The 138,834-nt window shown below is 44.9% G+C and overlaps 1 protein-coding gene across 1 annotated transcript; it reads right to left on the bottom strand.

Annotated features, from left to right (window-relative positions):
• Positions 1 to 22,101: 22,101 nt before the first annotated feature.
• On the bottom strand, positions 22,102 to 131,163 carry mettl24 (methyltransferase like 24). Its single transcript, XM_063040769.1, has 5 exons — positions 130,624 to 131,163; positions 104,544 to 104,642; positions 81,897 to 82,036; positions 65,208 to 65,436; positions 22,102 to 24,415 (listed from the first exon to the last, which is right to left on the bottom strand). The coding sequence occupies exons 1-5, from the start codon at positions 130,915 to 130,917 to the stop codon at positions 24,095 to 24,097; spliced, it is 1,083 nt and encodes a 360-aa protein (XP_062896839.1). The 5' UTR covers positions 130,918 to 131,163; the 3' UTR covers positions 22,102 to 24,094.
• Positions 131,164 to 138,834: the final 7,671 nt, after the last annotated feature.

Genomic DNA, 138,834 nt, shown 5'->3' with positions numbered 1-138,834 from the left:
AGTATGTCAGAAATTAGGGACTGTCAGGACAAAGGTGAATGTTACTCAGGACAAGGTGCTTGGGAAACTGAAAGGTCTGAAGATGATAAATTGCTTAGACCAGATGGGCTACACCCCAGGGTACTGAAAGAGGGAGCTGAAGAGATTGTGGAGGCATTAGTACAGTAATGATCTTTCAAAAATCACTAGATTCAGGAATGGTTTCAGAGGACTGGGAAATTTGCCAATGTCACTCCACTCTTTAAGAAGGATGGAGGGCAGAAGAAAATAAATTAGTTTTCTGTGATGGGAAAATGTTGGAGTCCATATGTTGGAGACTTGAATGGCTCGGGCAGGAATGGCTACTTCGAGTGCCAGGCTTTAGATGTTTCAGAAAGGACAGGGAGAAAGGCAAAAAAGGTGGAGGTGTGGCATGGCTGCAGAAAAGGAGGGATTGTCTACTGAGTCTCTGAGAGTGGAAGTTAGGAATGGGAAAGGGTCAAAAACTACGGTGTTTTTTTTTTATGTAGACCACACAATAGTAACAGGAACATCGAGGAGCAGATAGGGAGACAGCTTCTGGAAAGATGCAATAATAACAGGGTTGTCATGGTGGGAGATTTTAATTTCCTCAATATTGATTGGCATCTCCCTAGAGCAAGGGGTTTAAATGGGGTGGAGTTTGTTAGGTGTGTTCAGGAAGGCTTCTTGACACAATGTGTAGATAAGCCTACAAGAGGAGAGGCTGTACTTGATCCGGTATTGGGAGATGAACCTGATCGTGTTTCAGGTCTCTCAGTGGGAGAGCATTTTGGAGATAGTGATCACAATTCTATCTCCTTTACCATAACATTGGAGAGGGATGGGAACAGACAAGGAAGTTCACAGTCACAGATGTGCTAGGCTGTCCATACCACTCTCTACAGTGCCCAGCGATCAAGGTTGGTGCAGTTCCCATACCAGGCGATAATACAGTCAGTGTGTTCTCGATGGTGTCCTTGTAGAAGACCTTGAGGATTTAGGGGCCCATGCTGAACTTCTTCAGTCATCTGAGGTGGAAGAGACGCTGATATACTTTTTTTGTTGCCACAAAGCCGGTGTACAGTCCAGGTGAGATAATTGGTGATTTGTATACCGAGGAACTTGAAATTACTCACCTGCTCAACTGCTCTCCCATTGATCTTGATCAGGGCTGAGCCTGTCTCCGTTCCTCCTGTAAACCATGATCAGCTCTTTTGTTTTTTGGACATTGAGGGAGAGGTTGTTATCTTGGCACCACTGTGTCAGGGTGTTAGCCGACAGAGGAGAGGTCGTCTTCTCACTGCTAGAAATAAGGCCAATCAATGTCATATCATCAGCAAATTTGATCAGCAGATTGGAGCTGTGAGTGGCAGCACAGTTGTGGGAGTAAAGGGAGTAGAGAAGGGGACTCAGGATACAACCCTGGGGGGCACCTGTGTTGAGGGGCAGAGGTGAGGGAGCCCATCCTAACCACCTGTTGGCGATCTGATAGGAAGTCTAGGATCTAACTACACAAGGTGGGGTGCAGGCCGAGGTCTCTGAGCTTCCTGTCAAGTCTGGAGGAAATTATGGTGTTGAATGCTGAACTGTAGTCCAGGAACAGCTTTCTAACATGTGCATCCCTCTTCTCCAGGTGAATGAGGACAGTGTGTAGTGCTGTGGCTATGGCATCATCGGTAGATCAGTTCTGTCAATAGATGAATTGTAGGGTGTCCACTGTGGGTGGTAGCATGCTGCAGATGTACATAGAACATAGAATAGTACAGCACAGTACAGGCCCCTTGGCCCACAATGTTGTGCTGACCCTCAAACTCTGCCTCCCATATAAGCCCCCACCTTAAATTCCTCCATATACCTGTCTAGTAGTCTCTTAAACTTCACTAGTGTATCTGCCTCCACCACTGACTCAGGCAGTGCATTCCAGGCACCAACCACCCTGAGTAAAAAACCTTCCTCTAATATCCCCCTTGAACTTCCCACCCCTTACCTTAAAGCCATGTCCTCTTGTATTGAGCAGTGGTGCCCTGGGGAAGAGGCGCTGGCTATCCACTCTATCTATTCCTCTTAATATCTTGTATACCTCTATCATGTCTCCCCTCATCCTCCTCCTCTCCAAAGAGTAAAGCCCTAGCTCTCTTAATCTCTGATCATAATGCATACTCTCTAAACCAGGCAGCATCCTGGTAAATCTCCTCTGTACCCTTTCCAATGCTTCCACATCCTTCCTATAGTGAGGCGACCAGAACTGAACACAGTACTCCAAGTGTGGCCTAACCAGAGTTTTATAGAGCTGCATCATTGCATCGCGACTCTTAAACTCTATCCCTCAACTTATGAAAGCTAACACCCCATCAGCTTTCTTAACTACCCTATCCACTTGTGAGGCAACTTTCAGGGATCTGTGGATATGTACCCCGAGATCCCTCTGCTCCTCCACACTACCAAGTATCCTGCCATTTACTTTGTACTCTGCCTTGGAGTTTGTCCTTCCAAAGTATACCACCTCACACTTCTCCGGGTTGAACTCCATCTGCCACTTCTCAGCCCACTTCTGCATCCTATCAATGTCTCTCTGCAATCTTCAACAATCCTCTACACTATCTGCAACACCACCAGCCTTTGTGTCGTCTGCAAACTTGCCAACCCACCCTTCTACCCCCACATCCAGGTCGTTAATAAAAATCACGAAAAGTAGAGGTCCCAGAACAGATCCTTGTGGGACACTACGAGTCACAACCCTCCAATCTGAATGTACTCCCTCCACCACGACCGTCTGCCTTCTGCAGGCAAGCCAATTCCGAATCCACCTGGCCAAACTTCCCTGGATCCCATGCCTTCTGACTTTCTGAATAAGCCTACCATGTGGAACCTTGTCAAATGCCTTACTAAAATCCATACAGATCACATCCACTGCACTACCCTCATCTATATGCCTGGTCACCTCCTCAAAGAACTCTATCAGGCTTTAAGCAGCCTCTCAAAGCATTTGCATATAATTGAGGCGAGTACAACCGGCGCCAATTGTTCAGGCATGCTACCTCGGTTTTCCTAGGTACATGGACAATGATGGACAATTTGAAACAGGAGGGCACTCCACACTGGGAGAGAGAGAGATTTGAAGAAGTGTCTGTAAACTCACCAGCCAGCTTGTCAGCACACACTTTGAGGACGTGTTCTGGGATACCCCTGGCCCCACTGCCCTGTGGCTGTTGACACATTGGAATTACAGGGAAGTTACTAGCGTGGGTGGAGTATTGGCTGGTCGGCAGAAAACAGGGTGGGAATAAAGGGATCCTATTCTGGCTGGCTGCTGGTTACCAGTGGAGTTCCACAGGGGTCAGTGTTGGGACTGTTACTTTTTACAATGTATGTCAATGACTTGGACTACAGTATTAAGGGATTTGTGGCTAAATTTGCCGATGATACTAAGATAGGTGGAGGAGCAGGTAGTGTTGAGGAAACAGAGAGCCTGCAGAGAGACTTACATTGTTTAGGGAATTGGGCAAAAAAGTGGCAAATGATGGAAAGTGTATGGTCGTGCACTTTGGTGTAAGAAATAAACGGGCAGACTATTATTTAGATGGGGAGAGAATTCAAAGAGACTTGGGAGTCCTTGTACAAGATACCCTAAAGGTTAACCTCCAGGTTGAGTCGGTTGTGAAGAAGGCGAATGGGATGTTGGCATTCATTTCCAGAGGTATAGAATATAAGAGCCAGGATGTGATGTTGAGGCTCTATAAGGCAATCGTGAGACCACACTTGGAGTATTGTGTGCAGTTTTGGGCTCCTTATTTTAAAAAGGATATACTGACACTGGAGAGGGTTCAGAGAAGATTCATGAGAATGATTCCAGGAATGAGAGGGCTACCATATGAGGAATGTCTGGCAGCTCTTGTGCTGTATTCCCTGGAGTTCAGGAGAATAGGGGTGGGTGGGGGGGGGGCGGGATCTCATAGAAACATTCCAAATGTTAAAAGGCCTGAACAGGTTAGATATGGCAAAGTTATTCCCCATGGTAGGGGGTCCTAGGACAAGAGGGCACGACTTCAGGATTGAAGGACGTCCTTTTAGAACTGAGATGTGGAGAAATTACTTCAGTCAGAGGGTGTAAATCTGTGGAATTTGTTGCCACGAGCGGCTGTGGAGGCCAAGTCATTGGGTGTATTTAAGGAAGAGACAGATAGGTTCTTGATTAGCCAGGGCATCAAAGGGTAAGAGGTGAAAACAGGGGAGTGGGGATGACTGGATGAAGTGGATCAGCCCATGATTGAACGGTGGAGCAGACTTGATGGGCTGAATAGCCTACTTCTGCTCCTAAATCTTATGATCTTATGGAATGTTCTACATACCTCAGCCTCAGATGACCAAGGAGCGCAATTCTTGCCATAATCCCCTAATTCTTACCCCCACCAACTCCTTGGCTTCCCGATTTGTAAAGTGGAAGGTCAATAACCACAGATGAACTTTTAACAGCATGTTTGGCCAAACAATCAACCCGCTCATTCCCCTCAACACCTCTATGTGCAGGGACCCATAAGAAAAGGACCTGTAGACCAATTCTAGAATCAATGGGCACAGCCTCAGGATAGAGGGACATCCATTTAGAACAGAGATGAGAAGAAATTTCTTTAGCCAGAAGGTGTGAATTTGTGGAATTCATTACCACGGACAGCTGTGAAAGCCAAGTATATTTAAGGCAGAGGTTGATAGGTTCTTGATTAGTCTGGGTGTCAAAGATTACAGAAAGAAGGCAGGAGAATAGGGTTTAGGGGGATAACAGCATCAGCCATAATGGGCTAAGTGGCCTAATTCTGCCCCCATGCCTAATGGTCTTATGGACAGGGAGAAGCAGTTACCAGAAGTTTGAGGATACACATTCATACTGCATAATGGACACTGCCAGGGCATAGCATGTGGTGCTGTTCCTCTGATTTAGTCTCAACATGGCAGGAAGGAGCCCGAGGACTGATGTGTTGGTGTAGGAATAAGAAGGAGAATTAAAATAATTGGCAGAGCCACCTTGGCCAGCAAGAGGCATCTGCTTTGACCTCTCAAACACGAGGAATTCTGCAGATGCTGGAAATTCAAGCACCACACATCAAAGTTGCTGCTGAATGCAGCAGGCCAGGCAGCATCTCTAGGGTCTCAGCCTGAAACGTCGACTGTAGCTCTTCCTAGAGATGCTGCCTGGCCTGCTGCGTTCAGCAGCAACTTTGATATGTGCTGCTTTGACCTCTAGTTCAGCGCCTGGACCTGCGAAAGTGGTACCCATCAAAAAAAAAATGGGGTAATAGATAGACGATGGCATTTCCTTGTGGGATTGGAGGGGAATTTTATTTTCACACCGAGAGTGGTCATCGGTAACTGGTTTGTTATTGTCACATGTATTGAGATATAGTGAAAAGCCTTTGTGTGCCGTGATTCACTTTCAAGGGCTGTATAACCCTTGTTCTCTATTATTTATTATGTTTTTATTTTTGCATTTCCTCTGTGGGTATTTTGTACATTGATAATCAGTGTTTATGTGTAGCTTTTCATTGATTCCGTTGCATTCCTTTGGTCTACTGTGAATGCTTTCAAGAACAAGAATCTCAGGTAGAGTATAGCAACACACATGTATTTTAATAAAGAATCGACTTTGAACTTAAAAGGCTGGGATGCTAAGCCTTTTCTTCTAGTTTGTGATCCCATTTAAACAAATCTACTCAATAGCTCAGAGGTTTCTCAGCAGATGTTTACCCTTACAAAACACAGTTTGCTGGGATATTGCTTTCACAGTCTTCCCTGCCCTTAATCTCTTTCTGGAGGACTGTATTTATTGTACCAATGCTGCAATTATTGTTGCTGATGGGTGATTTAACACTGTTGCTTCAGAGAAGTGGAAATCATGTTTAACACATACGTATTGTACTTTATTTTTAGGGTGTTATACAGACCAAGTGTATTCAGCAACTTTTTGAACTTTCTCAGGACTTCATGACCTGATGATTTTAAAGTCAATACTTGAACCCATTACTGTTACATTGTAGAAAAGCACAACAGCCAAGTTGTGATAAGCCATGTCTAACAAACAGTGAACGATTAATCAGTTAACCTGTTTTGAATAATGGTTGTTGAGAGCAGAGTCCCAACAGAAAACCAGAAGAACTGAATATATGATCATTTATATCCAACTGAAGTGATGTAGACCTTACCTTGGTACGTCAACTGGAAGACAGCATCTCCAACAGAACGGCATTTCCTCAGCACTGTGCTGGTGCCAGATTACATTGTGTGTTCAGGCCATGAATGGTAAAGACGACGACTAGGAGTCAGATCAGGCCCAAACAGGGACAGCAAAGCTAGTACTTTTTCTTCAAATTCCAGCTGAAACAATGGGAACAGGAAGGAAACCTTGGCTCAATTTGTCATTAGCATCGTCCCACCTCACAAACAAGATTACTCAGCGCTCAGGACTGACCTTTAACTTCCGATGATGACAACAACAACCAATCTTGAACGGCAAAGACATCCTCGGACCAAGATGTCAAAATCAGCCACAAATGTAGGCAGTCGTTTCACATCTCGTTCAACACTTAACATTTCACAAGTTTCAATTTTTCCTCGACATGGACAATTGACATTAGCCATTCTTGAAATGGGTGCTGTGTATCAAAATATCCTCAAATTGTAGGTCACCAAGTATAACAGCAAGTCAGGACTGTCTGGATGCATAGTGGTCGGCATGGCAACTTCTCTGTATGTGACGGAAAGAAATTGCAGAGGGTTGTGGACCCAGCACATCACATCAACCAGCCTCTGCTCTGTGGACTGTCTATACTTCGCTGCCTCAGTAAAGCAGCCAGCATAGTCCAAGATGCCACCCTCTGCAGACATTCTCTCTTCTCCCATCTCCCATCAGGCAGAGGATGCAAAACCCTGAAAACATCTACCACCAAGCTCAAGAACAGCTATCCCACTGTTATCAAACTCTTAAACAGACCTCTTGTATGACAAGAGGTACTCTTGATCTCACAGTCTACCTTATTATGACCTTGCACTTTATTGTTTACCTGCACTGCACTTTCTCTGTAGCTCATACACTTTATTCTGAATTGTAATTGTTTTACCTTGTTCTGCCTCAATGTACAGTGTAATGATTTTGATCTACATGAACAGTATGCAGGATAGTTTTTCACTGTATCTCTGTATACACGGGACAATAATAAAACAATACCTTTGCCTGTACAAGTCTTTCCCCCACCCACCCTATTTACAATCCTTGGCATTAGAGTGTCATTGCCCACTAGTGATCCCCGACCAATAGGCCCTCTCAAGAGCAAGAAGTTAAAGTGACTCAAATTCTAATCAGTTTGAATGGTAATGAAGCTGTCAATTTGCACCTTCCTACACCCTGAATGAGGCCATTTTACTTGTGTGAAAGGAGAAAACAGGCAAACATTGCACTGTGACCTTGCACTTGGTTTCACAGAAATGCCTTTCCACTGGGATTAGACTTCCACGTATTTATGCATGAATGTTTATATTCATCAACTGCCCAGAGCCAGATTGGGCATGGATGCAGATTCAACCTGAAATGAGAAAGTTTTTTTTTTGATATATGCTAAATCTGAATCCTTTGCTCTCTGACTCCAGGCAGAATTCCAAGACTGAACAGTCGTGTTTTTATTTTCAAAAATTCCAGAGCTCTCAGCTCCCTGCAGTTTACAATCTCACAAGGTGCTATAGTGCTGCTCAAGAATTGATAAGATTGTTTCAAGATAGATTCAGATGGGGAAAATGTGCCTTTTTGGGGAGGTCCACAAGTTTAGAATAAAGGGTGTTTATGCATTGGTGCATTTGGCAATTCAGCTGCAAATCACAACAATTTAGATAAGTGTTGCTTATTTCTGGTATAAATTCATGTTCATGTTGCCAACCTAAACTGTGCTCTAAACCATTGGAGAACAGCCAATTGGAATGCAAATCATTTTTCATTGTTAAAAAAATTATATTTTAATGGAAACCTGGTGCAGCTTTAGTAATATCACCTTAAAATATTATATGAAAATGAGAAATTTTAATCCACAGAGCTGGAATAATGATGTAGAAACATTGATGTATACCAGTTGTGAGAATGAATTAACAAAATGGTTAATTAAGCAATTAGCTTTTTGAAGCAGCTACATTTAATAATTGATGCCACTAAACAACTTAATTGGCAGGAAAATCCCATCAAAAAAAAGCAAAGCAAATTGCAAATGCTAGAAATCTGAAATAGAAACAGACAATGCTGAAAATACTCTGCAAGTCAGGTAGTGTCTGTAGGAAAGGAAATGGTTAATGCTTCAGATTTAATTATCAGAACTTGTTACCATGCCATAGCTTTCAATAGCAAGGGTACAGAGGAGATTACCTGGATAAAATAGGTTTGACTTGTCTTCTTTGGGTGGATGACTTGATCAATGCAGGGGTGGCGAACCTCTGGCACGCATGCCCAAGATGGCACACACAAGAATTTTGTTTGTGCACAGCATGCTGTGCTGCCCCTTGGTTCTTTAAACTCCACCCATAATAAAAAGATACAGGTTGTTTATCTTTACTGCCAAATGAAGCAGCGAATTAACTTTTACAACAGTGAGATGTTTTCACAGGAAACGCCTCACAGCAGCTTGGCACCAGCTAGTCAGTTACATGAACACATGTTGGATGACATGTTTTGAAATCCTTGAGCACAATAGTATTTAGATAGCAACAGTTGGGATTTGCTTGACTGTACTCATCTTTATTCCTCAGAAGTCCATAATTATTGTTACTAATTCATTAATCAACAATAATCTCTGCTCAAAGTCATGCCACTCAAGAGAATTATTTTTTTTTTAAACCAAGAATATCGTCAATTTGTGCACTTTCTCTCAAAAACTGTTTGCCACCCTTGTGAAGAATATAGGGTAATGAGAGGGATAGACAATCAAAATCTTTTACTTATATATAGGGGTGTCAAAAACAGTATAGATTGAGGATGAGAGGGAGTTTTAAAGCAGATCTGAAGGGTAGGTTTTCTGTTACACAGGTGGTGGTTGACATCGGGAGAACACTGCAGAGGTGGTGGTGGTGGTGGAATCACATGCAATTACTATATTTAGATAGATACTTAAATAGGCAAGGTACAAAAAGATATGGTTTACAGACTAGAAGAAAAAAGGCCGTCACTGACATGCTGAACCAAAGGGACTGTTCCTGTGCTCTGTAACTCCCCGGTTCTAACTGGCTGGTTCTTTTGTAGGTTATCCAGAAAATATTACACAGGACAGGACAACATGGTACAGACACTTCAGACTAGCATGTCCATGAGAAGCTTATTAATCCAGTTTGTTTGTTTTTTAAAAAAATACTTCCACTGACCTGATTTGTTGGTTATTTCTTATAGTTCTGGTTTGCATTTTGCAGCTTTTGCAAGGCACCCTTTTTGTCTCTCCCTCCATTTGCCCTCTCCATCTCCCAACCTGATTGTTTCATCAACATTTTATCAAGAAAACCCTTGATAAGATTTCTTACATCCAGTCTACCACTAAGAAACCTCGGGGACCTCAGTGCTGTCCAGGACAAAGCAGGCTGTTTGAATAGCATTAAATACCATTCACCTTGTATATTCTTTCCCTCCTTAAGCAAGAAAAAGGTGCCAGGCATGTATGCCTCTACAAAATGCAACACAGTTATTGAAATCAGGTTTACCATCACTGCCTTATATCATGAAATATGCTGTTTGTGGCAGTTGTACATTTTAAAACATAAAAATTTACTCCAAATTACAATAAATAAATAGTACTGAAGAGGAATAACTTGGTTGTGTTCATTTTAAGGCATCCGTTAGTCTTGTGAGACCATGGATCTGCTCCTGGAAAGTCTTCACTCTCCAGGGCACAGGCCTGGGCAAGGTTGTATGGAAGACCAGCAGCTGCCCATGCTGCAAGTCTCCCCTCTCCACAACACCAATGTTATCCAAGGGAAGGACATTAGGACCTATACAGCTTGGCACCGATGTTGTCGCAGAGCACTGTGTGATTAAGTGCCTTGCTCAAGGACACAACACATTGCCTCAGCTGGGGCTTGAACTCACAACCTTCAGGTCACTAGTCCAATGCCTTAACCACTTGGCCCACACTTGTGGGCATGGACAATTCAGAAATCCGATGGGGGAAGGAAAAGAAGCTGTTCTTAAAACATTAAGTGTGGGTGTTCAGGCTTCAGTGCCTCCTTCCCAATGATAGTAATGAGAAGAGGGCATGTCCCAGATGGTGAGGGTCCTTAATGATGGATGCTGCCTTCTTGAGGCATCACCTTTAGTAGACATTTGAGGGTGAGGAGTGTTGTGCTCCTGATAGAACTAGCTGAGTCTAGAAACCCTCTGTAGCCTCGATATCCTGTGCATGGAAGCCCCCACCACCAACACACCTCATACCAGTCAGTGAAGCAACCAGTCACAGTGCTCTCCACCATACATCAGAATCAGGTTTAAAATCACTGGCATAAATCGTGAAATTTGTTGTCTTTGCAGCAGTAGTACAATGCAAAACACAATAATGAAAGTGAATTACAGTAAGTATACACATTAAATAGTTAAGTACAGCAGCTCTACTTATCAGTAAAGATAAGACAATACTGAGGTAGTGCTCATGGGTCCAATGCCCGTTCAGAAATTGGATGGCAGATGGGAAGAAGCTGTTCCTGAATCGTTGAGTGTGTGCCTTTGGGCTTCTGTACCTGGTGACAGCAATGAGAACAAGGCATGACCTAGGTGGTGGGGGTCCTTAATGGTGAATGCCACCTCCTGAAGCATCGCTCCTTGAAGATGTCCTGGATACTATGGAGGCTAGTGCTCATGGTGGAGCTGACTAAGTTTACAACTCTCTGCAGTTTATTTCAATCCTATGCAGTAACAATCCCCTCCCCATACAAGACAGTGATGCAACCAGTTAGAATGCTCTCCATAGTGCATCTGTAGAAATGCGCTGCAGTCTTCGATTATATACCAGATCTCCTCAAATTCCAAATGAAGTACAGCTACCGGTGTGCCTTCTTCATGGTTGCATTAATGTGTTGGGGCCAGCATTGAAATATTAACACGCAGGAACTTGAAACTACTCACGCCTTCCATCACTGACCCCTCAACAATGTGTGTGATGTCCCAGCTTCCCCTTCCTGATTCACAATCAGTTCCTTGGTCTTGATGTCAACTGCAAGATCACTGTGACACCAGTCAACCAGCCAATCTATCTCACTCTTGTACAGATCCTCAGGCTCATCTGGGTTGCTCAGGTAGGGACCTTGCTCTAACAACAACTCCAAACCCATGAATTCTGGACTAACTCCCTGGAAGAAGCTGTAAAATGCACGTTATATCGTGAAACTTCCTGCCCAACAGTACTGCAGAAGTCCCTTCACTAGGAGGACTATGGCAGTTCAAGTTCAAGAACATGGCTCGGTATCATCTTCAAGGATAATTAGGGATGGGAAATACACTGCCTATAAGAAGTATTCACCTTCCCCCCACAACCCCGAAGTTTTCATGTTTGTTGTTTTACAACATTGAATCACAGTGGATTTAATTTGGCTTTTTTGGCACTGATCAACAGAAAAAAGACTGTGTCAAAGTGAAAACATTTCTACAAATTCATCTATATTTATTACATTTAGTAAACACAAAATAATTGATTGCATAATTACTCACCCCCTTCAAGTCAGTATTTCGTAGATGCACCTTTGGCAGCAATTACAGCATTGAGCCTGTGTGGATAGGTCTCTATCAGCTTTGCACATGTGGGCAGTGCAAGTTTTTCCCAGTCTTCTTTACAAAACTGCTGAAGCTCTGTCAGATTGCACAGGGATCAGCTCTTTTTAAGTCCAGCCACAAATTCTCAATTGAATTGAGGTCTGGACTCTGACTTGGCCATTCCAGGACATTAACTTCCTTGTTTTTAAGCCATTCCTGTGTAGCTTTGGCTTTATGGTTGGGGTTATTGTCATGCTAGAAAACAAAATCTCCCAAGTCACAGTTCTCTTGCAGACTGATTCAGGTTTTCCTTGTATTTTGCTGCATTGCCACTCTCCCATAAAGCTGCGATTGGTGAAGCACCCGGGCAACAGTCGTTGTATGCGCACTCACTCCTATCTCAGCCACTGAAGCTTGTAACTCCTCCAGAGTTGCCATTAGTCTCTTGGTGGCCTCCCTCACTAGTTCCCTTCTTTCATGGTGACTCAGTTTTTGAGGACGGCCTGCTCTAGATAGATTTACACCTGTGCCATATGCTTTTCACTTCTCAATGATTGGCTTAACTGAACTCCAAAGGATATTCAGTGACTTGGAAATTTTCCTATATCTATCTCCTGACTTGTACTTTTCAATAACCTTTCCACAGAGTTGCTTGGAGTGTTATTTTGCCTTCATGATGTAGTTTTGCCAGGATACTGACTCACCAGCATTAGACCTTCTTCTTCTTCTTCTTCTTCTTCTTCTATTTCCGGCTGTTTAGACGCATCTAGGCATATTACAGCCCTCCGCAGGATGTATAATTAATTATAGAACTTCAAAGAACTCAAATTCTCGAATACAACCTAGTGTCACGTATAAACTGAATGATAGACTCTTCAATCAGATGTTGATTCTCTTAATGGCCAAACAAAGATTGAATAGCAAACCAAATAAATTTAAGCCAGCTAGCTTCTTGAACAGCATGCTTCTTTCAATTTTGTATCGATTACAGCTCAGCAAAACATGCTGGACTGTCTCTGGACTACCACAGTCACATAATCCAGTTGGGTGTTTTCCTATTATCTTTAAATAATAGTTTAGTCCACAATGCCCCAACCTAAGTCTTGTAAATTTCACCATATCTCTACAACTTAAAAGGTAACAGCCTGAGACCTTTTTAACTAGTGGGTGACTAGAAAAATAATGCCTGCCCCTTAATTCATTTTTCCAATCCTCCTGCCACTACTTCTCTATACCTTTTTTAAATCCTACTTCTCAATTCTGCTCTGCCGAGGGGAACTCTAATTTCTACTTGCCTGCTCTGTAAGGAAGATTTTGCAATGCCATCCACAATTTAGCATTGGACCTTCCAGATACAGGTATAATTTTTACTCTGATCAATTGAAACACATTGATTGCACACAGGTGATCTCCATTTAACTAAAGCTGTTTGGCTGCACCAGTGATGATTTGGTGTCATATTAAAGGGAGTGACTACTTAATGCAATTAATTATATTGTGTTTTATGTTCACAATTAATTCAGATCACTTTGTAGAGATCTGTTTTCACTTTGACCAGTTTTCACTTTTCCTGTTGATCAGTGTCCAAAAAAAGCCAAATTAAATCCACTGTGATTCAATGTTGTAAAACAATAAAACATGAAAACTTCCAAGGGAAGGGGGGAATACTATTTATAGACACTGTAAACGCTTTAATTTCAATAAGAATGTAACTACCTACTGATGCCCAATTTGAGTTGCTCCAAGATCACTTATTCCAAAATATGGTGAGACTGGAATGAGTGCCCTTGACACCAAGGTAGCAGTTAAATGGGTGAAGCATCCTGGAACCCTAACTTGGAACAGCTTCCAAAGTAAAGGGAGTGCAACTAATTCAACCAGCACAAAGAGTCATGGAATATCAATTCTTCCCACTATAATTTACACCCAGGTTTGCAATTTCCTACTGGTCTTGCTGATCTATTGCGAAATATAAATACAACTCAGCGGAAAATCCAGCTGATTATATTTTCTATGGATTTCGTTAGCTCTGAGCTTAGCTCTGAAGAAGCATATCGGGAAAGAGAGATGAATGTTTATGATACATAAAGCAATGACAGCAGTGTATTGAGTGGGATTGCCTGAGTGCTTTGGAGCACCTAGACAACTACAAGACATACATCAGACTGGTGTTTATTGATTACAACTCGGCCTTCAAACCATAACTCCGTCAGTCTAGTAACCAAGCTTCAAAACCTGAACCTTTGTATCTCCATCTGAAACTGGATCCTTGACTTCCCTATCAGGAGACCACAGTCACTTTGGACCGGCTATAACATCTCCTTGCTGACTCTCAACACAGAAGCAGTTCAAGGATGTGTTCTTAGCCCACTCTCTATATTGGTGGCGGTGTCGCTAAGCACAGCTCAAACACCATTCACCGATGACACCACAGCTGTTGGTAGAATCTCAGATGGCAATGAGGAGGCTTGTCGGAATGAGATGGAACAGCTGGTCAAGTGGTGTCACAGAAACAATCTTGCGCTCAATGTCATGAAGACCAAGGAACCGATTGTGGAAATTGGGAGAACACACACTGCTCCTTGTTGAGGGGTCAGTGGTGGAAAGGGTGAGCAGCTTCAAGTTCCTGGGCATAACCAGCTCAGAAAGTATATCCTGGGCCTACAACATCAATGCAGTCATGAAGAAGGCACAGCAGCGACTCTATTAGCAGTTTGAGGTGTGGTATGTCAACAAAAGCTCTTGCAATTTTCTATAGATATATGGTAGACAGCATCCTGACTGGTATGGAGGATCTATACAGCCAGCCAGATCCATCACAGGCACACCTCTTGCCACCATCAAAGACATCTTCAACAGAAGGTGGCATCCCGGCTCTGTTTCCTCCACGTTCCCTGATCAGTCCCACCCTCACTATGGCCATCCTCCTGTTTGCTACAGATGTGTAGAATGCCTTGGCGTTTTCCTTAATCCTACTTGCCAAGGCATTCACATGTCCTCCTTCTCGATCCTCTAAATTCCTTCTTAGGTTTCCTCCTCCCTATCTTGTGTTACATATTCCGTGAGCGTGATGTAATTATCTTGTGATAATGGGGTGATGTGTTGTCACGTGATGGTATGGTGACACAGTTCTCATTTTTATTTTTAGTGTTAACGTTGTGCCGGCGGTTTCAAAAATCACTGCCAGTTTTTGTTTGTTGCACCTTTGTTTTCCCCTTACAGTCCAGTATCGGAGAGTGAAGACATTATCAGAATTATCCGAGCAAAGGACTGGGTAAAGTTAAAGTCGTTCAGCTTCTTGGGAATGATCAATCTTTTTAATCTTGGTTTGGGAATTGTGACATGCATATTTGAGTAAAACCCCTGCCAGGGCTGGAAGGTTTGTGCAGTGACCACCTTCCAGTCAAAGGGTTAGTTCCTTTATTTCTTCGTGATTTCTTCGGACAAGGCATCTCTCGGCTGAGATCGACAGATTTGTCATTGCTTCGAAGAAATCATTGTTTTGGGGAAGTCTCTCCTTAATGACTGTATAAATCACATGGACTTTTGAATTTACCACTTTAAGTCTGTGCTTGGATGAGAACTCGTTAAGAACAGTTTATAAGTTTGACTGTTCGAGATAGTTGCCTAACTGTTAACTTCCAGTTAAGTTAGTTTGTTTACTTTTGAGTAGAGATTAATAAATATTGTTGTTTGTTTATAAAACCTGACTCAATTTCATATCCATTGTTGCTGGACACGGACACTTGCAACTCTCCAGAGACCTCTCTGTTCCTTGCTTCCTAAACCTTAAGTATGTTTCTTTCTTCCTCTTGACTAGATGTTCCACAATCTCTTATCAACCATGGTTCCTTCTCCCTATTATCCTTCCTCTGCCTTAATAGGACAAACCTATCCAGAACTCCATGCAAGTGCTCCCCTAACAAACTCCATATTTCCATTGTACATTTTCCTGAGTATACCTGTTCCGAGTTTACACTCCCAAGTTCCTGCCTAATAGTATCATAAGTTGCCCTCCTTTAATTAAATACTTTCTCATACCGTCTGCTCCTATCCCTGACCAAGGCTATGGTAAAGGTCAGGGAGTCGTGTCACTGTCTCCAAAATGCTCATCTGCCAAGAGATCTGTCACCTCACCAGGTTCATTGCCTAGCAGAGTGGATTCTGGTTCATTAAGACACATTGGGACCAGTACATTTTGGCTCAATTAAGCTGCTGCCCCAATTCCTGAAGTTTCATGAAAATAGTTAAAAGGCATATAAAAGGCAAACTACCATTTAACTGGGTAACAATTTATGTATTTAAGTGAAATTCAGTACAAATTAGAACACTGCCAATACCTCTACAGTACTATAAAACTGCATATGAGTCCCTAATATTTATCGACAGAGGAATTCTTCTGCAATTTTTTTTGATTGATAGCAAATGAACAAAATCAGCTCAGACACCTAATGCAGATAATGGACTGCCTTCACACAATCCTTTAGACGATTGCATTCTCCAAATCTTCATTTTCATTGCAACATCCAAAATGATTGTTGATACCTTCAAATTCTTTGTAATTCCTGACTTGTTGAAGTAGTGAAATCATTTCATCTTCATTCCCAGCCATTCCTGGCTTCTCCAAGCCTGAATCCTTGAAATCGCAGTGAGCAAAACAGTTCAGAATTGTTTTACTGTTATTTCTCACCAACTGTCTGTGACAAAAATCACTCCTTTTTTAACACAAACAAATGCAACTGATGCTATTTAAAAACTGATCACTCGAAGCACAGTATTATGCCTAACAGACACATAGATGCAAGTGAATAACACTAGTTAGAAACTCTTCAGGAACAGTCTGCTCCCCCAGTTAAGCGGCAGAGTGTCCCAAATAAACAAAGGGAATCTCGGCTATTTTCTTGATTTAGTTTTTGTTCTTTAAGAGTTGTCCCAAAAAGGCAGCTACCTCGATTAACCAATGGCCCAATTAACTGGAATCCACTGTATCAGATCCAGAACGGCAACTCTCTAGATGGCCTGTCCACATATTGTGTCAGGAGTCCTTCCTGGACACACCTAACAAATTTTACTCCATCCATACCTTTTGCATGAAGGAGATGCCAATCAATATTAGTGAAGCTGAAATCACCCATAACAACAATAATTTAGGAATAGCTTCTCCCCACCTCTGCCTTCAGATTTCTGAATAGTGCATGAACATGGGATGGCATAGTAATATAGTGGTTAGCGCACTCCATTACAAGTTCAATTCCCCAAGTTGACCCAAGTTCAATTCCTGCCGCTGCCTGTAAGGAGTTTGCATGTTCTCCCTGTGACCGTGTGGGTTTCCTCCGGGTGCTCCAGTTTCCTCCCACAGTCCAAAGACTTGCTGATTGGTAGGTGAATTGGTCATTGTAAATTGTCCCGTGATTAATCGGAGGTTGCTGGACAGCACGGCTCAAAAGGACTGGCAGGGCCTATTCCACGCTGAATCTCAATAAATAAAAGAAGTTTAAATATTTTCTTTTGCACTATTTACTTATTGTTGCAATTGATAGTTTTTATGTCTTTGTACTGTACCGCTGTTGCTCAGCACTGTTGCTGCAAGACAATGTTTCATGTCATATGTCAGTAATAATATATCTTACTCCGATTTTGAAAGATTAATTTGGTGCCATGGGCATCGGAGCTCTTTACCTAGTGGTGGGTAGTGAGGGAAAACTGCAGGAATTGCAGAGAAAGAGCCTGAAGGAGAAAGTTGCAGAAGGCTTTGAAAGACAGAAGGATATACCAGCATGCTGTGGGCTAGGCGGTTGGCAATAGTAACAGTTTCAGAGGGTCTGGAGGTTTACATGTAAACCAGGTGTCTGTATCACCTGATTCAATGCTGTCCCCACTAAGTATTGGGCGGTGTAGTGTATCTCCTATTAATGTTGAAAGTCTGCTTTTTGAAAGAGATTTGGCATGTTTGAAGAGATTTAGCATGTCAACAAATACACTCAAAAACTTCTATAGTTGTACCGTGGAGAGCATTCTGACAGACTGCATCACTGTCTGGTATGGAAGGGCTACTGCACAGGACCGAAAGAAGCTGCAGAAGGTTGTAAATCTAGTCAGCTCCATCTTGAGCACTAGCCTACAAAGTACCCAGGACATCTTTAGGGAGCGGTGTCTCAGAAAGGCAGCGCCCATTATTAAGGACCTCCAGCACCCAGGGCATGCCCTTTTCTCACTGATACCATCAGGCAGGAGATACAGAAGCCTGAAGGCACACACTCAGCAATTCAGGAACAGCTTCTTCCCCTCTGCCATCCGATTCCCGAATGGACATTGAAGCTTTGGACACTACCTCACTTCTTTTAATATACAGTATTTCTGTTTTTGCACATTTTAAAAAATCTATTTAATGTACATAATTGATTTACTTGTTTATTTATTATTATTTTTTCTCTCTCTGCTGGATTATGTATTGCACTGAACTGTTGCTGCTAAGTTTACAAATTTCACGTCACATACTGGTGATAATAAACCTGATTCTGATTCTGAGGATATGTGGTTATTTATGGTCATGTAACTATGGGAAACTAAGTTACCTCATTATGTCAGCTTATTCCCATGGCAAAAATTACCTCACCCTTTTGGAGATATTCCTTTCTCTTCCCCATCTTTCCTTTATCTGTTCTCTGCTAAAGCTCTTCAGTTATGATAATTGGAGATAGAAAAGGGCAATGTTACGGTAGTCATGGGAGATTTCAATATGCAGGTTGATTGGGAAAATCAGATTAGTGCTGGATCCCAAGGGAGAGAATTTGTAGAATGTCTACAAAATGGCATTTTAGAGCAGCTTGTGGTTGAGCCCACTAAAGGATCAGCTATTCTGGATTGGGTGTTGTGACATGAGCCAGATGTATTTAGGGAGTTTAAGGTGAAGGAATCCTTAGGAGGCAGTGATCATAATGTGATAGAATTCACCCTGCAGTTTGAGAAGGAGAAACTAAAGTTAGAAGTATCAACATTACAATGGAGTAAAGGGAATTACAGAGGCTTGAGAGGAGCTGGCCAAAATTGATTGGAAGGCAAAACTAGCAGGGATGACAGCAGAGCAGCAATGGCTGGAGTTTCTGGGAGCAATTTGGAAGGCGCAGGATTGATACATCCCAAAGAAGAAGTCTTCTAAAGGCAGGAAGACACAAACAAGAGAAGTCAAAGCCAGTATATAAGCAAAAGAAAGGGTATATAATAGAGTAAAATTAGTGGAAAGTAAAAGAATTGGCAAACTTTTATAAAACAACAGGAGACAACTGAAAAAGGGGGGAAAAGATGAAATATGAAGGCAAGCTAGCCAACAATATCGAATAGGATACCAAAGGTTTTTCCAATATATAAAGAGTAAATAAGAAGCGAGAGTAAATAAGAAGCGAGAGTAAACATTGGACCTCTGGAAAATGACACTAGAGAGGTAATAATATGGGGCAAGGAAATGGCAGATGAACGGAATAGTGTTTTACATCAGTCTTCACTGTGGAAGACACTAGCAATATACCGGAAATTCAAGAGTGTCAGGGGGCAGAAGTGAGTTCAGTTGCTATTACTGGGGAGAAAGATCTGAAGATAGATAAGTCACCTGGACCAGATGGGCTACACCCCAGGGTTCTGAAAGTGGCAGCAGAAGAGATTGTGGAGGCATTAGTAATTATCTTTCAAGAATCAATGGATTCTGGCATGGTTCCAGAGGACTGGAAAATTGCAAATGTTGTCCACTCTTCAAGAAAGGGGAGAGGCAGAAGAAAGTAAACTGAAGGCCTGTTAGCCTGAACTCAGTGGTTGGGAAAACATTGATGTCGATTGTTAAGGATGTGGATTCAGGGTAAGATACAGAAGCAGAGTTAAACTATTTGGCCCATCATTTATTCATGGCTGATCTATTTCCCTCTCAGCCCCATTCTTCTGCCTTCTCCCTGTATCCCTTCATGCCCTGACTAATCAAGAATCTATCAAACTCTGCCTGACATATACCCGATGACTTGGCCTCCACAGCCACCTGTGGCAACAAATTCCACAGATTCACCACCCTCTGGTTAAAGAAATTCCTCCTCCACTTCATTCTATTGTGAAACTGTGTCTTCTAGTCTTAGACGCCCCACCAATATCCTCTGCACATTCACTCTATCAAGGTTTTACAACATTCAATAGGTTTCAATGAGATCCTCCCTCTTTCTTCTGAATTACAGTGAGTACAGGCCCAGAGCCATCAAATGCTCCTCATACAATAAGCCTTTCAACCTAGAATCATTTTGGTGAACCGCCTCTCCAATGTCAGCACATCCTTTTTTAAATAAGAGGCCCAAAACTGCTCACAATAGTCCAAGAGAGGTCTCACTAGTGCTTAATAAACTCTCAACATTACATCCTTGTTTTTATATACAAGTCTTCTGGAAATGAACGCTAAAATTGCATTTGCCTTCCTCACCACCGACTCAACCTTTAGAGAATCCTGCATGAAGACTCCTAAGTCCCTTTGCACCCCAGATTTTTGTATTTTCTCTCCATTTAGAAAATAGTCTATGCCTTAATTTCTTACACTAAAGTGCTTATCATACACTTCCCGACACAGAATTCCATCTGCCATTTCTTTGCCCATTCTCCCAATCTGTCCAAGTCCTTTCTGTAGCTTCTCTGCTTCCTCATAACTACCCGCCCCTCCACCTATCTTCATATTGTCCGCAAACTTGACCACAAAGCCATCAATTCCGTCATCCAAACCATTAACATATAACGTAAAAGACAGTCCCAGTCAATACCATTGTGGAATATCACTAGTCACCGGCAGCCATCCAGAAAAGGCTTCCATTATTCCCACTCTTCATGTCCTGCCAATCAACCAATGCTCTATCCATGCTCATATCATTCCTGTAATACCATGGGCTCTTAAACTGTTATGTAGCCTCATGTGTGGCACCTTTTCAAAGGCCTTCTGAAAATCCAAGTGCACAAAATCCACATATTCTCCTGTCTCTCCTGCTTGTGGTTTCTTCAAAGAATTCGAACAGACTTATCAGACAAGATTTTCCCTTAAGGAAACTGTGCTGACTCTGCACACTGATTGGGCACAATAACTCCGAAAACTGCTGGGAAGCGCTGCCTTTTTTTATGTTCAGCCGCGGACTTAAATGAAAGTCTTGCTTCTTTTCGTGCTCCGACTCACTGATTGGACACATGATAAAATAGGCCCAAGTCAGCTTGATTTCCTTAAGGGGAAATCTTGCCTGGTGAATCTGTAAGAATTATTTGAGGAAATAACAAGCAGGAGAGACAAAGGAGAATTGGTGGATATTGTGTACTTGGATTTTCAGATGGCCTTTGACAGGGTGCCGCACATGAGGCTGCTTAACAAGCTAAGAGCCCATGGAATTACAGGAAAAATACTAGCATGGGTAGATCATTGGCTAATTGGCAGGAGACAAAGAGTGGGAATGAAGGGAGCCCTTTTTGATCGGCTGCCAGTGACTGTGATGGAACTTGAGCTTTGTAGACAATACAAAGATAGGTGAATGAGCAGGTCGTGTTGAGGAAGCAGGGGGGTTGCAGATGGACTTGGACAGATTGGGAGAATGGGAAAAGAAATGGCAAATGGAATACAGTGTCAGGAAGTGTATGGTCATGCACTTTGGTAGACTCTTTAAAGAAAATTCAGAAATCAGAGATGCAAGGGGTCCTGTGAATCCCTAATGCTGACTTGCAAGTTGAGCTGGTGGTGAGGAAGGCAAATGCAATGGTAGCATTCGATTCTGGAGGTCCAGTATATAAAAGCAAGGATGTAATGCTGAGGCTTTATAAGGCACTGGTGAGACCTCACATGGAATATTGTGAGCAGTTTGGGGCTCCTTATTTAGGAAAGGGTGTGTTGACATTGGAGAGGGTTCAGCGGAGGTTCCCGAGAATGATAGGCTTATCATATGAGGGGTGATTGATGGCTCTGGGCCTTTACTCACGAGAATTTAGAAGAATGAGGGGAGATCTCATTGAGACCTATCGAATATTGAAAGGTCTGCATAGAGTTGATGTGGAAAGGGTGTTTCCTATGGTGAGGGAGTCTAGGACCAGATGGCACAGCCTGAGGATACAGGGATGTCCGTTAAGAATGGAAATAAAGAGGAATTTCTTCAGCCAGAGGGTAGTGTATCTGTGGAATTCATTGCCAGGTCAATGGATATATTTAAGGTGGAGATTGATAGATTCTTGATAAGTCAGGGTGTGAAAGGTTATGGGGAAAAGGCAGGAGAATGGGGTTGAGAGGGAAATGGATCAGCCATGGTGAAATGGCAGAGCAAACTCGATAGCCAAACGAATTGAATTGAATTGAGTTTATTACTTGCATTTCATATACATGAGGAGTAAAAATCTTTGCATTACGTCTCTGTCTAAATGTGCAATGTGCAATTTATAGTAAGTTATAATAAATAGTGTGTACAACAGGACAGTCAATATAACATAGACATACAATTGTATCAGCATGAATTAAGCAGTCTGATGGAAAAAGCTGTCCTGGATCTTGCTGGTTCTGGCTTTTATGCTGTGGTACCGTTTCCCAGATGGTAGCAGCCGGAACAGTTTGTGGTTGGAGTGACTCGGGTCCCCAATGATCCTTCGGGCCCTTGTTACACACCTGTCTTTGTAAATGTCCTTGAGTTCACACCTACAGGGCTGTCCACACCACTCTCTGCAGAGTCCTGTAATTGAGGAAAGTACAGTTCCCATACGGCTGGTCAGGATGCTCTCAAATGTGCCCCTGCAGAAAGTTATTAGGACTGGGGGCCCATACCAAACTTCTTCAACCATCTGACATGAAAGAGGCGCTGTTGTGCCTTTTTCACCACACAACTGGTATGCATAGACCACGTGAGTTCCTCGGTGATGAGTATGCCAAGGAACTTAAAGCTGTTCACCCTCTCAACCCCAGATCCATTGATGTCAACAGGGGCTAGCCGGTATCCGTTCCTCCTGTAGTCCACAACCAGCTCCTTTGTTTTTGCGACATTACGGGAGAGGTTGTTTTCTTGACACTACTGTGTCAGGGTGATGACTTGCTTCTGTAGGCTGCCTCGTTATTATTTGAGATTAGTATCGTCAGCAAATGTAATAATGCTGCACCCATGTCTTATGGACCTGAAGCTTAACTGTGTTTCTTTTTCCACAGATGCAGCCTGATCTATTAAATGCTTTCAGCATTTTCTGTTTTTATTTCACATAACATTTTATTCAGGTATTGAACGTCCTTGCACTTTTTCCCCTGCTGCATTCTGCAGATAGATGCAGGAAGAGAATCATATGTTCTCGAAAGGGAAACAAACATTTTACCCCACTTTTTCCATGCTGGTCATCAAATACTGTTTGTACTAATTCCATTTCCCAGCTCTCAGCCGTGTCTTATGTGCCATGGCTGTTCTGCCCATTATGCCAGGACCAGCTGTTAGATTTGTCCAAACTCTCTCCTTGCCTCAGCAACATCTTCAATTTAATCACTGGCTTTGCAACCACTGGGATTAACTATTTTCCTTATCAGAGCTCTTCTTTTCTTCTTACAAGGTTAATTAAGAAGTTTTGGCCATGGATCTCACTGCCATACGATTATAGAACAAAAGGATTGTGGTAGCATTGAAAGAGGCTGTTTCTCCCACTGAGTCAGCCTCTCGTATAGCGACCCCACCCGCCCCATTCCTTCACTGTACCCTAGTCCCAGACCCTGTACTTATAAACAGATTTCTTAAATTTCCTCCAGGACAATGTCTATAATTTGAATTCATACTCTGTGAGCCAAGAACTTCACAAACATCTAGTTCCTCGGTCATAAAGTGTAGCTTATTTCAAACCATTTCACATAGGTACAAAAACAATTTTGACATCTGTGACATTTATTTGTAAGTGAAAATTTTGGGATGAAAGAAAATGGAGACAAGTTATTGAAGAAAATTATATACCTGAACATCTTTAATTCCTTCGGTAACATTTATCAGGTTGTCACCAGCGTTGGTAACTGTCAACCCTGAGAACTACATTCCACACAACGTAATGTTCAATCCAGCCTTTAGTTTGCCAGAAACTTAATCCTATCCATGAGGTGCACATAGCCAGGACTGTGGCAATCACATCCGAATCTGTTCAGTTTACCACCATTAAGCAAGGAAATAAGCATCCAATGTGTCCACTTAAAATATTCTTGCTGTGAAGTCTCAAACTGCATTTCTTTGGAATAGGTTAATCCTCCTGAAGGAATTCACAATTATTTTCACCAGTAGATTACAGAGAGGCTTGGACTGAGCAGAAGGCAGCAGCATCTATCGTCACACAGTATCTCCAGTTTCAATGCTGTCCCCACTGGGTATTCACCCAGCTGAGGATGTAGCTGCTGCTGGCATTGAAAACCTGCTTTTGTAGGAAGATTTGAGGCTTATTTATGTTCTTGTGACTCCAGAAAAGTTTGAACCCCATGAGTTCCAGTTCCTTCAGCAGGCTGTACCAGTATCGAACTACATCATTGTCACCCCCGCCGACCTCGAACCCGGGCCAGTGTAGGTGTATTACGAAGACCAGCTGTCCAATTTCTTCAATGACATTTTCCAGAATTAGATTTTCCAGAATCTTCCATTCTGCACTCTCCAAGTCTGCCTTGAGAACATCAATCTGGAAAGAGTAAACAGATTTGTTGGAGCAATTTTTAATTGTCTGCCACACAGGAATATAGACTGCTCGGAATATATGAACTAGGAACATATCCAAACTAACAGCTTATTGACCTTCATTTAGAGAATTATCCACAACATCTAGCCTGGCATTCTGGTGCTGTAATGTGGAAGTGAGGCAAGACCACAATATAACCTCTAATCCTCCTGTTGAGGGTCCCACAGCAATTATTGAAGGTGGGTTCTTGTTAGGTTCTGGTAAATTGTTCCTTTGTCTGATGTCACCTGAATACATTCTCTCATCATTTTCTTCGGCTACTTGTGGGAAATTGCTGTGTGCAAATTTGCTAAAATCATGAGCAAACTTCAAAAGGCTCTCTATTAGCTGTAACATACTGTTGGAAACTGTAAGGTCATGGTAATTATAAGCCTTTTCTTAGTGGCTCACCTTGAAATGGAGGTAGCTATGTGGTACTGGAAATGTCAGAGAGTCTCCCTTTTATGGCATCTCAGCCAGTATACTATCAGGGGATTCATGTCTGGTCTCAGGCTACTCGGCAAGACAATGCCAAATCAGATTCCAGACTGTGCTACAAAAATAAGAACCTACGTTTGTACAAGGTGGAGCAGCTGCCCACTGAGCTTGCTGGCCATCCGGTAGGGACGGTAGTGAATCAGGCAGAATCCGAAGGCTGGCACATAAGGGTTACCATCTGAACACAGGGGGTGACAATGAGCACGAGGACTTCTTGCACCAAACAAAAACAATTTCTCAAAGTGTTGCTTCAGTGCAAGGGGAAGTCAACATATTTTTCCAAAACTGACAAATTTATACTTTATACTTTATTGTCACCAAACAATTGATACTAGAACGTACAATCATCACAGCGATATTTGATTCTGTGCTTCCCGCTCCCTGGATTACAAATCACTAGTAAATATTAAAAATTTAAATTATAAATCATAAATAGAAAATAGAAAAATGGGAAGTAAGGTAGTGCAAAAAAAAAAACGAGAGGCAGGTCCGGATATTTGGAGGGTACAGCCCAGATCTGGGTCAGGATCCGTTCAGCAGTCTTATCACAGTTGGAAAGAAGCTGTTCCCAAATCTGACCGTATGAGTCTTCAAGCTCCTGAGCCTTCTACTGGAGGGAAGAGGGACGAAATGTGTGTTGGCTGGGTGGGTCGTGTCCTTGATTATCCTGGCAGTACTGCTCCGACAGCGTGCGGTGTGAAGTGAGTCCACGGACAGAAGATTGGTTTGCGTGTTGTGCTGCGCCGTGTTCACGATCTTCTGCAGCTTCTTCCGGTCTTGGACAGGACAACATCCATACCAGGTTGTGATGCACCCTAGAAGAATGCTTTCTACAGTGCATCTATAAAAATTAGTGAGGGTTTTAGGGGACAGGCCAAATTTACTTTTGTCTCCAGTAAAGTGATGGATTCTGTCTTGGGAAACCGTTCTATTTTGGATTTTTTTTTTGGTAATTGGTTAACTTCCATAGGGCGGTGGGGGAGGGGGGGTACAGAAGTCTTGGGAACCACACTGCATGATTCAGGAATTGTTAATACCCTACAACCATCTGGCTCCTGAAAAGGTGTTGGTAACTTCATTCACTACTGCTCTGAACTGATTCTATAGCTTACAGACTCACTTGCAAGGACACTTTGCAACTCATGTTCACAGCAGCACTTCTATTTGCACATTCGCTGTTCGTCTGTTAATGTATAGTTTTTCTTAAAATTCGATTTCATTTCTTTTTTCCCCTGTAAATGCCTGCAGGAAAGTCAATCTCAGGGTAATGTCTGGTACCATACATGTACTCTGATATTTGAACTTTACTATTGGCACGTGCACCAAGATACAGTGAAAAACTTCACCACCCATAGACAGCATTTCAAAGTATAAGTATGTCGAGTTAGTACAAAAGGAAAAGCAAAAACAGAATGCAGAATATCGTGTTAGAGACGCAGCAAAATTGCAGTCTGGGCAGAAAATAAGGTACAAGGATTACGACAAGGTAGATTGTGAGGTCAAGAGCTCATCTTGATCGGACAATAGTTCCATTCAATTCAGACTAATCTTTTCAATACTTTGCCTGAATTCTTTGCTTTTCCCCAAGCTACACTACTGCTACATGCTTCTATTCTCCCACACAAACCAACTTTGCAGGGGCCCTGATTTGCAATAGTAATTGAGGAGTGACTGATACCACGCTGTGGATAGCTTGGGCTTAGAAATGTCTTGAATCTTCCCCAGTTTATTCCTCTTTTAAAGCTTGCAAGGTTAGGCTTTTGAGAGCACCCTCACTTCCAGGGATATGGACATCCTTGGCAAAGCTAGTGCTTATTGTCCGGTCCTAATTGCTCTCAAGAAGGTGATGCTGAGCTATTTGGTTGAACTGCTATCGTGAAGATAATCACAGGAAGATAACTCATGACATGTCCCAAGCACAACTCAATAGAAATATAATATTCAGCCACTGGTCACCCACCATTTTCCATATTCAGAAAAGCATATCATTTGGAAGACTTTAAGACCATAAGGCATAGGAACAGAATGAGCCTGTTTGGCCCATCAACCCTCCTGTACCATTTCATCATGGCTGATCCATTTCCCTCTCAACCCCATTCTCCTGCCTCCTCCCCGTAACCTTTCAAGACCTGACTAATCAAGCACCTATCAACCTCCGCCTTAAATGCACCCAGTGACCTGGCCTCCACAGCCACCTGTGGCAACGAATTCCATAATTCACCACCCCTTAGCTAAAGAAATTCCTCCTCATCTCTGTTCTAAACAGAAGTTCTTCTACTTTGAGGCTGTGTCCTCTGGTTCTAGACCCCCCCCCCACCAAAGGAAACATCCTCTTTACGTCCACTCTACCTCGGCCTTTCAACATTTTCAATGAGATCCCCACTATTCTTCTAAATTCCAGCGAGTACAGGCCCAGAGCATTCAGCCGCTGCTCACATGATAACCCTTTCATTCCCAGTATTTTCTTGTGAACCTCCTCCGAAACCCTCTCCAACGTCAGCACAATCCCACAAGCATGATAGGCCAGCAGTTCAAGGAGATTTCCTCTGCTTTACAGTAGCTTTATGAGTATCGCTGACAATGAGTTCAGTCTTTTCAATGACTCTGTTCTTACTTTGCACTTCCTAATTTTGGTTTTGCTAAAATATAACAGTAATTAATAGGTTTGGAGAAGCCTGGGTTGAGATTTCGTAAAGCTTATGATACTATATTGCACTGTTAGCAGATTCTTGTACAGCAAAATGGACACTTGACCTTACAATCTACCTTGTTATGATCCTGTATTTTATCGTTTAACCCGACTGCACTTTTTCCAGTAGCTTTTACACTTTAATCTGCATTGTTATTGTTTTACCTTATTCTTGCTCAATACACTGTGTAATAATTTTATCTGCATAAACAGTATGCAAGCCAGTTTTTCACTGTATCTTGTACATGTAACAATAATAAGCCAATAATAAGTCAATACCTTTTTCTCCTGAGAGGATCAACATCTTTTATTCCCTGTCCTGACTTATTTCCCAGATGGTACATCAGCTCTACACAACTTAAAAAGCCACTAACCAATCCTCTATTAAGGAGCAGGGAGGAGAGAGACTCTGTCCAACTTTCCCAGGAGGTGCAAATGCTGGAATCTAGAGTCCAGGTTTTTTTTTGGTCCAATTGTCCATTTTTTAATGTGTGGAGCCAGGTAAGGAGGATGGGCGTTGTGAAGATGCACTTGGAAAGAGACCAAACCAGCATCCACTGATGCTGAAGCAAATTAGGGCTCTGGATTCCATCAACACATAAAATTCAACATGTTGTGGATATGGCCATGGGCTAAACGCAAGCAAACTTGTTATTTGAAAAGCAAAGAACTTAATATCTTAAGTAATTATAATTTCCTTCTTCCAGTCATATTGGCCATCTCCGAGGATGCAAAACAGAAAGACACCGATTAAGAGCAGGGCAAAGACACTGGTCTCAGCCAAGGACACCACTGGTTAAGCCAAATATCACTGTCAGCTCCCCCCCCACCTCCTAAACTCTCATAACCTGGCAGTGAGCGACTCAAATCAATTCTTAAATTGTTCAGTCAAAAGAATCTATGTAAATCTCCACAAACATACCGTATGTCTAGGGCCAAAGAAAGAAACCTATTTGGTTTATTGAGCCTGCTGCTCCATTTGTCTCTTTAGTTTTGTATTTCCTATGACAAAGGAGGTTATCTGCCCATCAAAATGATAGTGCAGTTCCCATTCTCCCTCCACACCTCTTATTTCCCTGTGATCTCTTCCACTACACACCCTCTTCTGCCACCTGACTACACAAGGGACAACACTAGAAAGTCAGCCACCAAATAGTTCACCCTCGGGATTTGGGAGGGAACCAGAGGACCAGGATTCAAAATGTTCAAATTTCATACAGGATCCAAGGTCAGCGTCAAATCCAGGTAACTAGATCTACAACCCTGCAGCACTAGTAGCAGTGCCAAACACTTCGATGAGATCATGTGTCCTAACTTCTTAAGGATCCTTTTATTTATATTCCTCAAAACTTATGAAAAGTTAGTGGCAGTCTTGAAAACTGTGTGTGTTCAGTATTTGCTGCAATTCTGGGGGGGCCTGAATCTCAACTTTGTCCATCTTTGTGTGAGGCGTTCCTCATGGTCTCGTCTCTAAAGGATCCAGTTTTCGTTAGAAGATGAGGCACCATGTTCTGAACTCCTCAGTAATGGAATCAGCATCTCTTCTGCATCTACTTCAGATTATCATTCAGATATCTCAGACAGAGCATGCCTTGCACTTTCAAATTCAAGGTTGTGAAAGCCCAAGGCCGACCCAAAAACATTTTTTAAAGAAGGCAGAGCCTTCTCATGGAGAAAGGTTTGAGATAGCAATCATTTGTAAATTTGGATCTACTTTCACTGCAAGGCAAAAATGGTACTGAACACCAAGACCATTCCTAAAATTGTCCTACTCGATGGAGTTCAGAAGGATGGGTGAGGCTGGTGGGGGGTATCTCATTGAAACCAATCAGATAGTGAAAGGCCTAGATAGAGTGCATGTGGAGGTAACCAAATATTGATGGGGTTTGGTAGCAACTAGCGGCAATTAGTACATATTTACAGGGCTCTATCACAGCTTCTGAATGCACTGATATACAAATTGTATCCATCTACTAAAGAAAATAAATTATTTGGGCTCCTTCCCACATGTTACGCAAAGCCTGAAATGATCCAAATCTGATCTCTATGGGCCCAAGTAAGCACGTCCTCTGTCACCATTACATCAAAGGGAAGGGTGACGCTGCAAACACAACTGGCTGACATGAAACACTTGCATTAAAACAAAGCAGCACTTGAGCAAGACACACTAAAATGTGCAGCTTGCTGAAATAATGCTCAGCAGAGTGGTTACTTTGTTCTGTGTGTGTGCTTGGTTTTTATTTCACATTTTCGACTGAATTGAGGGGAAATTGCATAATTATGATGGCCCTGCCAGCTCTTCGAGTTCACAGTAAACAGACTATGTATGGTAAGCCTGCACAGTGTGCTGTCATGGAAACAGGGACACGCACCTCCCACAGCAAAGGAGTAAGAAAATAATGAACTGGACAAACTCCAGCAGCGGATGACTCCTGTCCTAAAATAAATCATAAACATCATTGTTTTTCTTTTGTCAGCTGGATGAAGTGCAAGGATATCTCTGAATGTAGTGAGAAAAAGACCCTCTCTAAGACTAGTCTGGCCAGGGCAGCACTGAGATGCAATGCGAGGGGCTCACTTTAAGCAGGGGCCTTGACCAAGCAGTTGTTAAAGATTCCATAAGACCATAAGATATAGGAGCAGAAGTAGGCCATTTGGCCCATCAAGCTGCTCCACCATTGGCTGATCATTTTTCAACTCCATTCTTCCGCCTTCTCCCCGTAACCCTTAACCAATCAAGAACCCATCAGTCTTTGCCATAAGTAAACCCAATAACTTGGCCTCCACAGACCTCTGTGGCAATGAATTCCATAGATTCACCAACCCCCCCCCCCCCCCCCGGCTGAAGAAATCCCTCCTCATCTCAGTTTTAAAGGGTTGTCCCTGTATTCCGAGGCTGTGCCTTCGATCCTAGACTCTCCCACTGCTGGAGACATCCTCTCCACATGTGCTCTATCCAGGCCTTTCACTATCTGATCAGTGAGATCCCCTCCCCCTCCCCATCCTTCTGAACTCCATCGAGGACAGGTCCAATTTAGTTTTAAGCAAAGATTTGATGTTCAGTAGTGTTTTTAGTAGTTCCCATAACGATTCTGTACCACCTGTCACTCACAGGCAAACTTGTCTAATTGGCCCTAATGGAACCTGTGACTTTCAAAGGCCTCGGCAAGGCAGAAGCTAGGTTTAAGGTCTCAGGCTTCTTAGATGATTAAGGAGTAATGTATAATTCTACCTGTAATCATATAGAAAGCTCTGGATACGCAATTCTAAAGCGTATGCATTAGAATATTGCAGAATAAAGGCAGGGGTCCCTGAACTGTGCATTTAGTTCGTGTTTTAAAGTGCTAAACAATTTCTAGGCCAGGGACATGGTAAAGTTGGTGATTTTAAAGGGGAAGTATTTAATGATTTAACCTTGTCATCCAGAAATATGTGTTCAGTTATATTTCAGACCATGGAAAGCTGAAGATCTGGAGACGGCACACTTCGTGCCTTTTCCCCACTGATGCTGCCTATAGCCAGGGATTCAGTGGTGGGCATGTTTTCCACGGGACACCCACTGTCAGTTCTCTGCCCTCCACCAGCTCTCTGCAGCTGTAAAATGCAGCGGAGTTGGCACTGATCTCTGCTCCTTTCATCCCCAGAATCCCAACATAGGCACTTTTGAATCGGCTTTTCTTTCAGGGTCCACCTAACTTCCTTCGGCCCAGGTCCCCACAGAGCTCTCTATACCCATCAAGAGTTTATTTGCCACATCTCTATCTGTATATAGTGATGCTCTGTATCCCTTTTCTCTTTTTTTTTGGCGCGTGCATCCGTGCGTGCATGCGATGATGTCTTTTTCAAGCCTTTACAAGGCGCGGAGCGAGAGAGAGAGACCGTTTGGCGCGACAATCCTCATACAGACATTTCCACAGTATCGTTCCCTTTCATTTTACGAGGTCGAGTTGCGATCTCGACAGTCAAGCCGGCACGGATGAAAAGCGTACTCGGGAGCAGCCCCGACTGGACTTGAACCCGGGAACCTCCGTGCCAGGTCTGGCGCTGATGCCATTGCGCCACCAGCCGGCCCCTAGCTCTGTATCCCTTTTCTTGCCTTTTTGCCCAATGCCAAATTGCCTCTCACCTGAAGAGAGAGTTAAGTCAACCACAGTAGTGGGTCTGGAGTCCAATATATAGATTTTTATTCCTGAAGGACATTTGTGAACCAGATGCATTTCTAACCAACCCATCAGTTTATGTTTGGCCTCAAATCCATTTAATGATTAATTTTTAAGTACTCAGCTGCTGTGGTGGGATTCAAACTCCCGTTCTGGGATCTAGAAATCTGTGTGTTGCCCCAGTAACACGCGAAATGCTATGCTGCTGAAGTGTTTAAGGATAAAGCACCTGTGGCCACAGAATCAGAATCAAGTTTAGTATCAGTGGCAGAAAGTACTTTGTGAAATTTGTCGTTGAGTGGCAGCAGTACACTGCAATACAGAATAAAAACTGTAAATTACAGTAAGTATATATATTTTTAAAATTAAACTAAATATATAGTGCAAAAAGAGGGAAAAGAAGCAGTGAGGTAGTGTTCATGGGTTCAATGTCCATTTGGAAATCTGATGAGGATATATGGATTGTGAGCGCAAACATCTTTGGGAAAGAGCTCGGAATCGGAATCGGAATCAGAATCAGGTCGATCGTCACTGACCATGCTGTGAAATGTGTTGTTTTCTGGCAGTGACATTACATTACTATCAGTTACATAAAATAATACTGCAAAAGACGAGTAGCCAGGTAGTGTTCACGGACTGATCAGAAATCTGACGGCAGAGGGGAAGTAGCTGTTCCTCAGACGTTGAGTGTGGGTCTTCAGGCTTCCAGCTATCCTCCTCCCCCTCCCCCCAACTTTTTTTATTCTGGCATCTTCCCCCTTCCTTTCCACAGTCCTGAAGAAAGGTCTCGACAGAAATGTTGACTGTTTATTCATTTCCATGGTTGCTGCCTGACCTGCTGAGTTCCTTCGGCATTTTGTGTGTTCCTCTGGATTTCCAGCTTCCGCAGAATCTATCTATTTGTTTGTTCGTTTATTTACTTATTGAGACACAGTGCAGAATAGGCCCTCCAGCAACCCCACGATTTAACCCGAACTTCATCACAGGACAATTTACAATGACCAATTAACCTACCTACTGGTACGTCTTTGAACTGTGGGAAGAAACCAGAGCACTTGGGGGAAACCCACGCGATCACGGGAGGAACATACAAACTTCCTACAGCTAGCAGCAGGAATTGAACCCTTGTCGCCTGAACCGTAAAGTGTTGTGCTAATCACTACTCTACCATGCCACACTCATGGTTATGATTTGCTGTTCCTAAACCCCTCCCTGATGGTAATGAGAAAAGGACATGTCCCGAGCAGTAAGGGGTGAGTGATGATGATGTCAGAAATCAGGAAAGAATGAGAGATGATGTCAGAAATCAGGAAGGAAGGAGTGATGATGTCAGAAATCAAGAAGGAATGAGCAATGATGTCAGAAATCAGGAAAAAAATTGACTGATGATGTTGGAAATCAGGAAGGAGTAAGGTTTGATCCCAAGCATGTCTCTGAGCCCCTGCAGAAAATTATTTGGTGAGGGAGGAACCCAAGTCACTGCAAATTAAAAACGGGAAAGATAGCATCGTTTTGAGGCACATAAAGCTTCATCTACTGTATGGATAAGCTGAAGAAAATGCACTGAACACTGGAGAGTGATGTGTTACCATGATTTCTAATGGGGAAGAAACAATGCTGACATGGGCAAGATTAAATAAATGTATTAAACAATAAATAAATAAATTATAGAAGCATTATCATTATTAGTACCAATCCTTCACAGCTGTCACATATACTGATGATACTTGGTCAATCAAGTCAATACTGACTCCTGAAGCACTAACCACTGACTACTCCCCCACTCCCGCCCCACCAATTCTCCTGCCACGCACCCCCACACCAGGGAGTTTATAGTAAAGAACTAACCTGCTGGAATGTCTTTGGAGTGTGGAAGGAAACGGGAGCATTTGGTGAAAACTCACACGGTCACAGGGGAAATGTGTAAGCTTCCTATAGATGCTGTCCGACCTCCTGAGAGTTTCCACATTTTCCAATTTTCTTTCAGGTTCCCAGCATTTGCAGGTTTTTTATGATACTTGTTTTTTTTTTCTCGATCCTTTCAGCAACTGGGGTTAATTTCGCTCCGGGGTTAATCTTGCGAGCCACGTGTGTGCAGTTTTTTTGATTTTTCCGTCAAGCCATGTTACCGATTAGGCCATAATCAGGTCAGACCTTGACACGGATCACAAGCAGCAGTAACCGCTGCTCTGCAGAACTACTGGCACCCCCTCAGTGTAGTGCCTCAGTAATTCACTGATCCCCTCTGACACCCACAGGTGCTTCAAAGAGCATCTGTAATAACAAGTCAGACCATAAGACATAGGAGCAGAATTAGGCCATTTGGCCCATTGAATCTGCTCCGCCATTTAATCATAGCTGATCTTTTTTTCTCCTTCTCAACCTCATTTCCCAGCCTTCTCCCTGTAACCTTTGATGCCATGTCCAATCAATAACCTATCAATCTCTGCCTTAAATGCACCCAGTGACCTGGCCTCCACAGCGGCATGTGGCAACAAATTCCACAAAGTCACCACCCTCTGGCTAAAGAAATTTCTCCGCATCTCTGTTTTGAAAGGATGCCCCTCTATCCTGAGACTGTGCCCTCTTGTCCTAGACTCCCCCACCATGGAAAACATTGTTTCCACGTCTACTCTGTCTAGGCCTTTCAACATTCGAAAGGTTTCAATGAAATCCCCCCTTCATCCTTCTGAATTCCAACGAGTACAGACCCAGAGCCATCAAACTTTCCTCATATGATAAACCTTTCATTCCCGGAATCATCCTTGTGAACCTCCTCTGGACCCTTTCTAATGTCAGCACATCTCTTCTAAGATGAGGGGCCCAAAACTGCTCAAATACTCAAGGTGAGGCCTCACCAGTGCCTTATAAAGCCTCAGCATCACATCCCTGCTCTTGTATTCGAGACTCTTGAAATGAATGCTAGCATGGCATTTACTTTTCTCACCACCGACTCAACCTGTAAGTTAACCTTTAGGGTGTTCTGCACAAGGATTCCCAAGTCCCTTTGCATCTCAGATTTTTGGATTTTCTCCCTGTTTAGAAAACAGCCCACACATTTATTTCTACTACTAAAGTGCATGACCATGCATTTTCCAACATTGTATTTCATTTGCCACTTTCTTGTCCATTCTCCTAATCTAAGTCCTTCTGCATCCTACCTGTTTCCTCAACACTACCTGCCCCTCTACCAATCCTTGTATCATTTGCAAACTTGGCAACAAAGCCTTCTATTTCATCATTTAAATCATATACAGCATAAAAAGAAGTGGTCCCAACATCGACCCATGCGGAATGCCACTAGTCATTGGCAGCCAACCCGACAAGGATCCTTTTATTCCTACTCGCTGCCTTCTTCCAATCAGCCAATGTTCTAACCATCTTAGTAACTTTCCTGTAATACCATGGGTTCTTAACTTGGTAAGCAGCCTCATATGCGGCACGTTATCAAAGGCCTTCTGAAAGTCCAAATATACAACATCTACTGCATCCCCTTTATCTATTCAAATTGTAATCTCCTCAAAGACAGGTTTGTCAGGCAGAGTTTTCCCTGAAGGAAACCATGCTGACTTTGTCCTACCTTGTCCTGTGTCACCAAGTACTCCATCACCTCATCCATAACAATTGACTCTAACGTCTTCCCAACCACTGAGGTCCGGCTAACTGGTCTATAATTTCCTTTCTGCTGCCTTCCTCCTTTCTTAAAGAGTGGAGCGACATTTGCAATTTTCCAGTCCTCTGGCACCATGCCAGAGTCCAATGATTTTGAAAGGTCATTTCTAATGCTGCCACAATCGCTACCTCTTTCAGAACCCTAGGGTACAGTTCATCTGGTCTGGGTGACTTATGTACCTTTAGATCTTTCAGTTTTTTGAGCACCTTCTCCTTTGTAATAGTAACTGCACCCACTTCTCTTTCTTCACACACTACATCAGACATACTGCTAGTGTCTTCCATAGTGAAAACTGATGCAAAATACTCATTTAGTTCATCAGCCATCTCCTTGTCCCCCGTTATTATTTCTCCTGCCTCATTTTCTAGTGGTCCTATATCCACTTTCATCTCTCTTTTTTTTTACTAGAAAAAGCTTTTACTATCCACTTTGATATTATTTGCTAGCTTGCTTTCATATTTCATCTTTTCCCTTCTAATGATTCTTTTAGTTGCTCTCTAAAGGTTTTAAAAAACTTCCCAATCCTCTATCTTCCCACTAATTTTTGCTTTGTTGTATGCCCTCTCTTTTGTTTCTACATTAGCTTTGACTTCCCTTGTCAGCCACGGTTGTACTATATTGCCATTTGAGTATTTCTTCACTTTTGGAATACATATGTCCTGCACCTTTCTCATTTTCCCCAGAAACGCACACCATTGCTGCTCTGCTGACATCCCTGCCAGCAGCTCCTTCCAATTTACTTTGGCCAACCTCTCTCATACTACTGTAATTTCCCTTACTCCGCTGAAATACTGCTACATCAGACTTTACTTTCTTCCTATCAAATTTCAAGTTGAACTCAATCATACTGTGATCACTGGCTCCTAAGGGTTCTTTTATCTTAAGCTCCCTAATCGCCTCTGGTTCATTTCATAACACCCAATCCAGTATAGCTGATCCCCTATTAGGCTCAACGACAAACTGCTCTAAAAAGCTATCTCTTAGGCATTCAACAGACTCACTTTCTTGAAATCCATTACCAACCTGATTTTCCCAAATGACCTGCATGTTAAGATCTCCCATGACTGTCATAACATTTCCCTTTTGACACAACTTTTCTATTTTCTGTTGTAATCTGTGGTCCACCTCCCGGCCTCTGTTGGAAAGCCTGTATATAATGGCCATCAGGGCCCTTTTACCCCTGCAGTTTCTTAATCCACAACCCACAAAGATTCAACATCTTCTGATCCTATGTCACATCTTTCTACTGATTTGATGCCATTCTTTACCAGTAGAGCCACACCTCCTCCTCTGCCTACCTTCCTATCCCTCCGATACAACTTGTAACCTTGGACGTTCAGCTCCCAACTACAACCATCCTTCAGCCATGAATCAGTGATGGCCACAACATACCTGGCGATCTGTAATAGTGCAACAAGATCATCCACCTTATTTCTGATACTCCACGCATTGAGATACAACACCTTGAGTACTGTATTTGCTCCCCTTTTTGATTTTGCATCCCTAATGTAAGGATACTCACCCTGTTGGCTGAGACTACTGTATGTTCCATCACCTGCCTGCCCTTCCTGACAGTCTGACTGCATGCTATCTTTACTTTTTTTTACTATCCATCCTATGCTGAGCCCCTTCACTCTGGTTCCAACTCCCCTGCCAAATTAGTTTAAACCCTTCCCAACAGCACTTTTGAACAGGTCATACTTCCCCCAGAAGAGATCCCAATGATCCAAGAATCTGAGGCCCTGCCCCCTGCACCAGCTTCTCAGCCACATATTTATCTGCCAAGTCATCCTGTTTCTACCCTCACTGGCATGTGGCACAGGCAGCAATCCAGAAATTACTACCCGGGAGGGTCTGTTTCTCAGCTTTCTACCTAGCTCTCTAAATTCATTTTTCAGGACCTCATTGCTTTTCCTTCCTATGTCATCAATACCAATTATGTACCAAGCCATCTGGCTGCTCCCCCTCCCTCTCCAAAATGTTGTGGACGCGATCTGAGACGTCCCTGACCCTGGCATCTGGGAGGCAACATGCCATCTGGTGTCCCATTCACGTCCATAGAATTTCCTGTCTGTTCCCCTCACTATTGAGTCCCCTATCACTACCACTCCCTTCTTCTTCTGTCTTTCCCTTCTGCACCACGGACCCATGGTCAGTGTCTGTAACCTGGCCGTCGTGGCATTCTCCTGGGAGGTCACCCCCCCCCCCACAAAAGTATCCAAAGCAGTATACTTGTTTTTGAAGGGAATGGCCACAGGGGTGCTCTGCTCTAACTGCCTATTTCCATTTCTCCTGACAGTCACCCAGTTACTCACGTCCTGCAAATTCGGGGTGACTACTTCCCTGTAACTTTGATCAATTACCTCCTCGCTCTCCCGTACAAGCCGAAGGTCATCCAGCTGCTGCTCCAGATCCCTAACACGGTCTCCAAGGAGCTGCAGCCAGATGCACATCACACAGATGTAGTTCCCCTGGAGACTCTGGGTCTCCCAGGACTCCAACATCCAGCATGAAGAGCACACCACAGCCATTTACGACACCAGGTACAGAGTAAGAGGTACAAATACCATTAAGAGCAGGTGTGGTCCACACAGACTCGCAAGTCTGGTGCACCTTTCAATATGATCATGGCTGATCTATGCTGGCCTCAACTCCTCTCCTCTGCCAGCTCCCTCTAGCCCCCAATGCCTCAATCCTTCAAATACTTCTCCATCTCCATGTTTGGGCAGCACAGTGACGCAACCACTAGAGTCACTGCATCACTGCGCCAGAGACGAGGGTTCGATACTGACCTCAGATACCGATCAATGCGACTTTCATGTTCACTTTGAACTTGAGCGCACATTTTCTCCAGATGTCCTAACTTCTTTGTGCATCACAAAGTCGTGAAGGTTAATTGGCCACTCTAAATTGCCCCCAGTGCTGCTGGTGCAGGGTTGGCAACCTTTTTTTGAGGGCATGCGTGCAAGTTGGTGATAATCTTTTAGAAAATTCTCTTGCGTGCCATGGTAATTTTGAAAAGAGATTATCATTGATTAATAAATTAGTAACAATAATTATGGACATTTTTAAGGAAAAAGGATGATCCTGTTGCTTATTTATGTGCATTCATATTGAGAATTGGAGATTGTAACCTAAATCATGTTGCAGATGGCAGAGTATTGGGCACTGTTCTGGTCACCACACTACAGGAAGGAATGCAGTAGCAATAGAAGAGTTTCAACAGGATGTTACCTGGAATGGAGGCTGTAGATACAAGGAGAGATTGGAGAAGCTGGGGTTACAGCTTTAAAGAACTCTGGTTTGGCTGCATCTGGAGTACTGCATTCAATTCTGGTTGTCTCATTATGGGAGGAATGTGGAAGCTTTGGAGAGAATGTAGAAAAGGTTTACCTGATACTAATTGGTTTGGGTACGTACTACAGTTTTGTGCAAAAATCATAGATATATATATATAGCTAGGGTGCCAGGCAAATATGGTACCTTGCAAAAATCTTAGGGGTGTGTGTATATATATATATATATGTATTTGTCAACATGTAATGGTGAGGGTGGAGCAGTGTGTGGCAGAGGTGTGGGACAGGTGGCAGAGAAGGAGTGCCAGGGGCAAGGGAGGGAGGGGTATGGTTGGTGCGGGTGCAAACACATCCAACTGTGAGATACCCAGTCATTTGACTCCAAACAATTGGTTTATTGCAAACACACCCAACCGTGAGACACCCAGTCATTTGACTCCAAACAATTGGTTTATTGATCATTACAGAATGTCGCTCTGGTGCTTCCCTTGCCCTCCCCTCTTCCTTCCCTTTTCCCCAACCATAATTCCCCTCTCCCTGCCCCCTTCCCACTCTCAGTCCACAATGGAGACCCATATCAGAATCAGGTTTATCATCACTCACTTATGTCAAGAAACTTGATTTTTTTGTGGCAACAGTTCAATGCAACACATAAAATTACTATAGTACTGTGCAAAAGTCCATTCTCTTTCTCTCCCCTTCTCCCTCCCTCCCTCTCTCTCTCTCTCTTCTCTAGACCAGTGGATGCTGAGGGGAAATTTGACAGAAGTTCATAAAATTACAAGAGGTATAGAGTAGACAGCCTATATCCTTTTCACAGGATTGAAATGTCTAATAATGGAGCACATGTATTAATTGTGAGAGAAGGAAAGTACAAAGAAGATGTTGTAGGTAAGTCTTTTACAAGAGAGTTTGAGAGGTATGTATCTTGTTTAAGACTCCCTTGCTCTGGGGGGAAAACCTGTTGACACCCACCTTATCCATGCCCCTCACGATGTTATAAATCTCTACAAGGTCACCCCATCAGCCTCCTCTGTTCCAGAGAAAACAACCTTTCCGATCTCTCCTTATAAATCTGAAGAAATTATTCTTCGGGTCAAAATGTCTAACAGTAGAGGTTATGCATTGATGCTGGTGGTGGTAATCCAAAGGAGATGTACAGGATGTTTTATTTTACACAGAGAACAGTAGGGTCTTTGAAATGCACTGCCAAGGCTGGCAGTGGAGGTAAATACAACAGAGGTGTTTAAGGGGCTCTTAGATAGGCACGTGAATATGCAGACAATGGAAGGACATGGACTTGTGTAGCCAGGTCTAGGCATTTAACTAATAGTTTAATTAGACTGGTACTACGTCATTGGCCAAAGTGCCTGTTCCTGTGTAGTACTGTCCTATGTTCTATAGCTCAAGTCCTCCAGTCCCAGTAACATCCTTGCGAATCCTTTCTGCATCCTTTCCAGCTCAGTGACGTCCTTCTAATAGAACTGCACACAATACTGGGATCTCACCAACTCTTGTATTCCATGCCCTGCCTGCCTATTTCCAGGAAACTAGGTAGTTGTAACCCCTTGGTCTCTCTGTTCTACAACACTCCCCAGGGACCTGTCATTCACTGTGCAAGTCATAGTCATCGAGTCATACAGCACAGAAACAGGCCCTTCGGCCCATCTAGTCCATACCAAATAGTTATTCTGCCGAGTCCCATCAACCCGCACATAGTCCATTCCCCTTCATACCCCTCCCATTATGTACTTACCCAAACTTTTCTTAAATATTGAACTCAAACACACATCCACCACATCTGCTGGCAGCTTGTTCCACAATCTCACCACCCTTTGAGTGAAGAAGTTCTTCCTCACGTTCCCCTTTAACCTATGGCCTTTAGTTCTAGTCTCACCCAACCGCAATGGGAAAAGGCTGCTTACACTTACCCTGTCTATATCCCTCATGATATTGTAGACCTCTATCAAATCACTCACCTATTCTCCTACGCAGCAGGAAATAACTAGTCAACCCTTCTCAATAACTCAGGTCCTCAACTCCCAGCAACATCCTTGCAATTTTTTTCCCTGTACTCTTTCAAGCTTATTGATATTTTTCCTGTAGGTGACCCTTGTGCTCTGATTTAGCTTCCTGAAGTGTCTCACTTCACCCTTATCTAAGTTAAATTCCACCTGGTATTTCTTTGCCCATTTCCCCAGTTGATATAGATCCTGTTGTAATCTTCGATAACTGCGTTCACTGTCCAACACACCACTAATTTTGGTGTCATCTACAAGCTTACTAATCATACCACCTATCTTCTCATCTAAATTATTAACATACTGTATATGACAAAAGTCAGGAGACCCAGTACTAATCCCTGTGACCACAGGCCATAAGCTTCAAGTCCGAAAAACAACTCTCCATTACCACCCTCGAGGAGGAGATTTACAAGGATGTTGCCTGGATTGGGGAGCATACCATATGAGAATAGGTTGAGTGAACTTGGCCTTTTTTCCTTGGAGCAACAGAGGACGAGAGGTGACCTGAAACAGGTGTATAAGATGATGAGAGGCATGGATTGTGTGAATTTTGCATCCAATTGGCCAGCTCACCCCAGATTCCTTGTTACCTCACCTTCCCAACCATGCAGTACCTTGTCAAAAGCCTTGCTAAAGTCCATATAGATAATGTCTACCTCTCTACCCATGTCAATCCTCTTGGTTACATCTTCAAAAAACTCAATTAAATTTGTGACACACACAAGGTGCTGGAGGAACTCAGCAGGCCAGGCCAGCATCTATGGAAAAAAGCTTCAGCCCAGAACATTGACTGTACTCTTTTCCATAGATGCTGCCTGGCCTGCTGAGCTCCTCCAGCATTTTGTGTGTGTTGCTTGGATTTCCAGCATCTGCAGATTTTCACTTCTTTGTGATCAAATTAGTGAGACAGGATTCCCCATGGACTAAACCATGACAACTATCATAAGGTATGCTCCCCAATCCAGGCAACATCCTTGTAAATCTCCTCTGCACCCTTTCTATGGTTTCCACATCCTTCCTGTAGTGAGGCAACCAGATTTGGGCACAGTACTCCAAGTGGGATCTGACCAGGGTCCTATATAGCTGCAACATTACCTCCTAGCTCTGAAACTCAATCCCACGATTGATGAAGACCAATGCACCGTATGCCTTCTTAACCACAGAGTTAACCTGTGTAGCAGCTTTGAGTGTCCTGTAGACTCGGACCCCAAGATCCCTCTGATCTTCCACACTGCCAAGAGTCTTACCATTACTGCTATATTCTGCCATCATATTTGACCTACCAAAATGAACCACTTCACACTTATCTGGGTTAAACTCCATCTGCCACTTCTCAGCCCAGTTTTGCATCCTATCAGTGTCTCGCTGGAACCTCTGAGAGCCCTCCACACTATCCACAACACCCCCAACCTTTATGTCATCAGCAAATTTACTAACCCATCCCTCCACTTCCTCATCCAGGTCATTCATAAAAATCACGAAGAGTAAGGGTCCCAGAACAGATCCCTGAGGCACACCACTGGTCACTGACCTCCAAGCAGAATATGACCCATCTACAACCACTCTTTGCCTTCTGTGGGTAAGCCAGTTCTGGATTCACAAAGCAATGTCCCCTTGGATCCCATGCCTCCTTACTTTCTCAATAAGCCTTGCATGGGGTACCTTATCAAATGCCTTGCTAAAATCCATATACACTACATCTATGGCTCTACCTTCAGTTAATACTGGGTAGATCAGTACTGTATAGATCAATAAGTGTAGTTGATACTGGGTTGATCAATAAGTGTAGTTGATGCTGGGTAGATCAGTAAGTATAGTTGATACTGGACAGATCAGTAAGTGTGGTTGATACTGGGTAGATCACCGAAAACCTTTTATTTTCCTAAGTGATTTAGTCAGCTATTTTAGAAAAAAAGCCTTAACAATGATTAATCTTTAAAGATTAAACTATGAAATGGAAAAAATTCTGAAATATACAAACATGAGAAATTCTGCAAATGCTGTAAAACCAAAGCAACACACACAAAATGCTAGAGGAACTCAGCAGGCCAGGCAGCATCTATGGAAATGAATAAACAGTGCGTGTTTTGGGAAATATTACGGAGGATATTTGATTTAACATAGTAACTGAGAGATTTGCAGTCTGAACTTCTGGATATTTAAAGATTTCTTTTGTGACAATATACCAATAACTTGCATTCAAAGCTAATGTCACTGCCAAAATATTAATTATAAACAGAACTTATTCAAAAAGCATCTGGTAAGGTGAAGCATAACAAGCAGATTTGTGATTTCCCACTAGGAATGTGTTAAGGCCCAGAAAATATTAGAATAGGGATTTCACATGCAGAGCAGTGACTTGAATTTTCTTCCTCCTGCCTCTCACACTGCTGCCTATAACCCAGCAGGTTTGGAGAGCCACTGGCACTTCACATAGTGGATTATCTCCTCCATAGGCGAAAAACATAACAGCAAGGAGAATGAAAACCCCAAGAGATTCCACGGATGCTGGAAGTCAGAGTTACACACGTAAAACTTTGGAGGAATTCAGTGGGTCACACAGTGTCTATGGAAAACAACTGACATTTTAGGCTGCGACCCTTCATCAGGACTGGAAAAGAAGGGGGAAGAAGCCGGAACAAGATGATGGGAGAAGGGAAAGAAGTACAAGTTAGAAGGTGATAGGTGAGGGAGGAGGATGAAGTGAGAAGCTGGGAGGTGATAGATTGAAAAGGTAAAGAGGTGAAGAAGAAGGAATCTGATAGGAGAGCAGAATGGACCGTGGGAGAAAGGGAAGGAGGAGGGGCACCAAGCGGAGGTGATGGGCAGATGAGAGGAGAAGAGGTAAGTGGGGTAGCCAGAGAGGGGAATGGAAGATGGAGGAAGAGGAGGAGGGAGAAAATGGCCAGATATTTGAGAAACCAATGTGTTTGCCATCAGGTTGGAGGCTACCTAGATGGAATAAGAGGTGCAGCTCCTCCAGTCTGTGGGTGGCATCCTCGTGGCAGTAGAGAAGGACTGACATGTTTGAATGGAAGTGGGGATTGGAATTAAAAGGGTTGGCCACTGGGAAATCCTGCCTGCTGTGGGTGGAGCAAGGACACTCGACAAGGCAGACCTGTAATCTATGTTGGGTCTCACCAGTGTAGAGGAGGCCACATCAGGAGCACCAGATACAGTAGACAATCCAAACAGATTTGCAGGTGAAGTGTTGCCTCACCTGGAGGAACTGTTTGGGGCCCTGAATGGAGGTGAGGAAGGAGGTGAATGGGCAGGTGTAGCACTTCTTCCACTTGCAGGGACAAGTGCCAGGAGGGAGATTGCCGGTGAGGGTCAAATGGACAAAAGAATCACGGCGAGAACAATCCCTGCCGAAAGCAGAGTGTGCGGGGAAATGTGTGTGGATGGAGGAGGGGGGGAGTAGTGAGAATGACAGTGAAGATAACTTGTTCTCCAAATTACCACAGAAAGAGAAACAAGGACAGGAAATGAAAGGCTGGCTTGAGAGAAAAAAGAAATGAGATAAGAAAGTAAGATACACTCGTAGCTTGCTTACTGAACAGGAGACGTTCTCAGAACTGGGAGTGCTAAAAGGGGTCAGAATCAGCTTTACTATCACTCACTTCTCTTGTGAAATCTGTTGTTTTGTGGCAGCAGTACATTGCAAGACATAACCATAAAAATCTATAAATTACAATAAGAAAATGTACATATCAACTAAAAGGAGACCTAAAAAAAAAGAAAAATATACTGAAGTAGTGTTCATGGGTTCAATGTCAAGGCTGTGTACAAAAAGAGTCGACTCTACTTCCCGAGGAGGTTGAGCTTCTTTGGAGTTCGCAGGCCTCTCCTTCACATGTTCTACCAGTCTGTTGTCACCAGTACGATCTTCTATGTGGTGGTGTGCTGGGGCAATGGCATCAACACGGGTGATGCCAACAGGCTCAATAAACTGATTAAAAAGGCTGGCTCTGTTATAGGGGTCAAACTGGACACACTGGAGGCTGTGGTAGAACAAAGCACCATACAGAAAATCCTGGCAATTCCGGACAATGTTTCTCATCCTCTGCATGCTACCTCGACTGAACAGGGGAGCGCTTTTAGTAATAGACTAAGACAACCGCACTTCTCCTGGGACGAAAGAGGGTTACAAAAGTACACATCGACTAAGATGTTAACTGTCCTGTGCTAGCACCAGTGGGATCAACAGTTGATCTGCCACCTGTCTTCAGGAGAGAGAGATAAGTAAGACAATGGAGCAGCATTTGGAAATGTTAATGAAGAGACGAGAGAGTTTAACGGAAGGAGACACCGGTCTGAATATTGTCAAGACCGGCTCCTTTTGAACCCTGAACTGTTGGAAGTGTGATGGACAGGCGATACCCCAGCAGGGGGATAAAAAGGACAGGTTCGCTAAGGCAACTCACACACGACACCACGAGGTACCGAGACCCTGGAAACGGTGTGCCCCCCCCCACTAGTTGGTGGGAGTATTTTGGAGGTCTGGTCGCGGGACCAGCCATAGACGCACAGGGTGGAAAGGTACGAATCGGTGGGAACCTGGTGTGTGTGTCTGCCCTTGCCTGGGTGCTGGGTTCACTGCAGAAGAACGATCGTATCTGGAATGGAGGGGTCACGGTCGGTGACCTCAGAAGACATTACAAAAGGCTCGCCGAAAGCTGACTGCGAGGAATATCAAAGGTCTGTTTGGAATCTGATTTGAATATTCATTCGTTCTCTCTTCCCCCCCCCCGCCCCCAACGGCACAACAGTGATTACTGTGAACTGAACTGAACTCAATTGAACTGAACTTTGCGTCACTTGAAACTGGTCATTTACCCCTAGACGGCGATAGAGCTTGATTGATCCTATTATCCTAGTTCTGTGTACATGTGTGTTTATTCATTGCTAACCTGTTGCATTTATATGCTTACTATCAGAGTACTGTGTTGCTTATTTCTTTAATAAAACTTTCTTAGTTCCAGTAATCCAGACTCCAACTGAGTGGTCCATTTCTGCTGGTTTGGCAACCCAGTTACGGGATACGTAACACTCTGAAGAGCATTATATGAGGTTATTCTTACCCTCGGCTATTAGGCTCTATAATGAGTCAACCTATAGTTGGGGAAGTGATGACCCCCTCCTGTTAGACTGCTTGAGGTAAATTACTTTTTTTTATCCTTTCTTACTTCTCTTCTAATGTTGCATATTTGTATATCTGTGCACTTGTAATGCCACTGTGACACTATAATTTCCTTTGGGGTCAATAAAGTATCTATCTAAATCTGATGGCTGAAGGGAAGAGCTGTTCCTAAATCATTGAGTGTGTGCCTTCAGGCTCCTGTGCCTCTTCCTTGATGGTAACAATGAGAAGGAGACATGTCCTGGGTGATTGGGTTCCCTAATGATGGACGCCACCTTTTTGAGGCATTGCCTTTTGAAGGTTTCCTCGACGTTGGGGAGGTTAGTGACCATGATGGAACTAGCTGAGTTTGCAACTTCCTGCAGCTTTCTCTAGTCCTCTACAGTGACCCCTCCATACCAGACGGTGATGCAACCAGTTAGAATTCTCACCACAGTACATCTGTAGAAATTTTCTAGAGTCTTTGGTGACATACTAAGTCTCCTCAAATTCCTTAGAACAGAAGTGAGGAGGAATTTCTTTAGTTAGAGGGTGGTGGATCTGTGGAATTCATTGTTATGGAGGGCAAGCCATTAGATATATTTAAAGTGGAGTTTCATAGGTCCTTGATTAGTAATGGCATCATAAGTTCCTTAGGAGAAGGCAGGAGAAAGGGGTTGAGAAGGATAATAAATTGGCCATGATGGAATGGCGTAGCAAACTCAATGGGCTCGATATGCTCCTGTGTCTCACGGTTTTCTCTTGTCTTAGTCCTGAGCCAGGATTTCAACTCAAAAACGTCAACAAATTCTTTCTCTCTACAGATGCTGCTTGATCCACCGACTTCATCCAGCACTTTGATTTTGGCTCCAATTGAAACCCAGGTGAAACTGGAGCCCAAGTTGCTGCCACAGCTGAATGTACAAGCTGATTTGAGAACTCGATGTTCTGCTGAGCTGTATTCAATGTGGAAAGGAATGGACCGTGGCACTAAATGGATCATTTACCTTATTTATGTAGAGATACAGCACGGTAACAGATCCTCCCGGCCCAGCGGCCCCACGCTGCCCAAATACACACAAGTAACCAATTAACCTACTAACCCACACCTATACATTTGGAATGTGGGAGGAAACCAGAGCGCCTGGAGCAAACCTACGCGGTCACGGGGAGACCGTGCAAACTCCTTACGGACAGCGCTGGGAACTGAACCCATATCATTGGCACTGTAAAGCGTCACCTAACCACTATGCTACCGTGCTGCCCCAAACTTTCCAGAGCCTAGACCCGAGGGGGCAAACAGCTTTCCTTTCTAAACCAGGTTAACATCTAGACAAAGACTAAGGTGAACTTCCTTGGTCTCTTTTCAATGGAGAGGATGGATTTTGTTTTGAAGCAGCCATTAAAGGCATGAGAAAGCAATCTGATCAGAGGCTAATCAGATCATTTGTACCAATTGGCGTTTTGTGTTTTGGAAGTGTAAATACGAATAAACCTGGAGATACATAATAAGATGTTAGCGATGGAATGTCTTATGTAGGTGTCAAGAATAAATCACCTCAAGAACTGCCATTCTAATCTTACATGTATGTTATTAAAATGATTAATATCTTAAATGCCAAACTACTGACTTTCTATGATTTTCAGAAGCAGCTTGGGTTGGATGTCAGGAACCACCCCCCCCCCCCCACCCCCAACTAACAGCTCACATGAAGCATTGTTCATCTTCATCGCCTCCCACCACTCAAACACTGGGGTACATTTTTGCCAACTCGGTATCTGACTTGCACAGCACTCTTCCTGTAAGCCCACTGAGTCCCACCTACCCCAAACTCCCTTGCCCATGTTGGCGAGGCTGCACTTGGAGTATCTTGCACAGTTTTTGTCACTGTCCTATAGGGAAGAAATGCCTTTAAGCTGGAAAGAGTGCAAAGATTTATGGTACGGTAGCATAGTGGTTAGCTTCAATTCCCACCACTGCCTGTAAAGAGTTTGTACCACAGCCGCATGGGTTTCCTCCGACAGTCCAAAGACATATTAATAATAGGCATCCGTTAGTCTTGTGAGACCATGGATTTGCGCCTTGGAAGGTTTCCAGGGCGCGGGCCTGGGCGAGGTTGTATGGAAGACCGGCAGTTGTCCATGCTGCAAGTCACCGATGTTGTCCAAGGGAAGGGCACTAGGGCCGATACAGCTTGGCACAGTGTTGTCGCAGAGCAATGTGTGGTTCAGTGCCTCAGCTGAGGCTCGAACTAGCGACCTTCAGCTCACTTCAGACCGACACTTTAACCATTTGGCCACACGCCAAGACATATTGGTTGGTAGGTTAATTGGTCATTGTAAATTGTCTCACAGTTAGGGGGATTTCTGGGAGGCATGTCTCGAAAGGCTGGAAGGGCCTATTCTGTAGTGTATCTCAATAAATAATAAATTTCCAGTATTCAAGGGTCTGAGTTACAGGGAGAGGTGGGGGCAGGCTAGAACATTATTCCCTGGATTGTGGGAGACTGAGAGTGACCTTATAAAGGTTTATAAAATCATGGGGGCCTCAGACAGGGTAAAGTGCCTGCAGTCCTTTTTCCCATGGAAGGGTTACTAAAACTAGATGAGAAGGGACAGATTTTAAAAAAAAGAGGCCGAGGGGCAACTTCTTTGTCCAGCATGCAGACAGTATATGGAATAAGCTGCCAGAGGAAGTGGTTGAGGCATGTAGAACAGTAACATTTAAAAGACATTTGGACAGATACATGGATAGGAAATGGTTGGAGGGATAAGTGTGAAATAGGGGCAAGTGGGACTAGCTAAGATTGGTCAGGATGGACCAGTTAGGCCAAAGGCCCTGTTTCTGTGTTTGGCTCACTATCCCATCACTCTTGTCTTTCAATGGCACAGCCATATTCTCAGCCTCCTGCGACTTCCTGCATTTAATGCCCTCTTCAATAACTGTGATCTCAAGCACATTCTGACTCTAATTTTGGATGTGGGTAACAGGCTGGACCGCTTTGATGCATTAAAATTACCAGTTCCTTTGCTTTTACATGAAGGCTTCAAAGAGGAAACACTACAGGTCAGTAGCTAGCAGTGACTAATCTACTCATTTCACTAGAGGCAGCCCAGAGGCTATGGTGTCACCGCAGTTAATGGCTCAGCAGAGATCCTGCCAAAAAGCTTTGGAAGTAAAACTTGAAACAATCAGAATTCCTTATTTATTCCAAAATATGCAAGCCCAGAATGCATCATATTCTGCATTTCATCTTAAGTCCAATAACTTTCCCTTGTTCCATTAGTTTGTCCTGGACGTCAGGTTCTGCTTGCCACCCTTTGAGCAAAGAGCAGAATAGGGCTAGAAACCCATTTGGTGCGTCACGTGAAACGGCCCTGGTATCATAGAGCTCTAGAGCAATGAGGCAGACACCAAGAAGCTGAGTCCTTGCAACCAGCTGCACTCACCCCATCCTACCTGATTTCTACACCCTCCCTAGGACCTCCCTAAGGTGTGACAACCACAGCTGCCTCCTTAGTCGTGGCCAAACCAATGTCTGACATACTCGCTGGTTTTGTATCCCCTGCCTTTAATTCTGACGAAGGGTCTTCGACCTAAAAATTAACTCTGTTTCTCTCTCTGCAGATGCTGACTAATCTGCTGAGTGCTTTCAGCATTTTTATTTCAGATTTCCAGCGTCTGAAGTTTTTTTTTTGACTATTAAGCTGTTTGCCCTGTGGCTCTCCTATTTATGTGACAAGCACTGCGACAGGTGTACAGAATACCTGGATCTACTGGCTTAAATTGCCTTCTGTCTCTGAACACAAGCTCGGGAGCAGAACTTCCAGGCTGCTGCTGCATCCTGCTCTGGAATGAGATGATGTGGATTTGCGCCATAAAAGGGAGACTGGGGACTAAATCCCTGTGTTACAGCCAGTGTCACATTTCAAACTAGTTCATTGGCTCGAATGAGAAATCTCGAGGCCGAGACAGAGACAACAGGATCAGCATCAGGTGGGGCGGCACGGCAGCGTAGTGGTCAGCACAACGCTTTACGGTGCAGGCGACACGGGTTCAATTCCCGCTACTGCCTGTAAGGAGCTTGTACGTTCTCCTCATGACCGTGTGGGTTTCCTCCCACAGTCTAAAGACCTACCAGTTGGTGGGTTAATTGGTTATTATAAATTGCATCATTTAGGAATAAATCGAGGGGTTGCTGGGCAATGTGGCTCAAATAAATAAATATCACTACCACATGTTATGAAATCTGTTGCTATGCAACAGCAGTACATTGCAATACATAATTATAAAAGGTGTAGATTATTTTTTACAAGGTACTTTGGTTTTATCGGGGCCTTTTCCAAGCAACGGTAAGAACTTGGGGTTGTGGTGAACTCCTCCAGCCTGGCTTAGACGTGACACCAGAATGTCAAGCCGCCCAGTCAGGTTAGAACAATTAATTCCAGTCTGCCTAGTCGCAACAACATCCAAAAGATTAAAATATGTACTAGGTGTGATGAGGCAAAGACAGCAGTTTGAAATCACTGAGCACTGGTGAACCAGGCTCTTTGAAAAAACTCAAAAGTTTATGGTAACCAAGACTTAAGAAAGTTTTGTTTTACCAAATGACAAATCTATTTAATTTACTGAACTTAAAATTTCCAGCTGCCACGTTGGAATCTACACACATCTCTGGATCATCTCAAACCTCTGGATCACTGCTCTGGTGGTTTAACCACTCTAATAAAAGGAATGTGCAGAAATGAGTCAGTAGTTTGAAATGTTTAGATTATAAACAAGAAGGAACCTACATCTACCTTCCACAACTTCTCACATTGCTTCACTTGGGTCGGTGATGCCTGTCTCTGGTTTTGAGGCTCCGGGGGAATCCGATCAGCCCAATGTGACTCCTCCACAGATGGGTAGGACAGGTAGTCACTGCAGGATTGTAGTTTATGAGGCGATTTGCTCCTTCTCCCACTAATGTTTACTGTGCTTCTAGAGCGTAACCCTCAGGTTTTCAATACCATCCCGAAAACTCCTCACTTGGGCCAGTGATCCTGGGAAACCAGTGGGAATGTTTTACCTTGGGCGCAAAGGAAGTCTCACAAATAGCAATTGGATGCAGAGCGGAGAATCTGATCGGGTGACTGCAGGTGAACGATAACTAGTGGCCAGTTGTGAGTAATTTAGGATTGGAAAACCCGGCTGATCTTCCTCTTCCACACCGGGGTGGAGGACCCAACTGTAACATTTAAAATGCACCCTCATGTAGAGGAAACATTCAGCAGAGGTTCCAGTATGAATCCGTACAGAACACCACTAGCCATGGCCCATCGTCCAGAATACTCCCCATCGACCAGTACCCTCCGGATGCAAGATAATTCCGGAGTGTTTTAACGCATTACATAATAACTATTATCCTCCTGCGCCTTACTGGCGCATCGAACAGCACCTTGCCGTTTTTTAGCATCTGACTGTTTTACGAGGCCGAGTTGCTAGTTCGATGCTCAACCCAGCACGGACGGAAAGCGTGCAAGGAGCTGGCCGGACTCGAACCTAGAATACTCGCCTCGACGTCTGGTGTGGATGCCACGACGCCACTGGCCGGCTATGTTTTCATGTATTGGTTTAAAATAATGCCACTGGCATCGATCTCTATGGAGATGTTTGAGTCTATATCGTCTCTGGTTCTGTACCATTTTCAACAGGAGCAGCTTTGAGTGCTGTTTCTATTCTCAGAGGTGGATGGTAACGATACATGACTGATACCTATGCACCCAGAAGATCACAGAACCTGCCACCTCCTCACAAAGATAAAAACATCCCGTGCCTTCCATGTATGTCAATATCCCTGAGGATCTAACCTGGTCCCAGCATATTGATGCAGCGTATCGAAGAAGGCAAGATAGCAGCTATATTTCATTAGGAGTTTGAGGAGATTTGCTTTGACACCTAAAACACTCAAAAACTTCTGGAGATGCACTGTGATGAGTGTCCTGACTGGCTGCATCACTGTTGGAAATGTTAATATGTGGGGGTGGCAGTGGGGAGGCTACTGCACAGGATCAAAGTAAGCTGCAGAGAGTTGTAAAATTAGTCAGCTCCATCAGGGGTACTAGCCTCCATCTTCAAGGAGTGGTGCCTCAGAAAAGCGTTATCCATCATCAAGGACCTCCATCACCCAGACCATGCCCCCTTCTCATTGTTACCATCGGGAAGGAGGTACAGAAGCCTGAAGGCACACACTCAGCGATTCAGGAACAGCTTCTTCCTCTCTGCCATCAGATTTCTAAATGGACATTGAACCCATGAACACTACCTATTTTCTAAAAATTTCTGTTTTTGCTCTACTTATCTTAACTATTTAATATACGTATACATACTTAATGAAATTCAGATTTTTTTCTCTGTTTATCATGCATTATCATGCTGCAATGACAACAAATTTCACGACATATGCCGGTGATATTAAACCTGATTGTGATTCTAAAAGTGGACAGAGACAGTGATCAGACATAGTGCAGTCACCCAGGCTGAACATAATCCTTAAAAGCACATATCGTATAATGTATTCATCGTTCCACGATCTTCCTGAGGCACGGGCATCAGTCAGTGGATCATTACCATTTATCACTCCTGCTTTACAACCCGTTACCATGGCAATCAGATTAGTACTATGTAAATAAGAAGCACCATCACAGAGACAGCATCCATCACCATTTGTGCGCACGACAACGAACACAAACCTTCAGGGATAACACCACCGCTTGCAACAAACTGGAAGCAAACACCATTAAATGAACAGCCTTGTAATTCTGAAGTACGTAATCTTCATTAAATTTAAGCAATTTCTACCAACAAAAAAAATTAAAAGATTTATGAGGACTGATGTTTGTAAACTAATAATTGGAAGGTGTTCAAGAGCCATTTGTCAAGGATCATCCAAACTGCACAGTATAATTATACTTCCAATAGTTGCATTTGAAAGCTTAGAACCAATTCCTCTTTATGGTTGTATCTGAGTTTCAGTCTATTCATAATAGACTTTTATTATTCATGCACTGGGATGTTGCCTTTGTTTCTTGGGAGCGTGTTTTATTGCCCATTACTAACTGCTCAGCCCACTGAGTTACTCCAGCAGACTGTAAACTCAAAAGATTCTGCAGATGCTGGGAAATGCTGAGCAACACACACGAAATGCTGCAGGGGCCCAGCAGGTCAGGCAGCATCTGTGGAAGTGAATATACAGTCGATGTTTCGGGCCGAGACGCTTTTTCAGGGCCGGAAAGGAAGGGGGAGGGCGCCAGAATAGAAAGGAGGTAGGAGGGGAAGGGGGATCGCTAGAGGGTGACAGGTGAAGCCAGGCTGAGTAGGAAAGGTAAAGGGCTGGAGAAAAAGGAATCTGACAGGGGAGGAGAGTGGAGCATAAGAAGGAACACTCAGGGGAGGTGAGAGGCAAATGAGGAGGGGAGGTAAGAATAGGGAATAGAAGAGAGGGAATGGGGGAATTACAGGAAGGAGAAATCTCTTCTATTCCCCACTCTGGCCTCTTGCCTCTTCTCCTCACCTGCTTATCACCTCTTCCTGGTGCCCATCCTCCTTCCCTTTCTCCCATAATCCACTCTACTCTCCCATCAGATTCCTTCTTCTCCAGATCTTTACCTTTTCCACCAGCCTGGCTTCGCCTATCATCTTCCAACTATCCTCCTTCCCCTCCCCCCACCTTTCTTTTTATTCTGGCGCTTTCCTCCTTTCTTTCTAACCCGAAACATTGATTGTTTATTCACTTCCGCAGATGCTGTCTGACCTGCTGAGACCTTCCAGCATTTTGTTTGTGTTGCTCCATCAAATTGTTTCTTGTTTCCACCATTTCCTTTTTTTTCATTTTGGAATTTCAGCATCTGCAGTTTTTGAATTTCTTTCACTTACAAATCAGATAAACATGCCTTTCCACATAAGGATTTATAAACATGTATACTCAGGTCCCGCACTTTAAAATTGGGCATTTAGTCTATATTGATTCACACAATTTTTTTTTCTGCCAAAGTGTATCTTTTTTATAGGCATCCGTTAGTCTCGTGAGACCAGGGCGCAGGCCTGGGTAAGGTTTTTGGAAGACTAGCAGTTGCCCGTTCTGCAAGTCTCCCCTCTCCACGCCACCGATGTTGTCCAAGGGAAGGGCATTAGGACCCATACAGCTTGACACCAGTGTTGTCGCAGAGCAATGTATGGTTAAGTGCCTTGCTCAAGGACACGCACTCTGCCTCAGCCAAGGCTCAAACTAGTGACCTTCAGATCACTAGACCGACACCTTAACTATTTGGCCACACGCCAACACAAAGTGTATCACATTCACACTATTACATTTCAGCTGCTATTTGCCTATGGCTGTCCTTCCACAGCTCAAAGATGTATCCATAAGTTACCTGGCTAGTGTAAAATACCCTTCAGCGCAGGGGTTCCCAACCTAGGGTCCAAGGATCCCTTGGTTACCCGCAGGGGTCCATGGTATAAAGAAAAGGTTGGGAACCCCTGCTTCAATGTAAAGACACAGAAAAACAACTCAATAGGAAGATGTAGGGAGAGGTAGAAGGGTGCTGATGGGATTTATTTCTCTGCTGAATCAGCGCTGAGCGAATGATTGAACGTCCTGCCGCTGTGTTATCAGCGTTGTACAGAATTGAAGGACGCTCTTCTCGTAGTTCCTAAGCTGACCATCGTGCCTATGTTAATTTCATATCCCTCTGTGCCCTGCTCATTCAGGTACCTATTCAGACACTTTTTAAATGTTGCTACTGTTCTCTGCTTCCACCAACTCTTCTGCTAGTTCATACCAGATATCAGCTACACTGTGAAGGAAATATTTACCTCCCAAATCTCCTATAAACTTCTGCCCTCTCAATTTAGTTCTATGCACTCGACAGCCCTACCATAGAAAAACAGACTCTGTTTACCTTACTCATGCCTTGCATGATTTTGTGTACATATATCATATCACCTCCCAGTCTTTGTAGTAAGTTAGTTTATCTCCATTGATGATAGATTACTCCAAGAGAATCTGCCTGCAAATTCTGCTGTAGTAATACTGGGAGAGGCTGAAATGACAGAAGCAGACTCAACGGGCCAAATGGCCTAATTCTGCTCTTAATAAGCCCTGGCCACTCCCTCAGCTCTCACAAGTTTGCTGGTTGATGCAGAATAAGATGAATTAATTTGTAATTGCCATACGCACCGAGATTCGTACAGTGTAAAACTTTGTCTGCAGTCCAGACAGATCAGTCCAAACACAAGTACAATGCAGGAAGTACAAAACCTGCAGGAGATGGTGAGTGAGCTAAAAGGTTGCCAGAGAATCAGGCTAAAGAAAGGGCCTCTCCTCTATCCAAATCAAAATGACTTTCTGTTCAACACACAGCATAACCTCTTTGCTTTGAGATGCTCCCAGCAGCTGACATGTGTTGGCAGCCTGTGGACTGCCTGAAGGAGAATTTCTGAGCTGCCATCCTGCAGGTCAACAAGACCCAGAGAACAAAAGTTCTATTTACACAGTCCCTTGGCTGAGACTCTATCCTCGTTCATAAAACCTCCACAGCAATTATCATTGCAGTGCAGAGCAGCAGAACCAAGAAATTCCTTTACCTTTGGGACGTGGGCTCAGGGTCTTGTGAATCTTCCTCCGGGATTGAATGTGCCATCACCTGATCTTAGTGTGGAGGATCTCGACAGGATAAAGCTCAGCAGCCAGTTCACTTTTGTGTTGCTGTTTGTTACACTGAACTCTTCCACTGTCATCTCCATTGCATCAGGTTATTGGTGCACTACCCATGTATCCCACAGCAAAGCATCTCCTACAGTGGTGTGGTCTCTGGTACAGGGGACGTCTACAAGGGCAGCTTTGGACAGAATGATCTGCCGCACACCAAATAATTATTCTTTTTAAATTCCGTTTGTTCGTTAATGTGCCATGTCTTATGACGTGGTGATCATGGTCTTTCCATAACCGTGATTGTTCTTGGCAAGTTTTTCTACAGAAGTGGTTTGCCATTGCCTTCTTCTGGGCATTGTCTTTACAAGACGGGTGACCCCAGCCATTATCAATACTCTTCAGAGATTGTCTGCCTGGCTTCAGTGGTTGCATAACCAGGACTGGTGATCTGCACCAGCTGCTCATACGACCATCCACCACCTGCTCCCAAGGCTTCACGTGACCCTGATCTGGGTTGGGGGGCTAAGCAGGTGCTACACCTTGCCCAAGGGTGACCTGCAGGCTAGTGGAGGGAAGGAGCACCTTACACCTCCTTTGGTGGAGATGTATCCCCGCCCCATCACCCAATTTCTTTGCCTTGATGTTATGATCCAACTTGTCTTGCGTTGGCCAGTGACTGGAGCTAGGTGCTGCTTTTTGTGGGTGAGATACATCTTGAAGCAATGTGCAGGGGTCAGGAGTGTAGCAGGGATTGAAAGCCGGCTGAGATAAAGTCCATTGTCCCCATTGCAGCTTGCTAAGGAAGGGCCATGGTAGTGTGTGGGTGACAGACTTAGCTAAATAGGCACGAGTCATTGAAATTTAGTTATGAGCTGAATTAACTCTTGCAAATTACCCAGATTACAGACACCCTCTGTGGTTTGCAGATTGCATCTGAGAGAAGCTGTGGTGAGGAAAAGATCTGAAACTGAATGGCAGATGGCTTCAGCATGGGAGGACCCATTCAGCTCACCAAGCCCATACTGATCCAACGTATGGGGAGTCCAGCCAGTCTCACCCCACCGCAGACCCAACAAAACCCTGCAACGGGTATTCGAAACGAGCTGCTAGAGGGAGTGGTCGAGGCAGCTGCTATAGTGTCATTTAAGAAGCACTTATAATCATAGTCATAGCCTTGGATAAGCACATGGAAGGGCAGGTCTTGGAGGGACGTGGGCTGAATGCAGAAAATTGGGACTAGCTGGCAGACACTGTGGCCGTCACGGATTTGTTCAGCCAAAGAGCCTGCTTCTGTTCTGTGACTCTGAGACACCATGATTCTCTGAAATTCCTTCCCTTCAAATACTTATCCAGCTTCCTTGAAAACAATGCAGCCGAATCTCCCTACACTACTGCTCTGGTGGTCAATTCCCTCATGTTAGTCTTGGTTCTTTTGTCAATCTCCATTCTACGTCCTCTGTTCTTGACCCCTCCGCCAATGGAAACAACTTCCCTCTACCTACTCTATCTTTAAATGATTTTATATACATCTAGAAATCTTGTCTTTTCCAAGAAGAACAATTCCAACTTCTCTATGCTATCCACATCACTAAAATCCCCAAATCCTGGAATCACTTTAGAGGAGGAGAAGATGGTGGTGCGACAGCTGCGCGTGCAGCCACTTCGGTGGTGATGTCTGTTATCTGTCAAGTAGGGGACCGTGCACAATTCTGATTTGATGGAGACAGACGTGAGAGTACGGAGGAACATCTGGAAAATTTCTGAAAAGCCCGCTTCGCTGCTGCTGCTACTGTGTGGTAACCGGAATCTCTGGAGCAGAAGGCCCCAAAATCCTCGGCTTTGTGTGTTTCAGCGGCCGGGGCGAGGTCAAAGGCGCTCGGGAGGCTGTATTGGAGAGGCTGGTCGAAAGCTCACAGTTTTTGGACGCATGGACTCAGTGTCGGCTGTGGTCGGCTACTTCCAAGGCATTGGCAAGTTGATGGTGCCTGGAGGTTTATGGCAAAGAGTTTCTCCCTTTTGCTGCCTGCTATCAGGGACTCGGGAGTCAATCGACTCGGGGACTTTTGAGACTTTATTTACCGTGCCCATGGTTTGTTCTTCATCAAGTTATGGTATTGTGTTGCACTGCTGTAACTATATGTTATAATTATGTGGTTCTGTCAGTGTTAGTCTTTGGTTTGTCCTGTTTTCTGTGATATCACTCCAGAGAGACATTGTATCATTTCTTAATGCATGTATGCATTTCTAAATGACAATAAAAGAGGACTGAGTCTTCTCATAATCTAAAAAAAAAATTCTCTTTTGCACCATCTTAAAAACTTGTACATTTTCCCACGTTCAGTACTAGAGGGCATTTACATTTTCCCATTGACAAACTCCACACATTCCATCACTCCAAACCCAAATCTGAAGCCACCCATCCTCGCTCCAACCCAATGCTCCATGTTGCAGCCGACTGACTGAACAAGAACACAATGGGAAACTCAGCCAAATTTCTAATGGGACTGAGAGCTTGTCAATGCTAATATTCATTAGCAGCAAGTCTGGTATTTACAGCAGTACCCACATAGCTACACCACACCAAAAGCATTCCTTCTGCGTGACATAACCTTGTACTGGGCTGCCTTCAAATCTTTCCACCGGTTAGTATAAGGTCATAGAGCAATGGCAGAACCATGTAATCAGCATCCATAATAGGAGGCTTCAAAGCCCAATGTGATCACATGGCTTCTTGAAAGAGCGACCTTTCAGTCCCTTTTCAAACCAGGTTGGCTGAGAGTTGAGTTATCCCTGATGCTGTTCCCTACCATTTCAAATTCGATGTTTAGGTTGGATTATACAACATCAAATTTCTCCCTTTTTTATATATCGACACTTCCAGAAGGAAAATCCTTTCCTTCAGTTACTTCTAAGGTAGGGACATGTTTGGCACAACTTTGTGGGCCGAAGGGCCTGTATTGTGCTGTAGGTTTTCTATGTTTCCATGTAACTTGCCACAGATCTGAATGGTCATTTGAGCATACACTCAGAGCCTGTACTAAACAGGATTAAAATGACACAAACAAAATGCTGGAGGAACTCGGCAGGCCAGGCAGCAACTACAGGAAAGAGTAAACAGTCAACGTTTCGGGCCGAGACCCTTCATCAGTCCCGAAGAAGGATCTCGGCCTGAAACCTCGACTATTTACTCTTTTCCATAGATGCTGCCTGGGCCTGCTGAGTTCCTCCAGCAGTTTGGGTGTGTGTTGCTTTGGATTTCCAGCACCTGCAGAATTTTTGCATGTTTAGGATTAAAATTAATTATTTTATGGGATATCCTATTAAGAAAAAAACCACTTCGCCATATAATTTGCAAAACAAAACAATTAAGTATTTCTGTTTGGGACTGTCAGTAACTCCCGTGCAGGTGTGTACACATCCACCTCAGAGCCCTCAGTAAAGCAGGAATTTGAAGCCTTGAGAGAACCACTTGACACAGAGTAGGACCCCATGATTTGCAGCAAGCAGCTGAAGCTTGGCAGGTAGCATTGCTGCAACTGTGTCTGAAGTTTGAGGCCTTGAATCCAATTTCAGAGCAATTACAGCCTCAATGCCCCAGTGTAGGATTTACTGAGCAGAGACAGTCCCTGTGTTGAACTGAGGGTTGGCCATGCTGTCAGTCTGAAGCAAAGCACTTCCCAGCATTAGCCAGGATTTTATACTGTGTGAGAAATTCAGCATTCAGAACACTGCCATTGTTGCTGAGTATTTTAAGTAGGCTCCCAACTAGATCAGAGGAGAGCAATGGAGACTGATTTCAGCTCCTGGCCCATTGTTGGGGCAGCCTGGTAGCGTAGTGGTTAGCACGGCGCTTTACGGTACAGGTGACCGCCCGCCCGCTGCTGTCTGTAAGGAGTTTGCTCGTTCTTCCCGCAACCACGTGGGTCTCAACCAGGTGCTCCAGTTTCCTCCCACAGTTCAAAGACATACTGGTCGGCACGTTAATTGGTAGTCTCGGATTAAATCAGGGGATTGCTGGACGGTGCAGCTCGAAGGGCTGGAGAGCCTATTCCGCACTGTATCTCAATCAATAAATAAATAAACAAACAAACACTTTAATTGTAGAAACATAGAAAAACCTACAGCACAATACAGGCCCTTCGGCCCACAAAGCTGTGCCGAACATGTGCTTACCTTAGAAATTACCTAGGGTTACCCATAGCCCTCTATTTTTCTAAGCTCCATAATTGTGATGAGGATTTCCCCCTCAACCATCCTTTCAGGCACTGGGCCCCAGATTCTCACTATTTTATCCAATATCTACCCTTGACCAACAGCATTAGAGAGGGCCATCATCATTCAGTGCACTTGCTGTGCTCAAATTAGAGGCCGCATTTTCTTCGTGGTCCCAGCAACCACACATCAGCTGTGTCTGAGCTACTGAAATGGAAGCCCCCTCCAACCAGCCCACTTCCACCCTCCCCTCCACACCTTCCCAGCCAACTTCACAACTTGGAGAAGTGAACAGTTTCCTTCAGTTGCATCTGTAGAGAAGGGAGATGGCATGCAGGAGGGAGGAAAGCAAGTGGAAAAACAAAAAAAATATTTATTTAGCAAAACGCAGCTATTCGTAACAAGAATAGTTTATTTTGTGTTTGGTGAGGGGATCCTGGAGGGCTCGCAGCGCCAGTTTATTACATATTACTAACTGCATTCATTATCCTTGAGGTAATTTTCCCACCCAATAGTTTATTGAAGGGGCAGGGCCTGGGTCTGAGAACGAGGAACGACTCAAGGCTGGGCCAGATTGTAAAGGTCGGTGCCAGAGGCGAGGGACGGGCCAGTGTTCAGCTCATTGCCCTGCGAGGTTCACTCGTCTCTGAACTGAACTGAGGCTGTGGCCTGCAACTAACGGGCTCCTGGACTAGCTGCAGTGACGACAGCCCTCATGGCTGTGGGCTCACCTTCGTGAACTTCAGCTCGGAATCTTATCTGCTGACTTTTACTGTTTTTTTCTCTGCATGCACATTGGGTGTTTAAAGGATCCTTTAGGGTTTCTTTGTTTCGTGACTGCCTGTAAGGAGACAAATCTCAAGGTTGTATAATGTATACATACTTAGATAATAAGTGTACTTTGAACTTAATTTTCCAGTGCTGGGCTTTGTTTTTCACTGCAGTTCTTGACTTTGGAAAGGGAACGTTTTAGTGCAAGGAGCCCATTCTGTGAGTACGTAAACACAAGGAATTCTGCAGATGCTGGAAATTCAAGCAACACACATCAAAGTTACTGGTTGCTGCAGCGGGCCAGGCAGCATCTCTAGGAAGAGGTACAGTCGATGTTTTGGGCCGAGACCCTTCATCAGGACTAACTGAAAGAAGAGCTAGTAAGAGATTTGAAAGTGGGAGGGGGAGGGGAAGGGGGAGATCCAAAATGATAGGAGAAGACAGGAGGGGGAGGGATGGAGCCAAGAGCTGGACAGGTGATTGGCAAAGGGGATATGAGAGGATCATGGGACAGGAGGCCTAGGGAGAAGGAAAAGGGGGAGAGGGGGAAAACCAGAGGATGGGCAAGGGGTATAGTCAGAGGGAGGAAAAAGGAGAGTGAGAGAAAGAATGTGTGTATATAATAAATAATGGATGGGGTATTAGAGGGAGGTGGGGCCTTAGCGGAAGTTAGAGAAGTCGATGGTCATGCCATCAGGTTGGAGGCTACCCAGACGGAATATAAGGTGTTGTTCCTCCAACCTGAGTGTGGCTTCATCTTTACAGTAGAGGAGGCCGTGGTAGCCTCCAACCTGATGGCATGAACATTGACTTCTCAAACTTCCGCTAATGCCCCACCTCCCCCTTGTACCCCATTCGTTATTTATTTATATACACATATTCTTTCTCTCTCTCTCCTTTTTCTCCCTCTGTCCCTCTGACTATACCCCTTGCCCCCTCCTCCTTTTCTTTCTCCCTAGGCCTCCCGGCCCATGATCCTCTCATATCCCTTTTGCCAATAACCTGTCCAGCTCTAGGCTCCATCCCTCCCCCTCCTGCCTTTTCCTATCATTTTGGATCTTCCCCCTCCCCCTCCCACTTTCAAATCTCTTACTAGCTCTTCCTTCAGTTAGTCCTGATGAAGGGTCTCGGCCTGAAACATCCACTGTACCTCTTCCTAGAGATGCTGCCTGGCCTGCTGCGTTCACCATTCTGTGAGTATTTCCTCGCAGACCTCTATAAGCAGGCGCCAATATTCATCATGAACTTGCAAACCGTGACTCTTGAAGTCTTCAATATTCAAACAGCAGTCAGCACAGAACACAAAGCCCATAAATCAGATCAGCTGTTGGAATCAAAGCCCCAGTTCTACCTCTGCTCTGACAAGTCCTTGATGTATTACTTCGCTTTGTGTTCACTCTCCCTTCCTTGGGAGCAGCTGCCGGCCTCTCCTCACATTCAACATACATTACTGGTGACGGAGAATCTCACTCCTGCTGTTGGGACTTTGCTGTGCACACACCAGCACCCACTGTTTCCCTGCAATGGTGAGCACAATTCCACCACGGTTCATTGACTGCACAGCATTCTGGGGCTGCGTGGGCAGAAATAACTATATCATCTCCTTCACAAGCTCAGGAGTCAACAGGCGTTCGCAGTTCGACTTTGTACTGCTGTATTTCAACCTGGGCTCAGGAAGCTGTCTGCGTGGCTTTACCAAATATCAATCTCTTTCAGTGCTGTGCAACAGCCAAACTGTAAATATTAAGTGACATCTCTACAGAGAATTGCAAGCACAATTTATGGAAAGTGATAAACTTCTTGGCTGAAGGCTGCAGAAGTCATGCATACCTGGTTGCCCTGCTGACGCTCGCGATCAGAGCTGGACGAGGAAACGCGTCACGCCTGAAGAAGCGTTAAGGCTAATGATATTTTCCCGATATCAGTGCCAAACTGAAGAAGTAAAGTGGAGGATGGTGGATGGCAGTCATCCACCTGACTGCTTTGTTCGAAATAGCGACAGAAGAAGACCGCGCAGGCTGAAGCAATTCGCTGCGGCAGCTCAGTGAGGGCTAGAGTCACATGTCGACAATTCCTTCCCTCACACGGGTACTGCTCCACCCACAGAGGGAAAGAAAGGAAAATGGAACATAATATATTGCAATGCCTTATAGAACCCACTGGGAACATACTGACTCCCTCACATATTCCAGACGCTCACATAACTCTGATGTTGCACGTTGCCTCAAAATAGTCCAGTCTTCTGACAGTGAATAAACCTCAACACAGACAGCAAATGAGAAATAGACATTCTGCAATAACTCTCCACTAAAATGTTGATTTTCTAACAAGTGGAGGGGGTGAGGATTAGGAAAGACACCAAATGGGAATGGGACGAGATGTCAGGGCTGTACATGCAGGCTCCTCCCAGCTAACAGGAGTCACCTGCCACTCGTTTCCAACTCATCACCTGCAGCCTATTTAAACCCAGCTCTCAACCACAGTCCTGTTCACCCAGCCGGCCTCAGCCAGTTGCTCCTGGCCCTCAGTTACCCTGTTGCCTGTGGTGCTTAGTATCTCTTCTCCCTTGTTTTGTGGCCCCTCGTGGCTTGTCATTTTACAGTTTATTGGTAAAGTGGCATTTAGTGTTAAATCACCTCTGCTGCTCTGCTTTTGTGTCAAGCCACTTCTACATTTCCTGATACACGAAGGCTGGCAAGGTCAAGTAATGACTTTACAGCCCTGTCAAGTCAAGTAGGGTGCCGTGCACAATCCTGATTTGATGGAGACAGACCTGAGAGAACGGAGGAACATCTGGAGAAACTTCTGAAATGGCTTTTTCATTGCTGCTGTTACTGTGTGATCAAGAATCTCTGGAGGGGAAGGCCCCGAATCCTCGGCTTTGCTTGTTGCTCGGTGGCCGGGACGGGGTCAAAGGGCTCGGCAGAGATGGTGCTTGGTACTCAATGTCGGAGGCTCGAAGTTTTCGGACGGACTCAGAGTTGGCTGTGGTCGGGTGCTTCCAACGCATCGGCAGTTGTCAATGCCTGGAGGTTTATGGCAGAGAAGAGTTTCCCCCTTCTGCCACCTGCTATCGGGGACTATCAGGAGTCGATCGGAACTTTGAGACTTTCTTTTTACTGTTCCCATGGTCTGCTCTTTATCAAATTATGGTATTGCTTTGCACTGCTGTAACTATATGTTATAATTATGTGGTCCTGTCAGTGTTAGTCTTTGGTTTGTCCTGTTTTTTTTTGTGTGATATCACTCTGGAGGAACATTGTATCATTTCTTAATACATGCATGCATTTCTGAATGACAATAAACGAGGACTGAGTGTCCTCATAATCTAATCCACAGCCCGGCCTGTTGCCAGCAGCACTGGCCAATGTTTTGTCTGGGCATTGCGCCGGCACAGTTTGAGTCCAATTGAAATTGGACAGAGCCCCCGGCACACAAACAAAATGAGATCATGCTATGTAACTTGCAGAAGTGATGATGAGACTGATGGGACAGTTACCAGAGGAAACAGATTAACGGTAATTGTCAATGAACCAGAAGATGTCTTTTTCATGGTCTGCAAAGTGCTGTCTGAAAGAGTGCAGACAGCAGGTTTGTCTGAACTTTCACTAGGTCATTGGATAAATAATTGAAAGAGACAGAATTAAATGCGATGTGGGGGGGGTGGGGGAAGGGAGTGTGATAATTTTGTAGCGACGAGCAATCTGCTGGGAGAACTCAGCAGGTCGAGCAGCCTCTGTAGGAGGGCAGAAGTCATCAAAACCTTGCAGCACGTCGCTTTGTCGGCTCGTTCAAAGGTCCAACATAGGCACCAAGGGCCGAACCGCCTGCTCTGCACAGCTTCAGGACCACAATCCGGTTTTAATCGAGTGCAGCTGGAGGGCGCGTCCAACTGCCAACTGGTTGGGTTAAACTCTTTATCTTGCACTGCCTTCTGCCACCACGACAGGCAGTGGTTGGGCACACGGCGAGAGACCAGGGCCACCGTGGGGAAGGCAACGGTCCCCCCCCCCCGCCAACAGCCTGACCTCTTGCACTGGGTCCCCTCAGGCCAACTCATCACTGAGGGCAGGGGATGGGTCACCGCTCATGTTTACTCAGCCTGCCCCAAGATCTCCGGATAGACTTTCAAGGTCCCACCGGAGCTGAGGGCTTACCGCTCAGGCTGTCTAACGTAATTTGCAGAAGTCGTGATGGAACTGTTGGGATGGTCCGTTACCAGAGGACACAGAATTTGTGGGAATTGTCAATCTATTCGTCTCCTCGGTCTTACTTATCTTGTCGAAAGTGGGTGGAAATCCCCAGGGCAGTGAGAGTGGTGTGCACAAACCTCAAACCAGGTACTGCTAAATTACATCCTCCAACCCTGCCCCAGCTTTCTAGTGATCGCCCTATCCACAGTGAAGGCGACACATCCCGTTTTCCCTCCACCTCTCCCTTTATAATTCCGCAGCTCAGACTGCAGACAGAGCACCAGCAGCGGCACTCTGAAGGAGGCAGAAAATCTGCAGGTTCTCACTGCAATGTAGAGACCTAGAGTGATTAAGAGTGTATGCAATAACAAGAGGGAAGTGTCTCAGGGAGACGTCTCTCTTTCCTTCAGCTCCTGTAAGACTCACCTTCCTGTGACCAAACTGATCCATGATCACGCCCAACTTCTTGGTGGTTATAGGCTGCTGCTGGGCGGCGACGGCTGGGTTGGGGTCTCGCCAGTTGATGGATATGCGGTGGTGCCAGTACCCCTTACTCTTCTGAACGTGAGCCTCTGGGACACTTGGATCAAAATAGTGCACCTCACAACCCGCTCTGGCCATTTCCTCTTCAAAATGTTGGTCTCCGCTCCCCAGTCTGAAGCAAAAAGTGAAAAGCTGAATAAGCTATTTGCCCCGAGTGATGCTGTGAAGTTAGAATCATCACTAAACCAATCACTGCAGAGAAATAATGGCCCAGTCATTCCCTGAACACATCGCATCCCCTGCAGAATGCTACCGGCTGCAGACACTGGAACGGCAGAGATATAGTCTTCAACATTTCATTTGACGCTCACAGTTCCAGTTTTCATTCAAAACTCACACTGTTGTATTTTAAGAAACAAAACTACCTCTCAAATTCCGTTCCCTTTCCTTCAGCAGTCTGGACTGACTGCACCATTAGGGACACTGACTTCTAGTTGTCAAAGTAACTGAGGGTGAGGTAAAAGACGTAATGGCAGTGTCAGAGTCCATGCCCGTCTCCTGGTGAATATTGTGGAGCACAGGAACAGGCTCACGATGTTGTAACAAAACCAATTAACCAGCTGATTAAATACCTAACTAAACGAATCCCTTCTACCTACACAATGTCCATATCACTCCATTCCCCGCCCCCCGAATATTCATGTGCCTGCCTAAGAGCCTTTTAAATGCCCCTGTCACATTCACACCCCCCCCCCCACCATCCCTGGCACACACCACTATTTTGCATAAAATCCTTGCCATTTAAGAGACTACTAGACAGGTATGTGGAGGAATTTAAGGTGGGGTGTTATATGGGAGGCAGGGTTTGAGGGTCGGCACAACAGTGTGGGCCGAAGGGCCTGTACTGTGCTGTACTATTCTATGTTCTATGTTCAATGTTCGTATTCCCTCTCTTGCCTTAAATGCACGCTCTCTAATATTAGACATTTCGACCCTGGGAAAATGATACCATCTGTTTTTCTCTATCTATAGCCCCAATAATTTTATAAATTTCCATCAGGTGTCCTCCCAACCGCCACTGCTCCAGAAAAAACAACTCTAGTTTGTCCACACGTATAATGCTGGAGGAACTCAGCAGGCCAGGCAGCATCTATAGAAAAGAGTAAACAGTCGACGTTTCGGGCAGAGATCTTTCATCAGGACTGGAGAAAAATTGCTGAGGTGTCAGAGTTAGGAGGTGGGGGGGGTGGAGAGGAGAGAGAAACACAAGGTGGCAGGTGAAACTGGGAGAGGGAGGGCTGAAGTAAAGAACTGGGGAGTTATTTGGTGAAAGAGATACAGGGCTGGAGAAGGGGGGATAGGATAGGAGAGGACAGAAGGCTATGGAAGAAAGAAAGGGGGAGGAGCACCAGAGGGAGGCGATAGGTAGGCAAGGAGATAAGGTGAGAGGGAAAATGGGATGAGGAATGGTGAGTGGGAGGAGCACAACCGGATGTTTGAGAAGTCGATGTTCATGCCATCAGGTTGGAGGCTACCCAGACAGAATATAAGGTGTTGTTCCTCCATCCTGAGTGTGGTCTCATTGCGACAGTAGAGGAGGCCATGAATTGACATATCACAATGGGAATTGGATGTGGAATTAAAATGGGTGGCCACAGGGAGATCTCACTTCTTCTGGCAGACGGAACGTAGGTGCTCGGTGAAGCGGTCTCCCAATCTACATCGGGTCTCACCGGCCACACCAGGAGCAAGGGATATGGTAAATGACTCCAACAGACTCACAGGTGAAGTCTCGCCTCACCTGGAAGGACTGTTTGGGGGCCCTGAATCGTAGTGAGGGAGGAGGTGCTGGGGCAGATGTAGCACTTGTTCTGCTTGCAAGGATAAGTGCCAGGAGGGAGATCAGTGGGGAGGGACAAACAGACAAGGGAGTCCCTGCGGGAGTTCCAGCATCTGCAGATTTTCTCTTGTTTGTGACTGGTTTGTCCAGCCTCTCCTTATAGCACGTGCACCCTAATCCAGGCAGCATCCTGGTAAACCTCTTCTGCATCCCTTCCAAAGACTCCACAATCTTCCTGTAATGCAACGATCACAATTGAATGTAATTTAACTTCCAGACTCTTGAACTCAAAGCCATATGCCATGTTTTTTACCGCCTTATCGACTTGTGAATCTACTTGGACAAACCTCAAGATCCCTCTGTACTACAGCACTGTCCCTTTACATTGTGTCCCCAGGACAGCATGGTACCGTAGTGGTTAGCACATTGCTTTGCAGTATCAGTGACCCAGGTTCAATTCCCACCGATGTCTATAAGGAACTTGTACGTTGCCCTGTGAATGCATGGGTTTCCTCCGGGTGCTCCGGTTTCCTCCCACAGTCCAAAGACGTACCAGTTGGCAGGTTAATTGGTCATTATAAATTGTCTCGTGATTAGGCCGGGGTTAAATCGGGGGTTGCTGAATGGCGAGGCTCAAAGGACTGGAAAGGTCTATTCCACACTGTATCTCAATAAATACATTAAATATATTTGATTCATCCTTCTGCCAATGTCACTAAAAAAAGATTATTTCTTAAAGAGAAGGCTATTTCATCCACGGAGTCTCTGCCGACCCTCAGAACATTCCAGTCAGATCCAATCCCCCATGTTCCCCTTTAACCCACTTTGCTTATAGAACCTTCACCTCCACCCAGCCCCTCCAATTCTGCTACCACCCGCCTAAACTAAGTACGGTTTGCTGTGGATAATTAACCAGGCACGGCTTTGGGATGTGGGAAGATACCAGAGCACAGTTAACCTCATGCCTGCACCTCCAGGGGTTGGGACTGACCCTCCATCAGTGCAGCATTCCCACCAGCCGCATCACTTTGCCGCTCACTGGCAACTGCAGCCTATGGATAGCCACATAACGAAGAAAACAGAACTTGCCTTTATACAGAGCTCCCTTTCCTCCTTTAAGCCTTTCCCTAAAACCTACCCTCAGGGTGAAGAGCAACACTGATATTCCGCAGAGATGATGGCATAAATATTGATTACTCCTTCCAGCAAAGATTTCCCCAAACCTCCTCTTCTATTCTCCACCCTGGTCTCTTACCTCTTCCCACCTGCCTATCACCTTCCCCTGGGTCCCCTCCGCCTTCCCTTTCTCCTATGGTCCACTCTCCTCTCCTATCAGATTCCTTCCTCTCCAGCCCTTCATCTTTCCTACGCACCTGGCTTCACCCATCATCTTCTAGTTGGCCCTCATTCCACCCACCTCACCTTTTTATTCTGGTTTCTTTCCCCTCCCCTTCCAGTCCTGAAAACGGATCTCGGCCTGAAACGTCAACTGTTTATTCACCTCCACCGATGCTGCCTGACCTGCTGAGTTCCTCCAGCATCTTGGGTGTGTTGCTTCGAACAAGACTTTGCTCACCTGCACCAAACACTATTTACATGACTGTTCCATAGGTGTTCTGTGTGGTAACATTCTTATGAAATGCTTTGTAATAGTTTAGCAATGTTAAAGGCCCTGTGTAGACGAGGGTTACTGTTGTGGCGAGTTCTTGACCTCCACATGTACCGAAGTGCCTCCTAGTCAAAGGAGTCCATTGTCATAACTTGGTGCCCCAAGCAGGCTGCCCGAGTGAATGAATAGTGAGGAAAATCAACACATTTGAGTTCTGAAGAAGAGTCTATAACTGCTTCTCTTTCCACAGATGTTGCCCTACCTGCTGAGTTTTTCCAGCATTTTCTGTTTGTATATCCGATTATCAGTTTCGGTCTTACTGCTAAAGGTTACTTGTTGACCAGGATACCAAGTGAGCAGACAGTTGCATCTCACAGACGCTAATCTCTTAGTTTAACAGCAGTCTCTAACCAGATGGCATGAATACTACTTTCTCAAACTTCCAATAACTGCTACCCCCCGTCCCTTTTTCCCTTTTGTTTTCCTCTCTCGTCCTGATCCAGCTGGCTCTCATCACCTCAACTCGTTTCCCTCAGTCCCCATTTACCCACCACACACACACTCCTCCCACTGATTCCTCTCCCCACCTCCTTCCCTTTATTTCAGGTTCCAATGTCCTCTCCTTATCAGATTCCATCACCTTCAACCCTTCCAGCGAACACCTCCAAACTTCTGAAATCACTCCCATTCTCCCTACTCCCTCTTATCACCCCCTCCACTCACTTGGATCCAGCTATCATCTACTAGCAAAATGCTGGAGGAACTCAGCATCTATGGAGGTAAATAAACAGCTCGTGTTTCAGACCAACACCCTTCTTCAGGATTGAAAAGGAAGGGGGAAGGATACCAAAATTAAAAAAAAGTGGGGGGAAGGGAAGGAGGATAGGTAGAAGGTGATAGGTGAAGCCAGGTGGGTATGAAAAGTAAAGGGCTGGAGAGGAAAGAATCTGATAGGAGAGGAGAGTGGACCACAGGAGAAGGAACAGGGGACCCAGAGGGAGATGATAGGCAGGTGAGAAGAGGTAAGAGGCCAGAATGGGGAATAGAAGGAAAAGGGAGGGGGAGGGAATTGTTTTTTTTTTACCAGAAGGAGAAATCGATACTCATGCCATCAGTTTGGAGGCTCCCCAACAGAATACAAGGTGTTGATCCTCAACCCTGCGGCTGGCCTCATCATGGCACAACAGAAATCCATGGACCAACATGTCGTAACGGGAACGGGATTTGGAATTAAGATGCTTGGTCACCGGGAAGTTCTGCTTTTGGTGGATGGAGAGGAAGTTCTCGACAAAGCGGTCCCTCAATTTCTAACGGGTCTCACCCCTGTAGAGGAGGCCACGTCGGGAGCACCGGACACAATAGACCACCCCAGCAAGATTTGCGGGTGAAGTGCTGCCTCGCCTGCAAGGGACCGTTTGGGGCCATGAACTGAGGTGAGGGAGGAGGTGTATGGGCTGCTGTAGCACTTAGGTTGCTTGAAGGAATAAGCACCAGGAGGGAGATTATTAGGGAATGGAGTCGTGGAGCGGGCAACCTCTGCAGAAAGCAGGGGAAGGGGGAAGTAAAGGTATGTTTGGTGCTAGGATCCCTTTGGAGATGGCAGAAGTTGTGGAGGATGATGTGTTGGATGCGGAAGCTGACAGAGTGGTAGGTAAGGACATGAGGATCTCCATCACTGTTAAGGCATCAGGAAGTTTGGGTGAGCACAGATGTCCAGGAAGAGGAGGAGATGCAGGTGAGAGCAGTATTAATGATGGAGGAATGGAAACCCCGTTCTTTGAAGGAGGAGGACATCTATATCTTCTACTAGCTTTTGCACCACCCCTTCCCACCACCTTTCTTCAGTGGCTTTTTCCCCCTCTTTCTTTCCCATCTGATGACGGTCACAACCTGAAATGTCCACTGTCTAGCTCCCTCCATAATACCTCCGCAGAATACCTCCAATGACTTTTTGTGTCCCTCTTAATTTAGCTGCATCATGTCAGCCCAAAGCAAGGATCTCAGCCCCTGAAGTCTGAATTAGACCAATAAACACCTGGTTCAGCCTGGAGAAGCAGGACATAGATTAACTACGATCTCACACCGTGCCTCCAGCATAGCGGTTAAGTCACTGATTTTCAGTTCAATAAAGTTCTTTGGAGGTGCCAATTCAAATGTCTAATTTAAAATAATTAAATAACTTTTAAGTTTAAAAGGTAGCATTGATAATGAGTGATTGATAATGGTCATTGATAATGACCATTGCAATAAAAAATCTGATTCACTATTGCAAGGAATGATGGAACACTGACAGAGCTGGTAGAGCTAGCGTGAGCCTGACCTCTGGTCATCTCTGTGTGGAGTTTGCACGTTCTCCCTTTGACCACATGGGTTTCCCCCGAGTGTTCTGGTTCCTAGCTGAGGGGTCAACTGGTCATTGCAGGCTGTCCTTCAGCACAGCTGAACGGTAGGAGAGTCAGGATGCAGAGACTGGGCACGGGAGAGAGGACGGGTTACAGAGCAACGTGAAGCAGATGAGACTAACGAAAATATCCCGAAGTTTGATGGGCCAAACGGCCCCTTTGCTATGTCATGAGAAATACGAGACACGTGAAAGGAATCTGCCCTAACCTGGTTTATATGTGACTCCAGGCACATCAACGACATTGAAGTGACATCGCTAAAGTCAGGTACAATACATGCTGGCCTCACCGGTGTTGACCACATCCAGTGGACCAATGGATAAAAGTAGCGAACATGGCCACCTCCTGTTGATTTGTTCCCCACTGATGTCTGACGCCATCACAGGGCAATCAAAGCATAGTGTGACCTGCCAAACAATACCAATGATCTCTTTAATTGCAGCATCTTCCTCTACTGGTACAATTTGGCTTGAAGTCCCGCACCCAAAAATGCTTGGAAAGGAATGAATGAGCCAAGAATTATTAAATGAGCCATCTATAAGAACACAAGAAATGGGAGCAGGAGTAGGCCATCTGGCCCATCGAGCCTGCTCCACCATTCAATAAGATCATGGCTGATCTCCACCTACCTGCCTTTACTCCATAATCCTTAATTCCCCTACTATGCAAGAATCTATCCAACTTTGTCTTAAATATATTTACTGAGGTAGCCTCCACTGCTTCATTGGGCAGAGAATTCCACAGATTCACCACGCTCTGGGAAAAGTAGTTCCTCCTCATCTCCGTCCTAAATCTACTCCCCCAAATCTTGAGGCTATGTCTGAAGCAGGTTAGGATTATTCACAGACAGAACTGTGAACATACGAGGTTGCCGAAATGTATAGTGAATTGGATTTAGAACGATTAGGTGGTAAATGGATTAACGTGACATCAAACTGACTTCCAGAACAGTTCCACTCACTTCATTAAACCAGGTCAGCTTCAAACAACTACATCCCCCAGATGGTATTGGGATTGACAACTGGCTTAACAAGGGGAAATCAACAAGGTGCTGATATAAGCAAAGGAATGATCATCACATCAAAAGCACGAACAGAAAGCTGGCAGAGGAAAGCCTGCAGATCATGCCCGAGCTCCAGCTCGCTGAGAATCACAGGGTCTGTTTCTCGACAATTATGGGTGTGCACCTCCTTGCAGCGTTGAACACTATCAGTGGACAACTACCAATCGGTTTTACTGATCCTCCACACATGGGAGGGCCACCTTGCGAGAGCAGATCCCACAGCCCTTGAGTTTGTAGTGGCTGCCCCGCATCAGCCATTGACATTACAGCAACCGTTCGCTCATGTGGAAGAATACAGCTGCCAAGTCCTTGGTACTCCCAACTTCATTTTTGTTTCTCAAACTACAACGCCTGTAAAAAGTATTCAACCCCTCCCCCCCCAGTAATTTCCACGTTCTATTGTTTTACAACATTGAATCACAGAGAAATTAATTTGGCTTTTTTTAATACTGATCAACAGAAAAAGGTTATTTCATGTCAACGCGAAAACAGATCTCTACAAGGCGATATAAATTAATTACAGATATACAACACAAAATAATTGATTGCATAAGTATTCACCCCCTTTAATATGATACACCAAATCTTCACTTGTGCGGCCAAATTATTTCGGAAATCACATACAGTGGTGCTAGAAAGACTGTGAACCCTGTAGAATTCTCTCTATTTCTGCACAGGTATGACCTAAAATGTGATCAAATCTTCATGCAAGTCCAAAAACTAGATAAAGAGAACCCAATTAGTTAAATGGAGACCTGTGTGCGTTCGAGGTGTTTCAGTTGATTGTTGTAAAAATACACCTGCATCTGGATGGTCCGACTGCTGGTGAGTCAGTTTCCTGGCAAAAACTACACCATGAAGACAAAAGAACACTCCAAGCAACTCTGTGAAAAGGTTATTGAAATGTACAGGTCAGGAGATGGATGTAAGAAAATTTCCAAGTCACTGAATATTCCTTGGAGTACAGTTAAGTCAATCAAGAAATGAAAAGATTATGGCACAGCTGTAAATCTGCCGAGAGCAGGCCGTCCTCAAAAACTGAGTGACTATGCAAGAAGGGGACTAGTGAGGGAGGTCACCAAGAGACCTATGACAAGTCTGGACAAGTCACAAGCTTCAGTGGTTGAGATGGGAGAGACTGTGCATACAACTGTTGCCTGGGTGATTCACCAGTCACAACTTTATGGGAGAGTGGCAAAGAGAAAGTCACTGTTTAAAAAAAACTCACATGAAATCTCAGCTAGAGTTTGCCAGAAGACATGTGGGAGACGCTGAGGTCAGCTGGAAGAAGGTTCTATGGTCTGATCAAACCAAAATTGAGCTTTTTGGCCATCAGACTCAACACTATGTTTGGTGTAAGCTAAACACTACACATCATCAAAAACACACCATCCTTATCGTGAAGCATGGTGGTGGCTGCATCATGTTGTGGGGATGCTTCACTGAAGCAGACCCTGGAAGACTTGTGAAGGTGGAGGGTAAAATGAATGCAGCAAAATACAGGGATGTCCTGGAGGAAAACCTGATGCAGCCTGCGAGAGGACTGTGACTTGGGAGATGATCTGATTTCCAGCAAGATAATGACCCCAAGCATAAAGCCCAAGCTACACAGGAATGGGTTAAAAACAACAAAGTTAATGTCCTGAAGTGGCCAAGTCAGAGTGCAGACCTCAATCCAATTAAGAATTTGAGGCTGGACTTGGAAAAGGGCTGTTCACTCATAATCCAAGTGCAAGCTGACAGAGCTTGAGTGGTCTTGTGAAGAAGAATGGGGAAACTTTGCAGTGTGCAGATGTGCAAAGCTGATAGAGACCTATCCTCACAGACTCAAGGCTGTAATTGCTGCCAAAGGTGCATCTTCTAAATACTGACTTGAAGGGGATGAATACTTATGCAATCAATTATTTTATGTTTTATATTTGTAATTAATTTAAATCACTTTGTGGAGATCTGTTTTCACTTTGACACAGAAGAGTCTTTTTTGTTGATCAGTGTTAAAAAAGCCAAATTAAATCCACTGAGATTCAATGTGATAAAACAATAGAACATGAAAACTTCCAAGGGAGTGGAATACTTTTTATAGGCAGTGTATGTGGAGTCACACTCATGCTCTCTCACTGTGTTGTCATTAAGAATTGTCTTGCTGTAATGCACATTTCAACAACTGGCCTTGTATTGCACCTTTAACATATTGAAGCATTCTCCACCCCCCACCCCCACCCCCGGGGCCTTGACAAAGATATTCACAAGAGCTTTATGCAGGAAGGAGGGGAGGCTGGGTGCAGGAGTTCCTGGACCTTGGGCAGCTGATAGCTCATTGTGCCTGTGGCAGCCCAGAGTGTCTCATCTCCTCAGGCTTGGTGCCGCTCTGCCCCCTTGGAGTCCAGCCTAAGACAATAAAACTTCATTCAGTTATTGGAAGATTAGGAATTTGTTATTTTTGGACCTTGGCCCCACTCTATCTCAACTGATCAGGATCAGTAAGGTAAACAACAGGAATTCTGCAGATGCTGGAAATTCAAGCAACACACATCAAAGTTGCTGGTGAACGCAGCAGGCCAGGCAGCATCTGTAGGAAGAGGTGCAGTCAACGTTTCAGACCGAGACCCTTCGTCAGGACTAACTGAAGGAAGAGTGAGTAAGGGATTTGAAAGTTGGAGGGGGAGGGGGAGATCCAAAATGATAGGAGAAGACAGGAGGGGGAGGGATAGAGCCAAGAGCTGGACAGGTGATAGGCAAAAGGGGATATGAGAGGATCATGGGACAGGAGGTCCGGGAAGAAAGACGGGGGGGGGGGGACCCAGAAGGTGGGCAAGAGGTATATTCAGAGGGACAGAGGGAGAAAAAGGAGAGTGAGAGAAAGAATGTGTGCATAAAAATAAGTAACAGATGGGGTACGAGGGGGAGGTGGGGCCTTAGCGGAAGTTAGAGAAGTCGATGTTCATGCCATCAGGTTGGAGGCTACCCAGACGGAATATAAGGTGTTGTTCCTCCAACCTGAGTGTGGCTTCATCTTTACAGTAGAGGAGGCCGTGGATAGACATGTCAGAATGGGAATGGGATGTGGAATTACAATGTGTGGCCACTGGGAGATCCTGCTTGCTCTGGTGGACAGAGCGTAGATGTTCAGCAAAGCGGTCTCCCAGTCTGCGTCGGGTCTCGCCAATATATAAAAGGCCACATCGGGAGCACCGGACGCAGTATATCACCCCAGCCGACTCACAGGTGAAGTGCCACCTCACCTGGAAGGACTGTTTGGGGCCCTGAATGGTGGTAAGGGAGGAAGTGTAAGGGCATGTGTAGCACTTGTTCCGCTTACACGGATAAGTGCCAGGAGGGAGTTCAGTGGGGAGGGATGGGGGGGACGAATGGACAAGGGAGTTGCGTAGGGAGCGATCCCTGCGGAATGCAGAGAGACGGGGGGAGGAAAAGATGTGCTTAGTGGTGGGATCCCGTTGGAGGTGGCGGAAGTTACGGAGAATAATATGTTGGACCCGGAGGCTGGTGGGGTGGTAGGTGAGGACCAGGGGAACCCTATTCCTAGTGGGGTGGCGGGAGGATGGAGTGAGAGCAGATGTACGTGAAATGGGGGAGATGCGTTTAAGAGCAGAGTTGATAGTGGAGGAAGGGAAGCCCCTTTCTTTAAAAAAGGAAGACATCTCCCTCGTCTTAGAATGAAAAGCCTCATCCTGAGAGCAGATGCGGCAGAGACGGAGGAATTGTGAGAAGGGGATGGCATTTTTGCAAGAGACAGGGTGAGAAGAGGAATAGTCCAGATAGCTGTGAGAGTCAGTAGGCTTATAGTAGACATCAGTGGATAAGCTGTCTCCAGAGACAGAGACAGAAAGATCTAGAAAGGGGAGGGAGGTGTCGGAAATGGACCAGGTAAACTTGAGGGCAGGGTGAAAGTTGGAGGCAAAGTTAATAAAATCAACGAGTTCTGCATGCGTGCAGGAAGCAGCGTCAATGCAGTCGTCGATGTAGCGAAGGAAAAGTGGGGGACAGATACCAGAATAGGCACGGAACATAGATTGTTCCACAAACCCAACAAAAAGGCAGGCATAGCTAGGACCCACACGGGTGCCCATAGCTACACCTTTAGTTTGGAGGAAGTGGGAGGAGCCAAAGGAGAAATTATTAAGAGTAAGGACTAATTCCGCTAGACGGAGCAGAGTGGTGGTAGAGGGGAACTGATTAGGTCTGGAATCCAAAAAGAAGCGTAGAGCTTTGAGACCTTCCTGATGGGGGATGGAAGTATATAAGGACTGGACATCCATGGTGAAAATAAAGCAGTGGGGGCCAGGGAACTTAAAATCATCGAAAAGTTTAAGAGCGTGAGAAGTGTCACGAACATAAGTCGGAAGGGATTGAACAAGGGGTGATAAAACCGTGTCGAGGTATGCAGAAACGAGTTCGGTGGGGCAGGAGCAAGCTGAGACAATAGATCTGTAAGGTTGCTATGAGAAAGCACCTTCCTGTATTTAAAATTTGACCAGAATCCAAACTGACTTGGGAGATTTTTTTTAAATCAATACTTCTTGTCCTTTGGAACACCAAGCACAAAACTTCAGCCAAGTCCCTTTATCTCAGGAAATAACTCGCATATCATCTCAACCTCAGTTTGTGCTGTACTTCAAACTTCCTCCGCATCAAATACCAAAAGCAGAGAGTGCTTTTCCGGACGTCATCTCTAAAGTAGGATTGCAGGTGAGGGAGGACGTGCTAGGTTTCAGACGAAAAAAAAATCATTTTAAGTTTCTGGAAATTTCCAGGAATTGGAAATATGAAACAGGCAGAATAATGCTGCAGGCAACCTCTGTGGAGGCAACTAATTGAGTTACTTTTCCTAAGTAAATCTCCGCCAGATGCCCGAAGACACAGAGCGAGGTTGGTGTGATATGCTTGGTTGGTTCAGTCAGTGTTCTGATGAGTGTGTCCAGCATTGATGGTATTTATAGCAGGGAATACCACCCATCATGAACCGAATCATTCAAGGGTGTCTCCAATAGATCCCAGTACTCCTGTAACATAGATCGTAGGACAGTACAGCATAGGAACAAGCACTTCAGCCCAAAATGCTGTGCCAAACTAATTAAATGCCTAAGTGAAATAATCTTTCCTGCCTACACAGTGTCCATTTCCCTCCATTCTCTGTACACTCTGCCTATCTGAGAGCCTTTTAAATGCCTCTATCTTATTTGCCTCTACTACTGCCCCTTACTATGGATTCCGTCATCCACAATGCACTGTGTAAAAAAAAACGTGCCCCACACATCTCTCTTGAACCTACTCGCTCCTCTTTAAATGCATGACCGCCAGTATTAGACATTTCAACCCTGGCAACAGCACATGACGAACGTCGAGCTCTATGACGACCTACCGATGCTCACCACTAAAATCGAGGCGAGAAGACTGCAACTAGCGGGGCACTGTCTACGCCACCCCGAGCTACCTGCCAGCCTAGTCATCATATGGGAGCCCAAGCACGGGAGGATGAACCTTGGGCGTACTCCCAAGAGGATGGTCAACACGCTCCTAGAAGACAGCGGCGCAGCTAATGTAGATGAACTGAACTCACTGATGAGGGAGAGGGAGAAGTGGAGAGTCCGTCATCGTGCCCGACGCCAGCCCCCTAGGCCTGAGTCGACGTAGTAGTAGTACCCTGGGAAAGAGACACCAGCCGTCTATCTATGCCTCTCATAATCTTATAAACTTCTATCAAGGATTCTTATGAACAAAGCCTTCTTTGTCAAAAAACATCTTATAAACTTCTATCAAGACTTCCCTCAAACTCCACCATTTCAGAAAAAACAACCCAGGTTTGATCAGATTCTCCTAATAGCACATACCCTCTAATTCAGTCAGCATCCTCGTAAACTTCTTTTGCACTTTCTCCAAAGCTTCCACATCCTTCCTATAATGGAAGGATTATATATCCTGCCTCTCTTGTCCCATAAACTACAAATCCTTTTGCCCTTTGATTATTTATCCGATGGTCTGTAGTAAGTTATTACTGAACCTAAGTTATTTAACCTACGTTATTTTTCAATAACTTGCAAGGTTTATGAAACCAAGAGGGCTACTCGGAACAGCCATAGGCTTTCCCCAGGATAAATGAGTCTAAAACCAGAGGGTGCAGATTTAACATGAGAGGGGATAGGTCTGAAAGGGACCTGAGGGGTAACTCTCTCATGCCAGAGGAGGTGGGTACAATTGCAATACTTAAAAGATATTCCGCAAGGTATATGACACGGAAAGGTTTAGAGCAAGGGTTGTCAACTTGGGGTCCATAGATCCCTCGGTTAGCGGTGAGGGTCCGTGACATTAAAAAGGTTTGGATCCCCCTGGTCTAGATAGATATGGGCCAAACACAGGCAAATAGAACTAGCTCACTTAGGCATCTTGGTTGGCATGGTGAAGTTTGGCTGAATAGCCTACTTCCCTACTGATTAGCTCCATGACCATGAATCAAAACACGTTAAACCTGCCTCCTCAATCTTCAGCCTTCCTATAACTCCTCCGGATTGAAAATGTCAGGGCCCGGGGCGATGGACGGGCTGGTTCAGCTTGCTGCTCCATGATGTTCACTCCACTCTGAGCTGATCTAAGGGTCTGGGGACAGACTCTCTGCGGATTTCTGTTCAGAATGGTGTCTACGTGATTTGTTTTTCTTTCTCTGCACACTGGGGTGTTTGACAGCTTTTTTTTTAAAAATCGGGATTCATTTGGGTTTCTTTTCTTTGTGGCTACCTGTTAGGGGACAACCTGTATAACGTGTACATACTTTGAACTCTGGACATCTTCATTAATTCCCTCTTTAAACTGCAGCTTGTGAAATCTCTCAGTTCAGCTAAACTCCTCCATCCCCATCACCACACCAACATTTCTCCTGAAGTCCGTCAGTCCTCCTAAGCATGGTATCCAGAAATGAGTTTGACCTCCCAGCCATAGACCTCCAGTGTCGCATGAGAACGAGGGACCGGTTTCCTGGACCCTGGATCAGCTCCACATAAACTTGTTTAACCTGGTAAAAGTCCAAAGTCCATTCAACTCTGTTAAGATCCACCACAACCGCAATATAAACAAGAGCTGATGCTGACAAGCTGCAAAGCAACTGAAAAGTGACTGGCTGACAGCCGAAAACTGCAAACTTGTGAACTGATTACAAGAGCGGAATAGCATTGCCGGCTGTACTGTAAACCTGGCTTACTGTAAACTAGCTGTCACTGGTTCCAAATAATAACTGATGTCAGGGACACCCAGTTCACCAACAGTCCATTCTCCTACAAACTCCTCCGAGAAGAAAGCAACGAGGAGAATGCCACAGGTATCCCGTTCTTGGTCCTCAGCTGTTACATTAATGAACTGGAGGAGGAAACTCTACACAAGGTTTCCAAATCTGCTGTAATAAGAAAATAGGTGGGAGGGCAAGTTGCGATAAGGATAACTACGATTCTGCAACAGGATGCACAGGCCGTCCCTGGGCTAAGACGCCTGACTTAAGAATGAATCAGGTCCTATAACCTTAGCGGTTCGATTAACGAATAAGGCAGCGTGGTAGTTAGCATAACGCTCAGTACCAGTGACCCTGGTTCAAGTGTTTGTATGTTCTCCCCGTGACGGCGTCGGTTTCCTCCGGGTGCCCTGGTTTCCTCCCACAGTCCAAAGACGTACCAGTTGGTAGGTTAATTGGTCATTGTAAGTTGACCCAGGATCAGGCTCGGACTGAATCGAGGGATTGCTGGGCCACGCGGCTCAAAGGGCCCGAAGAGCCTGTTCTGCACTGTATCTCAATCGATAAATTAAATTCAAAAGTCTGAGCTATAATTACGAAAGACAGAACTTTCTCTCCACTTTTAGTAATTAGTCTTTCTAATCAGCCTTATGTGCTTTTGATGTCATTTATTATAACTGTGAAGAAATGGTTACCTCATCAAGTGATTTTGTGTATTTTCTGACTTGTGGACAAAATTGACTGACGGACATCTGTAAAAACCGAACTCGTTCATTCGAAGTGCATTTATTACCAAAGTATCCGGGGACAATTCGTAAATACGTTGAGTGAGTGGCAAATGGAGCTTAATATGGGAAAGTGTGAGCCCATGCAGTTTGGTATGAGAAATTCAGATGATCAGCTCTGCCTACACTACTCTCTGCTTTTGGTGTAGCAGCCAAAATCACCCACCCACCCATCTCTTTTCCACCGTTCCATCAGGCATTCGATACAAGAGTCTGAAAACATGAAGCACCAGACTGAAGGACAGCTTCTATCCCACTGTCATAGGAGTATTGATCTTGTGCGGTAAGATGGACACGACTTCACAATCGGTCTCATTATGACCTTGCCCCTTATCGTTCACCTGCTCTGCACTTTCTCTGTAATTGTAACACTTTACCCTGCACACAAGAGATTCTGCAGATGCTGGAAATCTTGAGGAACGCACAGAAAGCGCCGGAAGCGCCGGAGAAACTCAGCAGGTCAAGTAGCATCTATGGAGCGAAATAAAGAGTTGATGCTTCGGGCGGGGATGTTTCATCAGGACTGGAGCGGAAAGGAGAGAAAACCAGAACAACGACTTGGGGAGGGGGAGAAGTACAAGCTGGCAGGTGAGAGGAGGAAGGTGTATGGGTGGGTGGGGAAGAGGGTATGAAATTAGAAGTTAGGAGATGATAGGTGGAGGAAGCAGTAAAGGGCTGAAGAAGAAGGAATCTGATAGGAGAGGACAGAGGACAGTGGACCGTGGAAGAAAAGGTAAGAGGCGGAATGGAAAAAGGGAGAGGGGAGAGGGGCAGGATTACCGGAAGTTAGAGAAATCAATGTTCATGCCATCAGGTTGGAGGCTACCCAGACAGAACATGAGCTGTTACTCCCGCAACTTAAGAGTGGCCTTATCCTGGCAATTGAGGAGGCCATGGGCCTACATGTTGGAATGGGAATGGGAAGTAGCATTAAAAAGGGTGGCCACCGGGTTTTGTGGTGAATGGGAGCAAAGGTCTGAGACCGGGTGATCCCCCAAAGTAGAGGAGGCTTTAAGCAATCAGCTTCAATCAGTGCCGTGAAGCGGCCTGTTCTGGGCTTTGCATAATGGCTGTCGTGGCAAAGACTGGCTTTTTTTTTAAACCCCTTTAAAGCACGTTGCCTTCTTTTGCTAAAGTGGGACATGCAGGATTGCAGCTAGGAGTTCAGGACGCCAAACTGATGAGTGTTTCTTCTGTGTAGCCGGGCACAGGAGCAACACAGTGGTTCAGCTGGCAGAGGCACAGATTCTCAGCTCCTGACTTCCAGTGTCCGTGTGCAGTTCGGGTGTTCTCCCTGAGTCTGTGTCAATTTCCTCTGGGTGCTCTCATTCCCTGCAACATAAGCTATCCGGAGAACAGAGTAAGGGGTAACTATTACCAGGCCGCTGGAGAGAACTCCTGAACACCTCTTCAAAATTACCCCATGAGATCTTTTGACAGATGCCATTGGGAGATTTTAGACTAGAGAGTTATTGGAAAATTGAAGTACTGAGCCCTTGTGGTGGGACATGAACTCGAGTTTTTGACTCAAGAGACGAGAGTGCTGCCATAGAAATTAGACCCATTGCAATTCACCTTCTTCAATTACACACTTCTGCCCCTTTCTTAAAGAAACACAATACTTTAAGCCACTGATTGATGTTTATCGATTCCCATTGGTTTGAAACGAGAATTTTGAACATGTGAGAATCACACCTACCCCACTGAGTAAATCCGGCACTTCCCTGTGTGTATCTGTCGAGCAAGGTGAAATGCATCGTCCAGGCAGACAGCCCACGGTTCCTGGGTGTTCTCCAAGCTGCCTATCAAAACCATTCCATCCACCTTGGTGCAGGGAACCTGTTTGGTGACAAAGGCGGACAGTAGCTTACATATTTCAACTGTGGATCTTGAGTAAACAGTCTCGCGTCTAGTGCTTGAAAGGACGGAAGCCTTGCCCACACATGGCTGTCACCTCCTGCAACTTCAATATAAACTTGATGAAGTTAAAAAAGTAAGTTATCAGCAGGCCCAGAGAGTAGGTTGTCAGTAAGTCCGTGGATGCACGGAGGTTATACTCCTGGTGTAATAATCAAGATCCCAGCAGTTAAACCCTGTACCAGCACAAAACCAGTTTGGCCCTCTTGTGACTCCAGTCCTTTGGTCACTTGGTTGATTTTAAAGGAAAGTTGGATAGCAAGACTATGCATTACATCAGCTCAGCAGAGAGCATCATTAGTTTCTCCACATGCTGTATCTAGGGACAGGAGATAAAAACACATACACGCTCAGTCTCTCTTCCACAGACACACATGCATCCACATTCACTTTCTCACACACACTTCGAGAATTAATGAAACATCACACTATTTCCATGACAAAACACCAATTCACATTTACATTGTTACATAAAAGCAGATCACAGTTACAGCACGTGTTACTCACCAGATGGAGTGACCCAAACCCTGGGTGCCTCTTAAACATCCTGAGTTTCCGGGAAAATAAAGTGAATCAAATCTGATGCTAAATGAGGCAAATCTGATTAAATGGTCCCACTTGCCTCATTTTCTATCCCCAGAGTTAGCTAGTTAACATCAAGATGTGAACCCTGAACCCAGCCCTAAACATGCCCTGTTCGTTTAAGAGAAGCAAATAATTTTCTAGTGTTATGGGGACCCTTTCTGAGTTATTTTCATAATCTTTGAATTGTTATTAAAGTATGGATCTGAGCCATTATTATTATAATATTATATGGTAAGTTTTTTTCTTCTCTTTTTTTTACCAACCAGCTCATTTTGGTAATGGGGGTAGATTTTTTTTAATAAAATACAATTATTCTATTTTATTTAATTTCATAATTCAATCTTTTTTTCTACATGATTGATTTGGAATATGGGATACAGTGATCATATTACTGTGATTTAAATGTAATGTAATTTGTATTACTTGTATCCTTATGAATTTTGTATTTGTATTCATGCAATTTATATAATATTAATAAAAATATTGAAAGAGAGTTTAAGGGCAGCAAAAGTCCTGGACAGGATAATCAACTTTATTCACCTCTTTATTCACAACTTTATCTTGCTTATGGCCCACAGTGGAGCTCAGCTTCCCAACTGGCTGCCGCCTTCTGCAGAGAGGAAGCCCACTGTGGGAGAGGACATGGCTGCTTAGAGAACAGCTAAAGAAGACTGGACTTGATTCCTGGGATGGCAGGACTTTCATATGATGAAAGACTGGATCGGCTAGGCTTATACTCGTTGGAATTTAGAAGATAGAGGAGGGATCTTATTGAAACATATAAAATCCTAAAGGGATTGGACAGGCTAGATGCAGGAAGATTGTTCCCGATGTTGGGGAAGTCCAGAACGAGGGGCCACAGTTTGAGGATAAAGGGGAAGCCTTTTAGGACCGAGATTAGGAAAAACTTCTTCACACAGAGAGTGGTGAATCTGTGGAATTCTCTGCCACAGGAAACAGTTGAGGCCAGTTCATTGGCTATATTTAAGAGGAAGTTAGATATGGCCCTTATGGCTAAAGGGATCAGGGGGTATGGAGGGAAGGCAGGTACAGGGTTCTGAGTTGGATGATCAGCCATGATCATACTGAATGGTGGTGCAGGCTCAAAGGGCCGAATGGCCTACTCCTGCACCTATTTTCTATGTTTCTATGTTTCCCTATCCAACACACAGATCAGAGATGAGCGAGGGAGAAAACTGGGAAGTACAAGGCAGAACTTGTATTTAACTGGTTCGTTGCATCGTATCTAAATTATCCCAAATGAAGAAGCTGATGAAAGCAACGACCTGGATACATGGCACACATCCGGGAAAGGGAGTTGTCCCCAGAGTATCGTCCCCAGAGTATCCGACGGCAATGCCAGTTCCACAAAGTTTATGTTGCCTGTTTGGCCACTCACACAGAAGGCTCACCACACAAGATGGGCCCAGAAGGGCAAAAAAATCTCACGGAGGTGATTCTCAAATAGAGGTTGAAAGCTCTTGAGCATCAGTATGCATGTCCAGCCACTTCTGTGTGTCGCAACGCCGAACCACAGTGGACCAGGAAGTAACCGGTTACTTGTCGTTATGAATGCAATAAACGCATCAGCATTTGACTGCATGGTGCAAGTAAATATTGCGCCAATGTGGGGGAATTCCAAAGCTACTCATTTTTACCTGAGCATTTTTCTTTGCAAATCTGTATTCCTACTGCAGAGCTTCAGCGCCGAATGTAAAATATAACCCGGCCTGAACTACAGGGCTGTAATTCAATCAGACAGTTGTAATGAAATTGCAGACTCCGAGAGCGAGCCATGACGGTCACTGAATTGGGAGACTGCCCTCAATCATGACCAGATATTTATTAGGTTTAGCTGGAAATAATAAGACTGCACTTTTGGTTTGCAGGAGGCCTTTTGGAGAACACAGAGGTGACAGATCCTCATTAGAAATCCTACAAAGACCCACAGCTGAGCAGAAAGTAACGGTGTACAACGTTCACAGTGCGGTAAACCCAAGTCCAATTTTTATCAAAGGCAGAAAGAGAATCTTGCAGGAGATAAAAATGACAAACCCTGAGAAAGCAAGTGGTTAGAAATATTAGAGCAAACAGCTTTTTTCATCCCTGTGACTGGAGAACTATTTGAAAGGAAACTAGGAGGCCAGTCTGTTGTTTCTAGATCCGGACCGGCAAAACAGAGGTGGCGCCTTTCCAACTGAACCACAGAGAATTGTCAAACTAAACACAACCGATCTGGTGCCTTGTCAGCTTGTATCATTAGAAAGTCAAATATGAAAACTGCAACCACTGGGAAGAACTGTATATTTGTGACTGTCTTGGAGCCCTAACCTGCAAACATGCATCTGCAGGAATTTTCATGGCAGTCAGTGCTGCTCCCAATGCAAAGCAAGACTGCATTACATTTGCAAAAGAAGAACCTGTGATAGCAAGAGAAATTCACTTCAGATTTTACTATATAATGTCCGCTTATATCTTCAAAGATTATGTATCCTATCTGGCGCACTTTTGAATATATTATATCAATGTGAGCTGGGCTTGCTGTGCACAACCTTGGTTCTCTTGTAGGGTAATGTAACTGGTGGAATCGTACAGAGTTCATCGGGTTGGGGTTGGGGGGGGTCACGTTTAGAGGCTGGTCTGACGTGATGAGGTAATCACGTAAAGGACTTTTACAGTACTTTGTGTTCAGTATTTTTGGTGTTCAATAAACGAGTTGCTACGGTTTTTCTGAAACATAAAATGCCTCCGCCATTTTATTTGTGAAAACAGACGCCCTTACTTACGAAAGAACATACCGGCATTGAAGTCTTTCCTAATGAGATTCACTAGATTAACTCCTGTGATGAGGGTGTTACTGTATCACAAGCACCAAAAGCAAAATCTATCTGTATTCCTCGGAGTTTAGGAGAACGGAGTGTGATCATATTGAAATGTATCGGATCCTGAAGGGTCATAACAGGGTAGATGTTAAGAGACCTTGAACTAGGAGACAAAGTTACAAACTTAGGGGGTGATTATTTAAAGCGGGGTGCAGGTAAATTTCTTTTCACAGAGCGTAATGAGTCTCTGGGATTCCCAACTTTGTGGAGGCCAGATATCTGGGGAAGAAGCCGATAATTTTTGTTAAGATGTGGGAATTGTGATCTACAGTATTGTGCAAAAGTCATAGGCACATATCTACAGCTAGGGTGCCTAAGACATATGCACTGTACTGTAGTAACTTCATGTATTGCACTGTACTGCTGCTGCAAAAAGAATCAAATTTCATGACAGATGTGAGTGGTGATAAACCTGATTCTGATATGGGTCTCTAGTGTGGACAGTGAGTGGAAAGGAGGCAGGGAGAGGGGAATCGTGGTTGGGAGTAGGGGGAAGGAAGCAGGAAGCACCAGAGAGACATTCCGTAATGGTCAATAAAGCATTTGTTCCAGAATCCAATGACCTTGCCTCGTGGCTCTGGAGACGGGCAGATCAAAGGTCAGTGTCCCGGCAGGAGATCGGTGTGTCGTGGGAGTTGGAAGATCTACAGCTGTGTGCCCAGAGGCCCGAGATCTCTGGGCACAGAACTCAGAAAAAGCGACGCAACAGACTTTTAACATTGTGGGTGCCAATGCTTTTTTTTTTGCTGGTGGGGGGAGGAGGGATCATTGCTTGCAGCCACTTACGCATGGGAGGGAGGGGAGCTGGTGGAGGGACTTTGGGGTTCTAACTGTCATTCGCCCTTTGAGGGCACTCCTCTGTTTTCGAGGATGGCTGCGAAGAAAAAGCATTTCAGGGTGTATATTGTAAACATTTCTCTGACATTAAATGTACCTTTGAAACCTTTGAAAGAGATACAGGGCTGGAGAAGGGGGGCGGGGGGGCAGTCTGATAGGAGAGGACAGAAGGCCATGGAAGAAAGAGAAGGGTGGGGAGGAGCACCAGCGGGAAGCGATGGGTAGGTAAGGAGATAAGGTGAGAGAGGGAAAAGGGGATGGGGAATCGAGAAGGAGGGAGACAGAATATAAGGTGCTGCTCCTTCAACCTGAGTGTGGACTCATTGTGATAGTAGAGGAGGCCATGGATTGCCATATAGGAATAGGAACGGGAATGGGAATGGGAATAAGAAGTGGAATTAAAATGGGTGGTGATTGGGAGATCCCGCTTTTTTTGGTGGATGGAGCGTAGGTGCTTGGCGAAGCGGTCTCCTGAACTATGTCATGTCTCTCCGATTTACAAGAGGCCACACTGGCAGCACCGAACACAGTATATGACCCCAACAGACTCACAGGTGAAGTGTTGCCTCACCTGGAAGGACTGTTTAGGGCCCTGAGTGGTAGTGAGGGAGGAGGTGTAGGGGGTAGGTGTAGTACTTGTTCAGCTTGCAAGGGTAAGTGTCAGGAGGGAGATCAGTAGGGAGGGATGGATGGACAAGGGAGTTGCATAGGAAGCGATCCCTGTGGAAAGTAGAAAGTGGGGGAGAGGGAAAGATGTGCTTGGTGATGGGATCCCATTGGAGATGGTGGAAGTTCTGGGGATTGTGTGCTGGACACAGAGGCTAGTGGGGTGGTAGGTGAGAGTGGTGGGAGGATGGGGTAAGAGCAGACTTGTGTAAAATGGAAGAGATGCGGTTGAGGGCACCATTGATGGTGGAGGGAGGGAAGCCCTTTTCTTTGAAAAAGGAGGATATCTCCTTCATTCTGGAATGAAAAACCTCATCCTGAGAGCGGATGCGGGAGAGATGGAGGAATTGAGAGAGGGGGATGGCGTTTTTACAAGTAACAGGGTGGGAAGGGGTATTGTCCGGGTAGCTGTGAGAGTACGTGGGTTTATAATAGACATTGGTAGATAAGCTGCCTCCAGAGATAGAGACAGTGAAATTGAGAAAGGGGTGGGAGGTGTTGGAAATGGACCAGGTAAATTTGAGGGCAGGGTGAAAGTTGGAGGCAAAGTTGATGAAGTTGACGAGCTCTACATGGGTGCAGGAAGCAGCACTAATGCAGACGTCAGTGCAGCATAGGAAAAGTGGAGGACGGTAAAAGGTGTAGCCATGGGCACTCGCATGGGTTCCAACGATGCCTGCCTTTTTATCGGCTACATATAACAGCCTGTTCCAAGTCTACCCCCTTTTCTTTCTTCCATGGCCTTCTGTCCTCTCCTATCAAACTCCCCCTTCTCCAGCCCTGTTTCTCTTTCACCAATCGACTTCCCAGCTCTTTACTTCATCCCTCCCTCTCACCAACTTCACCTATTCCCTTGTGTTTCTCCCTCCCCTCCTCCCACCTTGCAAATCTACTCCTCATCCTTTTTAACCTCCAGTCCCGCTGAAGGGTCTCAGCCCGAAATGTCGACTGTACTTTTTTCCAAAAATGCTGCCTGTCTTGCTGAGTTCCTCCAGCTTTTTGTATGTGTGTGTTGCTTGGATTTCCAGCATCCTTGTACCATAGAGTCTGCCTGCACTGCACTTTCGCTGTGACAGTTTTGCTAGGATTGGAGGGTATGTGCTACAAGCGAAGGCTGAACGTAACATATCTAGCCTAAACACAAGCAGTTCTGCAGACACCAGTGCAGATTCTGGCATACCAATGCAAGGTAGTAAAATAACAGCTGTAAGTAAACTCTGCCCGATTTTTTGCTGGTCAGCTGGGTGCCACACAACTGGTGAATAAATCTATAGGGCAACACACACAAATTGCTGCTGGAACTCAGCAAGTCAGGCAGGATCTGTGGAGGGGAATAAATAGTCGGCATTTCTGGCCAAGAAACGTCCTCAGGACTGGAAACCAAGGGGGAAAGAAGCCAGCATAAGATGGTGGGGAAGGGGAAAGAGTACAAGCTGGCAGGTGATAGGTGAAACCAGATGAGGGGGGGAAAGATGGATGGTGAGGGAGAGGGGGATGAAGTAGGAAGCTGGGAGGTGATAGGTGGAAGGGGTAAAGGAAGGGATAAAAGGAGGAAACTGTTAAGAGATGATATTGGACCATGGAAGAAAGGGAAGGGGTAAGAATGGAGCCGGAATGGGGAATAGTAAGAGAGAGAAGGGGAGGGGGGAGAAATATCAGAAGCGAGAGAAATTGCTATTCATGCCATCTGATTGAAGGCCACCCTGTTGGAATGAGGTGTTGATCCTCCAACCTAAGAGTAGCCTCATAGTGACAGTAGATGAGGCCATGTCGAAGTGGGAATGGGTGGCCACCAGGAAATCCTTTTGTGGAAGAGGCTCGACCAAGTGGTCCCCAAACTACCTCAGGTCTCTTGGATGTAGAGGAGGAGGCACCGGGAGCATCGAACACAGTAGATGACCCTGGCAGGCTCAAAAGTGAAGCTCTAATTTTGATATTGCATCTTCATGTCCTGAGCTCCCCAACAAATAATTTAGTTGTTTCCCCTATCAATTCCTTTAATCGATTTAAAAACTTTAGGAGAATACTGAACAATTTCAATGCGCCAAGATAGCCATGCCAGACAAGAACAGAGCAAAATTGTTAGAAACTATAAACAACAAATAAAGAGTCAAGTGAAACAGCACTTCTGGGTCTTCTTGCATTTTCACAGGCCAAAGATGATATAGAGTCAGAGACGATCATTGGGTAATAATCACTGAGATGGTCCATTGCGGATTCAAATCCCAGCTCAGAGACTTGGTTAGTGTTATATCCCAAAACTGGACAGTAGGAAGGGAATAGTGGTGGATATACTATTAAACCAAGGCAAACTAATGAGACTAAAGGCTGTCACATCTCCCAAACCTGATGGTTCAAATTGTAGGAGTCCAAAAGCTGCCTGGCTGCTCTGGATACTGGATGCACTACTTGTTTACAGCAATCTTCCTTTGTGTGAAATCTGATTGCTATCACTTCAGTTTTACCAGGACTCTGGTTATTCAGCTCAATTGTTCCAAGTGTATAATGGAGTCTGGAACTGACTGGTCCTGGAAAGATCCACTGATGAGCAAGTGCCACTTAATAGGACTGCTGATGTCATCTTCCATTATTTTATTGATTTTTGTATGCAGACTTGTTGGGTGATAAATAATGAGTTCGTCCTGCTTGTTGTGTAGACATACCTGGGTAACTTTCCATGTTACTGGTAGATGCCAATGCTGTAACTGCACTGGAATAGTTTGGGTAAATTTGCAGGTTGTTCTGAAGTCCTGTTCTTCAGTGTTATAGATAATGTCCAGTGTTGTAGTTTATGATGTGTTTCATAGCCTTTGATAAATCCAATGTTTCTAACTTTCTTCATTTCATGCAGTGTGAATTTAAACTGTATGACAATAGCTCTGATTAAGATACTTGGAACTAGAGAAAGATGCTATACAGTATATGGTTCTTTCGTAGCTCGCAATGCAGTGAAGAGATTGTAAGAATTTGATCCCTTTTCCTTTAATGTAAACAAAATATTCCTACATTTTAAAAACATCCTATCCTGGTGAATAGTGCTAGTTAAAATACCCAAGGAGATGTTCTTCCAGTTTGAGCTAGTCACGCACACTCAGGTGCTATAGAGCCAATGCTTACCATTGAAGTAATGAGAATTGGCACACAAGGAACTGAAAAGCCACCATGGGCCTGTTGGACCGAAGAAACTTTTTCTCTGATGTAGCAGGTGCACAAGTAAGTCAAGGGTGGCGGAGTGGAGATATGTCTCCACCGAAGAAGGTGCAAGGTGCTCTTTCCCTCCGCTAGCCTGCAGGTCACCTTGGGGCAAGGTGTAATGCCTGCTTAGCACACCCACCTACCGGATCAGGGCCATGTGAAGCCATGGGAGCAGGTGGTGGATGGTTGTATGAGCAGCTGGTGCATATAGTCATAGTCATACTTTATTGATCCCGGGAGAAATAGGTTAAACACAAGTCCTGGTTATGCAACCACTGACACCACTGTCTGAAGAGTACTGATAATGGCTGGGATCACCCACTGTAAAGACGCTGCCAGAAGAAGGCAATGGCAAACCACTTGTGTAGAAAATTTTGCCCAAAACAACCATGGTCATAGACCATGATCACCCATGTCATCTGACATGGCACATAATGATGATCAGTAAGTGTACAACAGGTAAGGGGTTTGGGAGGGTGGGATTGAGTGCAATCAAAAGGAAGTACAAGGGCTTCCATTCTGACATTGTCAATCATGTCTGGGAGGCGGGCACTGTTATCCAGCACGGGTTTCATTCATGGCCCCTGCAAGTTTGAAGGATCACGATGGAACTTCTCCTTAAAACAATGCAGACAGACTTCTACTCTTTCAGCACACAATCCTCTGGGAGAACTCAGTGGAACAAGCAGCATCTGAGGGAGGAAAAGCCCCGTCAACATTTCGGATTATTGTGCAGATGCAGGACTTTCCTCACGACAGGTACTGCTTGACAAACTGAGTTCCTCCAGCATATTCTGCTGTTCCAGATTCCAGCATCTGCTGTCTCTTGTGTTGCCATTCCACGGATTCCGATTTCCCACGTTTATGCAGATTTATCCTCAAGGGCACTCTTCCATCCTGGGAGAGCTATAAAATAAAGATCAGACCTACAATGTTTCTTTTAGCAGAAATGACAAATGCTTAGCACCCCATGGTGTATAATGACACTCACACAAGTAAACCCTACCTACCAATTGGTCAAAACACTGCCCACAGTCAAATGGGTGTCACTGCATCTGGTAAAATAATATGAAATGTTGAATACTAAATGAATGGCCAAAGCTCAAATTTAGACAACCTTCCCTTCAGAACTCTGAGCTTCTAAATGTTGGCTTTGATGGAGCATAAATCAAATTCCAGCCAGCTCCCTAGTAAAGGAATGCTGTGTTTACCTCGAAGGACATACAGAGTCCATTTGTTTGCTATGTTGCCAGGAAAGAAAGGTATAATGAGAATGTGATGATTACAGTGAGTCAACAGAATACAAGAGCTCATCTAAATCTGCAAATATACCAGGTATTAGGTATAGTGCATGATCTCAGGGGAGAGTGTCTCTGCAGCCATGAACCCTCAGTGGGCCATATCAGCGAACTCTTCACCATCGAAAGAGAAAAACAACATTAATTCAATGGTGAAGCAGGTAAGGTTCATTCACTTGTGCCAGTTACAGCAGGCGATTTTTCTTTACCTGAAGCCAAAAAATCCTCAGAAGGAGAGAGAAATCTAATCAAGATTTCAGAAGGATGAAATATTTTGAAATGGAGTCACAGAATCTTAGAGTCATAAAGCATAGAAACAGGCCCTTCAGCCCATCATACAAATGCCAGCTACCGACACTAATCCCATTTGTGTTAATCCCATTTTCAGTGGTTCAATTTAATATCAGAGAATGTATACAATATACAACCTGAAATCCTTACTCTCCACAGACATCTTTGAAACAGAAAACCCCTAAATAATGAATGACAGAAGAAACACAAGCAGCCCAAACTCCCTCCCCTCCCCACGCACAAGCAGCATCAATCAACCCCATCCACGCCTCTTCTTCTAGCAGAAAGCATCAGCATTCCCACCTCCCACCATGCAAGTAACAGCAAAGCCCCAAAGAGAGACCATGGTCTACAGACCATCAGAAACTACTGTTCCTCCCTAAATAAATAAATGGATATATGGATATATGGATATATATATATATTTTTTTTCTATCTCACACACACACACTCACTCAAGGGAGGGAGAGATATCACTCCTTCCACAGTGAGAGGGGAAATTTTAAATAGAAATTTTTCTCTATTCCCTGCTCATTCAAGTACTTGTCTGGATGTCTCTTAAATATTGTTACTTTTCCTGATTCCTTCATCTCCTCTGCAATTCATTCCAGATGTTCCATAAGACCTCATGACACAAGAGCAGCATTCAGTCATGGTGGATTTATTTTCCCTCTCATCCCCATTCTCCTGCCTTCTCCCTGTAACCTTTGATGACCTTGCTGATCGAGAACCTATCAACCTCTGCTTCAAATACACCCAGTGAATTGGTCTCCACAGTCACCTGTGGCAATGAATTCCACAGATTCTTCACCCTCTGGCTAAAGAATTTCCTCCTCATTGCCACAGAAGCAGAGAACATGACACAATTTTAAAAGGAATCAGACAAGAGTCTGAAAAGGTAACATGTACAAAAAGATGGGAAAAGAGCAAGGCAACTTCGTGACACTGGACAGCAGAAGGGTTAGAAAAGATAAAGATATGGTGGCCCAAATGGCTTCTTTGTGTGTTGGTTCTAATAAAGTATATAAAATAACTTTTTAATTGATTTAATCCAGATTATTGAATCTTCTTGAACTGGCACTAGTCCAGAGATTCCCAACCTTTTTGATGCCATGGTGCCTTACCATTAACCGAGGGGTCCATGGGCCCCAGATTGGAACCCCTGCTCTGGACCATTAATCCCAATTGACTTCAAACTTCTGTTTTTAACATTTATTTTTAAATCGAGATACAGCACAGAATAGACCTTCCCGGCCCTTCAAGCCATGTCACCCAGCAACCCCCCAATTTAATCCTAGCCTTATCACAGGATAGCCTAATCAATTTACAATGACCAGTTGACCTACCAGTCAGTAGGTCTTTGGACTGTGGGAGGAAACCAGAACACCTGGAGGAAACCCACGCGGTGAGGGGAGAACGTACAAACTCCTTACAGGCAGCAGTAGGAACTGAACTTGGGTCGGCTGTATTGTAACCATAATGCTACCATACTCCTTCTTCATGAATGAAACCCCATTCAGCGATAAAGTTCCTCCAAAAGGTGCCCTGATGAGTATTAACCTCAACTGATATGATGAAAAAGTGCAGATTTGTCATTATCAATGAAAGGGTTCCTTGTTCACTTGCACATCACTTGGACATCAGTCCCATTCACAGGGAATAAGCAATTAGAGCTGCAGGTGTCCTCCACAGACTGGACGTTCATCTCCAGGCTGATTCGCCGGATGTGTCTCATTGGGCGTGACTTGTTAAGGGAAGAACGGCACTGATAATAAAATTATTTCAACTGGAGTTTTATATCTATCAACGTTCATATCAAGGTCGTGGGAAAGGAATATTTGTGCAGACAAGGTTAAATAAAACACAGACCACAGATTGATGTCCTGCTGCGTATGATAGCTCTGTGTGCGTGGGGGGGTGTGGGGGTGTGGGGGGCTGTTAACACAGTGACAATTAATTAGATTTATCTACACAGCAACAGACTTAGTTGCTGATGCATTTTTAGAAGAGCTGGTTTACAGCAGGAGATGGTGGGGAGAGAATGGGTAGGCACAGATGGGCCAGTAATTAGTCCCTCTCATTTTAATTATCCTCTTCTTTTTAATTGCTGCATCCTCACAGATCCTGGTGCTCGAAACATGCATGAGAGTGGCGCTGAGGTGAGAGATCAACCATGATACAGCAGGCGTCAGAGGCTGAATGACCCTATTCTGATTCTGATTCAGAAGTTATAGACTCACTTCTGCTTTAAAATCCAGGTTTACACAATGGCCAGCCAGCTGTATGCTGGAACACACATATGTAATTAATTTGATCCAAAGTATGATTAATTACTTCTTCTTCGGCAGTCCTTGGGATGGAGGACAATTATACACAACGCTGGCCTACTTTGAAATGGAAAGGAAAGGGTTTGTTGCATACATCACACTTCCAAGATGATTTCATATTTCCTTTTTGTTTTAAGAAGCAAAGTGGGTTATTTCAATGCTCCATTGACAGAGAGTAGTTTCAACCTCATTTTTGACAAACTTGACAACCTGAGATTAATAGGACAGGGAAGGGTCTTCCCATTCCCTGCAAACCACCCCCACCCCCCACCATACCAGCCAGCAACGAGACGACTTGTGGGACAGTTCCTGGGAAATCTTGGGAATCCTGTCCTGGAGTGAAGGGATATGGGGAGAAGGCAGGAAAAGGGTACTGATTGTGGATGATCAACCATGATCACGGTGCTGGCTCGAAGGGCTGAATGGCCTACTCCTGCACCTATTGTCTGTTCAGTAAGTCCTCTGGTTCTGCCATTCAATAGAATCAAAGAGTCGTATATCACAGGAAGAGGCCCTTTGGCCTGTTGACTAACCACCACCCATTAACACTAATCCCACACTTATCCTCCCCACATTCCCATCAACTCTTGCCAGTGTCCTCCAGCCACCTGTATACTTACAGTGCCACTTGGCCTTTCACCACACACAATGTGGGAGGAAACCAGATCACCGAGGGAACTGTGCAAACCATACAGACAAGATCGCACCTTCCCACTCATCTATACTTTGTAGAAGGCCATTACTGATAAATATCTGCCTTCTTCTACTCAGTTCCCAACAGTCACCATATTACAGAATTATAAAATCTACGTATTAACTAACATCTTTGGATTTTCCCAATGTATGGATTTTTTTTTACATCAGTCTTATCAGGCGGAGCATACCTGGTTCTTCTATCATTACCAGATCTGGATCTGGGGCACCTTCTGTCCAATAAACAGATCACACCTCAACGGAAAGTGAGCAGGAATATGGAATCGAGTTTGAGGACCAGCCATGGTTGTATTGAATGATGGAAAAGGCTTGAAGGGCTGAATGGCCCACTCCCGTTCCTGATTTATATATTTCTCTGCTTCAATCCATGTCAATGCTGTAGCCCCAACCTCCTGAGCTCTAAACTCACTGACCAATTTCATGTCTGAGACCCTATTGGAAGCCCAAACACATTACAGGAGGAGGAGTTGGAAGAACATTCCCCTTGGGAACATCGCTCATTGCTCCCTTGGGCTATTTCCCCCCGCCTACATGTCATTCCTAGAATCGTTTTCCCTTCCCCCAAAGAAGAGCTGCTCTTTGAGATAGGGTAGGGAATTTTTTTTTTAAAAAACTAAGTAGAAGCAGGTCAAAGATCCCCCTGAGGGGTCAATTGCTCTCCTGTCCCAACCTTTCATGACCCTTCAGATACATTCCAGTGACATGGTCACGGTTCGCATTCACTGCTTGACGTTATTTCAGCAGGTTGTTGATGCATCACTCTTGGTGCTGGAACACAGCATGCATAGTACAGTGCAGGGGCAGACCCTGCTGCCCACAAATGAATTCAGTTAGTAATCAAATGCCAAACTCAACTAATCCCACAATGTCCACATATTTCCATTTCATGCATATTTATGTGCCTCGTGAACATCCGAGAGCCTCTCAAACATCTCTATTGTATTTGTCTCTGGCAGTATGTTCCAGACACCCACCACTCTCACCTCACCCCACCCCCCCCAACACATCTCCTTTCAATTTACCCCCCTCACTTTAAATGCCTGCCCTCTCGTATTAGGTGCTCCAACCTTCAGAGAAAGTTATTGACTGTCTACTCTGTCTGAGCCTCTCGTAATCTTATAAACCTTTATCCTGTCTTCCCTCATCCTCTGCCGCTCCAGAGAAAACAACCCAAGTTTGTCCAACCTCTCCTTGTAGTAAATGCCCTCTAATCCAGGCAGCGTCCTGGTAAGTGCCTTCTTCATATCCTTCCTAAATTGGGGTGACCGGAACTGTATGGAAATTGTCCTGTCCAAGACAGGAAGAAGCTGCAGAAGATCGTGAACACGGCGCAGCACATCACACAAAACAATCTTCCGTCCTTGGACTCACTTCACACCGCACGCTGTTGGAGCAGTGCTGCCAGGAAAATCAAGGACACAACCCACCCAGCCAACACACTTTTCGTCCCCCTTCCCTTCGGGAGAAGGCTCAGGAGCTTGAAGACTCGTACGGGCAGATTTGGGAACAGCTTCTTTCCAACTGTGATAAGACTGCTAGACGGATCCTGACCCGGATCTGGGCTGTACCCTCCAAATATCCGGACCTGCATCTCGGTTTTTTTTTGCACTACCTTACTTTCCATTTTTCTATTTAAGATTTATAGTTTAAATTTTTAATATTTACTATTGATTTGTAATCCAGGGAGCGGGAAGTGCAGAATCAAATATCGCTATGATGAATGTTCGTTCTAGTATCAATTGTTTGGCAACAATAAAGTATAAAGTATGCATTACTCCAAATAGGTTCCAACTAGAGTTTTATACAACATAACTTCCTGACTCTTGAACTCAATTCCTCAACTAATAAAGGCAAATTTACTATGTGTTTTCTTTATCAGACTTTGATAGCATGGTAGTTAGGGGTTGGTGTAATGCTTTACAATGCCAGTGAGTCCAGGATCGTTTCCCACCACTTTCTGTCGGGAGTCTGTATGTTCTTCCCATGACTGCATGGCTTTCCTCCGGGTGCTCTGGTTTCCTCCCACATTCCAAAAACATACAGGCTATGGTTAGCAAGCTGTCGCCACTCTACATTATGTTGGCATTGGAAGCAGTAGGGTACCTCTGTAATTCTGACCCACGGTTGGGAACTTGTCATCTACTGAAACAGAAAACATAACTGTGAAGGGCAATCCATGGGAGTTCATACCAAGGTCAGAGTGTTTCTACAGTCCTCCCATTACTCATTCTTATGTATTGCTGGAATCTCTGTTACACTGAAGGCAATCACTTAAACTTGGCTTTCATTCTTACTGTTCCTTGTCATTTTATTCTTGCCAAAATGTGCTTTTTAAAATTCCCTGGCTGGAGCTGTGGAAGTGGAGTTGATCCAGTTACCATGCGATTATGTATCCCTCTATTTGCTCAAGGGGAACAAAGGAAATTGAAGCAGTTAGGGCTTGGTCAGTACTGGGGAGGGTGGCTTTCAACATTGTGGGTGGAAAAATTTAGCTCATTTCAATTAACAATGCTGATTGCTTCACGATAGGGCCAAGGGTTTAAAATACCAAAGGCAGGGAACAGCATAACTTCCAGTAGTTGAGAGGGGTGGGGTAGGGTTACATACAGTCATCCACAGATACCAGCTCAAACAGGAGAGCTGGGAGAGGTCGCAAGTTAGAACAGAAAGATAAGACAGGAGGAGGGGGTAAGGAAAAGGAGGCAACATTGGACGAAAGACCACAAGATACAGGAGCAGAATTAGGCCATTTGGCCCATCAAGTCTGCTCTGCAGGAGAACAGGTTGTGGGAACCTGATTAGAACTGCCATCGCACACGGACTGTAGGAATAATTGGTTGGGCTAAGTGGTTGGTTTTGATGTGATTCCAGTACAGCCAATGAGAGGAATGCTAGCTATTGTAATTGTAACCTGGTAAGTGAATGTGGGTGTTGGTATTACAGCCCAGGTGAGAGGGGTGGCACAGTAGCACAGCTAGCGGAGCTACTGTCTCGTAGCACTTAAATCCTGGTTTCAATCCTGACCTCAGGCTCTGTGCTTTGGAATTTATGCATTCTGCCTGAGACAGCATGGGTTTCCTCCCAGGTCCTGCAGACACGCGGTTTCAGAGCTTCATTGCCCCAGTGTGTAGGTGAGTAGTAGAAGCTGGAAGTGTTGGGAGGGAGTTGACGATGTTGGGGAAATGGGGTTAATGAAGGATTAGTGGAAATAGGTGACTGAGGATAGACACAGACTTGGTGGAGTGGTGGGGGTGGGGGCGGGGGGTGTCTCTTCTCATGTTGTATCTCTCTGCAACTCCATGAGTCCTCAGCAAGTATCATAAAACAAGCAGCTCAGGTCTGAGTACTGGGGACTTCTCGGACCAATTCCAGGCCGTTGCTCAGTGAGCAATGAACTGCCTGAGGAAGTTTCTTGGGGGATTATGTTGGAACAGTAACAATAATGTTGAGGCCACATCGACTTTATGTAATAGCTTGGTCTTAAGACAGCTTGGATTGACATCTGCAGAAGTGATAGTCCTAAGGGCCTTTCACATTCTTGAAACTCAAAAAGCTACAGATGTGAGAAACCTGATTGCAAGTGTCAGGGGAAGACCGGGTCTCCTGAGGGACCAAAGGGGAAATCTAAGATGAGTTCATGGCCAGATCAGCCATGATCTTATTGAATGGTCGAGCAAGCTCGATGGCCAGATGCCTACTCCTGCTCCTATTTCTTATTTTCTTATGGTGCTGGGTGATTGTGGGCAATTGTGTTTTTCTGAGCAGGTAACTAAGAAACTATAAACACGAGAGATTCCGCAGATGCTGGAAATCCAAAGCAACGTACGCAAAATGCTGGAGGAACTCAGCAGGCCAGGCAGCATCTATGGAAATGAATAAACAGTCGACGTATCGTGCGAGACCCTTCTTTAAGGCTAGAAAGGAAGGGGGAGGGCACCAGAATAAAAGGGTGGGGGGGGGGTGAAGGAAAGAGGATAGCTAGAAGATGATAGGTGAAGCCAGGCTTGTGGGAAAGGTAAAGTGCTGGAGAGGAAGGGGTCTTATAGAAGACAAGAGTTCACCATCGGAGAAAGGGAAGGAGGAGGGGGGACCCAGGGGGAGGTGAGAAGAGGTAAGGGACCAGAGTGGGGAATAGATGAAGAGGGAAGGAGGAGGGAGTTTTTTTTTTAACTGGAAGGAGAAATCAGTACTCATGCCATCAGGTTGGAAGCTACCCAGGCAGAATATAAGCTGTTGCTGTTCCACCCTGAGGGTGGCCTCATCATGGCACAAGAGGAGGCCACAGACCAGCATGTTGAAACAAGAATGGGAATCAGAGTTAAAAGGTTTGGCCACAAGAAACTGCACTGCAACCTCACAATGATACAAGACTTAACAGGATTAGGTCATCGTGAAAAGCTGTTTAGATGTGACCGATAGCACCGTGAGTTTAGAAGAGGGTGATTATAATCAGAAAAAAAAGGGCAGATCCACAAAAGCTATTCCCTCTGGCGATGAGACCTGGAACAGGGGGAGTAAAAGTAGAGCCGGTTCCTCACAGAGTCAGTGAGGCAGAGACTGCACATTTTGCCAGCAACAGAGTAGCAGTGGATCTGACAGAAATTACCCTGAGCTACAGATTGGGCATTAGCTAACTAAATGGTCCTGGCAACAGCCAAATCCATTGCTGTTTTTCATTGAGGAACCCTGAGCAGAGGAGCCGATGGCACACATCCCAGTGATGAGGTTATTATACACAACAACATGTCGACAGTCAAGTTGCAGATGTGAAGGCCGGTGCTAACAGTGAGTCTGGAGCCAGAATCCAAGCCTGTCAAACTGAGAAGGCAGTTGTTGAGATAATTCATTCTTTATCTGGTCCACAGTGCAATGATATACATCTGCCGTGATTCTGGGATTTCAAGGAGGAAAAAGCACAAGTTTGAGGATGAAGTGGACATCGAGGAAGACAATCATGGCTTGCAGTGGCATCTGGAGTAGCTGCAAAAATGGCAGATGGGATTTAATGCAGACGAGTGCGAGATGTTGCATTTTGCGAGGACCAGCCAGGGTAGGTCTTACACAGTGAACAAGTGGACACTGAGGAGAGCGGTAGGACAAAGTGATCCGGCAAGACAGGTCCATAATTTGTTGAAAGTGATGTCACAGGCAGATAGCGTTGTAAAGAAAATTTTGGGCACATTGGCCTTCATAAATCAAAGTATTGAGGAGATGGGATTGTATGTTGAAGTTGTATCGGTGTTGGTGAGGCTGATTTGGAGTATTGTGTACCTAGAAGAAAGATGTAAACAAGGTTGAAAGAGTACAGAGAAAATTTAGAAGGATGTTGCCAGGTCTGGAGGACCTGAGTTATAAGGAAGAGTGAATATGTTAGGACTTTATTGCTTGGAATGTAGAAGATTAAGAGGAGATTTAATAGAGGTACAGTATACAAAATTATGAGGGTATAGCTGAGGCATATGGTCGCTGGCTGCTCGGTGAGATTCAGCGGGAGGCGGGTGCCCGGCACTCGGCTGGGGGCCGTGGTCGAGTGGTCGATGACTTGGGCTGGCTCCCCCACTGGACTTAGTCTGGTGAGGAGGGTGTGAGGACACCCAGCAGGACTAATAAAAACAAAACCTGACGAACGACAGATGAGCTCCTTGTGAGCCAACTAACGGCCATCTTCCGTGGAAGAGAATAAAGCCTCACCATGTATCTACGAATCGTATGCTATGCACCTAGTTAGAAGAGACATGATGAACTTGGGCACTGCGCCGTGTGCCAGGACCTGCCCAAGGCCTCCTCCTAAGGAAGGGCTGAGCTTGAAGAAGCGGCCGCGGCTGGAGGCTGACATGGCCTCGGGCTTGAGTTCGGCAGGGCGGCGGCGGGCGGTGCCAAGGCGGCCAGCGAGAACAAACTGGGGGAGAAGCTGTACTCGGTGCTGTCACAAGATCAAAGAAGATGGAGGTGCATAGCCACCAACCCCAGATTCGGGACGGCACCCACTGACTGACTGACTAAGATAAGATAAATGCAAGTAGGCTTTATCCACTGAAGTTGGGTGGAACTATAAACAGAGGTTATGGGTTAAGGATGAAAGGTGAAAAGTTTAAAAGGAACATGAGGGGAAACTTCTTCACTCAGAAGGTGGTCGTGAGATTGTGAAACACGCTGCTAGCACAGTGGTGCATGCAAATTTGATCTCAACATGTAAGAGAAGTCTGCATAGGTACATGGTGGTAGGGCTTGATGGGAGTAGGCAATTTAAATGGTTCAGCACAGACTAGATGGGCTGAAGGGCCTATTTCCGAGCTGCACTTTTGTATGACTCTAAGTCTCTCACTTCCACTTTAACTGTATACACAAGATTTATTTTAGAAAAAGAATCCTACAGTTAATTTGAATTGGATGTGTGCTACAGATTAGAAAATTCTGGCATTGTGGGATTCTTCCACTTCAACCTATGATAAATGACATAGTTAGCACAGGAGATAAAAACTAAAATCCTGGCAAAATAAAATAGCAAATGTGAAAGAGATCTGTCATCCTGAGGACCATGGCACCTCCCCCTCCACGGGCTCTGTCAACACTTCCTGCTGCCTCAGTAACGCAGCCAACGTATTTATCTAAGAAAAGATGGGCTGACATTGGAGCAGGTTCAGAGGAGGTCACAAGAATGATTCTGGGAATGAAAGGGTTACCATATGAGGAAGCGTTTGATGGCTCTGGGACTGTACTCCCTGGAATTCAGAAGAACGAGGGAGGATCTCATTGAAACCTATCGAACGTTGAAAGGTTTCAACAGAGTGGACGTGGAGAGGATGTTTCTTATGGTGGGAGAGTCTAAGACCAGAGCGCACAGCCTCAGAATAGAGGGACATCCATTTAGAGCAGAGATGAGGAGGAATTTCTTTAGCCAGAGGCTGGTGAATCTGCGGAATTCATTGCCACAGGCGGCAGTGGAGGCCAGAGCACTGGGTGTATTTGAGGTAGAAGTTGATAGATTCTTGATTAGTCAGGGTATGAAGGGTTACGGGGGAGAAGGCAGGAGACTGGGACCGAGAAGGAAATAGATCAGCCATGATGAAATGGCAGAGAAGACTCACTGGGCCAAGTGGTTTAATTCTACTCTAATATCTTATGGTCTTATAATTACAGATATTGTCTCCTCCCTATCAGGTACAAGATACAAAAGCCCTAACGTACATACCGCCAGGCTCAAAGACAACTTCCATCCTGCTGTTATAAAACTATTAAATGGTTCCCAAGTACAACAAAATGTCCCATTGACCTCACAATCTACCTTTCTATGGCCTTGCACCCCATTGTCCACCTACACTGAACTTTCTCTCTCACCATAACTCTTCGTTCTGCATTCTGATATTGCTCTTCCCTTGTACTACCTCGAGGTGAAGTGATCTGTATGGATGGCATGCAAAGCAAAGTTTTTCACTGGAGCTCGGTAATAAATCAATTTACCAGCAAGTCAGCCTAAGCTTCTGGGTCTAGTACCTGCTCAGACAATAACCTAAGCAACCAACTAGTACAGTCCCTCAGCCTGCTGTGTCTTCCTAACTTCAGGTCAATAGTTTTCAGTCCCTCCGCGGTGGAGAAAATCTTGGCCTCCTCAGACGCAACCATATCTCGCTCTCCATTGATGAGCTATGCAAGCACGAGAGGCAATGGGTTCTCTCACATGGTTGGCTTGGGTACATTTGTAGCATACCGCTCGCTTCCTCAGGGGCAATTAGGGTTGAAAATTCTCAGTGACTTCTGTACCCTGTGAATGACTAAAGGAGGGTGGCGTGTAGATGTGGATGTGAGGCTACTGCAGCTGTCCCACACATTGCCAGGATTCAGAATCGCACTGCAGCTGGACAGGGACAGCTGTTCGAGGAATACAATCCACTCTCTGATGAATTTCAAGGAATTATCAAATTAAATTTTGCCAACGTATTTATTTTCCCACCAACCTTGTGTTAGGCTTGCACCTGCTCTGGACCCTTTGCAACTCCCAGCCAGCTTCAGATTTCACACCTCTGAACCCACACGAGGTTTACTCTGGCTTCCTCCCTCTTCCCTCCTGGCCTCCAGGCACCAGCTCCCTCCAGGGTTCCGGCTGACGAAAGGTCATTGGCCTGAAATGTTAACAGTTTCACTTTGCGTGGGTGTTCCCTGGCCAGCTGAGCATCGTCGACTGTTTGTGTCCTCCTGGTTTCCCAGCATCTTCCCAGGTTTGTTCTTGGGCTCTTCCAATCATGACCAGGTTTCTTATAGGTTAAAGTTATAGAGTCACACAGTCATAGCATTGTTCACCACAGGAACAGGCGCTTCAGCTCACCAGGTTCGTCCTGAACTTTTTGCTCATCTCTGATAGTCCCATTTATCTGCATTAGGTCGATATCTTTCAATGTCTTTCCTATTCGAGCACCTGTATTGATCTCTCTTAAATGTGGTGATCGCATTGCATTCCACCACTTTTGGCAGTGAGTTCCAGATGTCAACACTCCATATGAAATCCATCCTTTCAGATCCTCTTTAAAACTCCTTCCTCTCGCTTTAAGCTTATGGTTCTCCTGCTTTTGATACCCACTCTTGAAAAAGATTCTATCTATCCTATTTACGCCCCTTATAGTTGCGCATACCTCTAAATCAGCTTCTTTGCTCCTCAGAAGACAAGCTCAGCCTATCCAATGCCCTCACACCCAAGGTCCTCCAATCCAGGTAACATCCAGGTGAATATCAAGCACAACCACATCCTTCCCCCATACTCCACTCACCAGAGCTGCATACAGTACTCCAGGTGTGGTCCAACAAGTATTTTGTAATGTTGCAATGTAAAGGCAAACATGCCATGTCAGGAGTCTTCTTCACTACCCTATCTACTCGTGTTGCCACTTACAGGAAAATATGAACTTGAGCTCCAAAGTCACTGTGTTATCAACATTCCTCAATGTCCTAACCCATGTATGACATTCCAAAATGTGTCACTTTACACTTGCCAGGATTAAATTCTATTTGCCAATCAGTTTTGCGCTGAGATTTCACTGCCTGCTGCCAACTAAAAAGAGGCGATGAGGTGAAGAAGATCCTAAGGTTAAGGCCTGCATCTCTGGATCAGGAGGAGGTGGGCGTCAGGCAGAACTAGTAATGGATGCACTTGTAGCAAACAGGAACCTGAGGTGGGTAAGAGGGCCAGGCAGGTACAGGGGGATTGGGCATTCGGAGCAAGATCAGCATCAGTTCAGATGTGGGAAGATGCCCCCCACTGTTGGTGTAGAACGTATGGTCAGAGTTTTCCAAGAGAATCCTTAACACAACAGAAATCACTTCACTGGTTGCTGTTGGACTCGCCTTGTTCCAGAACAGCAGCTGCAAGTCCTACAAAATACACAGCAAATCTTTACAAGCACGGCACTCGCTGTAGTCAGAAGACATTGTAAGGCTCCATACAAGTTGTTTCCTCCCTGACAGCAACGATTGTCCCTGTTGCTACACTTCACTCTGGTTCACGCTCTCATGAACCAGTCAGGGAATTGAGGGTTACGGGGAACTGGCACAGAAGAGGTGAGGCCACTTCACCCATAATTACATTGATTAGTGGGGCCGAGGGGCCTTCTCCTGCCCCTATTTTCTTATGCTCAAGACCCACCTGAGAATGGCTGATATAGGCCAGGAACCGAGCTGCTTCCTCCTCCAGGGAATGTCGTGGACTGACCCAGGGCTGGAGTTCAATGTGCCAACGAAGTGACTGGAAAAAGGCAAACTACTGTTAGTGTGCATGAACACCCCACCGCCCCCCATCCCTGACCCCTCCCGTCGCAGCCCATTCATCACCCAAAGCATAATCATAGCTACTTGGAACTTATGCTTCAAAGATTAGTTTACTGATAGTCAGCTTTGCATTCTCAGAGTGGTATAGGACAGAAACAAGTCCTACGATTCACCGCATCTCTTCCGACAGTAAAATCCCACCTGGTCCATACACTACTATGACTTGGTGATTCGAGTATTTCTTTAAGCATTCTGAGAGTAGCTGCCTTCACCACCTTCTCTCATGCAATCAGAGAGAAGGTCATGGCTAAACTGATGACTGTCAATCATTGAAATAGGCTCCCCAGAGCAACCAATGAAGCACTACTCAGAATTGCAACCTCCAACATAACTGAAACCGATAACCTGAAACACGCATCATCAGCAGCAATCCTAGAAACGCTGAGCTACAAAATGAAATACAGTGGTGGGGACAGTCATAGCCCGCACCCCCGGGGACAACGATTGGAAGCCAAAATGAAATACCGCTAGGGCTGAGGTCAGCCGCCTAACTGTGAAGATCAAAGACTCATCTCGGCTACCAAGGAAGTACAGAGGTATGTCCATAGCCGAAGCCCTGGAAACTGCCAAACAACAGTTAACAGCCTCTCCTACCAGACTACAGAGGTACACTAAGGGGCAGAGGCTAAGCGAATAAATGCACTCTTCTCCACAGAACCAGGAGAAGTATTTGTACAATTCCAGAGCAACAACATGCCAGTGCCTGAACCAACCAAAATAGCAACCAAGGAGTACTGGAAGAGTATATGGGAGAAAGCAGCATCGCGTAACACCAGTGCCCAATGGCTGAAGGGCCTACAAATAAGCCTCTGCAACCTCCCAGAGGAAGAACCAGTCACCATCACAGCAGCAGATGTCCAGCAATGGGTAGAAAGTATGAAGAACTGGACATCACCAGGGCCTGACATGACCCACACCTATTGGCTGAAGAAACTATTTCATTTTTAAAATCTTTTTATTGATATATAATCTTTTGCAGCTATAAAATACAGAAGTTCAGCAAATTCGTATATATATAATTAATAAAGCTGAAAAAAAACTCATATATGCTAATGAAAAAAGAATTTTTTATATAAGAAAAAGAAGGGAAAAAAGAGAACCCCAACTAACTGAAAAAACCTCCACTAACTACAGAAACTAACAGTATTACATACATGGCTGGCAGCTCCAATAAACCAGCAGCTTGAAGCAGGCTCCCACCTTGACTGGTTAACTCAAGGAAGGACAGTACTCATAATGAAGGATCTTCACAAAGGAGCAACTACTGGCCTATAACCTGCCGGTCAACAACATGGAAGCTTCTATCAGGCATCATAGCCACCAAGCTGGAGGAACATGTGCGTAACTTCCAGACCCTGCTCAGAGGGGGGTTGGAGTAGTCGGCTCCAAGCACCAACTACTGGTAGATGAAGCAGTAGGTGAGGCAATCCCAAACACCTGTAACATCAGGAAGAAGGAACCTGAGAAGATGGAGAAATACCAGGGCCTGAAAGAACAGATAAAAATGATGTGGAAGGTTAACGCCAGAGTACAGTAATCCCGGTGGTGATGGGAGCACTTGGAGCTGTGACAGCTGGACTAGGAGACTGGCTCGAACAAATTCTGGAAACAACATCTAAAATCTCGGTCTAGAAGAGAGCACCACTAGGAACAGCAAGGATACCGTGCCAAACCCTCAAGCTCCCAAGCCTCTGGTAAAGGACAAAAGATTGATGGAAAAATACACTATATATATATATATATTATACATACACACACACACATAGATAGATAGAGTGCCTACAAAAGTATTCACCCACCCTCCCCTTGGAAGTTTTCATGTTTTGTTGTGTTACTATACTGAATCACAGTGGATTTAATTTGGCTTTTGTTGACACTGATCAATGGAAAAAGACTCTTTCATGTCAAAGTGAAAACAGATCTCTACAAAGTGATCTAAATGAATTACAAATATATAACACAAAGTAATTGATTGCGTAAGTATTCATCCCCTTTAAAATGACACACCAAATCATCACTGGTGCAGCCAATTGGTTTTAAAAGTCACATAATTAGTGAAATGGAGATCACCTTTATGCAGTCAAGGTGTTTCAATTGATTGTAGTGAAAAAAATACACTTGTATCTAGAAGGTCCAACTGCTGGTGAGTCAGTATTCTGGCAAAAACTACACCTTGACGACAAAAAAAAAACACTCCAAGCAACTCCACAAAAATGTTATTGAAAAGCACCAGTCAGGAGATGGGTACAAGAAAATTTCCAAGTCACTGAGTATCCTTTGGAGTACAGTTAAGTCAATCAAGAAATGGAAGGAATATGGCACAGCTGTAAATCTACCTAGAGCAGGCTGTCCTCAAAAACTGAGTGACTGTGCAATAAGGGGACTAGTGAGGGAGGCCAACTCTGGGCAAGTTACAAGCTTCAGTGGCTGAGATGGGAGAGGCTGTGCATACAACAACTGTTGCCCAGGTGATTCACCAGTCACAACTTTATGGGAGACAGGCAAAGAGAAAGCCACTGCTAAAAAAAAACTCACATGAAATCTCAGCTAGAGTTTGCCAGAAGACATGTGGGAGACCTTGAAGTCAGCTGGAAGAAGGTTCTTTGGTCTGATCAAACCAAAATTGAGCTTTCTGGCCATCAGACTAAACACTATGTTTGGTGTAATCCAAACACTGCACATCGTTATAAACACACCATCCCTACCGTGAAGCACAGCGATGGCTACATCATGCTGTGGGGATGCTTCACTGCAATTGGCCCTGGAAGGCTTGTGAGGGTAGGGGGGTAAAATTAATGCAGCAAAATGCAGGGAAATCCTGGAGGAAAACCTGATGCAGTCTGCAAGAGAACTGTGACTTGGGAGATTTGTTTTTCAGCAAAACAATGACCTCAAGCATAAAGCCAAAGCTACACAGGAATAGCTTAAAAACAACAAAGATAATGTCCTGAAGTGGCCAAGCCAATGTCTAGACCTCAATCCAATTAAGAATTTGCGGCTGGACTTGAAAAGGGCTGTTCACTCACAATCTCTATGCAATCTGACAGAGCTTGAGCACTTTTGTAAAGAAGAATGGGGGAAAAAATTGAATGTCCAGATGTACAAAGCTGATAGAGACCTATTCACACAGACTCAAGGCTGTAATTGCTGCCCAAGGTGCATCTACTAAATACTGACTTTAAGGGTGTGAATGCTTATGCAATCAATTATTTTGTGTTTTATATTTGTAATTAATTTAGATCACTTTGTAGAGATCTGTTTTCACTTTGACACAAAAGAGGTTTTTTTTCCTGTATATACTGTATATCTGCTCCAAGTCTTGGCTCCTGATCAGATCCGAATCTAATTGCTCATTCGCCATCCTGCAATGAGAAAATCTGGAAATTGCTTGCTAAACCCCGGCCTCTTTCTAGTTCCACTTATCTTTTGGTCCAAGCTTTAGGTGGCCTGTCCTAACTTCTCGTCGTGTGGCTAGACGTCTCACTTTAGTGGATCATTTCGCCCCGGAGCAGTTAGTTTTGTTCTGTTCTGTTAGGGCATTTAACCAAAACATTGTCTTGTTGTTACTGAAATTCTCAAGCTAAAAGTGGAAAGTTGCAGATCTACAAGTAACTTTCAGAATCAGGTTCAATATCACTGGCATACGTCATGAAATTTGTTGTTTCATTGCAATACATAATAATAAAAACTATAAATTATATATATGCAAAAAGGGAAAAATATTGTGAGGCAGTGTACATGGGTTCATTGTCCACTCAAAAATCTGATGGCGGAGGGGAAGAAGCTGCTCTTGAATCATTGAGTGTCTTCAGCCTCTTGTACCTCCTCCTTGATAGAAGCAACAAGAGGACATGTCCTGGGTGATGGAGGTCCTTAATGATGGATGCCACCTTTCTGAGGCATCACCTTTTGAAGATGTCCCAGATGCTGTGGAGGCTGGTGACGATGTTGGAGCAGACTGGGTTTACAACTTTCTGCCACTTTTTCTGATCCTGTGCAGTGGCCCCTCCATACCAGATGGCGATGCAACCAGTTAGAATGCTTTCCACGGAACATCTATAGAAATTTGCGAGTGCATTGAACAAATGCAGTCTTTTACCATTGATGAAAAGACATCATTCCGAGAAGAAGGGCTTCCTTAATGTAATTTTATAACTGGAAAAGGCCGGGCCAAATGTATTGTTGGTATTTCGGCACAATGTGTTCCTACAGATAGAGAATGATGAGTCATTCTTTAGAGTGAAAGACATCAGAAATTAATGACAGCATGGGGAAAATCTGTAAATAAAACTTTCATAAATTGATGAGTGTCTGTGCTTTAAAGCAAGATTACAGGTGTATAGAGGTAAAGTGTGTCAACAGGGAAAATGAACTCTGGATCATTCTCAGGAATTCAGCAGAGTGCTGATGGGCTGAAAGATCACCTGTCACAAGGAAATCAATCCAAGATTCTATGAGCTGTGTAGGCTTTTGATTTCTCACAGCATGCTCCACTTCAGTGTGGGCAGGGGTGTAACAGACATTCCCCTCTGGGCTTGGATTGACAAGGTTCAGGGGAGCTGTCAGTGTGAGTGAGTTGGCAAGGCTTCACGTTCGGCAGAGTAAATTTGTGTCTGTCAGTCTCTCTCTGCTGAACACTGTCAATTACCTCTTGTCAAGGGGCAAGTTCCTTCCAGCTCCAATCAATGTGCGTTACAAATAAAGAAATCTGATGAGGATTCCAGCAGTGTCCGCAACCAATTAATCACTGGTGTGACCCCACCACTCACCTTTTTCAGTGCCCTCCCCATTGTCAACATGTACCGTGCCTCTGGACTGCTCCTCAAGGTGGCATCCACTCCTCAGTAAAGATGAGTCCACAACAGCAGCCCTTTTAGCTATGTCAACGTGAACTTTGCACAGACTCTGTGGGAACTTCTACACTTTACAGGAAGCATTGACTTTATCAGGAGGTCTTAGAAGGATATGATAGAAAGCTGGGTCGTACAGTATAATGCTTTAGAAAACAGTAATGGCAGGAGAAGCAGGACTCTCTGCTGATCAAGGCTCTTGATGTGGTCAGAGGAGGGTGAAGTGCCAGGCATTACCCCTGAGTATTGCAGGGTTGGGACGACGCACAGTCAGTCACTAAGCTAGAAGAGGGAGGACAGGCAGAAGGCCAAAGTCTTCCCAGGTACTCAGGGGCCCCTTAGCTTAATGAACCTCAGTGACGGATACTGACACCCTTCCAAAGGGATGTCCTCTCTGAAATCTGTCACCCACTCAAAACATAATGCAGCTTCTGCAGAGGACAGGGACTCCATTGCCAAGGGCTGCAAAGGCGACCATAGCAATCAACATTGATGTATCCAAATCCTTCCTAGATAAAGATGCTTGTGACAGCTTGCAGTTTCCCATCCAGTGATGTCTAACATTTGTGGTGACGTTTTCTGTTCAGAGGGAGCTGCACTTCATTCCCCCTCACCACTCATGAAGTTGGATGTTACCTCACTTGGGTCAGTGCTCCCCACAGTGCGGACTATCACCTAATAATCACACATCTACATACTCTGTGTGATACCAAAGGCTGCACGTGTGCACGTCAAAGCCAAGCATCCTGTCAGCAGCCAGCAATCCCTATCCAATATTGAAAAACCTAGATGGAGTGGAAATGGAGAGGACGTTTCCTGTTGTGAGGAAGTCTAGGGCCCACGGGCACTGCCTCAGAATAAAAGGATGTCCTTTTAGAACAGGGATGAGGAGGAATTTCTTTAGCCAGAGGATGGTGAATTGGTGTACTGCATTGCTTCAGATGGCTGAGGCTAAGTCATTGGGTATTTTTACAGGTGAGGTTGATGTGTTCTTGATTGGTAAGTGTGTCAAAGGTTATGGGAAGAAGATATGGGGTTGAGAAGGATAATAAATCAGCCATGATGAAATAGTGGAGCAGACTGTATGGGCCAAATGGCCTAATTCTGCTCCTATGCCGTATGGTCTTATGATGGCGTCATTCTGCACCAGTTTATAGAGCCACCAAAGCTGAGTGTGGCTACCAGGCAACAAAGACATGGCACTAATGGTAGAGTGCCGTTCCGATTCGCAGTGTGGCACATGGCCAAGGGCTCACGATCTGAAGGTCGTGGGTTCGAGTCTCGGCCGAGGCAGCGTGTTGTGTCTTTGAGCAAGGCACTTAACCACACACTGCTCCAGTCCACCCAGCTAAAAAGCTGGGGGTTAACCTCACGATAGACTGGCGTCCCATCTGGTGGGGGGGAGGGGGGGGTCTCGTACCCTCAGTCAATTCACGCCACGGAAACCAGCATATGCACCGGCTTGATGGGCCACAAGGCTCAGGACAGACTTTAACTTTAAAATTCCAATTCGCAGCCCAAGCAAATCTGTGCACAGCGGGTCCATGAAGCCCAAGACCTGACAGAACAGGCCCCTAATGCTATACATCAGCCAGTGACTGGACCGCTGTGAAGGAGCCATGCAGTGCTGGATGAGAACCTGCTGTAAGCTGCCCATTGCATAATCACAGGACAGTGGTGCTTGCTTCAGTGTGAGGTGGAAGGCGGCCTAGACCGTCCTCTGGAAGGAACCTATCAGAGCGACAAATAGTAACCCCAGAAACAGAGGCACAGGAAGCACACAGAGAAAGGTGTCATGTCTTTGCTTGGTCAAAAAAAAACAGGGAGCAGAGTTAAGGGCTCAGGTTTCTTTGGAAACTCTTGGTCATCAGCTTTAAGCAGCTGACGTCTAGACCAGGGCTGTAGCCTTCATCAGCGTGTGGCAAGCCAAGTCCGCCAGATGCGGGAAGTAAAAGCAAGCAGGAGCTTTCTAGTGCCATAACAATCTGTTTTTATTATTGATAGAAAGAAAAGAGATTTTAACGCAGTTTATTTAATATGCAAGGCATCAAACAGAAGTAACACAACTTCTTGAACGGGGCTGTTTAATCATTCTGTTTTAGCAGCAGGACTGTTCAGATCTCAAGAATCCGGGACTAAGAGTTTAAAATCAGCTGGCCTATACCAGCATGTTACTGTGACAGGGTGTGAACGTCAGCTCAGGAGCATACCTCACGCACAGGCCAGTGACAGCAACTGCTCCTACCAGGACTGCAGTTATTGACAGCACCTCCAGCAATAGGGTCATGGAGCTGAAACCTTGCCTCAGCCCCTGCCTCCACTAAGCTGAGTGCTCGCTGAATTACATTCGGTATAAGGAGAGGTTTGACAAATCTGGATTGTCTTCTCCGGAGCTTCGCAGTCTGAGGAGAGACCTGATAGAGGTTTATAAAATTACGGGGAGGTAATAGATAGGGCAGGTAGTTTTTCTGACAGGATAGGAATGTCATATAACACAGCCAGTCCTGAAGGACAGTCTCAGGCTGAAACGTTGACTATTCATTCACTTCCTTCGATGCTGGCTGGCCTGCTGGGTTCCTCCAGCATCTTGTGTGCATATTGCTTTGGATTTCCAGCATCTCCAGACTATTTCATGTTTATAATAGAGGACAGAGCTTTAAAGAGAGAGGGGGAAGTTTACAGTGACAAGGCAAGTTGTTGATTTTTTTTCCACACACGCGGAATGATAGGTTTCTGGATTGTGCTGTCAGGGTGGTGGTGAAAGTACTCACAATGGGCACGTGATGGAAGAGTATGGATCATGTGGTGTTAGACAGGCTTAGTTTAATTTGGCATCATGATCAGCAGAGACATTTTGGGCTGAAGGGATAGTACCTGCGCTGTACTGTTCTCGGTTCTGTGAAAGGGCATGGACAGAGGACGAGCCCGTATCGAACCAGGATACGGTGAAGGGAATTAACTGAGAAGTAGGCTAGTGTTTTATCCAGAGCCTCGTGACCTCAAACAGCCAACGAAGTGCTTCCTGAATTGCAGTGTCGGAAATAATGCTGGTAATATGTACAGCAAGAGCCCACACGCTCTTCCTCACCAGATAATCCGATAACCTTTTGTGATCTGAAATGAAAGATTAATGCTAGGATATCAAAGCAATCTATCTGCCCTTTTCTAAAACAGCGCCACAGAATGGAACATCACTGGAACACCTCAACCGAAGGATGGCATCTTCAACGGTGCACCAGTCTCTTAGTGCGGCAAGAGTAGCTTGGTGGCAATGAGGGTGGGGTTTGGTGGGGGGGGGTGGGGAGTACAGGGTTGATGTTGGGTTTGGAAATGCCCCAAAAAAATGGCCCCTAAAGCTTCCTCCAAAAAGAGAAGAACGTCTTTGGCATTGTTGTTTTTAACTGTGTTGAGCGATTGGTCTCAATCTCACCACAAAGTCGATCTTAGAAACACTTACATTGATATCTGCCTTCGAACCTGTGAATCCCATTGTTTTATGGAGGTAATTTCAACTTTGCATAAACATAAAGAACAGGAGCAGGCCATTCAGCCCTTCAAGCCTGCTTTCCCATTCAGTATCATGGCTGATCCTCTACGTCAGGAATGGACCTCTTGCATGATCAAGATGAACCCTTGGCCTCTCACTCTTCTTCGTCATGACCCTCGCACCTTATTGTCCACAACCTATGCACTTTCCTGTAACTGTAACACAAACGGTCTGTATGGATAACAGGCAAAACAAAGACTTCATTGTTTCTCGCTAAGTGTGACAATATTAAACCAATTACCAATAAACATTCCTGGTCTCTTATCAATACTCTGGAAGTGATGTGCAATGTTATTGCTTCATTTTCCCATGACACAGCATTGGCTGAAACCAGCCATGAACCCCTAGGGTTGTATGTGGTGACATGTGTCTACTCTGATAGTAAATTTTACTTTGAACTTTAGGGTAAAGGCAGATTAAAATGTGGCAGCTGCCATGTTTCAGTTTGCACATGGGACAAGCTGGTAATGTCCTTCCCAGCTGAGAACACCCCAAGCTATGCAAACATACTTAAACAATCAGTTGTTGGGAAGTTCCCACGTAGAGTGGAATTCAACTCCACATAGTGAGAGAAGTTCTAATTTCACCTTTTGGCTCAAAATGGAGCACCAGCATTGATCTCTCTACCTCTAGGGGTAGGGAAGAGGAATAACAAATAACCTAGCGAAGGATGCTCAGCTGATACATACCAGTGACCCCACAGGAAGCATGTACACTCTTCTGTGCTGGCATAGATCTGCTTATGTGTCAACAACAAAACGACATAATAAATTGTTTACTTAAAGTGGCAAAATATCCCAAGGCAGTTTGCAGGAGGGCTGTCAATTAAAATGTGACATTGAGTCAAAGCTCAGTCAAAGACATGGGATGTGAGGAATGTCTTACAGTAGGAGCGAGAAGTAAAGGGGTTATTTTGGAGCACAGGGCTTGGCAGCTGAATATATGGCTGCTAATAGTGGCGAAATAACATTCACAATCCACACTCTCTTCAAATAAGCCCCAATGTTTTCAGGTAGAGGAGCTAAGAGTCTCTTCACAGTAATGAAGGTGGATGGGGCAGTAGATTGTGTCACTGAAGAGAGTATTCATCTCCTGCTACAGAGTCAGTCACAGAAACAGGCCCTTCAGCACATCTAGTCCATGCCAAACCCAATTAAACTGCCGACACTCATCACCCTGGTCCGGGACCATAGCCCTCCATATCCCTATTATCCATTTACCTATCTAAACTTCTCTTAAACATCGAAATTGAGCTTGCATGCATCACCTGTGCCAGCAGCTCATTCCACAATCTCACAACCCTCTGAGTGAAGAAGTTTCCCCTCATGTTTCCCTTTAACTTCTCACCTTTCACCCTTAACCCATGACCTTTGGTCGTAGTCCTACCCAACCTCAGTGGGAAAAGCTGCCTGACTTTCTGAATGGGGAGCCTTGTCAAATGCCTTATTAAAATCCATACACACTACATCTACCACTCAGCCTTAATCAACATGCTTTGTCACTTCCTCAAATAATTCAATCAGTCTGTGAAGCACAATCTACCCCTCACAAGGTCGTGCCGACTATCCCTAATCAGACCATGCTTCTCCAAATGCTCATAAATCCTGTCTCTAAGAATCCTCTCATTAGTTTGCCCACCACTGATGCAGGACTCACTGTCCTATAATTCCCAGGATTATTGCTAGTACCCTTCTTGAACAAAGGAATATTATTTGCCACTTTCCAATCATCTGGCACTACTCCTGTGGCCAGTAAGCACCCAAAGATCATCAGCAAGGCACAACCATCTCTTCCTTTGCTTCCCGTAGTAACCTTGGGATGTATCTTGTCTGACCCCCGAGGACCTATCTATCCGAAGGCTTTACAGAAGTTACAGAGCTTCCTCTTTCTTATGTCAACTTGCTCCAGCACATCAGCCTGTTCTACACTGACCTTGCAGTTTCTGCAGCCGCATCTCATTCATAATCTTTGCAACATGTATTATAAATTGCTTCAAATACTCAATGCAGGCTGCTGGGTTGCATGAGTCAGTCACCTTCCTTGCTGGGGTTTATTGGTCTGAGGAGGTTGAGTAATTCCAGACAGCTACCTTCGTTAGAAATCCTCTTGCCTTTGCAAGGAATGGAGAGTTTTGCAATAAATTGCTTGGATGATTAAATGTGATGGTATCTCAACACTGATTAGCCTGTATGAGCAGCTTAATAAAAGGGCCAGTGCACTGCGGCAAACTGGACTGGAATGTGGAATGAGACCTATTTCATTCTGCACTGACTGCACGCCTCAGCCCAGAGAGGAGTGCTGCTGCCTCTGTGACTCACTCTGACAATGACTCTGCTTTCTTCCGTGACCACACAGTAAATAGGATATTCCTGTCCACTCATTTCCTGAATGGATTCATATTACTTCCTCAATTGTAAAGTAATTGCGCTCATATTGTTTAAATTGGTTCTCCCCATGGCTCGAGGCCAGGGTTCAGAACTAGGAGCTCAGCTTTCCTCTATGCTTCCTCATGCCTCAGATTAAGGAACGGGGAGCTGGAGAATTTTTTTTATATATAGGTTAGGAGAAACGGTGATGCGGCTGTCAGCAGGAAATTGAGAATGTGATTAGGCAAAACCCCAAGCCGTGGCTCAGCTGCCATCTCTGTGTCAGGGGGCTTGGATTTGAGTTTGGAGTCAGCGTCCCAGCAGATTGCAAGCAGAACACAAAGCCCCACAGTGCTGAAAATGCCACCATTGCTCAAAGATCCAAAGCAACGCACACGAAATGCTGGAGGAACTCGGCAGGTCAGGCAGCATCTGTGGAAATGAATAAACAGTGGACGTTTCGAGCTGAGACTCTTCTTCAGGGCTGGAAAGGAATGGGGAAGACGCCAGAATAAAAAGGTGGAGGGAGGGGGAGGAGGATGGGTAGAAGGTGAATAGGTGAAGCCAGTTGGGTGGGAAAGGTAAAGGGCTGGAAAGGAAGGAATTTGATAGGAGAGGAGAGTGGACCATAAGAGTATGAAAAAGAGGGGGACCCAGAGGGAGATGATAGGCAGTTGAGGAAAAGAGGTAAGAAGTCACAGTGGCAAATGGAAGAGGGAAGGGGAAGGAAAAAAATTTTTTACAGGCAAGAGAAATTGATATTCATGCCATCAGGTTGGAAGCTACCCAGACAGAATACAAGGTGTTGCTCCTTCACACTGAGGGTGGCCACATCATGGCAAAAGAAGAGGTCATGGACTGACATGCCGGAATGGGATTGGGAATCGGAATTGAAATGTTTGGCCACTGGGAAGTTCCATCTTTGGTGGATGGAGCAGAGGTGCTCAACGAAGCAGTCCCCCAACTTACAATGCAGAAGAGGCCACATTGGGAGCACCAGGCACAATAGACAACCCCAGCAGACTCACAGGTGAAGTGTTGCATCACCTGGAAGGACTGTTTGGGGTCCTGAATGGAGGTGAGTGGGCAGGTGTAGCACTTTGGTCGCTTGCTGGGATAAGTACTGGGAGGGAGATTAGTGGGGAGGGACAAATGGACAAGGGAATCATAGAGGCAGCGATCCCTGCAGAAAGCGGACAGCTGGAGGAGATAAGGATATATTTGATGGTAGGATCCCTTTGGAGATAGCAGAAGTTGTGGAGGATGATGTGTTGGATGTAGAGGCTCATTGGGTGGTAGGTAAGGACAAGAGGAACTCTATCACTGTTAAGGTGGCAGGAAGATATGGTGAGTGCAGATGTGCAGAGAATGGAAGAGATGTGGGTGAGGACAGCATCAATGGTGGAGGAAGGGAAACCCCGTTCCTTGAAGAAAGAGGACACCTCTGACATCCTGGAAAGGAAAGCTTCATTCTGGAAACAGATGTAGCAAAGATGAAGGGTATAACATTTTTACAGGAAGCTGGGTGGGAAGAGCTATAGTCAAGATAACTGTGGGATTTGGTAGATTTATAAAAGATGTTGGTCAACAGTTTGTCTCTCTCCAGAGATGGAGACTGAGCGATTGAGAAAGGGGAAGGAGGTGTCAGAAATGGATTGCCTGCACTTGCAGGATAGTGTAGTATACATCATGATGCCATTTTGAAATGTAAAGTTTATTCCTTGCACCCTGCCCAGTATTTATCCCTCAATCAAGATCACAAAAAAAATTACGTGGTGATTATCACAGTGTTAATACTGTAATGGGAACTTTCTCTGCATAAACTGGCTCATCCTTTTCTGGATTGCATTGATACTACAGTTCAAAAACACATTGGCTTTCAGACACATTGAGTCACACTAAAATATTCCGATAACCCAAGGATCAATCCTGATGTCAAGGTAATCCCCCTACTCACCACAGCTGATAAAACTAACTTGTTCCTTATTAAACAGTCAACTATGAATGAGTTTAATAAACAAAGCTTTTTTTTAAAAATTCATATAAGATCCAGAAGTTTTCTTGAGATTAACCTCAAGGCCTGTCTATACACAAAAACTTTCAACGACCTTGAGGTTTTTAAAATTACTCATCAGAGCCACAAGATGCCATAAACAGCACAAAACATTAAGGCCAGTGACATTTGTTCTTGTCACACAGATTAGACTTAAGAAAGAATCATTTCCCTCCTTCCTGTCAGGCATCTAAATGTCTAGCCAGTTTGTGGAGTTGACGAATCAGTTTGTAGAACCAGCAGCCATGACCCCAAGCTTCCATTTGCTGACACTTTAATCATTCAAGCTATTTCCTCTCTGAGCTCTCTGCCTCTGGCTTTGCACAGCTCCTACAAGTCCAAGCATAAATTCAAAGGACAGGTCCTCATCTTTCACCATGGAATGTTAAAGCCTTGTGTTAAGTTTCCAGCGTTTATGGTATTTTCCTTTTTAAATTTCAAGTAATAATTTTGTTTCTCCAATGTGCACCTCCTCCGAATCTACGTATCATTTTCCTAGCTGCATTACTACATTCCTTCGCTTAGAAATTTCACCTCGTTTGCTATGTAATTCCAGTTTGTCAACCACCCTACCAGATTTCCTAATCCTAGTTCTAACATTTTTATGGAAATCCCTCAACCTGAATCACTTATCTGCTTCTCTTCTGCATAGATGCTGCCCGACCCGCTGTGCTTTTCCAGCAATTTCTGCTTTTATTACAGAACTCTGTTTTTTGTTCCCTCCGAGAGCTGGTCATTGATTTGGAAAATGAAAGGGGCAGTGCATCTGATCCCAACTACACCATTGGTGTCTTTGAAAAGGTTGAGAGCTTCAAGTTCTGAGGATTGAATACTACCAACAGCCCTTCCCGGCCCAACCAGTTGATGTTGCAGCCAAGAAAGTTCGCCAAAGCTTTCCACAGGAAGCTAAAGTAATTTGGCACATTCTCTTCAACCTTTACCAACTTTTATCGGTACAGCATAGAAAGCATCCTATCTGAATGCATAAAGGTTTGGTTTGGCAACTGTTCCGCAGTTGACCGCAGGAAACTGAAGAAAATTGTGAACACAGCTCAGAACTTATAAAAACCAGCCTTTGTCTATGGCCTCTATCTATACTTCCCACTGCTTTAGTAAAGCAGTGAATATAATCAAAGACCCAACCATCTTGAACAGTCTCTCTTCTGCCCTCTCCCATCGGCAGAAGATACAATGCATATGCCACCAGGACAGCTTCTACCCCGTTGTAATAAGATTGTTAAATGATTCCCTAGTATGATAAAATGGATTCTTGATCTCACAATCTACCTTTTTATGAACTTGCACTTCATTCTTTACCTGCAATGCACTTTCTCTGTAGCTGCTACACTTTATTTTGCATTGTCACTGGCCTACTTCAATGCACTGTATAATGATCCAATCTGTATGAAGATTATATAAGACAAGTTTTTCACTGTATCTCAGTACACAGTAAACCAAACTCTCCACCAAGCTTTAGGCTTGTTGTTTGGTAAGACTTTGAGATGACCAACCATCACTTGCTTCGATACTTTTGAGCAGGGAAAGCACCAATCCAGTTTTCAGAGCATCAGCATCAGAATCAGGTTTAATATCACTGGCATATGTTGTGAAATTTGTTGTTTTGTGGCAGCATTGCATTGCCTAATAATAAAAACTGTAAATTACAGTATATACATATTATAAAAAGTTAAATTAAATAATTAGTGCTAAAAGAGGAAAATAGTGAGGTAGCGTTCAGTGTCTATTCAGAAATCTGATGGCAGAGGGGTGAAGCTTTTCCTGAATCATTGAGTGGAGTGTGTGCTTTCAGGCTCCTGTGCCTCTTCCCTGATGGTAACAACGAGAAGAGGGCATATCCTGGGTGGTGGGCATCCTTGACAATGGACACCACCTTTGTGAGGCACTGCTTCTTGAAGACATCCTGGATGCTAGCAAGGAGATCACAATTTTCTGCAGCTCATTTCAATCCTGTGTAGTGCCCCCCCACCCACACCACCAACCCATACCAGACAGTGATGCTTCCAGCTAGAATGCCCTCCATGGTACATCTGTCAAAATTTGCACGTCTTCAGTGACATACCAAATCTCCTCAAACACCTGCCCATTTACCTGTCCTGCCTTCTTTGTAACTGCATCGATATGTTGGGCCTAGGATAGACACTCAGAGATGCCAACACCCAGGAGCTTGAAATTGCTCACTCCTTCCACTACTGATCCCTCTGTGAGGACTGTCACATCTCCATGACAGTCACACATTAACTTTACTTCCCTGTTAACTTACTATCAGTTTTTCTGTTTCACATTATGTTATGTCGTAAGCCTAATACAATAACAGGTACACAGGTACAGATGTACACCGACCACAGAGAATGAACTGATCTCAGGCATTCTCTTCTTTCTGCCTCTTAGGAAATGCAACCTAATACTGTAGCCAAGTGGAAGAGTCTAACTGGGTACCAGGCTTTTCATGGGAGATTAGGCAAACCAACAAGCTACACAAGTCCTCATTATATTCAATGAAATGTGGTAAGCTTTACTGATACCAATGCTAAATCAAGGCATGAGCTAATTAGCTAATGCAAACTGTCCATGTCGATTCATAATGCAAGGTAATAATGTTTTCCCGAAACCTTGTTTTCAGTGTTACTGAAAGCTGAAGCAGTAATGGACTGATTTCACGTTTACATGAAACGATGATTATAGCTGTCAGGGAAAAAAAAACTATGATAAGAAGTCATACTTAGAACTGTTATTGAAGGTTGCATAATCGTGGCCAAAAATAAATTACGAACAGCCACATATGGAAGGAGGTACTTAATTGGACTGATACACACATGAGATTCTGCAGATGCTAGAAATTCAGAGCAACACACACACACACAAAATGCTGAAGGAACTCAGCAGACCAGGCAGCAACAATGGAAAGGAATGAACAGCCAGCATTTCAAGCTGAGACCCTTCATCAGGGCTGGAAAGGAAGGGGGAAGAAGACAGAATAAGAAGGTGAGGGGACGGGAAGGAGTACAAGTTCGAAAGTGATAGGTGAAGCCAGTCATTTGGGAGGGGGGGGTGGAATGAAATGAAAAGTTGGGAGGTGATAGATGGAAAAAGTAAAGGGCTGAGGAAAGAGGAATCTGATAGGAGAGGAGAGTGGACCATAGGAGGAAGAGGAAGGAGGTGGGGCACCAGTGGGAGGTGGTCATGAGGTGAGGAGAAGAGAATGGGTAAGAGGGGAGCTGGAATGAGGACTGGAAAAAGAGAAAGAGGCAGGGGAAAAATTACCACTGGAAAGGGGTACGTCAAGGATTCATGTTTAATTGGTCCCCCATTCAATGAAATGAACTGTAAAAAGAATGCTGGAGAATAATCTAATAGCCTCTCTCAGCTTCAGTCTTTAATGAAAAGAATAATCTAAGATTAGAGTCTAAAGGTTCCTCCAGCTTTGTAATAAAATTTACTACTTTTCCAACAAATCCTGGAAAAAAAAATATATCAGTCCCCATCTCTGATGTGACCACCTATTGCGAGCACCGTACAACAGCAACCAACCCAGGTCGATGTTTTTAAGTCTAATGCTTGCCGTGTTCAAGACTGGAAGTGAAACGTCAGATCTTGTCACTCAGTAGCACTCTATCCTACCATAATCTGTCTGGTAACCCTCAGGCAAAGCACTGGGGATGGACCCTCAACACAGGAGTAGTGCTATAGACCATTCTATTATATAACCTAAAGCACTGTGTGCTATGCCACATGGCCCAAACTAAATGACATGGCAGGTCCCATCTACAGCCTTCATCTATGCTTCTCCTACATGGTTTGAATGGGGTGAGAGCACAGCTCCACTGTTCAACTAGGCACTGATCGATAAGAAACAACAAGAGTGCACTAACCAGTCACAACATGCAAACTGTAGCCATGCACTTATGGGAAAAATAAACAAGTTCACAAAAGAGACAATAGCAGAGGAATATGTCCATGTTTCAGTTGCTTTGTTAGACTCTGATAAAAGTTTGTATTTGACAAAGTTCCTCTCTGGGAGGCTAATCTTGAAGGTTAAGACTAATGGGATCAGTGGCAAAGTGGTTATTTGGATCAGAACTGGCTTGTGCATAGAAGACAGGGTAGTGGTTGAAATGATTTATTCCAGCTGGAGGCCTGTAATTAGTGGAGTTCCGCAGGAATTTCTGCTCTTTGTTGTGTATGTAAGTGACCTGGATGAAAATGTAGACGGGTGGGTTAGTAAGTATGCAAGTGATACCAAGATTGGTGGAGTTGTAGATAGTGTAGAGGACTGACAAAGAACACCGTACAATATAGATCAGTTGCAGATATGCACAGAGAAATGCCAGATGGAGTTTAACCCAGATATATCTGAGGTGTTGCGCCTTGGTAGAGCAAACGCAAGGAGACAGTACACAAGTTGCTTAACAGTGTTGCTGAGCAGAGATATCTTGGGATCCACATTCATAGCTCCATGAAAGTGGTTACACGGGTTGATGGGGTGGTTAAGAAGGCTAATGGAATGCTTGCTTTTATGAGTCGAGGCACTGAGTTCAAAAGTCAAGAGGTTATGTTGCAACTTTATAGAACTCTAGTTAAGCCACGTCTGGAGTATTGCACACAGTTCTGGTCACCCACTATAGGAAGGATGTTGAGGCTTGAAAAGGGTGCAGGAGAGGTTTACCAGGATGTTGCCTGATTCAGAGGGTATGAGCTATCATGAGAAGCTGGACAAACTTCGGTTGTTTTCTCTGGAGCAGCGGAGGCTGAGGGGAGATCTAATAGAGGTTTATATGATTATGAGAGGCACAGAGTAGACAGAGAGTATTCTCTTTCCCAAGGTAAAGGTGGCTAGTACCAGAGGACATGCATTGAAGGTGACTGGGGGTTCAAATGAGATGTAAGGGGTAAATTTTTTACTCAGAGTGTAATTGATGCCTGGAATGAGCTGCCTGGTATGGTGATAGAGGCAAACACATCAGAGATTTTTGAGAGACATTTAGATAGGCACATGGGGTATAGGGGGCTCTGGATAGAGGTAGTACCTTTGACGTCCGGCATGCTGCTCCCTACCAGACAGGGTGGACGGGCATCACCGGTCCTCATCCATCTCCTAAATCTCTCATGTGTTGGCTCCAAGCGCCATACCCTGGTAAACCGCTCCAGCTGGCGGGCGAAACCACGCGAGGGGGTGGTGTAAACACAGCACCACTGGGCGAAAGACTTCCACGATGAAGTCACCGGCCAGGACGGGAAGGTTCTCAGATGAACTGTAACGGCCATGTGATCAAGGCGAGCCACCGAGTTGGAGGAAATCGGCTGTGGTCAGACCTGGAGAGGGATGGGCTCCGCCAGGTTTCAGATGCCCAAGACACGCCGCATGATGAGCACACCAAACTGGTGCAAAGCTCGTCGTGACGGCGTGCTGACGACTCCACCAGGAGTTAAAGGCGCAAGAAGAAGAAGAAGGTGGTAGGCACATGGATGTAAGGACAATAGAGGGATACAGACATTGTGTAGGTAGGAGGGATCGGTGTTTGGGTGTTTTTGATTTGCTTTTCAGCTGGTACAGCACAGCGTAGTGGGACGAATGGCCTGTTTCTGTGTTGTATTGTTGTACGTTCTATGTTAAAATATTATGTCATTATAAAGACTTAATATTTACATAAAAAAGAAGAAAATGATTTAAACAACAAGCAGGTCAGGCAGCACCTGCAGAAAGAAAAACTGTTCCTTAACTTGGAACATTAATTCTTTTCTGACTTCACAGATGTTGTCCGACTTCCAGCATCCAGTGTTTCCAGCATTTTCTATTTTTCTTTCAGACTTCCAGCATTGGAAGTTTTGTCTTTGATTTCTATTATTTGCAGGCAAGATGAAATATTCAACTACTGAATCTTTAAAATGAGCTGCCTTCTAGAGCTCCCCTGTAAAAATGAAAATATCACAAACAATGAATCAGAATGAGGGTTATTATCACTGTCTTAGATGACGTGTTGCTGTTTTGTCACAGCAGTACAGTGCAAGTACATAAAATTATTACAAATTACAAAAATAAATCATGCAAATCTAGGAATAATGAATTAGTGACTCATAGATAGTTCAGGAATCTGATGGCGGAGGTGAAGAAGCTGTTCTGTGGGTCTTCAGGCTCCTGACTACAGTGAAGTGAAACGGGCAAGGCCTGGATGTTACTTTCTTCAGCCACCACCTCCTGAGGATGCCCTCAATGGTGGGGTGGGGTATGCCCACAATGGAGCTGCGTGAATCTTGCATTGGAGGTTCTATACCAGACTGTGATGCAACTGGTCACAATGCTCTCCATCGTATATCTATCGAAATTTGTAAAACCTACTCTGCCAAATAGAACAATGTACCCTCAAGCAAGTGAAATCACAGCCTTGATGATGGAACATGCTGGTCATTTGCTTCCTCGGGTGATCATAAGGAGGTTTCTTAAAATACAAGTTTCTTAAGTACAAAGCAGAGTTTACCATTGGGTTCAATGGGACCACTTTCCCCTTCATTTCGTGCACTGAGCTCTGAACACTGCTGGTGACAAATACACAAACTGTCAGCCCAAAAGAAGTAGGATACAGTGTTCCCTTCCCGGCAGAGCTTTCTTTCAATGAATGTTATGGAAACGTGTACACTTCACAAATACTGCAATACATAATAATAAAAATTGGGAATTACAGTAAATATATCCTTAAATTAGATAAGAAGTGCAAATAAAAGCAGTGAGGTGATGTTCATGGATTCATTGTCCGTTCAGAAATCAGATGGCAGAGAGGAAGAGGCTATTCCTGAATCATTGAGTGTGTGCCTTCAGTCTCCTGTATCTCCTACCTGATGGTAGCAATGAGAAGAGGGCATGTTCTGAGTGATAGGAACCCTTAATGATAGATGATACCCTTTTGAGGCATCGCTCCTTAAAAATGTCCTGGTCGCTATGGAGGCTAGTGTCCATGATGAAGCTGACTGAGTTCACAACCTTCTGCAGCTTCTCTTAACCCTGCGCAGTAGACCCCATACCGGTTAGAATGCTCTCCACAGTACTTCTGTAGAAATTTGTGAATGTCTTTGGTGACATACCAAATCTCTTCAATCTCCTAATGAAATATAACCAGTGTTGTGTCTTCTTTGTAGATGCACCGATGCGTTGGACACAGGATAGATCCTTCAAAGATACTGACACCCAGGAACTTGAAATTGCTCACTCTTTCCACTTCTATGAGGACTGGTGTGTGTTCCCTCATCTTACCCTTTCTGAAGTCCACAATCAGTTCTTTGGTCTCACTGATATTCAGTGCAAGGTTGTTGCTGCGACACCACTCAAGCAGCTGATATATCTCACTCCTGTCTGCTTTCTCGTCACCAGCTGAAATTCTGCCAACAATAGTGCTGTCAACAAATTTATAGATGGCACCCTCCTGACTGGCTGTCGGAACAGAAGGCAGCAGCATCACACCAATTAAAATGTTGAAACTATTTTGCTTAAGTTACATTGATATGTCAAAATATTCTACTCATCGTTTTTCTGTGCCAAGGACTATAAAAGAATGATCCTGCGGACATTGAGGACACTCTTGCTTCACCATTTCATAAAATATATTTAAATAATAAAGAAACATGTAATGAAAGTGCTCTCAGAAATACACACACACAGTTTCCAACTACCCCAAGACCCAGTGATTAAGATCTTGTTCCTCTTGCCTTTTTCTGTGGATAAACACTGCCTGACTTGATTTGATTACCTGAGAGGTGCACAGAACGGGGTGGAGTGGGATTTGAAGAAAGAAACCAAGTTTATAGCCGTGATAAGATTGAGAGATCAAGACCTCAGAAAATTAAAATCCCAGGTTTTACAAGATATGGGCATCACTCATAAGGCCAGCATTTAATGACCATCGCAGCTACCCTTGAGGAGATGGTGGTGAGAAAACCTCTTGGACACAGCAACAAGGAATTTACAGCATAGGACATTTAGCCATCATCTCCATTAATTTCAGGTTAATCCCATAGCTTAGCTATTGGTCCATAGTACTGTAAACTGACTTCCACTTCTCAGGCAGTGCACCAGAAATGAATATGCTCTGCTTCTTTCCAGTTCCAGTGTGGGATCCACAGTCCCTAGCACGGGAGGGCGAGGAGGCACGAGATGGCAGAGGGAAGGTGCCTTGGGTGGTGGTCCTCCTGCCGTTTGCAAAGGGCCACCCTATGTTCCCATTCCTAAGACGCGAGATGTTCAGTAGTTCCCCAAATGCTCTTGCATTTTGAGTGGTTATAAGCTAGGAACTCTCCACTGGTTACATATTCTTCAGGAGATTTTGATTGCAGCCTGGCAGCATTTTCTCTTGTTCCTGGAAGTCTGTTCCTATGATGGAGATGGGAGTACAGAGTCTGTTTTGGGGACTGAGGTCAGAGGTGGACAATGATGCCACGACACCACAGCTGGAAGAGCAGTCAGAGACTCAAAGTTGGGTGTGTTGGCCATGGAGAGGACACTTGCACCAATCCTGCCAATCACTTTGGACGATCTTCCACAGACGACATTGATGGTAGCTCCCAAGTGCTTTACACGGTTCTTGAACGTTGTCCGTGAGTCAGGCTCACAGGACACCAGGAATAGCTGATGCCTGGTAGACTATGAGTTTCATGCTAGATTTGAAATCTTGGAAAAGCCATTTTTATCAGAATGCCAATGACTGTGTTAGTGCTCGGGATGCGATAGTAAAGTTCAATTTTGAAGTCAGACTTCATTGAGTGGAAGCTCCTGAGGTGCAAAAGTAATCCTCGAATTTCCAGGGTCATGTTGTTGGTCACGAATATTGCAGATGTTTATGGGGGGTGGGTGGTAACGGGCAAGCGGGCAGGGAGAGGGTTGTGATGGCAGTGTTATGACTGTATTAAGTATATTGGTTGGGCTCACAGGTGCAGATCAAACAGAGCAGATGAATTTCTGATGAATTTTGTAAGGATTTGCATAATCTCCTTCAGATGACAGTCAATGGCTTTTGCAAGGTCAAAAAGAGCCAAACGTGTTGGTCATTTCTGCTTCCTGTGCTTTTCCTGGAAACATTACATGAGGATCATCACAGCCATTCTCACCCATGACAACTGAAACAAGCACTGCAGCTCCAGGAACAGCTCTGAGACCACTGGTGCTCCAGAGGACCCTGCAATAGAGTACTGAATGGCAGGCATTCGGGAGATACCTCTGTAGTTGCCACAAATGGGTGACTCAGATGGTCACCATGACAGCCTCTCTAAGCAGGCTTTCTCACTCCCCAGTGCATAAAGGGCAGGGCATCCTCTCTGCCAGAAATGGTTCTCTGTTGTAGTGCCTCAGCAGGCTGCTTTAAAGGCCTAACATTGTTTAAGTGTTGGACAGCCTTTTCAACTTCTTGCTGGGCTGGTATAGCACAGAAACTGCACTGGGTATCATGTTATGGGACAGCACTATGCTTTGGTTGAGGCGTTTCAAGATGCAGTCATTTCTATTTGATTTTTTTCTATTAATTCAGCAAGGAAGGAGACACTATCCTTCCCTCACCCCATCTGGAAGTTGCATGAAACAAATCCACTTTAAATTCCCATTTAGTCTGTTTGAAGCATTCTTTGTGATGTGGTGAAAGTAACAGCCCTGTAGCAATTGGCTGCAAAAGTGATGAGATAGTCACGGTCAACATAGGTGCAATGAAAACCCTACTTACAGCAGCATCACATGCACAAGTGAGACTTTCGTTGCACCTTGCATACATGCAATTATCCATATGACAATAAACTTGACTTTGATAAATGTTACCTCCTTCGTAATAATTAGTGATCTAGCCTCCACAACCTACTGCAGTAGGGAATCCCATAGGTTCACCACACTGTGGAAAAAGTCTCTCCTTGTCTTCAGGATAAAACACATCAAAAGAATGTGGAGAAAACAGGAATAGATAATGTGACAGAGGATCACTACTAATTCTATTGAACAAGGAAAGCAGGCTTCAAGGCTGAGCAACCTTCTGCTTCCATTTTTCTATGTTTCCCTTTCAATGCTGACAGAGAGAGTCAACTGCACACTGCGACAGTTTGCTGAGTTAATTTTTTTAAAAATCTCCTTCTGGTTATTTTGACAATTGTCACGATGTGCGCTGGCAATATCGGAACCCACGTGTGGAGGAAAGACAGACTCCGATGTAGAGACAGCGACCAAAGTTCTATCAGAACATCAGTGGCTCCGCTGAGCAACACCGCGAGAGGTAACGTTCTCAAAACTAGGGCCCCGTGATTAGTGATAATCAGGCATCCACTTAAATAATACAAGTTACACAGAATCCCTGAGCTTGTCAAAATATACTGAACAAGTTTAAACAGGAAGCACCAGGAGACCACATTTTAAAGAGTAAGTCAATCAAGAAAAATGGCAAGGAACACTAAACAATTAAGAACTTTCATTAAACAACAATTAACCAATTCAGGTGCTCTTAAAAACCTCAGAGTCCAATGCTCTACGGCTCCCCACACAAACCCAAAGAGCTCAATACAGACAGTGATCTTAAAGCCTGTGTTTTCCGGTTATCAATACCACGCGTGAGAGTAATTGTCTGACAAGGATTCTACAAGCAGCAAAATAGAAATCTGTCATTTTGTTGAGGCATCAGAGCTCTGATGTTCAGAGTCTTTTAACTGTTGAACCTTATTTTGCACAATGCAGAACAAGAGGCCAAAGTGAACAGATACATCTATTATTCAGGGAAGTTACTCCATGATTACAAAGGGAATACTGTAAAGGAATAGAATTATTTTTATTTTAAACAAAGGTCCTGTACAAACCTGAGCCCCTGTAGAAAACCATCCTCTGACAATGGTGGCCCATGTTAAGACTTTGGAAAATTAGGACTGCTTCCCATAATTGGCAGCTGCTTCCAGTGAAGTTGGAATCAGTGATGAAATTTCAATGCCTCAGCATAGACTGCAGCTGGCTGGCACAAATCAATAGCTTAAACACAGCTCCAAGTTTATTATCAACTGAGTAGCACGATTCCTGTTAGAGTCATTGAAAAGTGCAGCACAGAAATAGGCCCTTTGGCCCCTCTAGTCCATGCAAACCATTAAACTGCCTACTCCCAATGACCTGCACAAGCACCATAGCCCTCCATACCCCTACCATCCACGTACTTATCCAAACTTCTCTCAAGAATTGAACTCGAGCTTGCATGCACCACTTGTACAGAACCTTCATCTCAATACAGTGTAAGCAAAAGAGCTTCACAGGCATATCTTGGACAGTTCTTCACTTTCCAATGATGATCAAAAACTTTCAAAAGGTCATTTTTACCAACAAATCCAGAGAAAGGTATGCACTGCGATCAGAAGCCCAGCAACATTCCAGTCCTCCTGGCCTGTCGCTAATTGATAATAGGATTCCCTGCACCCGGGTTGCCGGTAGGCCACATATGACCAGGAAAAGGCGACAAAAGTCACGAAGCTAGTTACTGACGCAAACATGAGGAAATCTGCAGATGCTGGAATTTCAAGCGACAATTGCTGGTGAACACAGCAGGCCAGGCAGCATCTCTAGGAAGAGTTACAGTCGATGTTTCGGGCCGAGATGAAGGGTCTCAGCCCGAAACGTCGACTGCACCTCTCCCTAGAGATGCTGCCTGGTCTGCTGCGTTCACCAGCAACTTTTATGAGTGAAGCTAGTTACTGAGAACAGGCTTGGGTGTAAAGTGCAAACACTTGAGGAAAACAAACATTAGACATTGGGTGATGGGGGAAGCTGCAGCTGGTGGAGGTCACGAACCTGTTAGTGACACCCTTCAATTCCTTTTGTTTGTTGACGCCTGCCTGGGCTTATCCCTCCGTTGTCTGCACGGGTTTTGCCTCAGACTGTCCAATTTTAACAAGCCCCAGCCTATTAAAGTGATATTTATAAAACGTGCGCATTCTCGGGTCCCTTTGCAGTCACCCACCAGCTTTTCACTATTTACCACGCGGTGTCTCCATCAGTAATTTCTTCAAAATAATCGGGGTACTTTTATCAGTCTGTTAATACGAGGCCTATTAAATTAGCGGTCCAGTTCAACTGATGGCACAACAGTAACATCTAAATAATTTACATTCTCTAACTTAGCGTCCTAACTAAAGCAAAGTACACACGCCGTTCTTTCCCTTCATTGGCAATTTTACCGCCCCCACAGTTGGTAGCTCTTTTACTAAACGTGCCCCATGTGTCTCCTACAGTCACAGATCAGCCGTCAGCGGTCACCCCTGGACCGCTGCGCAAAGAAAGGGACGTTCACGGATCGCATTCCCATTGCAGGGAAGTTGAACGCCACAAACTTCGGAGTCCACGTCGGATCCCAAGCAGACCTTCCCCTGTTAAAGAGACTCCAAGTCGCGCACAGACCAAGCGACGTTTGTTGCCCTGCATGCAATATATCGTGCAAATGCTTATTTTTTTAAAAAGATGATCTTATGACAGATTCACATGGCTGAGCAGAATAAACGTATCGTGCACAAGCACAAACAGCCCGGGGCGTACTCTCACTGACACAAATCCGTAGATATTCAGCCACCCTGTGCGCCCAGTTCCCAGTGCATCCTGTTAAACGGGTGCGAAAGGGCTCAGTGATACTGTCCCATGTGCAGAGTTTGTTACGCCGATAGAGGGGCCTCTCACTATGAAGTACGGCTTGTATGTACAGTCCTCACTTTTTAAATATATAAAAAAAGTCCTCAAGTCTTTTAATAGAGGCACACACGTGCCAGCAAGTGCTTCCCATTCAATGACTAACAAGACACGGTGGTACCTGTCTAACCACAGCTCCCCGCCAAACTCACCGAGTCTGTGAGAGATGCTGGCTCCCCCGTCCTCAGAACAGCCTAAACCAGGGCAAACGAACTGTCAGACTGCAATAAACTCTGGAACCCCCAAAAGCAGGGTTTTGTTTTGTTTCGGCGGCGTGAGGACCTGCAGGAGGGTTTGCTCACTCTGGGACAGGTCGGCTTCCTGAGCTGTCTCGACACTCACGTCTCCCCATACACCCAGGAGGGGCTGACCCCGACCCCTCACTCTCACTCACCTTTCGTTTGCCCCGCAGCAGAGGGCTACGGCAGCAGTCCGGCCCCAAACCCTCGGCATCCCGGGCGCGGTCTGCTGGACCGTCCCTCTTCAGACTCCGGACATAGGTCACCCGTCCGGTGACGACCTCCGACCCACCGGCGACCCCTGCCCCAGCGGACGGCAGCGCCTCCTCCCGGCTCAGCGGCGGGTTGCGGGGGCACCAGGAGCTTCGGAAGCCCCCGAGCAGCAGCAGCACCAGGGCGGTGGAGCAGAGGCCGAGAGGCAGTGGGACGCTTAGTCTCCGCCTGTACATGGCAGGATCCACGGAGCCGATCTGCGGGCTGGCCCCGGCTTCGCTCCGCCCGGGATCGCCGCCTGGCCACGAACTGACAGCTCCATGGGTAAAGAGAGATCACAGATTGCCGGCCGGCCTGCCAGCCCCAGCCCCCTCCCCGGGGACGCCTCTTGAACCGCCCCAGTCCAGCTCCCCTCTCCCTCCTCCCGGTTCAAACTCCACCCCAGCTCCCTTCAACTCTTCTCCCTCCGCGCATTTTGTTTTCCCTCTCCTTATCTACCCACTATTTCTTCCTTGTACTCTCTTCCCTCCCTCACCTACCGCCCTCTCCCACCTCCTCCTCCTCCTCTCCCTTACCCTTTCGGCCCCTCCCCCTCCCTCCTACACCCGCTCACTCCCCCGTAGCCCCTCCCCTTTCACCCCTTGCCCTGTCCTCATCTCCTCACCTTAACCCTTTACCTTCCCTGGCTCTCACTCCTTCCCCTGTGCCCCTTCCCTGCCACCTCTCCCCCCCACCCCACCTTCACCTTCCTTCATTGCTCACTCCCACCCTCCCCATTCTCTAACTCCCCCTTTTCTCCTCCACTCTCTCACTCTCTCCAATCCCTCATTCCTTCCCTGTCTTATTCACTCTTTCCTCTCTCGCCCCCTCCTTCCCTCACTCCCTCACTCTCTATCCTGCTCGTTAACAGCACCCATTGTCGAAATGAACATCACTGAGCACTCTGCCGGTTTCTGTTCGCCTCGAGAGCGAGAGGAAACACAATGTCCTAGATTCTGCTAATGCTGCCCATGCTGTAGAAATATGTGTTTTTGATTCTAGAATCTCTCCTAAAATGAACTATGGGTTTGTGCCTTAGGAACGTGCAGCATACCACTTCTCGAATGAAAATTAACATTTCAGAAGGCAGAATTATGAATGTGGATATTTACCAGCCAACCTGCTACTTGTAATGGCATAATCTGCCTTCGCAAATATTGACTTTTCAGAACAGAGGCCTTGCTGTGTTTGCACCATTTGCTTAAAGTTGTAAGTTTATAAAATTACATTGAAGATTTAGTACCAACGTTTACGTGGCAAAAGCAAACAGAGATAAGAATCTGAGATCATTCCCAATTTGTCTTCCTCTTGGGAAAGGCTGCAGCTGGCTGTATCACAGGATCTGAGCCCAGTGGGCACATTCCAGATTATCAGATCCAGTCTGTGATGGACTCCGTTCACCTATGAAACTGTTCCTGTGCTTCAGCCGGCACTCAACTGAAACATCTTCCTCATGATCACGTGGTGAGCCCAAGCAGACTTGGCCACCACCCACGTGAGCTGTGAGTGACCCAAGTTGCAGGCCTTGAGAGTATGGTCAGCCTAGCGTCCGAGTGCCTGGCGGCTTCTCGTTGGGGCAAAGGATAAATGCCCCTGCTTGAAGGCTGTATTAAAAGATTTTGTGCTCATGTTGGGGGGGGGGGTCAAAAGCTGCAATGGTAAAATGAGCAACACTTTGGCATGCAGAGAGAACTGCAGTCTCTCAGATCCAGTGACCTGGATTTGATCCTCACTCTGTTACCTCTTATTGTTGAGAGCTGCAGTATTTTCTAATAACTAAATCAACCTCAAAATGCACAAATCACTTCGCTACTTACGTCCTCTAAAGGAGGTCAACTATTAAAGCATAAAAATCTGCAGAGGATGCTTTCCTACCCTGTAATTTGAAAACTTAATTTCAGCCCATTATGCCGGTGACGTTTAGGGAAGCAAGAAAGTCCTCCATCTCTGGTGGTGTTCAGGGCTTCCTTCATCATGTCAGTAGCTTCCTCTCGGTTTTCAGATGTAGGAGGGTTCTCCATTGCTGTTTCCATAACGATTTTGTTGTACCAGTCAGGATTGTCTGCCCTGAGATGAACTCCCGAACCTGGAGGACCAGTGGACCATTCTTAGTCTGGCCTCTACCCTTTGACCTGCTGGGCATGGGTGCCCCTACCAAGAGCCAAAGCATAAAGCCAACATTGTTCTCTGGGCCATTGAGGCTCGCAAGCCTCCAAACAGCGACAAGGTTGTGGTCCTCTTGGAGGATGAAAATTTAGCTTGTCAAAATAACCACAAAGTGTTGCCCCTTGGAGATCAAAAATATTAGGAACAGATGCCCTCTTGGGATAGCTTCAAGTACTGCAGCCCTTACCGAGTGGGCCCCTCACTGGATATTTGCAGCACAGGCCTTAAGAATAGGTCAGCATTGGCCCACAAATTACTTTCTCAAATGTTGATCTGAGAAACAAGCTGATGTAGCCCCTGTGTCACCGTGTGGGGGGGGGGGAACACAGTGGTGTGGCTAGTAGAGATGCTGCCTCAAAGCTACAGAGACCCAAGTTCGAACCCGATGTCAGGTTCTGTTTGTGTCGAGTCCGCACGCACTTGCATGTGACCCCGTGAGTTTCCCGCAGGTGCTCTGACTTTCTCTCACAATCCTAAAAATGTTTTGGAAGCTTACTCGGTGGCTGTGCATTATGCACTGAGCTCTTCTGGCCTGTGCGGGGAGCCAGATAGCGTTGGGCTCGAAAGGTTTCTATGAGCACCTGTATTGTTAATTGTTGTCATATTGAGAGTCATTAATTCATGGTGTTTACTGTTTAATCTTGTTAAATTGATTTTGACTGGCACGGGTTTTCCGTGTTCTGTGACTACTTATAGCAGACTCACAATTAGCGCTTGTTGCGGGGTCCCAGTTTTGAGAATGTTTTGTCTCGTGGCGTCGCTCGGTGGAGCCGTCGATGTCCTGTGGGAATTCTCATGTATAAACTCTTGTTTCCATCTCTGCACGGGACCCTGTCACTGCTCCGGCCCTGGTTTCAGTTGTTGCCAATGCACACCGTGACGGTGAGAGATGTTTGGAGCCCAAACTTAAAGAAAATGATGAAAAAGCTGAGTGCCGGTGGAAAGAGTGACAGTGTGGTGATCTGGCATCAGAAATGACGAGGTGACATTAATATTGGACCTCTTTGCAACGAAGGAGATGTGACACACAACTTGAGGCTGAAAGCTGATGAGAAACATTTTATTCCTAGGTGAACGCTGATGTCAAGTACTCGTTTAAAGCCTTAATCATCCCCTTTGCCTCCAAGGGTAAGTGCTCTTCTTGATTTCTGGTCATCTCCACTTCCTCTTTTTACAATCCTTTCCCTGCTTGGAATACTTCTGTAATTCCATTTTGTGCTTGCTGCCAGTCTTTTCAGGTCTCGCTTTGGCTCTCATTTCCTGTTTCATTCTGTAGCCAACCTAGTTCTCAATTGTGTAACTTGATGATTCCTTTCCTGCTCTCAATCACTGTCTCTCTTTGATCACCTGTGGGGTTCCCTAACCCTTATTGTTCATGAATATCCGTAGACTGTTGCAGAAACGTCTCCATTTTAAAGGGCTGAAATACAGTTTTGACCGCCAAGTGCTGCTTGAATTTACCTGGGCCACAGCTGCTCTTCCATCATCAGAACTGAGACGATAAGTTAGTTTTATCCAACTACCGTGCATTTTTGCCCCGCTGGCATGGTGATCTGGGATCGAGGCTTGGGCTTACGCCGGCTGCTCCAGGAGTGGATCTGGGATCTAGGAGTGGTTTGGAATGCTGTTGGCTTGCTTCTATTGTTTGCATGACACGCGTGTGTGTGTTTTTTTTTCTCTCTTCCTCTGCACAGTGGATTTTGGTCTTTTTTAAAAATTGGGTTATTCGGGTTAGGCTGCCTGTAAGCAGGCAAATCTCAAGGTTGTATAATTTATACATTCTTTGATAATAAGTGTGTTTTAAATCTTTGAATCTTCTAAGCTGCAGAGAGTGAGAGAGAAAGAGAGCTGGACAGGGTGATGGTGTATTTCAGGTTCAGCCTTTTTGTCTGCCCGATCTGCTGGGTGTTTCCAACATTTTCCATTTCTCTTTCAGCATCTGCGTTTTTTTTTGGATTTTCGATCGTTCACCCGTGGTGTACCTGACACTGGGATAGCAGTGAGGTGTATAGCAATGAGTAAACAATACCCCACTGGTGGGGGGGGGGGGCTGGGTGGAAACAGACACACAATTCCAACTTTGGTGGGATGTTCACAGGAAAGCTGAGGAAATTGTGAATTTTCAGTTAGAGCCCAACCCGGTGGTGTCTCCATCCAGAGAAAAGATCCTTTATCCCAGTCGCTCTTGAGGTTCCAAAATGTACTAATGGAAGACTTATAAAGTAATGAATGAAAATTAGAGAAACCTGCCAATGTTAACTATCCAAAACAAAGCAAAATAAATGGAATCATCAGCAGGTTGGGTAGCTTTTGTTATATTCTATTTATTTATTTATTTATTTTTAGACAAATAAAATTCCAGCCCAACAAGCCACACCACCCAGCAACCCACCTGTTTAACCCCAGCCTAATCACGGGACCATTTACAATGATCAATTATACTACCAACCAACACATCTTTGGACTGTAGGAGGAAACCAGAGAACCTGGAGGAAACCCACATGGTCGCAGGGGAGGACATACAAACTCCTCACAGACGGCGCCGGAATTGAACTCGGAACTCCAGTACGCCCTGAGCTGTAAAGGTGTTGCGCTAACCGCTATGTCCTGGAGAAAGAAACAGAATGAACATTTCAAGTCTGAGACGCTCTGTCAGGGCAGGCCATTAAAATATATTGCAGACGGTAAATATACAAAACAGCCTTCTCACTTCCATGCAGCATGTTTAGATTAGTGACTGGGATCACTAGGGTTAGTCTAATGGGACAAAGCCAACGCTCCTAGTCTTACTGGTCCTCCTCTTTTATTTTAGGCTGTTTATTTTGAGCTTGAATATTAAAATACTTTCTTTTCAATATAGCCATTGAACTTTCCATTCTTCTAGAACTGGGAACCGAACAAAGTTTGAATTGGCTTTCTCCCTCAGTAGACACAACATTGAAGAGTAGATTAGATTAAAGAGGTCAGAATTTCCCCTGGGGCTGACAAATGAAGTCCAGAAAACTGGGAGCATCCAAACAAACCAACTCAGTTGGCAGCTCAATGATTGGAAGTTATTTTGTGTTGCTTGGAATGCACAAGGATGCTTTTCATGCAGCGACTCCCTTCTAATATAGAAACCTCTCAGTGAAAATGTATCCCAGTATTTGACCAATATAAAATATCTTTTATAAAGAGGGGATAGGTTTCCAGATTTTTGGATGGATTTACCTAAAATCAGTTCTGCTGGTCTCCTGTGGACATATTCATTATCCTCATTACGTGCCATGTCGTATGACGTGGGTGATTATAGTCTTTGACCATGATTGTTCTTGGCAAATTTTCCTACAGAAGTGGTTTGCCTTCTTCTGGGCAATATCTTTACAAGATGGGTGACCCCAGCTATTATCAATACTCTTCAGAGATTGTCTGCCTGCCTTTAGTGGTCGCGTAACTAGGACTTGTGATATGCACCAGCTGCTCAAACGATCTTCCATTACCTGCTCCCATGGCTTCACGAGACCCTGATCAAGGGGCTAAGCAGGTGCTACACCTTGCCCGAGGGTGACCTGCAGGCTAGTGGAGGATAGGAACAATTTACATCTCCTTTGGTAGAGACCTATCTCCACCTCACCACCCAGTGGACATAAAAAAGGAAATTGCCTTTTAAACTCATGGGGAGCATAGGCCATCAACTTTTTGTTGTTGGTGTTTCAGTAGCAGGCAATTTGTTTTTTATGAGGTTGAGTTGCTAGCTCGATGCTCAACCCAGCACGGATGGAAAGTGTGCAAGGGAGCCGGCTGGATTCGAACTCGGGAGCCTTCGCTCCGAAGTCCGGCGCTGATGCCACTACGCCACCAGCTGGCCAAGTGGGCACATTACCCTGCTTATTAAACCAGACTGATTTAGCAGAACAATTACAGCTTTTCATAGCTTCCTTCCACTCAAATTCTGTGTGTTCTCATGTGCTGGATGAGTCAGTGTGGGACTCTCAGGTTCTGCTATGGATGGGGCAGGAGGTGCCGTGATGGACTTCTGCATTCTCTGGATTAATGAACTCGAGCTTCTCAGGATATCGGCCCGAAACGTCAACTGTGTTTCTTCATTTCCAAAGATGCTGCCTGACCTGCTGAGTTCCTCCAGCTTCCTGTGTGTGTTGCTCTGAACTTCCAGTGTCTGGAGAATGTCTTGTGTTTATGATTCTCAATATCATACTGGTTACACCGTCTCCAGTTTGTGCAGTTGTGCATTGTGCATTCCCAGCCATCAGTTAGGTGTTAATTTCTTTTAGGGGGCTTTGAGAATATCCTTAAATCACCTTGGTCCGGTTTGAAAGTTTTTGCCAAAAAGTAGCATTCTGTTTCAGAAGTCCAGAATATGGCATATAAATGAGGTGGCCTGCCTAACAGTCGATAGAGTATAATTACTACTTCTCTGTTGAGGATGTCAAACTAGGTAAGGACAATGGGATCAGTTTGTTATCTAGCTAGTAGACATGGAGAAGTTTGGGGTTATAACATCATTGTTATCTCTCCAGTAATCCCGGACTGAGAAACATACAGAGATGCAGGGATCACTACTGCTCTGTAGACTACGAGTCTTGTGCCAGGTTTGAGGTCTTGATCTTCAAGCATTCTTTGCCTTAAATGGCCAAAGTTTCAGGCAGTGCACTGAAGCAATGGTGAATTTCATTATCAGTGTTTGCCTTCATTGATTTTCTAGTATCTCATGGGAGACCCTTGCTATTGGATGATGGAGCAGGTAGGTCGAAAACCTTTATTCCTTTGCTTTGCACATGATAAATTCTCTTGTTTGCCTCAGTGGACAAGCTGTCAAGATGTTGATGAGGCTACACCGAGAGTATTCTGTGCAGATCTGGTTACTCTATTATAGGAAAGAAGTCAGTATGCTGGAAAGAGTGAGGAAAGATTTATGAGAATGTTATGAGGTCTCAGGGGTCTGAGTTGTATAAAGAATTTAGGCAGGTTAGGACTTCATTTCTCGGAGTACAGAGACTGAAGGGTGACCTAGGGGCAGAGATAGGGTGAATGTATAGTGTTTTTTCTTGTTCTTTCAAAAACATGAGGGTTTTTTAAGGTGAGAGATTACAGGAACTTAAAGGGCAGCTTCTTCATCCAGAAGATGGTCCATATATATAAGAACAAACTACCAGAGGAAGCGGCTGAGGCAGGCACAACAACAACATTTATTATGATGGTGGAGGAGGAGAAGATGGCAGCACGACGCAGCACGCGTGGCCTCTCCGGTGAATGATATCTGTATTTGTCAAGTAGGACGCCGTGCACAATTCTGATTTGATGGAGACAGACGTGAGAGCACGAAGGAACATCTGGAGAAACTTCTGAAATGTACGCTTCCCTGCTGCTGTTACTGTGTGGTCCGGAATCTCTGGAGCAGAAGGCCCTGAATTCTCGGCTTTGCTTGTTTTGGCGGCCGGGGTGAGGTCGAAGGCGCTCGGCAGAGGATAGCGCTCAGGAGGCTGTATCGGAGGGGCTGGTCGGAGGCTCGAAATTTTCGGATGGGCGGACTCAGTGTCGGCTGTGGTCGGGTGCTTCCAATGCATCGGCAGTTGTCAGTGCCTGGAAGTTTATGGCAGGGAGTTTCTCCCTTTTGCCGCCTACTATCGAGGACTCGGGAGTCCATCGACTCAGGATTTGAGACTTTTTTTTACCATGCCCATGGTCTGTTCTTTATCAAATTATGGTATTGCTTTGCACTGCTGTAACTATATGTTATAATTATGTGGTTCTGTCAGTGTTAGTCTTTGGTTTGTCCTGTTTTTCTGTGATATCACTCCGGAGGAACATTGTATCATTTCTTAATGCATGTATGCATTTCTAAATGACAATAAACGAGGACTGAGTGTTCTCATAATCTAAAAAACATTTAAAAGGCATTTGGGCAAGTACATGGTTAGGAATTGTTTATTAGGATATGGGCCAGATAT

This window comes from Mobula hypostoma, chromosome 2 (assembly GCF_963921235.1).
Source record: "Mobula hypostoma chromosome 2, sMobHyp1.1, whole genome shotgun sequence".
Classification (NCBI taxonomy): Eukaryota; Metazoa; Chordata; class Chondrichthyes; order Myliobatiformes; family Myliobatidae; genus Mobula; species Mobula hypostoma.
The sequence above is the reverse complement of the archived record's forward strand: the minus strand, read 5'-3'. Positions and strand labels throughout refer to the sequence as shown.

What these genes read in the sequence shown, in the direction of transcription:
- mettl24 (XM_063040769.1), bottom strand. Translation starts at nt 130,917, where the DNA reads ATGTACAGGCGGAGACTAAGCGTCCCACTGCCTCTCGGCCTCTGCTCC. An exon ending in TGCTGCGGGGCAAACGAAAG is followed by an intron (nt 104,643 to 130,623) that starts GTGAGTGAGAGT and finishes GCCTTTTTCCAG; the next exon opens with TCACTTCGTTGGCACATTGA. An exon ending in ATCAGTTTGGTCACAGGAAG is followed by an intron (nt 24,416 to 65,207) that starts GTGAGTCTTACA and finishes TACTCTTTCCAG; the next exon opens with ATTGATGTTCTCAAGGCAGA.